This window comes from Andrographis paniculata, unplaced genomic scaffold (assembly GCF_009805555.1).
Source record: "Andrographis paniculata isolate CXL003 unplaced genomic scaffold, ASM980555v1 Contig5END, whole genome shotgun sequence".
In the NCBI taxonomy this organism is placed as follows: domain Eukaryota; kingdom Viridiplantae; phylum Streptophyta; class Magnoliopsida; order Lamiales; family Acanthaceae; genus Andrographis; species Andrographis paniculata.
This window is the reverse complement of record NW_026137595.1, coordinates 1,285,073-1,394,367: the sequence shown is the minus strand read 5'-3', so window position 1 is coordinate 1,394,367 and position 109,295 is coordinate 1,285,073. Positions and strand designations below refer to the sequence as shown.

The following is a 109,295-nucleotide window of genomic DNA, read 5'->3' as shown; positions in this document are numbered from 1 at the left end:
AGTTTTAAGTTTATATAATTCAATATTATATTTATTTACAAAAATATTACACACTCAATCTAGTAATATAATCTTATTAACTCATTTATATACTTTTCAAAAATTATTCCTAATTTATGTCATAATTAATCAATATAATCCTTATATTCATTAAAATTTGTGTTCAACTCAAATAAGCGTGAATAGATTGAGTATAAAATATATTGTTAAACACAAAAATATACGAAAAAATCGTTGAAATTAGATGATTGCAAATCACACAAAGACTCTTTAGATTGTGTAGATTGATAAAAATCAGTTAGTCTCTAGATCAGTTCTCCTCAATTGTACAATTGAATACTACGATAATTAGAGAAATCGGGTAGTCCAATAGGTGACTCCTTTGCAAAAAACGAATACGATGCCGAACAATTAAAGATAGAACAGATGGACAACTAGTTTGTGAAAAATAGCGTCTTCAGGAACGGGTGAAGGAAAGGCCACTAGAATAGATTCCGGTTCAATTTGGCATATGATTTTGAAAACAATTTCTTAACTGCGTTTAAACGTAATTGAATCGATTACCATATGTGTTGATATTTTTTGCCCAATCCATAAAACAAGTCTAACCCGCAACCCAAAACCCTTTAACCCGACCCGATTCTAAGGACCCGATCAGACCAGCGCCTTATAACTCTCTATTCCCTTCTTATTTGGTAAAGTGTGTATCGCGTTTATTCCTGATTTTCTCTCTGATTCATCTTCTTCGCCGTTCTTCTCAGTAAATTTGGGGGTTTCCTTCTTCGCCGAAATTGCAATCATTCTAGTTCGATTTGTTCTAGTAAGTTGCTTCTCTAGGTGTTCTGGGTGAGTTCTGGGGGATATCATTTAGGGTTCATAATTTTGTCCGTAGCGGTTGGGTTAGTCCCTAGGTGTGAGTCATTAGGTTGTAAACTGAGCCTTCAAAATAGTTTTCCTGATCGTCCTTTTTCGAGTTGCTTTGGAGTCGCCGGAGAACACAATATGTTCGTCGTTGGAACCTTGCTTCCAGTCGCCGAAAGATCGGTTGTCACTCGTCGTCGCTGAATTGAGCTCGTCGTTGATAGAATTGGATCTTTATTGGAACAAAGAAACAGAGACACAAATGAGCAGTATATCTAAACAGAGAAGTTCAAGTTCTGCTTTGATTTCATTTGCACTAATCTTGGGTCCTGTTTGTTTGTGTTTTTAAATTTGATTTTCAAAAAATAATATTGCCTTTTGCTTTCAATTTTGTTGGACACATTCTAGTTGATGATTATATTATCGACAGATTATGTAAATACACAACAATATGACCCGAACCACCTATGATCAGGATATAGTAATCAATTATAACCAACGAAGCAAACGCCTATAAATATCTGATCTATACCAAAAGCCAAAAAACTTTAATTGCATATATTTTGAGAAATTATTTATAGATCATCACCTTATACATTTCTTTTATATATATATATATATATATATATAATCTTGTACTTACTTCAATAACTTAAGAACATTTTCAAATCTTCATGTTATAAAAATCAAAATCAAGTCTTCACCCAATTTTTATTATTGATTGCTAATTTTCACTATTATCAATAACATTTTTTTTTTCTAAATATTATATTAAATAATTGTATAGATATAAATTACAAATACATAAATATTATGTTACATACACATTGAATTATTTAGAATTCAGGGCTAGCCTCTAGTGTTTATTTCGTCAACAGGGAAGGTAAAGGGAGAAGATAAAAATTAAAATTATAATAAAATGTTTGATTCGTATTGAAAAAAAAAAAGGGGGGGGGGAGAAAAAATAAAATAATATTTTTTGATTTGTCAGAGAATGAAGAAAAAGAAATCTTATATTCCCTCGATCTATTTTCTATGTCCTAATTAATATTCATATTTTTTTTAGATAATTAGTTTTTTATTATAAATTGACAAATTTGTAATTTATCTTGTATCTAAAAAAAAAAAGAGTAAATAAAATAAGAACAAAAGAATAAATTTTGTGTATAAAAAATAAAAATAATTATTAAACGTTCCAAATAAAAAAATAGAACATTAATCTGTAAACAGAAAGAGTAATATATAAATAAAGAAAATAAATTTATATATTAAAACTTGAATAATTTATTAACAAAACATCGATTCTGAAATAGATAGTGTGACGTAATTTGTTTTAAAATAAATATATATTTTTATATCATATAAATTAAAAAAAAAAAGATAAATAGAAATAAAATTACATGTAAAAAAATTAAATCATTTAATAGCCAAAAAAATGTTATTACATAAAATTTATTTATCTAGAACAAATTATAAGATAACTATCATTTGTAATACCAAAAAAATCGAATGAATATATATTTGTTTTGCTAATTAAAGCTAAGCAATTGGATAATTCCACAATTAGATTGAAATTAGTTTAATTTGGTTTATATAAAGACTTTATTTTTATAAATTATATTATATTATACTCCCTCGATCCCGGCAAAGATGAATCATTTGGTTAGGACACTGTATTTTAGTGTAGTTTAATAAATTATTAATAATAAATTATGATATTATTTTATGATTTTTTTATATGAACAGTGTTGTTAATATTTTAAATATTTTTAAGATTATGTTTCAATAAAATATATACAATATGAAAATGGTCTAATTTTTGTTATTTGTTTTGAGTAGTCGAAATAGAACTTCAGAAATAAATCATTTCAATTTCTCTTTTCCATACACAGAGAAATGGAAATAAATGATATTGCAGTATATATATTTTTTAATTTTTTGTACTATTTAATTTTTATATATACATATTTTTAAAATTATACTATTTTAATTTTACAAAAATCGAATTTAATTTATATGAATTTTCATTCGTTAAAACTTTTTTTTTATCTGGTTAATCATTTATTCTTATTTGATCCATTCATATAGCTGAATTCTTTGCCTTACTAAACAACATAATTTATTCTCATTTTCTACTCAATTTCATTTCTTTACAATTTCATTCTCTATACCAAACGCCACCTGATATTCTGCAATTCTAATCGAAAAAATTAAATAATAATAATAATAATAATGATGATAATAATAATAATTGAGCAAGTAACCAATTTATGAATATGAGAATAATTATTACTAATGATATGAGAGTTTTTAGAAAAATTGCCTATATGAGAAATAATTAACTTTTGGCAATTTTAATGGTTATTTTTTGTTGTTTTTGTACAATTCGGTTATCTATATATTTTTTCTACCACTAATTTAATTCATTTTCATCGTTTAAATATAACTTTGTTACACATATTAATTTTCATTTCCAGCCCCTAATTAAGCTAGGATCCTTTAATAATATTGTCACTTATAGTAAATGAATTTATCATTTCAATAAAAATGATTTAACAATCTAATCTAAAATTTTCAATAAATATTTCAACATTTCATTTTAAAATTTGAGATCATTGAATGATATTATCGAGCCCTTAGCTAGTAGAGAGCTTCAAACGAGATTAATTAAGTCTCGACAACTTAACAAACTTTCACTTGGGGTGTGTTTATTCGGGGGTTTGGATTTTGAGTTGAGATTTGAATAGTAAAAAATTTGAATTTGAATAATTTTACGATGTGATATAAATAGGTGTTGATGTAATGTTTTGAATGTATAATTGATTTTTAGTATAATATAAAAAATAAAAAATAGATGTTTGATTTGATATTTTTGGAGGAAAAAAATGGGATGAACAGTGGATTTAAAATCCAATCCCCAAAACAAACACACCTGATGTGTCAGAAAAGAAAGATCCATATAGATTTATCGTTCTTTCACATGTAATTCGGTTATAAATAGCATTTTTTATTTTCAAATTCCTAAGTATGTTAGAATCATTAATGATACATTCGATTCGATTCAATTCAACTTCTAGTTCATTGGTCGAAGTAAAGAGATCCAATAGTAACATTTGTCTTCTTAACAAATATAACCAATTCTTCGCGATTCAACAAACTCTTACATACTCGATCAAAAGTAAATCTAATTTTTTTCACAATCGTATTTCCTTTACACGTGATTAATTACCCGTGACATTCTTCCTTATCCGTCAAAGTAAGGAATTCCAATTATAGCATTGGCCTTCTTAACGACAAGAATTAATTCGTGGCAATTCGACAAGCTATAGCCTAATCGATCCAAACAAAGAACGTCAACAAGATCTTACTTTTCCAACAATAAATCTTGTCGTTATCATGAAAGTAATTACGATCATTAAATAACATAACTAACAAATATCCAAAATCGAATCAGCATTGTATTGATTAGATCAATCTCCGCCATATATTGCACAAAAAGAACATATCCAAAGAACAACAAATTAAATATTCACTTCATTTTAACATCCTACTAATAATTTCATCCCCTACTTGCATTTTCATCTTTCAAATTGCACCAAATATGTAGTGAAATAAAGTAGTACGTCAAAATATATATATATATATATATAATATTAAAAAATAAAAAGAAGATAGCATGGCTTGGTAGAATTTATCCATATTTTAGTAGTAGTATTTTAATAGCTTAGGGTTTAGGTACGGTGCAGTATGTTGGAAACTGGAAAGTAAGCATTGTAAGACACACTACGGCTACTATTTTAAACAGGAAAGTAATTCTTTTTATTTTTAGAAATATAATTATATATTTTAATCGTATTTTAAATTTTAAAATTTAATTTTTTTTAATTTTAATTAAATTATTTACTTGTCTTAATCTATAATTATTTTTACTAATATACTTCTTAATTACTTACTAATTATATTTTACCGATAATACACAAGGGAGTATATATATATATTCTAAATATTTAAATACTAATAATAATAATAATAATAATAATAATTAAAAAATTACCTGTATCCAACAGCGCCAGAGGAGCACTATAAAAGGGCGGTGTCAGAGCGTTCCGCAACATTTTGAAACCCTAACCTCGCGGGCGGTTATTCTGCGGGCGGGCGCTGAGATTGCAGGAGCGGCAGCCGGATTGCGATTCTCGTCGTCTCTAGAAACCTGCGGAGATTTGAGTTTCTGCTCTCGAATCGGTAATGGAGTGCAAGGCGGAGGACGATGCGAAGGATTTGAGACGAAGTTGTGCGGAGATTGAGTTGCTGAATTTCGGCGGAGAATCGCCGGTCGAAAGGACGGCGGAGGCGGAGGATTCAGTTGAAGTGCGTCGGGGAAGGAAGAGGAAATCGGAGGAGGAAGAAGAGGGAAATAGCACTGGAGAGATGTGCGAGTGCGGTAAGATGAGGAAGGAGGAGTTGGAAGCGCAGTTGCTTCTAGATTGCAGCGGCGACGTCGCGAACATTCGCGATCGAGCGATGAAGAAGCTGAGGAAGATCGAGGCGGAGGAGCGGAATCTGAGAGAGGTACGTAAATGTTTAGACGATAGAAAAAGTAAGATTACTGTGGTTATAGATGCATTGGATGGGAGAATAACTGCGGTTGAGGATAAGGAGGAGATGGTGAGGAGAAAGTGGGAGGAGTTTAGGGAGAAGGAGGTGCAGTTACAGATCATGGAAGAGGAGAAGACGAAGGAGATCCAGTCGAAGGAGGAGAGGTTAAGGAGGAAGATGGAGGAGTTTGGGGAGAAGGAGGTGCAGTTTCAGGCCACAGTGGAGGAGAAGACGAAGGAGATACAGTCTAAGGAGGAGAGCTTAAGGAAAATGCAGGAGGAGTTTGAGATGGAGGCAGAGCGACGAGAATCTGCGGCGACAGCTTCGACTAAAGAAGCTGAACTGATGAAGGAATCGGCGAAGAAGAAGATGGATGAAATTGAGAGAATGAGGATGGAGTTCGACGCGAAAACGCAAGATTTGGATTCAAAAGAGAGCCAACTCGAGGAGCTGCGCAAAAAGCTCGGCGCGGAAGCGAAGGTTAAGATTAAGATGTTGGCGAAGAAGGAGAAAAACGGTCGCGAGCTTTTGGAGAAGCTGGAGTCGTCGAAGAAGACGGTCGAGGAGATGAAGGATTCGGTTGAGCGTAAGCTCAACACAAATAGGGCGAAGGAAGCGCAGATTAATTCTCTTAGCGATTGGGTCGAGATGAAAATGGATGAGCTAGACGCAAAAGAGAACGAGTTGAAGGCACGGGTGGAGCGAGTTAAGAACAAGGAAGACGACGCAGCTTCTAGGAAAAATCAGCTCGACTTGAAAGAACGACGTTTGCGCAAATGGGAATCGAGTCTTGTACTCCAACAAAGAGAGATTGCTACAAGACGAGAGGCGAATGACAGAAAAACTGAGGCCCTTGATAGGAGGGAGAAGATATTAGGCTCGGTTAGCGAGTTCACGCGCAAGTGCTACAAAGAGTATCGGGCGACACAGAGCCAACTCAAGCACAAGGAGCGTGAACTCGATGGGTTCAAGAAAGGATTAGAAGGCAAGCAGCGGAATTTGATCGATCTCCTCAACACATACGAGGGGATAATTAAGGATGAATCTGCGGAACTGAGGTTGATGCTGAAGATGAACGGGAAAGATTTGCAGGCGTACCTGATCAATACTCATAAGAATTCCGAATCAATGAGCGATGAAATCTTTAGGGTTCTTAACCTGTCCTCGGATCCGGCAAAGTTGGTTCTGGGTGCATTGTCCGGTTTCTATCCACCGCCTTTGCGACCAGATAACGAGCAGGGTGAGGTTCGTAAAACCTGCGTACTTCTGCTGCAGCAGCTGAGGAAAATGTCGGCGACAATCAAACCGGAAATTCAGGAACGAGCAGCTGAGATTGGATACGAGTGGAAATCGAAGATGAGAGCCACTCCTGAACATTCCTTGGAGGTTTTAGGGTTCTTGCATCTACTGGATGCTTACAATCTGGTGTCCTATTTCGATCAAGAAGAGATTTCAAAATTGCTGGAGATTGTCGAGGGAGATGGACAAATACCTGAGCTGCGGCATCGCCTCCTTGGGTACTCGGATACAATGGCAGGTACGGATTTCTAATTTTTCCGATCCACAAGCATTTTTGATTGACAGAGATGTAGCTTCTAAATGGATTTAACTTCAAACTAATCTGGTGCCCTATTATTTTGATCATGAAGAGATTGCAGGATATCTGGAAAATGTAGAAGTACCTGAGCTGCGGCATTGCCTCCTCGAATACCCGGATGAGCCGGCAGGTATGCCCTTCTTGTTTTGCAGCTTTCCATTTTCGCTAGATCCCATCCATGAGCATTTTCGACTACTAGAAATGGTTTCCAAAGAGATTAAATTTCCGACTAATTTGAGAAGATATAGAAAATTTGATCATCATTTCCATATCAGATCATTCCTTGACTTACCCTTGATAGATCCAATTCCAGAAGGCGATCAGATCCCCGACGAAAACCCGCCCATGTAAGCAAGAGCAATCACATGGAGGAACACCGCGCCGCCATCAGCAAATGAAATCGTATGACAAAGACAAGATCTGCCTATGCACACAGGTAATTCTCTCAATCTCCGATTTTAACCGAATACACAAAAACAGTGCATGAAAATGACTCGAAATGCGGCGAGGAAAACTGATAAGAGTAGCATACTAATATATTTTCAAGAACTTCTTTTGTTGGTTCCGTGGATCGAAGTGATAAATTCTTTTATGACTTCTTAGACTAATGGATCATACTGATAGTATGTACCCTACTACGATGCTCGTCTAGACATAGTCGTAATCGCTTAAACTCAGTGCAATTTTAGGGCCAACTTAAGTTAAAACGAGTGAGCTGGCGCGCAAACAAAACATAGCATATATTAACTGAACAAAACAAAGAACTAAGCATAACCTCAGAGTCGTCGCCATATCATCCACACCTATCACACTCGCCCACTTAGCAATTCGACGAGCTCATTCTTCTTCAACTTGGAAAATCCTTTCATCCCCAGCGACTTCGCAAGAGCTCTCAGTTCAGTCGTCTTCATCCCACTCAAATCACTACCCTCAACCAACCTCGGCTCCTCTTCTTCATAATCATCCTCATCCTCCTCCGAATTCCTCTCATGAAAATCAATCTGCTGCGGGTAAACTCGCTGCAATTTAACTACCGGAACTGGCGACCTCCTCGAGAAACTTGATTTTGGCCTGGCAGGCATTGCATCCACCGGCGCAATGTCCTTCTTCCCGGAGCTTTTCTTCCCCGGCTGAACCGAGTGCTTCCTCAAAAGCTTAAGAAGAGAATCGACGGTGTCGGTCTCTTTGCCTTTGCTCTCCTGTGAGGAGGATTCCTCGACTCGCCTTTCTTCCTTAATCGCCGCCCTCTCCCGGAGCTGCGCCTGCACCTTCCGGAAGAGCTCGACGATCTCCTTCTCCCTAGCGCTGGGGGATTGAAACTTGTTGTTCACAGCAAGTAGCGATCCATTGTTGGCGGTTTCCGAGTCCTCGAATTCCTCCTGCTCGTAACCTAATTCCTTCTCCAGGTAATTCTGATTGTTAATGTTCCGGCGCCGGCGGCTGAACTTGCTCGGCCTCCGGTCGTAGTTTCCGGAACTAGAGCTAGAGCTAGAGCTAGAAATAGTAGAGTTACATAGAGGAGATCCAGATCTCGATCTGGATCTATGGTTGGAGATGGAGATGGAAAGGAAAGTGCATCTACTGCTAAAATTGAAAGGAGAGGAGATGAATTGGAGGTGAGGATTTGGTTGTGCGGCGGTGAGTGGTGGTGTTGTTGCAGCAGCAACTCGAAGGCGTACACCGCCGTCCGGCGATGATGCACAATTCATATCGTGAAGCCTTACCTTCGCCACTGCAGATCGATTCGATTGTAGGAAGATGGAAATTGTGAGGAATGGAATTCGTGAACTACGAATTATGCACGATTATCAGAAGAATCGAACAGGATATGAACAGAAAATGCACGAATTCAGAGACAGACAGAGAACAGAGAGACAGGTACCTTTATCTTACCTTAGCTTAGCTTAGCTTACCTGAGAGATGAAAAGAGGAGGAGGAGGACGACGACGACGACGACGCCGACGACGGCAGGAAGAGGAATGAGGATTGGCAAATGAATGAATGTAGCGCTGCCTGCTGCTGTTGCTGCTACGACATTCATATGTTGTATCTGTGACCTAGAAGAAGCTTCCGCCGCTTCTTCATCTTATTTGCTTTACTTTACTTTAATTAATGGGCCGGGCTCATAAATGGGCCTAATAGATCCGGCATTTTCATTGGATTCAACATTAGAGCTCTAAATTCAGATTATCATTATTATTATTATTATTATTACTTTCTTCCAGATATTTTGTCAGCTTTATTGTAAACACACAAATTTAAGAGAAATCAGTAAATAATTTAAAATGTATTAATAAAAACAATTATTTTATAATAAAAATAATTACATATTAAGATTAAGATAATTGATTAGTATAATTAAAATTAAAAAAATTATAAATTAAATTTTTTAAAATAAAATTAAAGCGTATAATTTTTTTTTTCTAATAACAAAATAAGTGAACGGACGAAAATAGAAAAATGGACGTGAGAAGTAGGACGGATGGAGTATTATATTGGTTAGGGATAGACAATTTGGATGGGAATTGGGTTAGAAGGTGTATGTATATGATTAGGGGCAGGTTTAAGATTTTGAAGATGTCTTTATTGGCATTTTTTTTATTATTATTATTTCAAATCAAAATAATATATAAGCAAAATATTTTATTTTAAATCAATTTAAAAAACCATAATTTAAACATCTGTGGTGGATTATATGGATTATTAATCCATTAGATTAATCATTTTGAAATTATGTTGTGGATTATGTGTTTGTGATAATGTGATTATGGATTATGGATTATGTGTTAGTGATTATGTGATTATGGACTATAGATTATCAGCTTTAATTGAAACAAGATTTATTACTTTTATTAGAAAATACACTATTAATTTTTCTAAGAACTAATTATTTTTAATAAAAATAATATAAAATTTAATTAATATCAACTTGGAATTTTAATTTTATCGATAATTTATAGAAATATAATTCAAATTTATTTCAGAGCATAGTGTCTATATTTTTTAATTATTTAAATTTTTCTAAAATTTTAATTTTTCAAATATAACTAACCCCACAAATTTAAATAATGCTAATATTTTAAAATTATTATAAAAATTATAAAATTATCATAATTAATATCTTGAAACTTAAATATATTTCTTAATAATAAATATTATTTATAAAATACTAAATAATAAAAATAAATAAATTATAATGGATTTTTATAAAATAGTAAATACAATGAGTCGAAGCTAATGATAGTACAATAAGTGTTAAAAAATAATTTAAATATTAATATGTACTCCCTCCATCCTGGGCACGACATTTAAATAATATTGATATTATATTGGTATTGGATAAAAAATATGGATAATTTTTTTTTTTTTTTTTTTCTGTTGTGAGTGTATTAGTGTAAAAAATAGTGACAAATGTGTAATAAAAATGTAAAAATAATTGTAGTTTTGCAGTGATATTCTTATTTATGAAAATAAGACTATTATTTTGGGACGAACAAAAATGTAAACAAAACTATTGTATTGGCACGGAGGGAGTAATATCTAAACTAAAATTTAAATCAAAATCAAAACATCTATCCAAACAAAGCCTCTATATATATATACACATCATGATCATATCATCATATATTTTCGTGAAATGAATTCAAATTAAAACACAAGCAAACATTTTAAGCCAGCCAAACTTTCAAACTCAGTGAGCCTCAACTCGAATTAATATTAAAAATGAAATCTGTTAAGTAAATTAAAGTAAAACCTTCAAAATCATCTACAATATACATAATTGAGTCACACATGCCAAGTATTTCTATCGATCTATATATCCAACACAATCTGCTCAACGAACTACTCGACTCAACTCTGACTCGACTCGTCATCGATCGACAACCTTAACTATGCGCAAACATGAAAGCACACTAACAACAACAACAAAAGGAGAAACAAATAAATAAGTGTACGTACAAATTTGGCGAAAATTTTGGTATTCTCTTCTCTTCTCTATGGTTTGTGATTTCGGGTCATCTCATCGACGTTCAGTTCCACTTCAAGAACAGCTGAATCCTGCCTCCGGCTAAATATGCTGAAGAAACACATACATAATGATTTAATAATAGATGAATATCGATTAATCCGCAAATTAACTATGCGTCGACCCTTGTATTTTGATATAAATGTATAGAAACAGGCGAATGCTTTATTGTATAATCCACCATTGTATTCGTAAAATTTATGCATAAAATTCCAATATTAGTCTACATAATAAATTTCTATGTATATTTATTGTGACGGAATATGATTAGTGATCGAATAATAAACATAAACGTAAAGAAGATACAAATTTACGTGGTTCACTAACAACGTGTTGACTACGTCCACTGACAGAAACGGAGAGCAGATTTATTGAGAAGGCTACGTTACAAATTACAGATTTCATATATCTCTTAAGTCTATTCAAATAAACTAAGAGAATACACCAGATAGACTCAGTCCAATATCAACTCCAAAGCCCAATACTGCATATCATCGGACCGGGGGCCACTTCGCGCCCCCGGATCCAGGTAAGGGGGACTTCGCCCCCATGAAAACTTAGCGAAATGGCAAATTAGATTCAAGACATATCAACTATATTTTTTGGCTAATTGTTCAAAACAATATACACATGTATGAAGAAAATCCGAAACATAGGTATGTTTTCATCTTTTAAAGCATTTTCCCAATGAAAAATTGCTCACATAATACATAACTTCGACGAGTGTTACCTGTTGTGGACGGGTCCATGATCAACGCCGTTTCTCAGACAGTACAAGGCTCTGCCAACTATGCACGACATAGCGACAGGGCCAAATGTCCGGCTGTCGTAGGCTTCCTGGTTCCCATAGAACGTAGACAAGTTGAATGAAACTCACTAACTAATGTAGAATGAAAGAGTTTGATTCTTATGTTGTGTTACCTTGGGCTTTAGTCGTTTGTTGTCGGCTAATACCCAGCAATGGTCTCTCGCGAGGACAAAAGAGTCGTCATCTGGATTGTCGGACACCATCTCGTGACCTTCAACGGCAGCTACTCTCCGGACGAGATAATTGTTGGGATTGGCGGGGTCTTTTAGGACTACTACGTCTCCTATCCTAACTCTCCTGTCGCAAAACAAGGCCAGCTATCGTCATATATCTCGCAATCACGAAGAACACGACCTAGAACAGATAATTTGACTATACTCTTTTCCAAAGTAAAAATTTGAACTGTGTGGGGATATAAATTCAGTTTAAAGCTTAGCACCAATAACATCATCGCATCAAATTTCTATTTTTTTTCTCTTAAAAATGTAAATCGAAAACAACGCAACATTTTAAAGCACAAGTAAACACATCCTTGATTATTTCATACAGCGCAGGAATTTTTTTATTTCGTGATTTTTCATTTTGTCCATATGTGTTCTATCAACACATTTATCGACAACCGGAGTAAGCAACTCTTAAAAATCTAACATTGGCAATAAAAATGTGTCGAAGCTACTGTCCAGCAGAAAAAAATACTCGAAAAAAGGCTTTCTTATGGGCACAGAGAAACTAGGAGAAGCAGAAATGGTATGAAATCAAGCTGCTAAATAAAATTTTAGTACGACGAACCATACCTAGGATCAGCAGCTGCGATTTTCCGAACAAGAAGTGTTCCGCTGAGCATCCCAGACATCGGCGCGGTAACTTCTGCTTTGTTACAATGCAAGAATGTCAACCTTCCTTGAAGTAAATTTCTCCTTATAGAATTGAAAATTTCATTATCTGCAATTTGGCCTTGCCCGTAGGTCTGCGATTGTATTAAAATACACTATCACTATATCCGATCGATGAGATAAAAAGCCTAATCAAGATTGTGACAAGGAAATGTAACAATAGCTGAATGTTTTATGGATTCCATGGATTATCAACACTAGAAGCAACTGCTTGTACACAAAAAAATCGAGCAAAATCGACCATGCAATGAGGGGTGGTTGGGATCTATCTAAGAGAAGTGCATAAAATGTTCTACTGAAAAATCAAATACATGAAAAAACATATGAAGTGTGTGAAAGTATAATAATATGAGTAACTTTGTACCAAATTCCTACACATTTAAGATGCTAATATTCATTATTCAGCTAAAAAAAAAAAAAAAGAAATTCCTTAAAAAAGATCACATTAAAAAATTATATTGAATTCAAATTTTATTATTCACAAAATAGCTAAATCCTAAAATAGCATTAACACAACAGTCAACAGCAGTTTAAAATCATAGAGCATTTGACATGGTCTTAAATGGAATGAAAATAATATATATGGATTTTGGGGTGTGTTTGTTTGGGGATTGGATTTTCAATCCACTGGTCATCCCATTCCCCCTCCCCAAAACATCAGATCAAACACCTATTTTTCATTTTTTATATTATACTAAAAATCAATTTTACATTCAAAACATCACATCAACGCATATTTATATCACATCATGTAACTATTCAAATTCAAAATTTTTACTATTCAAATCCCAACTCAAAATCCAAACCCCCAAACAAACACACCCTAGAATTTTTCTAAATGTTCATCGAATAGGCATATACTGATTTTATAATAGATATTCCACTATATTTCAAACAATAAGAAAGTACACAAACCAAAAAAAAATCATATCCAATACACTTTTTTCACTAACAAGATATCATATTATTAAATACTTTTCACTATTCATAACTTTTTTTTTTTTTAATATCAAATCAAATACATAATTTTTATATTATATTTGTTGAGGAATCCCGTTTGCGGGATATGTAACTATAATGTGACAATATTAAAAAAAATTTACTTTTATATTCAAAACATTAAGTCCATTTTTATTTATATCATATTAAACAATAATTTAAATTCAAGATTTTACTATTCCAATCAAACCCAAAATTAAATCACCTAAACAACACACCCTAAACTTTTTTCACCACCGCTCTTTTCAGTAACCTTTACATAATTCCAATCGTATTCTTGGTGTGTTCGGTTATGGGATTCTACCCAAAAGCTACTATTCACCATCGAATCTAATCAAACATAAACATCTAATTTTTTAGTATAATTATTCAAATTCAAAACTTTTACCCTTCAAATTCCAATTCAAAATCCAAACCACCAACCAATCAGTTTCTCCCTGTAGTTCTTCCCCAAGATCTCCATCCAAGAAACACCACACAAAATTCAATCTTCAATTTATTTTTTTTTATAAAAAGAATCAAGAGAGCACAGAGCAATCAAGAAACCAAAATTGCGAAAGCAGAAACTCCAAAGTTCCAAGATTACAAAAACACAATTAGCTAAGCAAGCTCTATCCATAACCATAACCAAGAAAACATGAAAAAATTGAGGGTTACCTTCCAGCTGAGGGCGACGGAGTACTCTAGCTTGGTTGCGAAATAACGGAACCACGTCGAGAACCCTACCATTGTCAGCTCAGAATTAAGCTTTCTTCTATGGATCGATCACTCCTTTGCTTTATTGGGTTGGATCATCTTTGGCTCTCCCCAAGCTCTCAGCCTCAGTTTATGGCCAGACCTGCTAACAGCTGTTGGATAAAAACGACAGGTTACAACCTAAAGATGGTATTGCTTCGAATTGGGGATGGATTGTTTGTCTACAAAAAAAGACAACCCCAAGAAATATTATTACTACTAACACATTTTGTTATTTTTTATATTTTTCATACACTTGCTTATACTAAAGTAAACATAAAAAACACTTGCCCAAGAAAACACAACTGATGTGTTTACTATCTGATTTTAATAATTCTAACTTTTTTTTTTCTAAAAATAAAAAATAAAAAATATTAAATTAAATATTTATTTTTTATTTATTATATTTTATTAAAATTTAATTTTACATTTCACATAGTGCAAGATTTTATTATATTCAGAACCAAAATCTTTAAAGGAAACACACCACAATTTTTTTTCTAAAGAAATTTGCATGGATGCTTTGGCAACTTTTAACATTATTAATTAACAAAAATTTAAAATTCTTGCCTAAATGTTTGTTTGCTCACACACACACATTAATATATATATATATGATTTTTTTGATACAATTATATTATATAAACATTAAACAAACAAACCCAAAAAATTTACATAAACAATTACACAATAATAATCATCACAATCATTTAAAATACCCACCATGTATCCAAATATACAACCAAATACATTCCCGTTCAGGAAGGTATATTCGTTTTTTCAGTATTTTAGAAAAAATAATATATATATATATATATATATTTGAAAATTTCCAATTTAAAAAGGGATTATAACAGCATTATATTTTTATTTTTGTTTTTATTTTTATTTTTTTAAAACCCGGCCATCGCCTATATAAGAATTCAAACCAATTTGTTTGTAGGATTGAATTTTAAATACACTGTTTATTCCATTTTATTCATCCAAAAAATTAAATCAATCACTTATTTTTCATTTTTTATATTATACTAAAAATTAATTTTAAATTCAAAATATCACATCAACTTCTATTTATATCACATCATACAACTATTCAAAATTAAAAAGTTTTACTATTCAAATTCCAATTCAAAATCCAAAGCCCCCAACAAACACACCCTTGGTGTCTTGATTATCATACCACGTTAACTTTGACCAAAACTTCTACTCAATGCACTTTCCAGAGCGGTCACCATTCCCACGTCATAAAATAATAATAATAAGTCCAACCTCCGACCCCTCAGGTCACCTACCACATATAGTTCGCTTAGTATGATTTGTCTGTTAAACCTAGTTTGCAGAGTATTAGGTTCGGCCGAGATTTACCCAATGCGCACTTTCGAGTGGTGGCCGGGAATTTCCACGTCATCAAAAAATAATAATAATAAAAACTTCTACTACCTTTACTTTTCTGAAAAAAATAGTGGAGAGATAACTCACCCTCAAAATTTCCAGAACGGGAGCATTCCAAGTTAGTTTGGAATTGCATCATACCATAAATTCGGCCAGAAGTGCCAATGGTCCAAACACCATTGACGTCCTTCACCAAAATAAGTCCTTTAATATCTCATCAGCTAATTCAACTTACCCAACGGTTAGATTCAGACAAATCTAATTATGGAAACCCCACCCAATACCACTCCTTCTTCTATTATCTTTTCCTCCTCCCCACACCATTTTCCCATTTTTTTTGCCGATCGGCCAATTTGGCTTATTGTATAATAAAATAATAATTTGGGTTCCCGGCAGGTGCGACCTCGCCGGAAAAACCCGCGAATAAGATGAAGGAGGAGGAGGAGGAAGAGGTGGAGGAGTGGCCTGAAGAAGAAGAAATAGTCAGCGATACGGAAAGCTACGACGAGGATGAAAATCACGATCAAGATGAGAACTTACGTGATGAAGCTGAGACGACGGGATCAAAAACCGATGCGCTGGTTGAATTCCGGCGTATAGTTGAAGAAGCTATCCTTTCCAATTCACTTATTGTTAGGGAGAACGATGTTGGCGCCGATTACAATAGCCGATTGAAGGACATTATAATGTGGGGCGTCCCGTTGCTGCCGAGCACAGGCCATAATGGGACCGACGCGGTTCTGCTCAAGTTCTTGAAATTCAGGCACTACAAGGTGCGAAAGGCATTCAGCTCCCTACAACAAACCCTGAAATGGCGCGCAGATTTCTTGGTTGACGAGGATCACAAGCTTGCGATCGATAGCCTGTGGTTCACCAATGGTAGAGATAACGAGGGGCGACCATTATTCTACACGGTGGTTATGAGGAAGAGATTTGCCAACATAGGGGATCGGAACACGAACCTGGGTTACTTCCGGTGGAGAATTCGGTGCGTGGAGAAAGGGATACAGAGTCTCGATTTTAGTCCGGGCGGGGTGGATTCGTTTGTCCAAATAATTGATTTCAAGAATGCACCTGGAAATGTCAACAGGGAGATCAGGCTAACTTACAAGAGAATGCTTACATTGCTGAAGGAACACTATCCCGGGATTGTCCACACCACAGTAAGATCAATCAACCACCGAATCAAATATGAATTCCCGATTATATATATATATATATATATAATGGTAAATTAACTTACATGTGTTATGGATGCAGCTTGTTGTGAATGTCCCGGCATGGTTTTTAGCATTCAACACGTTGAACTTGAGATACATTGCGCAAAAAGGCAATAACAGATTCATCTTCGTGAAACCATCGAAAGTGACAGAAACCCTTCTCAAGTAAAGCTTCGATTCCTCAGGAGTTTCCTGAATTTGAAAATTGCAAATCATAATCAGGTGTCATGATTTTGCAGGTACGCCACCATAGAGAACATACTTATACAATACGGTGGTCTGAAGAGAGTAAACGACACCGAATTCTCAATGGACGACAAAGTTCTTGAAACAGACATCAAGGCAACCTCCACTGAACAAATCACGATACCTTTCAATGAGGTACGAACAAATACATAACTATATCAGACTATGCATAAACTTCCCATCTCATTCTACGGCATTTTTCTAATATTTGCTATTTACGAATGATTACAGGCAGAAATCACAGTGACATGGGATGTGACGGTGGTAGGATATGACGTGACGTACAGAGAAGAGTTCATACCCGAAGATGACGGCTCCTACAAGGTTTTGCTACAGGAGAAAAAAATGGTGGAGAGCATAAGAAACTCATTCTACATTAGAGAACCAGGGAAGATAGTGATAACTATAGTTAATTTGACATACGCGAAGAAGAAGGTGTTCTATAGGTACAAAAGCAGTCCAGTTGTTCCTGTATATACTCAAACTAAGTCATGACAGATTCATGTTTTTTTTGATAAACAAATCGATGAATTCGATACCTTTCATTATAGAATTATTGTTGTTTGGGTGCAGATCTTGAAAGTGTTCATTCTATGCCTTTCTGATCTAAGAACAACAGGATAAAACCAAAAGATATTCCACTTGAGAAATTCCATCTTACTAGTTTAAGATTCCATTTCTGAAGCATAGTGGAGACAGAACACAGACTGGCCATGGGCTTAACTACGTAAGTTCTAAGCAACAACAGAATCTGTGCAAGCTGTAAAGTGGTGAAAAATGAATATATAATTTTCATTTCAGAAAACAAGTAGCCTGAGAACGAATCAATTCTAAACTCGATTGGAATATTACTGTCCCTAAGATCTGACATGATTCTCCTGTAAGCATAAATACAAACACTTCGTACGCAACTTCTACACCACAGTGTTATCGTTTTCGTTCCTATTATCGATTTGTTTTTACGATGTCTTGGTTGAAATTGAGGAGATTACTGCCGCCTAGAAAGGCGTGGAAGGTACTCGCAAACAAATTGCAAATCAAGTTCAACAAATCAAAAGCGGTGCAGAAACTACCAAAATCTAGAACCGATAAGAAGTACCGATGGCCGTACCTTTCCATTCAACCGAAGAAATTCAAACTCAAGCCTAAATCCCGCACGCGGATTCACAAAAGAGCACCTTCTGTTTACGTCGACCACCTGTTTATAGAGCCGATCCCCATAGTTAAGAAACTGTTGGATCCACCATCTACAGCCTCGCCATCCAGGGAGGAGAAATCACGCCATAGCCGAACAGAAGACCGCTGTCATCATCAGAAAGTCCTTCAGCTGGAAAGCGGCGACGGAGACGACCCTACCGCCGATGATCGTAGCTCAACCACCGCCGCGGATGAGATGTGGGAGTCGTTCGCAATGAATTCGCCGCAGCTGCAAGGAATCGACAAAAGGGCTGAAGAATTCATCGCCAGATTCAGAGCTCAGATGCAGCAGCAGGAAATGATCGCTCGTCGCTTGTAGCAATAGTTGTACCTTATTCCTTGCAGTTTGTACCCTCATATATATATATATATATATATATTGGGCTTAATGGGCCCGTCCAATTTGAACTTTCAAAAAGGCCCATACATTTTGCCCAAACAAATCCCAATCCCATTAAAAAATTATAATCAATATTTAAATTATTCATTATACTTTTATTTGAGCATAGATAGATAAAATACATTTAATTCCATAACTTAGATGCATAAAAAGATGTTTTTTGTTTTTTTTTTTTTGGCATTTTGATAATGATTTGAAATGATATTTTGCTAGAAGAAATTTTTACTACATGTTGCACACTAGATAAATTCAAAACTATTAAGTAAATCTATGGATGTCAATAGACTCGTGTATATCCAAAATCCGACTTGAACTCTACTCTTTTATTTCTGATTGGGTTCAATTATTTGAGTATTGGGTTAGATGTGGGCCGAGTCAGGTCCAATAGCAGACTCTATCTGATTAATTAAAATAATAAATTTTATTATTTTTTTAATTTTTAATTTCTATTTTAGTATTGGCGGTGGTTGTATATATTTTTATTTAGGGAAATCGGTCAATTCAAGCTTATATTGAAAATTTTTAAAATTGATTCAAATTTATATTGAATTTTTTTAAATTTGAGTCTAGCGGGTACATCACGGGTAGAGTCCAAATACATACAGATTTGCCCTAACCATTGTCATTCTTAAGTAAATCCAATCAGTCTAAATAAAATTTTGACACTATTCAACTTTTGAAAAATTGTTCACCAAATATATCTTTTTATAAGTCTTACTAACTTTTATTATTTTCAAGAATTACAAAATTCCAAAAGTTTCTACTAACACTAAGAGCATCCATCGTCTCAAAACATCGATTGGTTATAAATCGAACCAACAATAATCTCGAAGGCATTCGTATGCAAGTTCGAATTCGGGAAAGCATATCCTCACCCGGAGAAACAAGACGGGTTCAAAATGGATGCACTTGACGGGCACTTCTTCAAATCACATCGGGATCATCTTCATAGTCGAAGTCAGCTTCGCTCGACTGCCTTCTTTTCGCCTCTCGAGCTCCTCTACCTCTCTTCGGCTTCCCACTGTGTTACAACAACATATTTGTGCGATAAGTACTTATGATTCTTCGATTAGCAACACAAGTGACGAGTACTTACGGTGCATGTGCTGACACGCCGCCCTCTCTTGCAACTTCTTCGGTCTGACATACCTCAAGAATCAAGTTTAGAATCGAATTATCCAAAGTATATGTTAATGTTAGAACATTTGTCATACGAGAAATGGATTTCTAATACTTGTGATCATCATCATCATCAGAAATAGTTCGATGCAAATGGTAACAAACCAATTCCAAGAAATCAAGTTTGAAATCGAATCATCCAAAGTATATGTTAATGTTAGAACATTAGTCATACGACGAATGGATTTCTAATACTTGTGATCATCATCATCCTCATCATCATCATCAGGAGTTTGATGCAAATGTTAACAAACCAATTCCAAGAAAATCGAAAGAAACACAAACAAATGACGGAATTCAGATCCTTTTCATGATCGAAAACAAGAAATAGAGAAAGGTTGCAATTCATCAACACAATGGATGTCAATTCTGCAGATTCCAAATTATTCAATGAAATGAAAATCAGTTTGATCCTTAAGTTAAAAATTCAACTCTTACAGCCGGTGAAGTGATCGACGACAGCGAAAAGAGGCGATCGTCCGGCTGAAACTTCCTGGATCGTTTCAAGCTGCAAAAGAGACAACAGAGCTGCACAGATTAACTAAGAATCGAATCGAAGATAACTGAGCAAATGTGAAAAACTGATCCAATGCTAAATCTATGACAAACAAAAACAATATCTAGAGGCCAAAATAATTCCAAATTCTGTGGAGAATAAATGAATTCAGAGGAAGGGAAGAAAACTGGAGAAGTGTAACTTTACAGAGCGGTGCTCTTCGAGGAAGATAAAAATCCTTCGAAACCTTTTAGAACATTGCCACATTGACTTGGATCCTGCAAGTAACTCGTCTCCATATCATAAACCTAAGGAATAATGAAGAACCGATTCAAAAAAACATGACGTAAGAAGAAATCCAACACCAAAAATTGAAAATTCTTCGCGGCGAGAATGGCACGATTGTTCTAACCTGTTTCTCGATGCCCCTGAGTTCTTCCTGAATCTTTGCCCTCTTGTGCAGGAGAGCAGTCAGCATCGCGGTAGGGTTTGGAGCAGTCCGTTGCCCTAACAAAACGATTTCGGGAGAGTGGATTCAGGACGAATCAAATTTTCGGGGGGGAAAAATTCCACAAAATTGAGGTAAATAAAGGAGAGATAGCGGATGCAAAGATCGATGTACCATCGGAATCCATGGCGAATCTCCGAGATTGTTTAAGGAGTCTGATTGATTGCAAAATTGGCGCCTGCTCTTCCTCGTTCTGATTTTTGGCGTTCGTGCGATCACAAGAAGACGGCGACGTTTCGAATAGAATTCTCGCTTTCTCGAATCCTTTTTACTTTCAGCCAGGGACGGGACCAGAAATCCCTAACGGATTAAAATATACTCCGTCTACCACCATGTATATTTTGATTAATATTTTAAAAATATATATAGGGTGTGTTTGTTTGAAGGATTTTGGAGGATTTCCACTATTCATCCAATTTTTTCCCCCCAAAATATCAAATCAAACACTTATTTTTCATTTTTTATATTATACTAAAAAACAATTTTACATTCAAAACATCACATCAACACCTATTTATATCACATCATACAACTATTCAAATTCAAAATTTTTACTATTCAAATCCCAATCCAAAATCCAAACCCCCAAACAAACACACCCATATAGTATATATTTTTCTACTTTATCATTTTATCATTATTTTTACACTAAAAAATAAAAATAAAATTGTTTTTATACTATTTTTAATTATATCATATAATTAAAAAATATTAGTATTATTTATTAAATTTTATGTCAAAAATAAATATTTGTTTTTAAATTGGATTGAATAAGTGTTTTTTATTTAGTGATAAATTGATTATATATATATAAAAATATATATTTTAAATATAGATTAAAATAGTTGTTTATTGAAGATAAATATTGATAAAAGAATTTCGAGTGAGTTCTAAAATACTAAAAAATTAATTGAAGAGAGTAATAGAAATAAATACATTTTTAATAGTTCATACATGAAAAATATTATAATTTAAAGCAAAAAAAAGGTAAAATTCCCGTATAATTTCCAAATTTTGCTGATAATTACTTATGATCCTAAAATTTCAAATGGTTCCAAAAATATTTTTTAAAAAAATCTTTTCTGTTAGTACTTATCCTCAGTTATAACTAAATTGATTTTTAGTATAGAATCTGATCTAACAATATGTAAATTTACAAAAATATCCTATTGTGTATTGACTGTTGATGGAACTGTAACTAAAACAATAGAAATTAAAAAAAAAAAAATGCATCTTTCCCTTGATGAATCGGAAAAGAGTACGTGTCCATGCCAGTTCAGCTGACATGGTTCAAATATTTGTAAATATATAAATAAATAGTATTTGAATTAAATCGAACAAATACTCAATTCGTAAATTATAGTCGAACTAAGTTTTTTGGTTAATTAAAAATATTTGTAGTATATACAAATAATTCGAACTGAATCTAATTAAAAAAAATTAAAAATAGGTAACTTTTAAATTAAATAAAAATATGTGCAAGTTCATAATTGAATCGAATCGAACTTGAATATAATATAAATTTTACCGAAAAAATATTGAAAATCGAAACTGAATCAAACCAAATAAATATTAGATTAACCAAAAATTCATCAAGGGCAAAAAAAATCGACGATTCGATTTGGATATTTTGCCCACCTCTACCTGCTCCGACTAAAACCTTTTTCGAATACCAAACAACCAATTCTCCCTGAATAACTGCTCTCTTTCTATGTTTGGTTTTGAGAGTGTTTGGGAAATAAGTTCTTCAAGAGTTTTTAGTTGTTTGATCGGTAAACCAACTAATTTTGGCATTTGGTAAATTAGCGCTTTTGATTATTTTACTGAGTTCAAAAATCTAATTTTGAAAAATGGTATATTCCAGCGTTTCAGATTAGTTTTTTCATTTTAATTTTTTTTTATTTCTTATTTACCCTTAAAATTAATTAATTCTTTCACATATATTAATATTATTTTTTATTACACTATATATTAATTGTTTAGATATATTTTCTTCTAATAATTTATAAATTTATGTTTATAAATTTAAAATAATTATTTTTTTATATTTCAATTATCTTATTTATCAAATTTTTAAATTTTTTTAGAATAAAAATAGTATAAAAATATTAATATTATTAATCATTTATATAGTATTTTTTTTATCAAATAGTAATATTTTTATTAAAAAAATAAAATTATTTAAAATTATAAATTTAAAGTAAATATATATTAATTAAAATTAATCTAATAAAAATATATATACTAATGAATTTTGTTCTTTTATATTTATACTATTTCTAATGAAAAAATAAATACTTTTTAATAAACTTGCATTAATTTTTTACAAAATATTTTAAAAATAATAAAAATAAATATCTTAAATAAAATTTCCTAATTTTTAAAATTAATAATAGAACTCTAAAAAAGTCTACCCACTGAAAAAAAATCAACTAAATATTTTGAAAATAAAATATAAAATGTCTTTAATTGTCATTTTACGTATAAACAATTATTACAAAATCTCTATTTTACCAACACAAACAACTAATATATTCAACTAGTCAGACCAACTAATCGAATCAGCTAACAACTAATTGTCCAACACAACCTTAATAATTAATACTCCCTCTATCCAATTTATATTACCCTAAAATATATTTGCACGGTTTTTTAGGTAATTGTCTTTTTGTTATGAATTGACAAATTTGCCCTTAATTTTATGGTAGAAATTAAAAGTAATAAATGAATGAAAGGTAAAAATGTAAAATTTATGTTTTAAAAAAAATAGGACAATAGTTATTGGACGTTTCAAATAAGAAAGTAGGACATTAGTTTATGGACGGATCAAATAGTATTTTTTAGGAGCGAGAGGAATGTGAGGTAATCTCTTTTATTTAATTTCTTTTCCTCCAATTTGAGAAAATTTGAAAGAAGTGGGATTTTTCATTAAATTTTTATTTGATCTATTTATCTTTATACCTTTTAATATTTTATTAAAATTTTTATAACACACTATAAATTTTACTATTTGTTTATTTTATTTTTAATTATATCAGATAAAAATTAACATATAGTGCATATATCTAAATTATATTATATATTTTAAAATATTTTTAATTAAAATTAAAATTAAAATGGTGTTCTCATTGATGCATTTTTGCGCGAGTTTAATAAAGGAAATAAAATTAATGGTTCTTTCACTTCTAAGGCATAACAAAATATTGTTAAAGAGTTAAAAGACTATTTTTAGTATGAATATTGACAAAGAAAATGTAAAAAATCGTTGGAATATATTGAAGAAATTTTTTTCCAAACTTGCATATCGGAAAAATACTCATTTTTTTTTTTCAAAATATGAAAAAAATGGTAACTCCGTATAGTAATGATGAGTTAGTGGAGAGGGTGCTGAAACTGCATTTATGATAAGAAGACGTCAACATTTAGTCAGTGAAAAAAAAAAGTTTTTAGCATTGAATACATGGACAATCTTGTTTCTCAAAATAAGTCTTTTCTACCAATAATATGAACCATTTCTCAATTTTTGAAAGTAACTAATCAAAATGAAAATAAGAAACGGACAAGAAACTTGGTAAAAAATACGAAAGATTTAAAAGAAGTGATGCAGAAAATAGAATATGATAATGCAATTATGGAAAAGCAAGTGAACAACATATTACGTCTACTTTCGGGAGAAGACACTTGAAATTTGATTAAAGAGTTTAGAATTGAAACAACACATTAGACTCAAATATATTGTTTTCCCATGAATAATTCAGACCAACTTCGAATAGTTATTAAATATCTACTCAAAACACGTAAATTGGCCATTATGTATATGATGTTTTGTTCTCTGATACTTTATAAAATATTTTTTTACTTTATTAAATACTTTTATTTTTCTTTATTTATATAATATAAAAGCAAAATAGTGAAATTAATTATTCTAATTTTCTTTTCTTTCCCTACCTAATCAAATAAAAAAAATTACTCCCTCCGTCGCAGATAATTTGTTCATATTTTCTATTTTCGTCCGTCTCATATAACTTGTCATTTCTATTTTTGGAAATATAATTATGCACTTTAATCGCATTTTAAATTTTAAATTTTATAATTTTCTTGATTTTAATAAACTATTTACTTATCTTTATCTTAATCTATAATTATTTTTAATAAATAATAATTATTTTTACTAATACACTTCTTAATTATTTACTAATTATACTTTACCTAAATTCTCGTGTTTACAATAATACACCCATATTACATGGGACGGAGGGAGTAGTATTTCTCATCACTTCTGATCTCTTTCATTTCATATGAACGAAATATACTATTATAATTTTAATATATATATTTGTTTTGAAAAAAAAAAAGTATTCCTATAAATCTCTCTAATTTCACGTCGAATTCGACATTTTCGAAAAATGATGTCCGAACCCAAAGCTAGCTGGTGGTATCGGGTCGACTCGGGCTGGTGGGAGTAAATTAGGGTAACTGAATGTAATTAAATTGGGGGTAATTTATTTCTACACATGCCCAAAAATTTCATCTATGTAAATATTAGAATATAGACAAACTATGGATGTGTTTGTTAAATGAAATACTCCCTCCGTCCTATTTCAATTGTCTCTCTCTCTTTTTTTTTTTTTTTTTTTTTTTTTTTTTTTTTTTTTTTTTTTTTTTTTACTTCAATTGACACATTTTTATTTTTAACAAAATTTATTAAATTTATCAATATTTAACAATTATAAATCATTTTAATTAACTTAATAACATATAATATAATACATCATGTAGACCCACTTAAAACTCTTTATTTTTTCTCTTTTCTCAATAAACAAATATTTTTAGCTACGTTTAAATTTTCTACTATTTTATAATTTTATCTTAATTATAAATAAATAAAGTATATTTTTTTGTTTATTTGTATTATTTAAAATTTTATTCACTATAAAATGAAATCCATATTGCGTATATTTTATTGAAATATAATATTTAAAATATTTTAACGCATACTTTACATTTATTTTAATCATATATATTAAACCTACTAATAATATTACTCATATTAATAAATAATAAAATAATATTATAACTCAATATTATTAACTAACTAAACTATTTTACCTTAAATACCGTGTCTCAAATGAAATGAGTCAATTGATTTGGGACAGAGGGTGTAATTTGAAGAGATATTTTTTATGTGAAATATATAAAATTACGTAGATAATATAAAAATAATGAATATGTGTAATATATTAATTTTTTTTGAAAAAATATGTAGAAAAAAAAAAGAACACACCTATTCTTTCAAAATTTGATATGCATATATAAATATATAAAAGCTTCATGTATAAATTTTAATAATATGATACTCACTCTGGCAGCTAAATCTATGCTTTTTTTTTTTTTTTTTTGTTATCATCGAAAAATATTTTTGTTTTTTATTAATAAAAAAATACCTATTTTTTACTTTTTTTTCTTAAAAACAAAAAATAAAAATTATTATTCACTTTTATAAAGATATATTTTAGTACATAATTGGATATTTGATGAAGTAATAAATTATGCAACTAGTTCTAGAAGAAGGACAAAAATGCAATGTATAAGAATTAAAATAGAAATGATGTAAATATATATATATATATATATTATCCTGAAACAAAATGCAATGTTGATACTTGATACCAACAATTATTTGAGCACTAGAGAAAAAGTATGGGTGGATTAATTAATTGATAAAATGCACTTAATTGAGAATAATTAGTAGAAGTGGGGCAGTTTGCAAATTTATATTAAATGAATTTTAGGTCAAAGTAGGGAGAATTTTATACTGTAAAATTTTAAATATGGAATATGGAAACAGTGTTGATTCATGAACTCAACATCACCTTTGGCTTATCAAACTTTGATTTGTCATGTTCGGCTCCAGGGGTCTTATTTACTTTTTATGTGTTGATTTTTTAATATTAATTATTATATCAAAATATAGTATAAATAAAAAATTGTAAAAATACTTTCATTAGTGTCTTATAATACTAATAGAATGATATTTGTGCAAAAAATTATATAAATATAAAAATATTTTTAATATTAAATACAATGAAATGAAATGAAATGTAAATATGATCTTTTGAGACGGACAAATAGAGTATTTTATACTATTAGATTTGATCATAATTTCTCACTTTGTCAATAATAATAATAATAATAATAATAATAATAATATATGTTTATTCGGACCGACATGAATATTAAGAAATAATACTCTCTTCCGTCCCATAACAAAGTATCCATTTTTCCATTTTAGTTCGTCTCATAACAAAGTATTCATTTTTCTATTTTAGTTCGTCTCATAACAAAGTATCTATTTCCTTTTTTTAGTAATTATACTATCTACCTAACATTACAAATACCCTTACAACTTACAATATATTACACAAATGTCATTATCTTTATATCACAAATACTAATAAGGTTATTTTAGTCATTTCTACTTTATTCATACTGTATCCCAATATAATACTAATATTTTTAAAACTACTTATAAAAAAAATGGATATTTATTTATGAGACAAAGAGAGTAATATGCATATATCACTCAAAAGTCTTATATTTTAATATTTTGTCTGTTAAAACATAAGATTTATATTTATCTTTTTAGTAAGTTTGATAATACTATCAAATTTATATTTATTTTTAATAAAAAAAATATATATTTTTTAATTTTTGTGTTAACTCTAAATGGACTAATTTTTTCTTACGAAGAGAGTATTATTTATAGTATAAATATAAAATTGAAGAATCGATAAAGTGTTACCTTTTTTATTTAACAATAATTTTTCAAAAAAAAAAATTCTAATTCTAATTATTTGTATTATATAATAATTTTATTTTTGTTAAATATTTTTTAATTATTTATTAATTATATTTTTTAAAAAAAGTTATGTATATATAAAGGATGTGTTTGTTTGGAGAATTGAATTGGATTTATACTATTTATTTCTTTTTTATTTTTTTAAAAATATCAAATCAAAAATCTATTTTTTATTTTTTATATTATACTAAAAATCAATTTTACATTCAAAATATTACATCAACACATATTTATATCACATCATACAACTATTTAAATTCAAAATTTTTACTATTCAAATCTCAATTCAAAATTCAAACAAACACACCGAAAGTAGACAGAAAGAAAGAGTAGAACATAATTAAATAAGCTGTAACGGTGATGGCCATTTGCGTGCGTCATTGACGACGTTGTAATTGCTTCAATCAGGTCGTAACAAAAATCATTAAACTCATCATCAGACACCTACGTGCTGATGTCAGCAACTCCTGATGACGTCATATGATGACGTGTGTCTTCCCTGTCACTATGTCTTTCAACTTGGATTGGAGAATTTGTTACTTTAACCTAGTATTTTGTATGATAATTTAAATGAATATAATTAAATAGAATAATTTAAAAATTAAATAATATAATAAAAGAGAAAAAATGTATATTTATTTATTTTTATTTAAATGATATGATGATATAAAACATGAGTAAATATTAAATATATTTAATTATTTTTAATTTTAAAAATATTATCATATGTTTGGGACAAAAAAATAAAAATATATTAAATGTTTCAATCCGAAGGAGTATTATTTTTCTCTATCAAATTTATAGTAATTTTTTTTCTTTCATTTATTTACAAAATATATGCATTTTATTTATATAATTTTTTTTTATATACTTTATAATGTATATATTTTAATATTATACTTATGTATTAATATGTCATAATTTTTTTACATATTTAATTTATTTAATTTTTCATTCAATTAATTTATTTTTTATAATTTTCAAAATACTTCTATTTTATATAAAATCAATTAATATAATATTATATTATTTAAAATCGGTGTTCAACTCATTCGAACATATTTATGGTGATGGAGTAAACACATATAATTAAATAGGAGTATATTTTATCTACTAATGAATTATATGTTCATTTGAACTTAATATGAATTTTAACAAATATAGTATTTTCTCAGTCCGTCAATTTTATTTTTTTTCGTTCATTAAATTTATTTTATTATTAATTTTGATAAATTTAACAAATCAATATTGAACAATTACCCTAATTCAATATTTATTTATAATAAATATCACTATCACTATTATATATTCCCTCCGTCTCAAAACTATAGTCAGGGTTGTATTTGACACGACATTTAAAGAATATTTATATTATATTGGTAGTGGATAAAAAGTAGAGGTAAAAGACTTCTTGCCCTTGCGAGTATATTAGTGTAAAGAGTAGTGGTAATTGTGTAATAATAATAAAAAAAAAAAAAAGTAAGGGTAGTTTTACAGTGATATGATTATTTATGAAAATGAAACTATTATTTTAGAATGTACAAAAAATGATAAATATGACTATTGTATTGAGAGTTATGGAGTATTATTTACAATTTCTTTCTTTAATTCTCTTTAAACTTTCATAACTACTCCACCTACTTTTATATTTTTATCAATTTTTTTAATAAAATATTCATATTTTTTTAGTTTCCGTCAAAGAAAAGAAGGATAAAATTACTAGAATGTGAGAGTATTATATTTATTAATTGCAATATTAAATAAAAATATTTATAAAAAAATATGTCTGTTTGTGCAAGAATGTTCATGCAAGACTTTTTTGGAATTACGATTATTCAAAAATAATATTATATATTTTTTTTACATAATTTTCTATATATACATAAAAATAAATTTAAAAAAAAATTAAATGTTCATTACAAAAATTTTAAAAGTAAAAAATATTCAATTTAAAATAATTTACTATTTTATATTCTTAACATAATTTTTCTTTATCATATACCAAAAATTAATCTATCTAATAACTCTGAGTGAACAGAGCAATAGTCGTAAATTAATGAACGGGGAGAAAATTAATGTACTCCCCTCGTCCCATTGAAAGGTTGTAATTTTTCATTTTCGTCCGTCCCAAAACAAGGTACAATTTCTTAATTTAGTAATTGTACTAGCTACCTAACACAATAAATATCTTTCCAACTTACACTATATTATACAAATGTCATTACTTTTATATTACACAATACTAATAGAGGCATTTTCGTCTTTTTCATTATAGCTTATTATAATACTAATATTAAAAATCTTCCTGCAAAAAAGTAAACGACAACTTTGCACCGGGATGGAGGAAGTATATGAATATAAATAATTTGTTAAGTAAAAATTCATATGTGCAGAATAAATTAAACTGGTAATGTTGTTGTTTTATTATTAGGGCAACACTAATTTTCAGTAGTTAGGGATGATTATCATTAATCACCCAGAAAATATACATTCATTTAGGAGCATTGCCAGTTGCCCACTCGGGCCGGGCTTTAACATTAACATTAATATTAATTTTAATTATAATTATAATGTTAATTTTTAGGACCAAAGTCCAGGAGCTCCTCCAGCATCTTGTCGTCCAAGCACTCGAATTCAAACACTTCCTTCCCTTCACGCGCCGCCGAGGTCGACGCCGCCGCCGCCGCGGGAGATACTCCCGCCGCCGGCGAGCGGTACTCTTCGGGGAAATTAAGGACGGCCATGGCGCCGCGCATTCTGTACGCCGCCTTATCGTAAGCCCTCGCCGCCTCCTCCGCCGTCGCAAATGTCCCCAGCCACACTCTGACGCCGTGATTGTCGATGTCGCGAATCTCCGCCGCGAACTTCCCCCACGGCCGCCGCCGCACGCCTCTGTACCTGGTGGCGCCGCCGCCGCCGCCGTCGCCGTCGTCCTTGTCCGCCGCCTTGTTTTTCGAATTCTCCTCCATTAATTGAAAATTAATTAATTAAATTAAACCTCGATTGCCCCGAATTTATACATATATAGGATTTGTGGGCCCAAATTAATTCTGGTGAATGTAAAAAAATTGAGGAATTAAAGGTTCATGCATTCTTGCGTTTTGACGAGGGCTGCTGACAACAGAGGTTTCACTGTTTGTATTTTTTATTTTATTTTATTTTTATTTAATATTAATATTCTCTTAATTAATAGGCAGAATCTTGAAAGCCCCCTTTTCAAAAAAGGTCGTGAATAGAAAATCACGACCGAGATTTTCAGCCAATAAGGGGTGCACCACCACCATGACGTATAATATGCTGATGTCTTGATGACATCATTCGTAATGACGTCAGCATTTCTATGTAATCATTGTCAACGCTAATGATTTTTATTAAAATGTTTGATATATATATTATACTTCCTCCGAATATTACCAATCTATTTATTTTTTCATTTTGGTCCGTCCCATAACAAAGTATTCATTTCATTTTTTAGTAATTGTACTATCTATTTAACATTATAAATATCTTTTCAATGTAAAATATATTGCATTACACAAATATCATTACCTTTTATATCATACAATATTAATAGGGTTAATTTAGTCTTTTTACATTTATTTTTACCTTATCCCAATATAATACTAATATTTCTAAAACTCCGTGCAAAAAACAAATGGATATATAGATATAGGACTGAGGGAGTATATATAATACTAATATTTTTAAAACTGCGTTCTTTTGATGGATTTTGACAAAATCCCACTATTCATCCAAAAATTTTCCCCAAAAAATATCAAATCAAATACCTATTTTTTATTTTTTATATTATACTAAAAATCAATTTTACATTCAAAACATCACATCATCACCTATTTATATCACATCATACAACTATTCAAATTCAAAATTTTTACTATTCAAGTCCCAACTCAAAATCCAAACCCCCAAACAAACACACCCCAAACTTATCAAATGGTATCTTATTCAAAACTTTAGTCCCGGATCGTTCGATTTTATCGAACATACCTTGTATACAAAATTATGAATTGAATTAGTGAAAATGAATTTGAATAAAATTCAAAATAGTATTAATACCGAATCGAAATAAAAATTAAACAAAAGGCACAAACTAAATTCTAGAATTTCCGGCGACCACACTCAACAATAGCACAACGACAGATAGATTGACTAATATTACGTCTTCTTCGATTTTTTAACAGAGACTCAGGGATGTCGATTTTGGCTTAGCCCATGGTGCTAAATGACTTGAGGTAACCACGCCGCAAGGTTGAAGGTCGTTTTATTTTGTTTTCTTCTTTTTGGCTATTAAGTTGTTGGGATTCAAATAATGAATGTTTTAAGTTACCTGATGATTTGGAATGAATGTGAGTATATAATCACGTATTTTTAATATTTTATTTAAAAAATGCTTATTGCTTATTTTTTTATATGCTAACTATGTAATCCGGGATGCTTATGTTAGAAATTAAGTAATACAATTTCCGTCCCGTAATAAGAGCATCATTTTATTTTATGTACGTAAGTTTTTTAATATCAATATTATATTGGTTTATAGTAAAAAGGCAAAAATGCCCGTATTACTATGGTATAATATAAAAGTAATGACATTTGTATAATATATTATAAGTTGTAAGGGTATTTATTATATTAGGTAGATAGTATAATTAGTAAATTAGAAAATTGTACCCTTATTTGGGACGGACAAAAATAGAAATAAGTTTTTATGTACGTTTTGAATGGAAAATTATTTTTTTTTAATATAATAATAAAAGAAAATTTTGATTTTGATTTGATATTTTAGGAGAAAAAAAAATAGTTAATAGTAAATTTTATTTTTTTAAAGAAAGTTCAATAAAAGAACACACCCTAATAGTTTGACTACTCTAAAAATCTTGAAACTATGAAGACAATTAGATTCACACAATTTCATAAATTATCCTCCATATTTTTGTAAAAAAACAATAATCCAGTAAATCAAATCCAATATATTGTCCAGATTTTTGTTATGTGGTTGATATATTTCAAATTTATGGTCTAATATTGGCAAAGGAGGTAAAAAAATCAATAACTCTAATTTCTTCAATGTTTCCGTTGATTAGTGAACAATCGAATGAGGTTAGAATTAGGGCAATTTGATTTTGTCTGCTTCCATCGATCTTGTCCTTCATCAATATCATGTACATTCTTTTGTTGTACCAAAATTGAATGCGCAAATTCTATTTGTTGCGCCAAAATTGAAGGCCTGAGAGGATGAAAGAATTATATAAAGCCCTCTTGATTAAATTACACTCATACATCTCAAATAATATAAGTCATCAAATTAATTTTTACAAGTATTTTAAAACAAAATGTGAGTGACTTAATAAGAGAGATTATATATTTTAATATACTGAGTGCATAAATATTTGTGATAATTTTGTCGATAAGTGTAATATTGTAAAATACAAATTAAAGAGAATGTAAAAATTATAATTTATTATAAATAAAAATGCATATTTTCTGCAAACAACAAAAATCGAAAAAGATTTGATAAAGTTTTTTTTTTTAACTATTTTATTTATTTTTATATTAATATATTTAGTAATATTTGACCATTTGACATGTGTTGGATATATACATTTGATATTTTAATTAAGAATTTTCTTTTTTAGTTTTTATTTTGAAATATATATATATTTAATATAGTTAATTTTGTCGGAGAATAGTATTTATATATATTAAAAATCATATTGAAAAAAATATGTTGACCAAACAAAAATCCTAAATATATTTATGATATATTTCATTTACCAATGTATAGAAAAGTTTAAAAAGTTGCAAAGTAGCCGATTTACTATACAAATGTAACATTACGGGGGTTATCTATGGCGCGACAACCTTAAACATCCGTGCCATCCTTTAGAAGATTGCGTGCCACATTGGCCGCAGCAGCCCATTCGCTACCGGGACGTGGTGGCGAAATATGTAATGGAGGTGAATCAGGTAGGCTTGAGCATACTAGAGATGATCTCTCAGGGATTGGGGTTAGAAAAGGACCACCTAGGAAGTATGTTCAAGACAAAATTCTTGTCGGTGAATAGTTGCCCGCCGTGCCCAAACCCGAACCTAACCCTGGCGGTGCCCAAGTATGTCGACCACAACCTCATAACAGTTTTGTACCAAGGCAATGTCGAAGGCCTTCAAATCTTGACAGATGACGGCAAGTGGCTCGCCGTCGATGCTCCTCCCAATACATTTGCCGTCATTATTGGCACCCAACTTCAGGTACTTGCGTCCTACTCATGATTTAAAAATTGCGTCCAATTTTTTTTATTTTTTTTATTTTGAACAAATTTTTTTCATTGTCTGGCTAATAAGTATATATTTACTTATTAGAAAAACTCTGATAAGAAAAATCAAATCAAAACCTGTGTGTAGATTATTAGCAATGAAAAACTAAAGAGTGTGGGACACAAAACAATGCCAAATTTGGACAAACAAAGGATTTTTATTGCAACTTTCCTTAATTCGAAGCAGAAAAGTGTGATCGAACCGGTTAAAATATTCGTGAACGAAGACAATCCTGTTCGATTCTCCACACGATCCTTCAAGGACTTTGTTGATGGTACCAAAGCTTACGGCCCTTTCACTAAAACTCTTCAAACTCCCGGGGAAAAATTGATGGATGTCTGAGGAAGACTCCCATCTTTCAAATTCTATCGATAAGTAATGTTGCACCAATATTTAATAAATTAAAAGAGCCGTACCAATAAAAAAATTACCATGCGTGCTCGGTAAAATAATTATATGATCGGTAAAATAATTATATGATCCAAAGTTATTTGAATCAATTTTTTTTTTTTTTTTTATTCTATCTAGTATGTTCTTATGATATTATATATTATATATCTCCCATTTCAAATATTTTGCTATTGTTTTTAATTTGGTATATTCATTTACATTTTTTTTTTCTTTCTTGTTTTTGTCAGATGAAAAAAGTATCTAAAAATATCATTGTTGACCCATTTATTTTAAAATAGTAACTTAAATTAGCAATTAAATTAATATTGTATAAAAATAATATTTTCTTAATTATGATTTGAAATGAGTATTAATTAGAATTTTTATTTGAATAATATTTTAATATAATTGTTTTCTGGAAATTTTTCCTTTTTTTTTATTAAAAATAGTGAATAATATTTATTTGAGTTTGAAATTTAAATAAAGCAAACCAACAATAAGTTGATTAATTAGTAACTTGAAATTAGCAATTAAATCAATATGCTGGATATATATGAAAATATATTTATGAATATATTTTACAACAAGGATTATTGGCTGAATGAATTTCATTCAGCACAATGCTAAATATTTAATATTTTAATTAATTTTAATTTATATTATCAATTAATACCATTAATATAAATACATATAATTAATTATAGTTATTCAGCAGTGCTGAAATTTATATTTCAAATATTTTATTACCAATATATACAAAAGTTAAAAAAAAAAAAATTGGAAAGTAGTCAACTTACCATACAAATGTAACATAACAATATTTAAATTCAAATAATTTAATTATTATTATTATTATCATTATATTGTATTTAGGTATTATTACCATTGTATTCAAAATCTTACCATAATCTTGTAGTATAATAGGTTCAATAGATAATCCTTATCCCAATCCCCTTTATATAGCTTACTATATATGCATTATTATTTTATTTTTATCTCCTATATATATATATATATACACATACATACACATATTTATATCAATCAATTCCTAGTAGAAGAAGAAATAACAAAAAATAAAATTATTTCGATAGCAATTACAATGGAAAAATGTGTGTCGAAGTGGTCTGATGTTGAATACGTGCCAGAAAGTCACATTTGCCCAATTGAAGCCAGACCAGGAAATGATCCAATCCCTACATGTAACAAAATCCCAATCATCGATCTCCAAAGCCCTAAGGCACTTCACCAAATCATCCAAGCCAGCCAAGAATATGGCATTTTTCTGGTAATCAATTAATTAAGTAATCTTTTTCTTTTTTTTTTTTTTTTAATTTCGATATAATGTATAAATTCGATAATTAGGTGAGCAATCACGGCGTGGCCAAGGATGTAATAGAAGAGACAGTGAAGGTGTTGGAGGAGCTCTTCAGCCTCCCGCCCGAGGACTTAACGAAAGCCAACGGTTGGGTCTACGTCGACAGCAACAAATTTGTAGCTGTCGGGACTCATCTATGGCGCGACAACATTAAACATTTGTGCTATCCTTTAGAGGATTCCATGCCACATTGGCCACAACAACCCATTCGCTACAGGTTCTTACAACATCTATATATATTATTTATTAATTTAATACATGCTGAAATTCTTGTTTGATCTGAACCAGAAAAGTTATGGCGAAATATATAATGGGAATAGAGAGGATGAGTTTGAGGATACTAGAGATTATCTCTAAAGGATTGGGGTTAGAAAAGGACCACCTAGTAAGTATGAGCGAGACAAAATTCTTGTCGGCAAATAACTGCCCGCCGTGCCCCAACCCGAGCATAGCCTTGGGAGTGCCCAAACATCTTGATCACAACCTCATAACAATTTTGTACCAAGGGAATGTTGAAGGGCTTCAGATCTTGAAAAATGGCGAGTGGTTTGGCGTCGAAGCTCCACCGAATACCTTTGCTGTCAATATCGGCACCCAACTCCAGGTACGTCATATGCGCCTAAACAAGCTCGCGCGCTAACGCAATATTATTTAAAAATCACGTCAAACTTATATAAATATATATTTTTAAAATTTTACATATAGAATTTTCGGTGAGAAAATTGATCATGTCAATATATATTTTTAAAATTCTACATATAGAATTTTCAGTGAAAAAATTGATCATGTCACCCAATTTTAACTGATGAAAAATTATTTTTAGGTCCCTATTGGATTGAATTGGCTTTTGCCAAAGACTTTTAATTTTTGCTTCTGAAAAAAAAAATATTTTATACGCATTTGTATTTGGTTCTGTTTAAAAATAATTTGGGTTTTTGTAATTGTAGTTTGATGTAATATTTTATTAAAAAAATATCATACTTTTATTTAAAATTGTATATAAAACTTTTTCATCAAAAATAATAAAAATTTAAATCAAATATAATTTGTGTGTAGATTATCAGCAATGGGAAGCTAAAAAGTCCGGAGCACAGGGTAGTGCCAAATTTGAATCAGAAAAGGATTTCCATTGCAACCTTTGTTAATCCGAAACCAGAAAGTGTGATCGAACCGGCTAAAATATTAGTGAATGAAGACAATCCTGCTCGATATTCTGCGACAACCTTCAAGGACTTTGTTGAAAAAACCAATGCTTACGGCCCTTTCACTAATGCGCTTCAAAATATCGGGAAAAATTGATGGATTTAGAGAGACATTGTGTCCCATCTTTGAAATAATTATATGATTCAAAGTTATTTGGATCAGACTTATGTTTTTCATCTATTTTGTATGATTAGTGGTTCTTAAGATTTATATGCAATCTTCGTTTCAAATATTTCGCTATTATTTTTTATTTAGTATAAATCAATGAAAAATAATAAAAAAAATACTTATATTCGTGTCTTATAATACTAATACAAGAACGTTTATACAAAAATTTATACAAATATAAGAATATTTTTAATGTCAAATACAATGACACAAAAGATAAATGTAAATTTATTAAGTGGGCGGAGAGAATATATAATATGGATATTATTTTATAAAGAATAATACAAATAAATAAAAATATAATATTTACTTATGATAGATATAAATTAATTAAAATAAATGAGGAGTTTTGAAAATATAAAAATAGTTTTGTTTATTAAAGAAAGATATAGAAATTAATAGAATCTTTTAAATAAATTTTGAGTGAATGTCATATGATGTAATATTTAAAAAAAAAAAAAAAGTAGTAGAGAAAGAAGCAGCATAGTGTCAACCTGAGTCGGGACGATATTAAACATACATGTCCTCGTTTTTTAAAGCTAGGTCCTGAGTTCGATCGTGGATGAATGCGTGCGTACTCTTAATATGCTAAATATAGCGGATGTAGGGAGGTAATAACAAAATGGACTGAAATTACCGGATCAATTTTTATTAAATAAGCCCATATCTAACCTGCATTAAGGCCCAAGATGGATAAAAAAACCTAATGATCAATTCAAGTTTAATTGCAAGTATATATTTATCCTCGTTCTTTATTAACTTAATCTAGGATATATTTTTATTCCAACCATTGTTTTATGGGTAAACTGTTTTTTTTAAGTCTGGACTCCTTTATTATTTCAGTCCCAGTCCCGTAAGTGGAGTCTGTCGCAAACTAGTCTTATAAGTGAAAATTTTTCGCTGTTTTAGTCCTCCGGCGCCGAAGACGCCCGCGTGGCTCGCCGGAGGTGACGTATCCGCCAGGTCCGCGACACCTGGCGGACACGTGGATTTTTTTTTTTTTTTTTTCATTTTTAAAAATTTTTTAAAAAACTTATTTTTAATTTTATTTGCATTTTTTTTATTTTTTTATTTAGTCTAATTTTTAAAAAAAAATAAATAAAATGAAAATGAAAACAAATAAATAAATCTACATGTCTGCCATGTGTCGCTGATCTGGCCGGACACACACCTGGCGGATACGTCACCTCCGGCGAGCCACGCGACCATCTCCGGCGCCGGAGGACTAAAACAACGAAAAATTTTCACTTATGAGACTAATTTGCGATAGGCTTCACTTACGGGACTAAAATGATAAGGGGTCCAATTACATGATTAAAAAAATAGTTTATCCTTGTTTTATTGAACAAATAGATGCAATTTTCCAAAAAAAAAATTATTTTATTTTAAATTTTTGTTCATTGGAATTTGAGTTTGTCCCTTAAACAAGGATATGAAATTCATACTCAAAATTTTTTACGTGATTTTTACTAAGTTCAACTCCATGTAAACTAAACAAAAATAAAATAATGCAAATTATTAGATTCAAGTGACGATTTACCAAGCGTACATTGGACTTCCATGTTATAAAATAAATAAATAAATAAATAAATAAAATGCTATGCTATTCTAGCCAACTTGTTCCCAAGATTCTCAAAACTCATTTGTTGTATTATGGATCGATTATTTACAATCGTAAATTATATAATGTTCATCTATGTTTTATTATAAATATATATTTTAAACTCAATCATTTTTTAAAACAAATCTATCATATAAAATTTCAAATTTAACACTATATTTAAAAAAAATATATATATAGTAGATTTGGTAACTATAAATAGTTAAATATTGATTTATGTTAATATTTGCAGTAACTTAAATCAACATATATTAATTAAATAAAATTATTTATAGTAACCATAAATAGTAGTAGAATTTTTTTATAAAAAAAATATATAATTAAGATTTTGCTAATATTTTGGTACTTATGTCATTATTTTAAATAGTGATGGATAATTAAAAAATATTATTCAATTACAATACAAGTAAAAAAAATAAAAATATTTAAGATGATTTTATTATTTTGTTATTACTTTAAATAGATACGAACGATAATAAGAAAAATTTAGAGTTGTTTTTGTTACTTATGTTGTGACATTTTATTTTAAAAAGTCACGAAAATTATACCATGACAATATCTATAATAATTTAAAATATTGCAAGTATTTTGGTTATTTTTTCCGCAACTTAAAATAGTCAAGAAAAAATTTCGTGACAATTTTTGTAACGAAATAATTAAAAGATACGGAATAGAAATATCTTGGACATTTTCGTTACATAAGCCGTTACTTTAAATAGTCACGAAAAGTTGTTTGTAACTTTTTCTGCAAATATTACTTACAAAACAGTCAAACAAAAGGTTGTGATATAAATTTGTCACGAAATTACTTTCTGTGACTTTTAATTATCGCGAATTAAAATTTGCAACAAATTTCCGCAACTATCAACCATTTTTCTAGTAGTGAATGTAATGCTAGCGAAAACACAACATTCGTATTTATTACCAGATCGAGTCACAATCATTTATTTTTGTTGTACCAAACTATATACTACCTATGTCATTCAAATGTGCGGTCATTAGATCGGACACGAGTTTTAATAAAAGTGAGTAAAAATAGAATTTTTTTTAAGAGTAAAAAAATAAAATAAAATAATGGCATTTCTTTTACTTAAAAAAATAAAAATAATTTAGAAGTCATGTTTAAAATCATAGAAAGTACAAATATAATTTTTATTAAAAACACACTTTAATATAAAAACTACTGTAATAATGTATATACACTAATTAAAATAGGTAAATACATTTGTATACATAAAAAAAATTATCTAAATAAACTTCTTCGAATCATCTAGTAGCATAAAATAATTTTCTTTAATTTTATTTATATTGCGTTGTTCTTTGATTGGATATATCGCTAAAACATTATTTACCGAAAGACCTCTAAGTTCATTCACATAACGATCGATATCAATGTTTCTCATCATTTTGAAGTACATGAGTGTAAGGGCCAAAGGGCTTGGTTGCATCGACAAAGTCCTTGAAGGATGTGGAAGAATATCGAGCAGGATTATTTTTGTTCACTAATATTTTAGCCGGTTCGATCACACTTTCTGGCTTTGGATTAACGAAGGTTGCAATGGTAATCCTTTTTTGATCCAAATTTGGCACTGCTCTGTGCTCTATACTCTTTAGCTTCCCATTGCTGATAATCTGTACACACAATCTTTATCCATCACTCACAGTATATATAAAAATTATATTCATTTTGTCTCAATTCAAAATATTATTTTTATAATTTTTATCCGTCTCATTCTAAAGTATCAATTTTCTATTTTAGTAAAAGTAATCATACACACATACCAATATCATTAATTTTTACCTAAATTACTAACATACTATTACACATACAATTACTTTTAAAGTCCAAAAAATCAAAACTATCAAAACTTCTTATATACTTTCACTAACTAATAAAATACTATTATTTTTTCATCTACTGTACAACTTCAAAACGCCCCTTTGGACCTGAATGGATGGAGTATGTTTTTCATTTAGTATGTAAGTAAATTATTTATTATTTTAATTTTTTATTCTTGGTAATCCAATCTAAAAATAATTTTATAGCTATTCAATATAATGTTTATGTTTTAGTCATTTGATAGCAGAAATATACATTTATACTTATATTAATATATTTTATAAAAAAAATAATAATTTAATTTTTATAAAAAAAAAAAAAAATACGTTTGTTTTGTAATAAAGAAATTGAAATAATCACCAGTTAATAGAACTCAACGCACTTTTTCAAAAATAAATATATATATATCTAAATGTAGTATAAAGTAGTAATTAATGAATATAAGCATATGTTTCGATCAAGCACACATTTATCTCAATTGGAAAACAAATCTCAACAATGAATAAAAAATCAAATTATTTTCAAATATGATTTCAATAAATATCTAAAATGATAAAGTGTTCATTTACTTCGATGAAAGATATAATTTTCTTGTATGTATGTATATAGATGCAAAAAAGATATAATTCTTACATATATAGTTACCATTTTGGTCCCGCAGTGACAGACTTTTGTGTGTGACATTCATAGATACTTATGAAAATTATTATTAGAATGACAACAAATGAGATATAATGATAATTTTTAGATATAGTCTATTTAAATGATCAAAATGATGAGTAATGCTATTTTCGAAGACAAAATTGAATTGTTTCCTATGTGCGCAAAAAATAATATACCTGGAGTTGGCTGCCGATATTGACAACAAAGGAATTCGGGGGAGCTTCGACGCCAATCCACTCGCCATCTTTCATTATTTGAAGCCCTTCAATATTCCCTTGGTACAAAATGGTTATGAGGTTGTGATCATGATGCTTGATCACTCCCAAGGCTAAGCTAGGATCCGGGCACGGGGGGTAGTTATTCGCCGACAAGAATTTGACCTCACTCATACTTCCTAGGTGGTCTTTTTCTAACCCTAACCCTTGGCATATCATCTCTAGTATCTTCAAACTCAGCCTCTCAATATTCTTTACATATGCTTCCACCACATCCCTGGATCCCGTCAAAAAGATCAAACACCGTGTTATATATTTTTAGTCGAGGCATGCACTAGATTATCTAATAATGCATGATGATTCATTGATATATATATATATATATGACGGCAGTTACTATACTAAATTTTTTAAGTCATCAAAGTAATGACTTATATTTTATAACTACAAGCAACACATGATATAACAATAGGCGCTACCTTATTTATGTTAATATAATATAAATAGAGTACTTTAATTGAAATTATATGAAAATTATCCACACAACATATACTACTATTAATTTTAGCACATAAAAAAATATGTTCATACAAGTACAACGCACCCCTTTAAATAAAACTATCAAGTTTCAACTAAAACAACATAACGTGTGTTGTGTTAATCGAAATTATGTGTTGTCGTTTTATTTATAATGTGTTGACGAAAAAATTCAGCACTATGCCAATCAACATAGTGACCTCCCCTCACACACATATATATATCATTATTTTATAAAAAGTTATTTTAGGGTATGTTTCCTTTGATGAGTTTAAAAAAAAAAAAAATTGGTTTAAATTTGGTATTAAAATAATATATTATGGGATATTTTGTAAGAGAAAAATGCGTATTTTTTTCGGAAAATGCATAATTCATATAGTAGAAACTTAAGGTTAAGGGTAAAGAAACAAACCCTTAGTGTTGAAGACATAGCTCAAAAATATTAACGTCAATTTTAGTATATTAGTGTTATGCTCTTCACAACTCTTAGAGTTTGTTTCTTTAACAAAAAAATTTCTAAGACATTTTTCCACAAAATTAATATACTATACACACTCATTATTTCTATATTATCTACACAATTTTTTATACCTAACGTCGAAAAAAAAAAAAAAAAAAATCTTCAAATCAAAACACAAAACAAGCACACCCTGTGGCGAAACCAAAATATTTTTTTTATAGGATAGTGTATATGTTGTAAGAACCTGTAACGAATGGGATGCCGCGGCCAACGTTGCACGCAATCCTTTAAAGGATGGCATGTATGTTTAATGTTGTCGCGCCATAAATAAGCGCCGGCGACTACAAAGTTGGTGCTGCAAAAGTAGACCCAACCGGTTTCTTTTGCATCCTTCGATAACTCCTCCTGTGGGAGACCGAAAAGCTCCTCCATCACCTGCGCAGTTTCTTCTATTACATCCTCGGACACCCCATGATTGATCACCTAATTAATCAGTCAATTTGCACATAAAAGAAAGATTGGATTTTGGACAAAAAGATCGATCAGATAAAAGGTTAATTGAGAGTTGAATTAAAATTACCAGAAAGAGACCATATTCTTGGCTGGCTTCGATGATTTGTTGAACTGCTTCATCATCCCTTTGGAGATCGATAATTGGGATTTTATTACAAGTAGGGATTGGATCATTTCCTGGTCTGAGATCAATGGAGTAAGTGTGGCTCTGTGGCACAGATTGAACATCGAACCACTTCGACACATGATTATTCTCCATTGTTGCCATGGAAAGAATTAAGGTTGATGTATGTATGGCTTTCTTTAATTTCTTCGAGTAGGAATTGATGTTGTAATTAAGAAAGATCGATCATACCTATTTAATAACACCCATATATCCACTTATAGCTTCTTGACATTTTCAAAATTGCAAAACTATATACAACGATTATATCCCAACAAATCTAAAAAACAAAAGAGTGGTTCTTCTGCTATATATATATATATATATATTGAAGGAGTTCCAAGAATCATTCAAATAATTGGAGGGTTTTTTATTTTACAAAATACTTCATCAAAATACCATTTAAATCAAAATTTAAATTAATAATTTATTTTAAATCAATTTCAATTCACAATCAAACAAATACAACTGTCGAAATACAAGCATTATATATTAGGGTTAATCAATACGTAGCACGTGAAACTGTATCGTATAAATTAAACATATGCTAACAATTCATATTTTACAGTGTGTTGTATAAACATATCTTTCGCACTGAAATTAATAATAGTTTGCATTGTATTAATTATATTCATATATCATATTTGAATTATATTAATATAAATATTTTGTTGTTAATTTATATTTGATTTATTGTCTATATATATAATATGGAGTCAACATAACAATAAAATAACACAATTCAGCATTGTAACAATTGTGTGGTATTCCCATAATGTTGTGATGATGATGGATAGTATAATAAATTATTTAAAGCATGGGATTGATTCATTTAGTGATGGTGATATTTATGATGGTCCAATCAATCCTAATTGATTTTCATTTAGGAAAATGTCTCCATCACCTCTTCCATGATATCAAATTTTTAGCCAGCTAATTTTCAATTTTTTGCTGTAACCATTAATATATATAATATATATAGGTGGTGCTATTTGACAGCAGATGGTATTACTATATACAGCATATATATTAATATATTATAAAAACATTACATAAATAAAGAACACGTGTTATAGTCTCAAAAGCACATCGTATGTTGTCTGACAGCACACAATATTATTACAGACAACACATTACGTATGTTAATATAACACAAATACATCACATGAACTAACTATACATATTATAGTCTCATACATCACACATAATAGTTGATTTTAACACATGACATACTCTTATACAACACACTTGTTAAAAAAAAAAAAAAACAGCACATACCTTTATTATACACAGCATGTGTTGTATGTAATAATATTGTATGTTGTTTATACATATAACTTGTGCTGAGTTGAAAAATCAGCATGGTGCTGATTTGAAAAAAATAGCTTCTAACCATCCCCATATATATATAGTCTTACAAAAAGCCTGCAGTTACTCTCTGGATATCAAACTTTATTTATGTTATTATAATATTAATATAGTATATGAATTGACACTTTATGACAATTGTCGACATAACATATATTTTTATTAATTTCAACGTATAAAATATATTCATACACCGCACTTTATTGTTTCATGAACTAGCATGTTGTAGTAGTTGAAACAATATCTCGAGTGATTATTTATGGTAGGCTGGTTGAAAGAAATGAATGCCATGCTTCCCAAATCAGTTATATATGCTAGTTGAAACAATGTATCATTTGTCTAATTATAATGTTGTGATTACCCCTCCCTTTAAAAAACAACCCTACAAGACGGGTTTGTTCTTTTTTATTTTTGTTTTCTAATTTTTTTTTTCAAAAATATTAATATATTATATACATTCATTATTTTTATATTATCTAAATAATTTCTTATAAGTCATATAAAAAAATATATTTTCAAACTATTTTCACAAAACAAACACATCCTGGCGAACAATAAGAGTTTGCATGCAAGTGTAAGATTCAACATGATTATTTATAACGTCTTGTTTTTTGGCATTGAAATAAAATAGTTTTCAATTACATACCTCATCAAAGAATTAAAATGATTAATGAACTTTAAAATGAAAAAAATAATAATAAAATAATAATGATAAGGACTTGTGAAGGTGTATGTGCTTGTGTTTTAAAATTAAATTGTTAGTATTAATTTTAATTTATATAGTATATGCTGAATTAGTTATGCACATTCAATACTTTATATATATATATACACTACAATAAATTATCAATTTTGTAACGAGATTTTTTCGTTCTTAAATTCACTTTTTCTGTTACTAACGATATTAGAGACGGAATTAGAGATGGAATTACGTTAGCTACGTGAACTTTAGGAACGGGATTCGACAATCATACCATATTATAAATATTAGTAAATTTATTATTGTTTTTTCAATACGATAAATTCGATGTACCAAAATTTTTTGGTATTTTATCCATACCTAAACATGCCAAAATATTTTAAGAATATTGAAATTGATGGTCTGCAGTTAGGTTAGGTATTTGCTGTTTGTTTAAGAAACGAGATAACATCAAATATGTGTTGTACATAAAGATTTACAATATTAAAATAATTCAACTTTCCCAACTTGCCTTTTTAAAGACATCATCAATTTTTTAAAAGAAATAAAATAAAATAAAAAAGACCCATTCAAGATTAAAGAATCGACCATGGCCGGCCACATAATAAATCTACATATATAAATCTCTATTATTTCAAAAGATAATTGTTTCATTATTTTAAATTGGTCACACGTAGCGTAGACCATACAAAATATTTTCATTACTTTTAAATTATATTTATTTTATTAATATGATTATGTCAAATTAAGACATAGAATAAAATAGTATTTAGTATTAAAAGAAACAACAACTATCATTAAAAGATAATATTTATTAAATTCTACGTACATAAAATATAAAAAATAAACGACTAACTTGCGAGCGAACGAAAGTAGTATCATTGTTTATTATATTGTTTCATATTCAATGTTAGAAAACTTAGTTTTGTGTTGATGTATCTCAAGCATATTGTCTTTGGTCATTAGCAAAGTTGTCAACAAAATCGGAAAGACAAATAAAAGTCCGAAGGGAAACCAATTAGTTCAAAACCGAAGTCGTTACATTAGACAAAAAGTTTATAAAAAAAAAAGTTGTGGAAAAATTACAACATCCATCCAACAACATATGAAGTAATTAACAAACAATTAGTTCGAACTATTAGGGAAACTAAATCATTATTCATATATCCGCAAACGGGAGTCCCAACATTACATAGTTTTCATTTATCAGTCATAGATTTAGATGCGAAATTGAGAATTTATTAATAACTTGGTATAAGAATGATTCTGTAATGGTTCTTGAGAGTGAATTTGATATTGGATTTAATGAGATTAGAGATCTAGTTCAGAACTTTCATATTGCAAATCAAATTAGATAATCGAGACAAAGACTCAGATGTTACAATATTGAAGAGTTGTCTTGTGAAAGACGAATCTAAACAACAATAGAGACACCGGGTTTGTGTGTAGGGTTTCTAAGTTCTAAGTCGAGAGATCGTGATGTGATTTGAGTTGGATTTGAGAAGAAAAATTGTGTTGTATCTATGGTTTTAATTGAGATAGTAAATTCAATCATAATAGGTATCCCAGTGTAGGATTTTAAATCCAAACTGAGATAACAAATCATCTCGCTATTTACATTATACTCGTAATAATATGTCAAACAAAAGCTATAATAACATACAAATCACATCTTGAATTAAAATGTTCGGTCGAAATTTATTGTACCAGAGCAAGCACTCAATTTTTTATAAATATATATATATATATAATCAAACATATATTTTTCATTTATTATATAACAATTAAAATTAATTTTACATTCAAAATATCAATTCAACACATATTTATATCAAATCAAACAACAAAACCAATTTTTTAAAATCCAGAAAATATCAATTTTGCATAGGATTTGAAGACTTTTATACTACATATGTATATATACACATATATATTATCCTACACGCATGTACCCACCTGAATTTGAACCCAGTTAAAAATATCTCGTTACTTAATTTATAAAGGTTCAACAAATAATTATATAACTTATAATTTAAATATTCCTTGGAGTTCGGTTAGAGGTCTGCATACCAACTAAAAGCTGGTCCCGTCAAAGATAAAGAGAAGTGTTGAAGTTTATACTACTCATTATTTCATTATTGCCAAATTCGCCTCCGCAAGCAATGTCTAGTAAACTAAGTTGTCTAGCCTATTATTTCATTATTGCCAAATTCGTCTCCGCAAGCGATGTCTAGTAGTCTAAGTTGTCTAGCCTATGATATACTCCTTTCATTCATCGTATTTAATTCATTTGGGTTCAAAATGAAGACTAAAAAATAAAAATACAAATATGTTATTAAAAATATGATAAAATTAAAAAGGTAATCGAATGTATTTTTTTTTAAATTTGAGTTAGTAATTAAAAAAATAAATAAATAAAAGAGTTAGTATAATTAAAAAGAAAAATAGCGATATTTGTTATAACTAAATGTTGAATAGATGGTAATACTTAAAAAAAAATAAAAAAGAAATATAGTAACGGGTGGACAAAAAAATAAATAAATAAATAAATTTAGCCGATGGAGAAAATATAATAAGATCGATTTTGATCCAATCATGGGCCTTAATGCAGGTTTTATACGGGCTCATTAAATGAAAATTGGTTGGTATCATTTCAGCCCATTTTTTATTATATTTTATTTATTTGTCCTTTATAAAACATATGTACTATATAATAAGGATCAACTTAAGCCCATTTCAATATTATTCAAATCTAAGCTGAATTGGACTTGGGCCGACTTGATTCGGCTTACCAGTCTAAAAATTTTATTATTCATTCAATTTTTTCTCTCCAAAAATATTAAATTAAACATCTATTTTTTATTATTTATATTATACTAAAAATTAATTTTACATTCAAAACATCACATCATCACCTATTTATATCACATTATACAACTATTCCAATTCAAAATTTTTACTATTCAAATATCAACTCAAAATCCAAACCCCAAACAAACACACGCTAAGCTCGACAAAGATTATGTTTAATGTCGAATTTCTCGATGTCAAATTTGGTCTAAAACACATTGTTGAAATTCAAATAAGTGACTTCTATATTACTTACCATCATACCACATTACTTCGACCAATTCTTACGAGTTAAAAAAAAAAAAAAAAAAAAAAAAAAAAAAAAAAAAAAAAAGAAGGAGGAAAGAAAGAAAAAGGAGAGAGAGAAAGAGAAGAAGAAGAAGAGCAAGCCATATTAATTAATTAGATCCAAATAATTCATTTTCCTTTAATGTTACACAATTATAAAGTATTTTTTTTGTGTCATTCAAATTTATATTTATTGTTATCTTTTTTGTATTTATAAAAAGAAAGATTAACTATTTTTATCAATTTTTATTAAAATTAGTACCCAATTATATGGTAATATGAGTATTTTTCGATGACGGATGAAATATGTTTTTTGAGTATCTTTTAGAATTTTCATTTTAAACAAAATATTAATAAATAAGTTCAATATGTTGATTTAAAAAATAATACAATCTCTTTTATAGATATATATTTTCTCAATTAGCTATAATAATGATTTCTTTTTTGTTCATTACATTGATATACAATATATTTATAGTGAATAATTTTATTTATCTATAATTTTATTACTTTTATTTTAATAAATAATAGTTAATTTATCATTACTTATTTCTACCTAACACATAATTTTTTTATCAATTTTTTTAATAAAATTTCTATATATTTTTACTTTATTTTTTATATATATTTTAATTTTATACTAAAATATTATTATTTTAAATTTTTTATATAAATAAAATGACATAATTATTCCAAAAAAAAGGAAATATTATTTAATTTAATAAAAATGTAGAAAGTAATAGAACATCCTTAATGATTCTTATTTTGGTGTTAGAAACATGCAAACACCATAAAGTAATACTTGTCATGAGGCCACCCACGCTTGCATATTTTAATAGATTAATAATTATTGTTTATATATATATATAATACTAAATAAGTAAATTAATTTAAAATACAGTAAATTAATTTAAAATACGTTCCAACTATTTTTTTTAGTTTTCTTTTAATTTTTTATTTGTTTTTTATTATTAATTTTTTTGTTCTTTTCTTCTTTCACGCTTCTCACATAGGCAATTTTTTTTTTTTTTTTTTTTTCTGTCTAATAATATGTAGCTTATTTTGTAGATCCACAAAAGAGCAAATTTGTTTTTGTAATTTTATTATCCTTCCCTTTCATTGAAATATTATCATTTTTTATTTTCGTTCGTCCTAAAACAAGGTTATCAACATAATTAATACCCTTCCAACTTACACTATATTACACAAATGTCATTACATTTATATTACACAATACTAATAGGGGTATTTTCGTCTTTTCCAATATAACATATTATAATACTAATATTCAAAAATTTATGTGCAAAAAATAAACGACAACCTTGGGACGGAGGGAGTATATAATTATATTTGTATAGTAACAAAAATATAAGCACAAGATTTATCAAATATACATTTTTAAAAATATTTATAATTTTAAATGTACATAGGTATACTACATAATTAGTGTATTTGTTTGTGTGTTTGAAAATTAAGTTTGAATTTAAAATATTAAAATTTTGAATTAGAATATTTTTTTAATATAATAAATAGGTATTAATATTATATTTAAATACAAAAATTATTTTTTCTACTATAATATAAATAAATAAATAATTAATTTAATATTAAAAAAATAATAAAATAAATTTTGAATTGAAAACTAGCATTCACAAAATATTCAAAGTCAACCAGTGAGAACACGTACTCATTTTCCATCAATGCTCCACAACGCATCCACACCGTGGATCTGCTGCCATCAACGGTTCAGATTTGCCAGTGAGATCCATCGGTCAAACATAGATACATGAATACATGTGTGTACGCAATTTTATACTACTACACTTTAGGGTTTGTATAGAAAAGGACAAAATAAATAAATACGAAGTAAAATTTTCTACTACATCAAAAAGTTAAAGCTCTCTTTAGACGGTAGCTTTTAAAATATTATTATAAATAAATAATATTATACTCGCTCCGTCGCGTTGTAAGGATAGTGTTTGTGTTTTTAAGGATATTTTTTAATATTGGTATTATATTGAATTGTAGTAAAAAAGACAAAAATATTTCTATTAGTTTGATGTAATATAAAAGCAATGACATTTGTGTAATATATTGTAAGTTAAAAAGGTATTTATTATGTTAATTAGATAATACAATTATTAAATTAGAAAATTGTAATATTATTTTAAAACGGACGAAAATAAAAAATATAACTTTTCAATAGGATTGAGAGAATATAAAAATTATTTGTAAACAGAGTATAAGATTTTTTTTTTCTTTTTATTTTCAAACTTAAATTTTCTATTAGACTTTGTATTTTTTATAATACGTTATTTTAATATCAAATTCAAACTAAATATTTTTCAAATCTATAATAAAAACAAATCCTATGTTCGTATATATATATAAGTTGTATTCCTTTTAATAAGGTTTGAGAATTTTTTATTTGAATTTAGTATTAAAATAATGTATAATAATATTATTTTTTTTAAACAATCACCATTTTATAACAATTATATGGCAATACATTATAATTCAACAATTACTAATCACTCTCAAATACAGAAAGAGGTGAAAACATAAATCTCAATAAAACGTCAGAGACTGATCTTTAATCACTAAAGAAAATATGTTTAGATTTTTCCTCAAGAATCAAAACTTCATCGTCTGATCAAAAGCATTATCCAAATCCCACATATATAATAAAATATTTTGTAAAAACAAATATCTAAGGGTTCTATTTAATTTTTTTTAGTGCGTTGATATTTGAATATTAATTATTACATAAAAATATAGTAAAAATTAATGAAAAATTACAAAATATTTTTATTAGTGTCTTGTAATACTATTATAATGATATTTATGCAAAAAATAATTAGAAATGTTTTGAATACGATGTGATGTTTTGAATGTAAAATTAAATTTTATTTTAATAAAATAAATAAAAATAAATGTTTAATTTGATTTTTTTTTAAAAAAAAGAGTTAAAAATAGTAAAATAAAAAACTAAATTTCACAAGCAGACACAGCCTGAATTATTGAGGAGTAAAAAAAACATACCATTTACTGAAGTTGGGGATGTAAAAAAACAAACTCATAATTTAAATATTTATAAAATTATAAAATATTTAATACTGTATTAAAATGGAATCTAAAATTTAAGAATAAAATATTAGGAGATGATCATCGTCTTCTTCCTGGTGAAGAAGCTCAGTTGTGTCATTCCCAATCATAATTGCCTGCACGACACCATTATTAACTCTCCCTTATTTCCCTCTCATTACATTCTCCAACTCACCTCCATTAATGCCTACCTCGCCGCCGCCCTCCGCCGCCGGATTCCCAGTCCTCGCCGTCGCGGTGCTAGGAATCGCCGTCACGGCTTTTATAATGATCACCTATTACATCTTCGTCACCAAATGCTGCTTCCGGTGGCAGCAGATCGACCCTCTCCGCCGCCTCACCGGCGGCGCCGCCCCGCCTGCATTCCAAAGTAACGAAGATTCCGGCGTGGTTTCCTATTCTCCCCAATCCTGGCAGACCCGAGGGCTCGACGAACTCCTAATACGAGAAATCCCCACCGTCCAATACACCAAGCTCCACCCCGCCGGCGCCGGCGCCGGAAAGTCGGCGAGACGCTGCGTCGTCTGCCTGAATGAATTCGACGATAACGATGTACTAAGAATTCTCCCCAAATGTAGCCACGCCTTCCATTTAGACTGCATCGATGTCTGGCTCGCGACCAATTCCAATTGCCCTCTTTGCCGATCTACTATTTCCGGCAGAAACCGCTACCGCGACGGCGCCGGCGCCGACGCCATTGTCGCCCCCAATTCCTCCCCGCAGGAGCCGCCGCCGCCGCCATCGCTGCTTCCAGCCGGCCGGAGCGATTTTATAACGTTACAAATCAGTGGGGAAGATGGCTCGAGCAGATTCCTTGTTCCGGCGCCGGCGAGGAGCTGTTCTTCTAGAAAATTTGGGAAATCGAAACCTCAGAAATTCCACCATAGCTCGATAATGGGAGACGAAGGAATCGACGCCGGCGAACAGTTCGACATCCAGCCGATCAGAAGATCGTTTTCCATGGATTCGGCGGCCGACCGCCACGTGTACTTTTCCGGTCAGGAGATTTCGAGGCAAAATAGGTTATCCATTGAAGAAAGCAGCAGCAGCAGTAGCAGAATGAAAAGATCGATTTTTTCGTTCGGAAATGGAAGAGGATCGAGAAACGCAGTTCTTCCGATTTAAATTTTTTACCAAAATTACTTCTCGTTGCACAGATTGATCGATTTTGCAGATTTTAGGAACTGTTAGTCAGTCAATTAGTTTCAGATCTTACAACACAGTTGAAAAAAGGATGACGATGACGACGATGATGTCTTTTTCTTGCCATTAATTAAAAAAATAAAAAATAAAAAAATCCCAGATCTCCATTGTTTGACTTTGTGTAAAACCTTCAAAACGTGATCCAGTCGAAGCACCACATGCCCACTTTCAGGGCATTCAAACACCAAAACAAAAAACAATCGAAAATGTCAACGAACCTGCACATGTTACATTAAATGCTTCAAACTAAGATATAAAAGGATAAAACAATCGATCGTTTCTACACATTTTTCCTTTTTTTTTTTTTTTTTTTTTCGTGTGAGAATTTAGAAATCATCGAAAACGAAGGTGAGGGAAAGGTTTTAGGATTCAATTATGTACACAGATGATATGTTGTACAGCAAAGAATTTTCCATTCTTTTTTCTCATGCCATGGTTGAGGTTCATAGAAGAATAGTCCTTAAAAACCCGAAAATGTTACCGTCACCGCCGCGACGAAAACGATCGATCGGCTGGAGTATTTGCATCACCCGCAACGCTCCCCGGGGGACTCTGGTAGATGTCGTCGAACGGGAGGTTGAAATCGCCGCCATCCGTTTCGTCCATGTAGAAAGTCCGGGACAAGGCCCGGGAGTTTCTCCAATCGTCGAACGGTAGTTGCCGATCCTCCAGGCTTCTGTCGGAGAAATGGTCGTTGGACTCCGGGGTGGGTTCGCGGAAGAAATTTGGTGGCTCGAGGAAGCTCGTTTCTTGATTGGGAGCGCGGTGCCGTGTCCTTGCCCACCACTCGCTCTTCACAGGGCGTACGGAGTCAATTCCGTCGTGGTGCTGCAGAACGCTTTCCCGGAAAAGAGGAGCGGCCGTAGATTCCTCAAGTCGTGACCGTACTCGGTCATCGAACATGGTGTCGTCCCATTTGTCGTAGTCGTACGCCGCGTCGTGTCTCGGCAAGTTGGAAGGGACCCACATGTCCTCCGTGTCCTCGCCGTGGTTTGTCGATGCCGCGTGCCGCGGATCGTCGCCTCTGTCGTGATTATTCGACGTGTAATACCAGTCAAGAATGTACGGGCAGTTCCTCTGCTCGCCGTTGATCAGCCACATTGAATCCAACATATGAAAGTATTCGAAGTTGTTGCTGTTCCGCAGCATCAAGAAGCTGTTTAGATTCGGACTGTGACGCTGCGTCCCGGATGTCGCACGGGGTATCGGCATTCCGAGCCGTTGCAGTTTCTGATCCCGAAATACTTTCAGCGAGTCGAGGAATCGCTGCCCGTCGGCGTTGGGTTCCCACGACGGATACGCGATATGAAAGCTGCATTTATCGATTATATTTTAGAATTCTTCGACTCAGACTCTGATCAAATAATTAATCGTACCTCAAGAACGACTTTTCCATTTTGCCCTGCGAACTCCTCCGATCGGGAGGTAAATCAGACGGCGATCCATACTTTCTGTTGCCGTGGTTTTCGAAGTCGAAGAGGCTAAAACTGCCAGGAATAAAAGGATGCATTGTTGTGTATGCTAAAGTTAAATTACGATTTTTTTGGATAATTGGTATATAACATACCTACAAACGTGGCCGACACCTTCAACATCTGCGGTGAAATCCTTAATGAACTGCAAGATGTCATCCACCCGCTGCAACACCGAACAAAGTTTCAGAAACAATACGTATGAACATATGAGGCGAATCAATCAATCAGCGAACCTTAGGGACAACAAATAGGAGTAGGAATGGCGTAAGAAAGATTGATGCCATCTCCTCCAACAACATAACTCCGGTGTACTGCACCAAAAAAAAAAATGTCATCTCCGCAAATAATTACAAGCAGTCTCACCACATTCCAGTCGATACCTGAAATAGAGTCTCAAATTCACTGCGCACAGCCTCGGTGTTCTCCCTCCCACGCCAACGTTTTGGCATATAGTGCGTCTGTTGTACAACGAGAGACATTTGCCCCTGTGGGTCGAAGACCAGAAGCTCATCTATCATTACAGCTCGACTAATAGCTGTTATTGCTCCAAAAACTGCAGCATACCAGAATAAGTTTCGACCAAATATCTGCAACATTGAACCAAAGCACATAAGGGGTTAGGTTAGGAAAAAGTCGAGAATTACAAGGGTTGTGTAAAAGTTCAGAGAATTACATGGCCTTCCAGTAGTGATTCCTCTAGAAACGCAATGATTATAAGTACGGCAGCAAAACCTCCAGAAACGAAAGAAATGAACTTTGCAACAATAGTCAGAATAGGCGACGGGAACTGTTTTAGATAACCAGAAGCATGTTCAACGCTGCTATTCATTCGGTGCCTGAACAAATGTTCAACCTGGAAAACAAACACGAAACATTCCCAAGTAAAGATGCACTCAATTTAGAGAAAATTCGGAAAATACATTTGAAAGAATAACTAGTTAAACTTTATCTAACTAAGCCGAGTCTTATTAGACTTCTTATTGACATATATATTAAAATTTCATTTCCACAAAATCCAAACTTATAAATGAAAAACATAGACAGTAAAAGCTCCGTTAGTATTCTTAGTCAGGTTAAAAGTCCAGAGTCTTACCTCATTGAATTCCCTGAAGATCCACTTCGAGAGGTTTGACCATCTGCGGGAGGATGCCATGCTTGGATGATTATAAAATTGCTCGGCATGCCTCAAAAAGAGATATACCAGCATGAAAATAACAAGAAACGGTGAGAGTAGAAGCAGTGCCAGCCCCACAATCATAAGAGTTTTCTTCAAAGTTTTAGGATCAGAGACAAAATCTATCCGGACCCGGAAGTTTCTGTGGAAGAATAAGATCAGATACGCATATTAATTACATAAGTTCCGAGAGCGACTTAATATAGAATAAAGACAATCTGTGATAAGCTTTCGGAATTCCTAACAACTGGTTAGAACTGACTAAAGAACGCAATTGGAGCAGAGCAGAACACATATAAATCATTCATTTAAAGTAGCTACCAATATGCTCAAACACAATTATTTCTTTGTTATTGTCCTGTACCGGAAGAAAATTGAAATTACACAAGTAGAACAGGGAGCTAGTCGACATAATTGACATATAGCAGATTAAAAGAAGTGCACTGTCTTTATTTCTTTATTGTTATTTTCTGATAGGTGTCTTTCAACATAAATCAAGGACAGCAAGACTTCTATGATCGTTATAAATGTGCTGTGTGTCAACTTCGAATCATTTATGAAGAATCATATCTTGTTCAGCACAGAGAAAATCAAGATCACCAAACCAGTTATAGGGTAAAGCATAAAGATACAAACTTCATGATAGAAATGTTCATAAATCCATATTCTTATAATGACGTGAGAATGAAACATTTTGAGGTAATCTCTTGTAAATAATCCCTACATTGTGTTTTAGAATATTTGCGAAAGGGGATAAAGAACTTGCCTGTCAAACATGCTCTGCAGTATGCACCAATTCAAGGTCCATTCAAGAATCTTTGGCAACACGAGGCGTCGTTGAACGCCGTCGGGACCAACATTTGTAGTTATAACAGCACCAGGCACCCACCAAGATATAGGGAAGGCAAGCACCCCTTTATTCAGCATCCCAATCAAGTAATTCTCTTTTCTCATCAATCTCATGACCACATCATGAGCAGAGAGATCCTTGACAACACATAGCTGTTGAAAATGTTGCACTTGAACAACTTTTTCAAGAATTAATGACCATGGCATCGTCTGTATCTCATTGTCCGTCACACAGAGACTGCATAACATCGTTAAATCGTAAGAAATTAGTAATTAACTAAAAGAGCTAAGCCGAACTCAAAAAAAAAAAAGTCACATTATAAATCAAGCATTGAATCGGCAAGGTAGAGATAACGGTGTAACATGTCTATATGGCATTTAACCTTACTAAATGCTATGCAAGTTCTAGCCATACCTGTTGTAGTAAAATTTACGGATCTTAAGAGTCTCCTTTAACTGTGCAAAGAACCTTAGAAAGCAGAAAATCCAATAGATCGAAAAGATTCCCAAATATCCTACAATTATGCCTTTGGTGAGAGTAAATGGTGTCAATGGATGCTTATGTAATGCTTCCTGAGATAAATCGCACGGTTTGATCCCAGATTCCACAGCGTCCATGCCACATTTTGCATGTCGGAGGCCATACCAGTCGACGAAGAGCAAAAAAAATCCAGAAAAGCATATAGTAAAAGCCAAGGTTAGTAGCTCAAATATCCACTTGAAAATTATGCACCAAAGGCCTTTTGCACAGTAATAGGTGTAAACCCTCTCGAAAAACAGATCCAGATCATCAATTGGCTCGGAATTCAAAGTTTCACCATCAAGGAGACCTGAAGGGCTTTCACTACCATGGCTTGGAGCTTGATGGTAATCAGACAATTCAATTTCATGAGGTTGATCATCAAGCAGCCCAGTCGTCAGAGATGGCGAGCTACTCCATTTCCACTTGAATATGTCGCGAGCATGAACGCCTTTTTGCCCTCTGAACATCACTCACACACACTGACAGAATACGAAGGCAACCAGTCCATAACCCGGGCACCTTAATCAGAACATCGTCCTGTTAAAGAACAAAGAACATCATTACCATCATTTTTTAAACGTGCAAAATGCAGCTCACAAGATGAGAAAGACGGTTAACACTCAAAATATGCCACAGCCGTAGAAACTTAATTGTGAGACAAATAACTAATTTGGATCCGCTTATTTGTAGGTTTGTATCAGGTCTTGCACTACTCTGTCACTTTTTCCCCTCAAAAACTTCAAATTAATCTATCCATTTTGCATTTAAACTACAGTTCAAATTGAAATTCCACTATTCATCCCAAACCCAATTTCCCAAGTCTTCATTGATGTGAAAACCTAATTGTCCTGCGAATATAACAGAAACAAGACTTACCATAAAAGATTCTCAATGATAATTCTGTATACAAATTATCCCTTTCAAATTATCCCTTTCATTAAGCAGGCAAGAGGTGATATTTTAACAATAACCATATTCATTGTAGCGTGGCATATGCAGCCAAAACATTGTAAACCAATAAAATTCTTTGCACAAAATTTAAGAGATGAGAGTACATGAAATTTCTTCTTTTAGTTGATAAACCCTTTTACAAACATCAAGGTTCTTTAAGCACGATATAGACACTCTAACCGAACCTACAACCATTTGCAACACAATAACAATTCCAGCTCAATGAATAAACTCGATATCAACGATTACTAAAGTAACCCAAAAATTCAGATAGTGAGGATGTGGTCCTAATGTTGGATGGGATAATCTAAATTCTATTTTGCAATTAATCTGTCTAGAACCCTTCAAGTAACATTCCCAAATCTTGACATTATTATGTGTGTAAAATCCTTAGCATATCGAAATTCACAACCAATCACCAAACAAATGTAATGTTCCAAAGTATCTCCTATCCACGTCTGGTTGCAAGAAAGCATAAATTTCAACACCCCTAGAACAACGACCAATCCTCACAATCAAAACGCAAACAAAGAAACATATGAAATTATAACTCTTGCTAATAGAAACGAATCATAAATTCACATCCAAGACCGCTGTCAAAATCGCCAAAATCTCTACCCTCTCATCAAGAAACAATTATTGGCAGCTCAGTTTCAAGAAATCCCTAAAAAATCGACAATCCAAACACCTCAAAGAACACAAATTTCAGAAAATGAAAGAACAATTCCTTCCGCCACATGTTCTTCGAGCAACGAATTAAGCAAACCGTCGAAAAGAACACAATAATCTTTACCTCCACCCACTTCAATTTCGAAACACCAATCCCCGCAAGAACTAGTAAAAATCGAAAGCTAATTACTGTTCTGAGACAAATTCCCCTTTTCCTCCACAAGGGCAAAACCTGATTGACGAAAGGAAGGTTCGGATTGCGTAACCCCAGTAACAATTCGGTGCGAATTTTCTTGGAATCTCGTCTGGTTATGTTGGGTCCTCCCCAATTTCTTGCTATGATAACCTCGATAGAATATTAATAGTATTATATAATGGCGAGGAAACGTGGGGGCAGACGATGCGTCTGCCGTTTGGTCTTTTAAGGGTGGACGGCTAGAGGAGGGAGTTGTGGTGTTGTACTTGTACTGTGTGTATATATGTTGCTTAACACACAAGACTCGTCTCTTCTCGTCTCGTCTCCCCCGCAGTGAAATTCTCGAGGAGGGTTAATCTAGGGTTTGGTTTTTGGGCTAAATTTATCAGCACAGGTTCAAACTTTAAACTGAGGTACAGAACTATATCAATAGTGTGTGATTTATTAAGGGTATGTTTCTTTAGGGGTTTCTTTAGGGGTTCGGGGAAAGTTATGGTTTGGATTTGGTTTTTATTTGAAATTTGGGATTACTTTGGATTATGTTGTTTTTGTGTTTGGATTTGGTTGAAATTTGGAGAGTTTTGACGTGTATTTGATGGATAATAAATAAAATAATATAAATGTATATTAAATTTAATTGATAAAATTTATATTGTATAATTTAATTATAAATTTATATTATATCTAACATATATATATATTTAAATTTTTATTTATTTGCATTTTATTTAATTATAATAAATATTAAATAAAATTTTAATTTAAAAAAAAAAAAAAAAAAAACGGCGGTTTGACGCCCATTTTAATGTGCACGGTACCAAACCCTGGAGAAACATACCCCAATTGATTCTTTATTACAGAACTATATCAATAGGGTGTGATTTATTTGATTTTTTATTTTTTTAATTAAGGGTGTGTTTTTTTTAAGTTTCAAACAAAATAAAATTTTGTTATTCATTGCAATTTTAAATAAAAATATATTATTTCTATTAGTATAAAATATTACTCTCTTAGTCCCATGAAAAAGTTGTCATTTCTCAAAATAAAGTTATTATTTCCTAATTTAGTAATTATACTATCTACTAACGTAATAAATATCCTTCCAAATTTACGTTATATTACACAAATGTCATTATTTTTATATTACACAATATTAATAGGGATATTTTTGTCTTTTTTATTATAATTTAATATAATATTAATATTTAAAAATCTACTTAAAAAAATAAACGGCAATCTTACACCGGAACAGAAGGAGTATTTAAATTGAAATTAAATTATCATCTCACTTTAAATTCAAAACCAAATCAATCCTAAAAAAGTTTTTTTATTGATTTGAATATATAGCGTTGTTTTATATGAAATATAAAATAATGAATATGTATGATATATTAAATTCCTTTTATAAAAAAAATATTCCCTTTCGTTCAAGCTAAAAGTATACAATTATTTTTTGTGCGGAGATTAGTGGGTAGAAGAAAGTAGTAAAATAATATTTTTGCCCTTACTTTTTTTGCTATAATAGTAATGATGTGATGTAAAGTAGGAGTATTTGTGGAAAAAATGAGGTATTTAATGAAATGGTTACTTTGTAATTGGACGTAAAAAAATAGGAATATGTATATTTTTTAACTGAACGGATGAAGCATTATTTTTAAACAAACAAATCATTTATTTAGATAATACTTTTAGGGTGTATTTGTTCGAGGGTTTGGATTTTGAGTTGGGATTTGAATAGTAAAAATTTTGAATTTGAATAGTTGTATGATGTGATATAAATAGGTGTTGATATGATATTTTGAATGTAAAATTAATTTTTAATAATAATATAAAAAATGAAAAATAAGTGTTTTGATTTGATGTTTTGGGGAGTGAGAAATATGATTAATAATGGAAATCCAAACAAATCCTTCAAACAAACACACCCTAACAATATTAAATAAAAACTACTTTTCCGCCTATTGAAAAGTAGATAGATAAAAAATAAAATTGAAGTGTCATATTAAATTTATGAAAAAATTGATAAAAAACTAATATGTTAAGTAGGGAAAAAAATGAAAAACTGATTTTTATGTGTTAAAATAGATATAACAAAATTATAAATTAATAAAGTTATTTATTAAAATTCTACATAAATTTATCGGACAAAAAAAAAAAATGTTATAATTATAAGCTAATAGAGAGAATATTACTTTGAATATATAATCTATCAAAGTGATCAAACACACTAAATTTGTTTGTTCTTAGATTTTTCTGATACAATTCTCGATATATATTTTATCTTTTCCACAAAAGTTAACATCCAATATAAAATACTATTTCCTTCGTCTCAATATAAAGTAGTGTTTTGGGGTCTTGTAGTAGATTACAATATAATACTATATTTCATCGGTTAGTACAAATGTATAAGAGATTTTGATCATTTTTGTTGTTTGTCTTCATGCATAAAATAATTATATGTGTAAGATATTTTTGTAATTTAAGTAAAAATTAAAGGTGTTTTAATATTATTATACTATTACTTTTATTAAAATAGAAAAATAATATTTTTGAATAGAATAAACAAAAATGATAAAATATATATAAGTTAAATTTGAAAGGAAAAAGTATTTCTTTTTTTTATATCACAATTACAATTCTCTATACTTCCCATAATATATATACATATATATATCAAATAAAAAATACTAAACAAACAAATCTCTATTTATTATTATAATGCCCCATTCGTCCGCATGCAAGATTTATATTTATTTTTTAAATGTTGATATTTAAATATTATTTATTATATTAAAATGTAATATAAATTAAAGGAAAAAAAATAAAAATATTTCTATTAATTTTTTATAATATAAATATAATAATATTTTTAATGTTAAATACAATTATATAAAATATAAATATAACTCTGATTGACGAACAAAAAGAATAATAATAATAATATAAATTTAATAGATGGATAGAAAAGAAAAAGTGACCATGGAGCCATGGAGGCATATAAGCATAAAATATATTAATTTGTTCTGTAGGAAATTTTTTATATTTGACTTTTTCATACGGATTAAATTAAATTAGTACTTTATAAATATATAGTGTAATAAAGTAATATGATATCTATTTTACTTATAAATAAAAATTAAAAATATTTTAAATAGTCAAGAATGATTTTTTCTTTTTAAAAAAAATAAGATGCTAAAGTTTTGATTTTAACCGAATAAAATGATAAATGAAAAATATAATTGAAGTATAATAATTTTTATAAAATTCAAAATAAAATGGAATTTTAATATGGGCTGAACTTGTTGGGCCAAGCCCATATAGCCCATTTTCATAAACACAGTTATATCTTATGCTCCATCATTTTAGAAATAAATGATTAGATGTTCTTTTTAAGTTCGTTTTAAAACATATCATTTGTTTATATTTTTAAGTAAATTTATTAATATTAAATATATTTATCAATTATAATTTAATAAATTTTTAAAATATATATGTTAATTCATATTTTAAAAATTCAAATAAAATTATTCATATAAAAAATAATAAAAATAATATCATGACTACTATAATTAACCTAGTAAATTATATTACCATACTACTAGCCTAACGGTCATCTCATCCAAACAAAGAGAGTATTAAAATAGCTAATGTAATAAATGTAATAAGCCGCTATATATAGAATTAAAATAAATAAAAATGTTTTATAAAAATAAGAATACTAAAATAATACGTACATCATTTAAAACTATCTTTTACAAATAATAGTATTATTATTATTTTTATAAATATATAACAAAAATAAATAATAATTTAAAACAGGCCGGAGGTGCGGCGACAGTCACCGCCGGAGTTTTTATCCGGTAATGTTCTTCCTCGTAAATATAATTACAGTAAAAAATAAACAAAGCTTTAAATACGAAATGACAATTACACCCCTTTGAGTTGACCGGTTGACCAAAACCGCGCGAAAGGATTTGGCGCCAAATCCTACCCGCCAAAAAAAACCTACACTCACGCTGCCCTATATAAGATGAACTTAGTCGCTAATCACTTTCCTCACGTCTCCAGTTACAGCAGCCATGGATGCCAAGAAGCTCTCGCTCCTGCCGTCCTTTAAATCAAAGAAACCGCTCCACAGCAACGTGGGGAAGGAGGATGATCGGGCGCCTTCGCCGGACGAGGAGGCGCGGAAGGTTTCTACTCCATCCGCGAGTGCGTGCGGCGTGACAACTCCGGCGAAGGCGTCCGATCGTCCTCGCCGGATGCGCCATCGTTCTGCGGCGATGTCGATTAAGGAGGTTAGAGAGGCGGCTATGATGCTCAGGGAAAGCAGATCTGCGCGGCCTTCAATCAGCGATCTGGAAATCGTCTCGGAGAAAGGAAATGTTCCCAAGCCTAAGAAGAAATCAGCTGATTCCGAGACTGCTCTTCCAGAACAGTACGTTTTATGAATTTATGTTTGAATTAACTTAACGATGTGTTTCTTTTTCGGAATTAGGATTCTCTAAACATCCGTCTGCGAGCAGATCTGCTGTTGATTTTGTTGTTTAAAGCTTTTTGAAGAAATTGTTCATTTGTTTATGAGAATCTCATTGTTTATCTGTTTCCGTAGATCTGTTTTTCACGTTCTTGCAAATCTTGAAAATCGGTTGTTCATAAGTAATTAGATCTATTTCTGAATTTCACGGTTTATGTGGATTCTGTGGTTAATTTCTGAAATATGAATCGAAGTCAAATCCTATCAAATTTTGATCCATTGCATTTATACTACTACAGATACAAGTTGTTGAACGAGTTCTTCAACAGTCTAGACAATTCAATCAGGCTGCTCCAATTGAAGAGATACACAACAACGTTTACTAATATTAGCCCCCAAGTTGAAAAACTTACTGATAGGTACCGTTCTTCACTAACGCAGCAGATTCGTTTGGCTTTGGTCTTTCTGTTTCTAAACTAATCGAATTAATGCAAAATTATCAGGAGGTTCACACACGGTCATCTGGCACAGCTGAAGTTCATCATGCCAGAGGCCATTGTGGTAGAAAAGGTCCTGCGGCACGACGAGAGGACTGCCTGTATGAAGCCTGATCTTCGCATCACATTGAATGTTGATGCAATTGATGGACAATCCACATCATCCAGTAAAACTTTACAGCTTCGGAAAGTGTTCCGTAACCGGCTTTTGGATTTCTTCAAATCCCATCCCGAGGTACTGCTGTTCGAGTTTGTGTATTAATGTTGTTAGCTGCACTTTTCAGCTTTCCTCGTCTGAGAGATTGGTTTTTAAGATTATTGTTGCTAGCAAATAAGGATCGAACATTTACTTTACTTTCAGGGCGATGTGGTTCCAGAGGGTGAACTGCCGGAACCATTTGGCCCATCGAGGAAAGATCCTAAATCAAATTTAGTTCAAGCACCTTCTCCATTGCCAATGGTAGGACAAACTGTTGCTGCCTCACACTTGTTCCCGTCCTTCAAAAGGCAATTCTCACGACAAGGCTCGACACATTGCATTGGAAACCTAAAGCAGCACGAGTCCAATGTTTCCTCCGATGAAAATGAATTAAGTGGGAATGGCGTAAACTCTCACACTGAATCATCCTCGAAGCTGCCTTGTGAAGATTCGAGGAATGATATTTCAGATAGTACACAACCACTGGCTTCTTCTACCGACAAAACCCCGGTGAAATGTATTGCTTCTACTCCTCTGAAATTGATGAGCTCTACGCCGAGCATTTGTCCACCCAAGAGAAGCTACACAAGCCCAGACGATAACTCAATTACATCGCCAAACAAACTGGTGAGACGGCCGGCACGGTCCAAGAGGCCTTTGAAATTCAGCTCGCCTGATGATGACATCTACGACATTCTTCCGGAGGATCTCCTGCAAGCGGTAGGCACATCAAATTTCTCGAAATATAATACATTGTGTAGCAACTTTGCACTGACTTTGCGATTGTCTTGTGTTTACAGATTCAAGAAAAGGAGAGGTTAGCTGAATTGGAGAATGATCCGGCGATCTCCCAAGCCAAAAAGAGGAAACAAATGATCGATAGCTTGCCACAGTTCTTCGACATGACGTACTTCCTCTTTCAATCCGTCGGATGCTCTGTCCTCGCTAAAGAGGAGTTGATACAAAAAATAATCACAGGCCATTTGGAGATTGTTGACAGAAGTAACTCCTCAAATAGACAACCATATGACCCTTTTCTTTATTCATTGCAAAATTCAGCTTGGGATTAATCCTGCCGTTCATTTGTCAGGTGAAGTTGAAGAACGGCTCAGATTGCTGCAAGAAGTAGCTCCAGATTGGCTTTCGGAAAAAACTTCTTTAAGCGGAGATGAGTTAATCTGGTAACACATTCTAGTTTCATTTTTCCTTCGATGGTAATTACAATGATCCGTCGTCCTTTGCTAACGGCCATACTCTTTTGCAGTGTGAACAAAAAAATAATACGTCCTGACGCTATTCGGGTGCGGCTAGCCGAGGCCAAATGAGAAGAACAATACAGCTGCTGATGGTTTGTGTTGATAGTATGTATAGTAACTTGCAATTCCATTACAAGTGAAGGGAAGAAAAAGGGTGATATGTGTTGTTCTTGCTAACACAATATTATGCTATTAATCAATAAAAATGTTGTTATTCTATTGAAATCTAGCATTTCTTTTGTAGTGAAATTATGAAATTGAATTAACAAACTGAAATAAGCAAATTTGAGTTTGAATGGTGATGGTTGTCTTTGGACTCTGAAATCAGTGATAAAAGCTATGGCTTTTATTCTACGATATTTTTCATGGTTCTCGAGTTTTTGTTCAAATTTTATAGTATTTTCTGTCATACATAGTTCGTTTAATGTGATTTATCTATAACATTTTTTAAATAACAATAAAAAAATTATTATCATCAAACAACAATCGTAACAAACTCAAGTACAAATTTATCAAAATCCAATTATATATATATATATATAACAGTTCTTTTTTTTATGTCATTTATTATCGTAATATTATTTGAAGTAAAAAACTAAAAGTACTCTCTTCTCTTCTCCGAGAAGACAACACATCTTTAAGAACTCATCAATGGCTGCTATTTTATCTCTTTAAACCATAAGTTTTCTTTCAATTCAATTTGATAAACAACAGATTTAGACCTCTTTCCATATTTAGTACTTTATAATGTTATTTTTTTCAATATTGAGTACATTAATCACAACAAATGAGTTTCATGTTCTTGTTACATTAAACCCGCATCATCAGAATTAATACGAACACCATATCCTAAAGTGTGCGACGTCTATAGAAGCAAAACGGAAAGCTTAAGCATACTATCACCGATGTGGGACACTTAAAAAACACAATTTTATTAGTATATAACTCGAAACAAAAGGATAGAACAACAATAATAGTAATAGTTAATTATTCGAACAATGAAATGAAAAATAATAGTAAAGAAAACTGATTATTACATACTTACATATATATTTTCGCGGCAATGCTCAAATCTTGTAGCGAAACAAATTATGTTTCCTGTAACATTCATAGTACAGTAGGAGTCGTTAAAGAAGAACTCTCTATACACTGTTGTATTTTCTTCCGACACCAACTCTTTCATCGGTGCGGCGTGAAGAACCACGCCACTTCTCACTCTTATTCGATTATAATGTACAAATCGAGATATTATATATATATTTAATATTTTCTAAATTAAGTTATTATTTGAGTAAATTCAATTTGTATCATATTTATATATATATATATAAGTTATGATTTCATTATTAATAAAAACTAACATTGTTTGTAACTTGGTTGTATAGTTTGGAGAGTATACAATATTCTCATTTATAATTTAGAAATTACTCTAATTTTTTATTTTTTATTAAAAAAAAATATTATATAGAATTCTCTAAATAAATTGTACGAGATTCTTTAGTATCTTTTAAAATATTATAGAAAATCACTTATCAAAAATTTATATGTAAGATTTTCTTAGGTAGTTTCACAAAATTTATAAATAATGAGAGAGAATAGAGAAAAAAATTTTTTTGCTTTAATATATAAAAAATTCTACAATATATGACAATATTATATATATAATTACTTGTATGTATATCTATCTATCTCGACATGCGGGACATTGATAAGTGAAAATTTTTTTTATATAAGTTATGATTTCATTATTAATAAAAACTAACATTGTTTGTAACTTGGTTGTATAGTTTGGAGAGTATACAATATTCTCATTTATAATTTAGAAATTACTCTAATTTTTATTTTTTATTAAAAAAAAATATTGTATAGAATTCTCTAAATAAATTGTACGAGATTCTTTAGTATCTTTTAAAATATTATAGAAAATCACTTATCAAAAATTTATATGTAAGATTTTCTTAGGTAGTTTCACAAAATTTATAAATAATGAGAGAGAATAGAGAAAAAATTTTTTTTTGCTTTAATAATATAAAAAATTCTACAATATATGACAATATTATATATATAATTACTTGTATGTATATCTATCTATCTCGACATGCGAGACATTGATAAGTGAAAAAATTTTTTATATAAGTTATGATTTCATTATTAATAAAAACTAACATTGTTTGTAACTTGGTTGTATAGTTTGGAGAGTATACAATATTCTCATTTATAATTTAGAAATTACTCTAATTTTTTATTTTTTATTAAAAAAAATATTATATAGAATTCTCTAAATAAATTGTACGAGATTCTTTAGTATCTTTTAAAATATTATAGAAAATCACTTATCAAAAATTTATATGTAAGATTTTCTTAGGTAGTTTCACAAAATTTATAAATAATGAGAGAGAATAGAGAAAATTTTTTTTTTGCTTTAATAATATAAAAAATTCTACAAGTAATTATATATATAATATTGTCATATATTGTAGAATTTTTTATATTATTAAAGCAAAAAAAATTTTTATTCTATTCTCTCTCATTATTTATAAATTTTGTGAAACTACCTAAGAAAATCTTACATATAAATTTTTGATAAGTGATTTTCTATAATATTTTAAAAGATACTAAAGAATCTCGTACAATTTATTTAGAGAATTCTATATAATATTTTTTTTTAATAAAAAATAAAAAATTAGAGTAATTTCTAAATTATAAATGAGAATATTGTATACTCTCCAAACTATACAACCAAGTTACAAACAATGTTAGTTTTTATTAATAATGAAATCATAACTTATATAAAAAATTTTTTCACTTATCAATGTCCCGCATGTCGAGATAGATAGATATACATACAAGTAATTATATATATAATATTGTCATATATTGTAGAATTTTTTATATTATTAAAGCAAAAAAAAATTTTTCTCTATTCTCTCTCATTATTTATAAATTTTGTGAAACTACCTAAGAAAATCTTACATATAAATTTTTGATAAGTGATTTTCTATAATATTTTAAAAGATACTAAAGAATCTCGTACAATTTATTTAGAGAATTCTATATAATATTTTTTTTTAATAAAAAATAAAAAATTAGAGTAATTTCTAAATTATAAATGAGAATATTGTATACTCTCCAAACTATACAACCAAGTTACAAACAATGTTAGTTTTTATTAATAATGAAATCATAACTTATATAAAAAAAATTTTCACTTATCAATGTCCCGCATGTCGAGATAGATAGATATACATACAAGTAATTATATATATAATATTGTCATATATTGTAGAATTTTTTATATTATTAAAGCAAAAAAATTTTTTTCTCTATTCTCTCTCATTATTTATAAATTTTGTGAAACTACCTAAGAAAATCTTACATATAAATTTTTGATAAGTGATTTTCTATAATATTTTAAAAGATACTAAAGAATCTCGTACAATTTATTTAGAGAATTCTATATAATATTTTTTTTTAATAAAAAATAAAAAATTAGAGTAATTTCTAAATTATAAATGAGAATATTGTATACTCTCCAAACTATACAACCAAGTTACAAACAATGTTAGTTTTTATTAATAATGAAATCATAACTTATATATATATATATAAATATGATACAAATTGAATTTACTCAAATAATAACTTAATTTAGAAAATATTAAATATATATATAATATCTCGATTTGTACATTATAATCGAATAAGAGTGAGAAGTGGCGTGGTTCTTCACGCCGCACCGATGAAAGAGTTGGTGTCGGAAGAAAATACAACAGTGTATAGAGAGTTCTTCTTTAACGACTCCTACTGTACTATGAATGTTACAGGAAACATAATTTGTTTCGCTACAAGATTTGAGCATTGCCGCGAAAATATATATGTAAGTATGTAATAATCAGTTTTCTTTACTATTATTTTTCATTTCATTGTTCGAATAATTAACTATTACTATTATTGTTGTTCTATCCTTTTGTTTCGAGTTATATACTAATAAAATTGTGTTTTTTAAGTGTCCCACATCGGTGATAGTATGCTTAAGCTTTCCGTTTTGCTTCTATAGACGTCGCACACTTTAGGATATGGTGTTCGTATTAATTCTGATGATGCGGGTTTAATGTAACAAGAACATGAAACTCATTTGTTGTGATTAATGTACTCAATATTGAAAAAAATAACATTATAAAGTACTAAATATGGAAAGAGGTCTAAATCTGTTGTTTATCAAATTGAATTGAAAGAAAACTTATGGTTTAAAGAGATAAAATAGCAGCCATTGATGAGTTCTTAAAGATGTGCTGTCTTCTCGGAGAAGAGAAGAGAGTACTTTTAGTTTTTTACTTCAAATAATATTACGATAATAAATGACATAAAAAAAAGAACTGTTATATATATATATATATATAATTGGATTTTGATAAATTTGTACTTGAGTTTGTTACGATTGTTGTTTGATGATAATAATTTTTTTATTGTTATTTAAAAAATGTTATAGATAAATCACATTAAACGAACTATGTATGACAGAAAATACTATAAAATTTGAACAAAAACTCGAGAACCATGAAAAATATCGTAGAATAAAAGCCATAGCTTTTATCACTGATTTCAGAGTCCAAAGACAACCATCACCATTCAAACTCAAATTTGCTTATTTCAGTTTGTTAATTCAATTTCATAATTTCACTACAAAAGAAATGCTAGATTTCAATAGAATAACAACATTTTTATTGATTAATAGCATAATATTGTGTTAGCAAGAACAACACATATCACCCTTTTTCTTCCCTTCACTTGTAATGGAATTGCAAGTTACTATACATACTATCAACACAAACCATCAGCAGCTGTATTGTTCTTCTCATTTGGCCTCGGCTAGCCGCACCCGAATAGCGTCAGGACGTATTATTTTTTTGTTCACACTGCAAAAGAGTATGGCCGTTAGCAAAGGACGACGGATCATTGTAATTACCATCGAAGGAAAAATGAAACTAGAATGTGTTACCAGATTAACTCATCTCCGCTTAAAGAAGTTTTTTCCGAAAGCCAATCTGGAGCTACTTCTTGCAGCAATCTGAGCCGTTCTTCAACTTCACCTGACAAATGAACGGCAGGATTAATCCCAAGCTGAATTTTGCAATGAATAAAGAAAAGGGTCATATGGTTGTCTATTTGAGGAGTTACTTCTGTCAACAATCTCCAAATGGCCTGTGATTATTTTTTGTATCAACTCCTCTTTAGCGAGGACAGAGCATCCGACGGATTGAAAGAGGAAGTACGTCATGTCGAAGAACTGTGGCAAGCTATCGATCATTTGTTTCCTCTTTTTGGCTTGGGAGATCGCCGGATCATTCTCCAATTCAGCTAACCTCTCCTTTTCTTGAATCTGTAAACACAAGACAATCGCAAAGTCAGTGCAAAGTTGCTACACAATGTATTATATTTCGAGAAATTTGATGTGCCTACCGCTTGCAGGAGATCCTCCGGAAGAATGTCGTAGATGTCATCATCAGGCGAGCTGAATTTCAAAGGCCTCTTGGACCGTGCCGGCCGTCTCACCAGTTTGTTTGGCGATGTAATTGAGTTATCGTCTGGGCTTGTGTAGCTTCTCTTGGGTGGACAAATGCTCGGCGTAGAGCTCATCAATTTCAGAGGAGTAGAAGCAATACATTTCACCGGGGTTTTGTCGGTAGAAGAAGCCAGTGGTTGTGTACTATCTGAAATATCATTCCTCGAATCTTCACAAGGCAGCTTCGAGGATGATTCAGTGTGAGAGTTTACGCCATTCCCACTTAATTCATTTTCATCGGAGGAAACATTGGACTCGTGCTGCTTTAGGTTTCCAATGCAATGTGTCGAGCCTTGTCGTGAGAATTGCCTTTTGAAGGACGGGAACAAGTGTGAGGCAGCAACAGTTTGTCCTACCATTGGCAATGGAGAAGGTGCTTGAACTAAATTTGATTTAGGATCTTTCCTCGATGGGCCAAATGGTTCCGGCAGTTCACCCTCTGGAACCACATCGCCCTGAAAGTAAAGTAAATGTTCGATCCTTATTTGCTAGCAACAATAATCTTAAAAACCAATCTCTCAGACGAGGAAAGCTGAAAAGTGCAGCTAACAACATTAATACACAAACTCGAACAGCAGTACCTCGGGATGGGATTTGAAGAAATCCAAAAGCCGGTTACGGAACACTTTCCGAAGCTGTAAAGTTTTACTGGATGATGTGGATTGTCCATCAATTGCATCAACATTCAATGTGATGCGAAGATCAGGCTTCATACAGGCAGTCCTCTCGTCGTGCCGCAGGACCTTTTCTACCACAATGGCCTCTGGCATGATGAACTTCAGCTGTGCCAGATGACCGTGTGTGAACCTCCTGATAATTTTGCATTAATTCGATTAGTTTAGAAACAGAAAGACCAAAGCCAAACGAATCTGCTGCGTTAGTGAAGAACGGTACCTATCAGTAAGTTTTTCAACTTGGGGGCTAATATTAGTAAACGTTGTTGTGTATCTCTTCAATTGGAGCAGCCTGATTGAATTGTCTAGACTGTTGAAGAACTCGTTCAACAACTTGTATCTGTAGTAGTATAAATGCAATGGATCAAAATTTGATAGGATTTGACTTCGATTCATATTTCAGAAATTAACCACAGAATCCACATAAACCGTGAAATTCAGAAATAGATCTAATTACTTATGAACAACCGATTTTCAAGATTTGCAAGAACGTGAAAAACAGATCTACGGAAACAGATAAACAATGAGATTCTCATAAGCAAATGAACAATTTCTTCAAAAAGCTTTAAACAACAAAATCAACAGCAGATCTGCTCGCAGACGGATGTTTAGAGAATCCTAATTCCAAAAAAGAAACGCATCGTTAAGTTAATTCAAACATAAATTCATAAAACGTACTGTTCTGGAAGAGCAGTCTCGGAATCAGCTGATTTCTTCTTAGGCTTGGGAACATTTCCTTTCTCCGAGACGATTTCCAGATCGCTGATTGAAGGCCGTGCAGATCTGCTTTCCCTGAGCGTCATAGCCGCCTCTCTAACCTCCTTAATCGACATCGCCGCAGAACGATGGCGCATCCGGCGAGGACGATCGGACGCCTTCGCCGGAGTTGCCACGCCGCAGACACTCGCGGATTGAGTAGAAACCTTCTGCGCCTCCTCTTCCGGCGAAGAAGTCCGATCATCCTCCTTCCCCGCGTTGCTGTGGAGCGGTTTCTTTGATTTGAAGGACGGCAGGAGCGAGAGCTTCTTGGCATCCATGGCTGCTGTAACTGGAGACATGAGGAAAGTGATTAGCGACTAAGTTCATCTTATATAGGGCAGCGTGAGTGTAGGTGTTTTTTTTGGCGCCAAATCCTTTCGCGCGTTGGAGTCAACCGGTCAACTCACAAGGGTGTACGTGTCATTTCGCATTTAAACCTTTGTTTATTTTTTCCTGTGTGTTGAGTGAATTGGATTTTGAATTGAAATTTGAATAGTAAAAATTTTGAATTTAAATAGTTATATGTGATATAAATAAGTGTTGATGTAATATTTTAAATATAAAATTGATTTTTAGTATAATATAAAAAATTAAAATAAATATTTTGATTTGATATTTTTGAAGAAAAAAATTGGATGAATAATAAAAAAAAAAAAATTCAATCCCTCGAACAAACACACCCTAAATTATTTACGAGGAAGAGCCTTACCGGAGAACAGCTCCGGCGAAGGCTTCTGTCTCAGATCTCCGGCGACGGGGAACACTACAGAACTCTCCGGCGACAAGACGAAGAAGAGGTAAAACGACGGCGAATTCGAGCGGAGGAAAAGACAGAGGAAGAAGAAGACGGAAGAGAGAAGAACAGAAAGAGGAAGAAAGTGAGGGCGCGATTGTGGTTTAGGTTTTTAATTATTTTTTATTTTTATTATATATTTATAAAAAAGAAATTCCTCCTTGTCCACAAACTAACGACCTATTTTTTTATTTGGGACGTTCAACAACTATTATCCTTTTTTTTTTTTAAATACAAATTTTACATTTTTACTATTTATTCATTTATTACTCTTAATCTTTAACATACAATTAAGGGCAAATTTGTCAATTCATAACAAAAAGACAATCACCTAAAAAACCGTGCAAATATACTTTAAGACAATAAAAATTGGGCGGAGGAAGTAAATATAATAGATGTTTATCACATTTATTACATTAACTATTTTGTGATGATTCTATAATTTTCTTCTTTTCATCATATAGCCGTTATAAATTTAATTTTTCGTCCAAATAGTATATTTTAAATTCAAAAACCATTCATTACCAACTACAATTGATATAATTATCAATAAAAATATATTATTTTTAATAAAATATTTAGAAAAACATACAAAAATAAATTTAACAACACATTTATCATTCTCAACAATTAATAATAAAAACCTAAATTCTTAATATTAAAAGAACACAACCACAATCTTTCATTAAAAACATCTTATAAAATACTTCGTCCATCCGTCCCATAAATATAGTCTTAATTGGGTTGGATACGAGATTTAAAGAATATTGATATTATATTAATAGTTGATAAAAAGTATGGATAAAAAACTTTTTTGCCCTTTTAGTAGTAATGACAATGATGTAATAAAAATGAAAAAGTAAATTTAGTTTTAGAATGCAATGAGTTGTACGAAAAATTTGGGGGGAGGGGCTCCAACCCAACCCCAAATTCCCCCATTGCAGATATGCACAGTGTTACTCCACTTCATTTTTTGAATGGAGTTTTTGTGGTGTTTTTTATATTTTTGGTATTTTTTGGATGTATTGTGTAATTTTAATTTTTTAATAAATGATATATAATTTTATACTTTAAAAAATTGTATGCAATTTTTTTTTTTTGAAAATTAATGTATAATTTTATTTTTTAAAAGTGATATAATTTTAGTTTTTAAAAGGTAATATAATTTTATTTTTTTAAAAAATAATGTATAATTTTATTTTCTAAATTGATATATAATTTTATTGTTGAAAAATAATATAAATTATATATGTATGAATCTAATGTAAAAATAAATTAAAATTGGGGTGTAATTTATAAATCTGAAAAGTTATATAAAATAATATAAAAGAGGAATATTTAGGGAATATACTTTTTAGAGTAAAAATTGAAGATTATGGTTGGAGTAAAATTATTGTAGCAATATTTTACGTGATATGGTTATTTATGAAAATAAAACTATTATTTTGAAACGAACAAAAATAGTAAACAATACTATTTTATTGGAAAGGAAGGAATACATGTTTACATCAAATCAAATATCATTCCAATTCAAAGCACAAGTAAGTCGCTGATTCTCACATTAAAAAAATAATAAAAATTTAAAAATTCAACCATCAAAGCAACTCAAACCCTCAAATTAGACAAAGCAGAATGTCCCCTTCTCCCATATTTATGGAAATTAATCATAAACTCAGTGTGGCTAACTTTCCGGTACACCGGCGGGCTGCCATCCGACACCAGCTCGGCGATGGGCCCGATTTCCCCGGCCGTAATCTGCTCGCCGCTCGGATAAAAGAAGCAAGCAACGGAAACCCTGGTGGCTAACGCCGTGGCTAGAACCCGATGTTCCACGGTCTTAAACTTGTCATTTGTGACCAGCTGCAGAAAATCCCCCATGTTCACAATCAGGGCTCCCGGGATCGGCGGCACGTCCACCCACTGCCCGTCATGGTGTATTTGGAGCCCACCGGTGGCGTCTTGGACTAAAATGGTTAGAGCCGTGGGGTCCGTGTGGTCCCTTGCACCCAAGGCCCAGTCGGGCTCCGGACAGGCCGGGTAGTAGAGACAAGAAATGTATTGACTATTCATGTATCCCGTTTTGGATAATGTGTTTTGCTGTAATCTTAATGCCTCCGAGAAGAGCCCCGAAAGCGCCTTGCCTATATCCTTCATGTGTTTCATGTATTCGACTATTCCGTCCCTACATTGTTTATGCACGGAAATAATTTATGTAATTAAATTTATAAGATATCTTTATTTTTGTTATATGCAATCAATTTTACAACGCTAATGAGCTATATAATTAAATTTATGGCTGCAGATCCCGTGCTGACCTAGTCAAAACAGCATAGTGCTTATTTAATCGAGTGGGCATATCATATAAAGGTAATAAGCATATATTATATACTATCATAACATGTTTATGATGCAACATATATTAAGCTATAACTCAGCATATGATATCTTATAACATATTCCCTCCGTCATGTAAATGTGTGTTCATCTGACCAGACATGAATTTTAATAAAAGTGAGTAATAATTGTTATTTTTTCTTTTTATAATAAAAATATTATAAAAGTATAATGATTTTTTACTTAAAAATAAAACGGGAATATTTTTTTATGACAACCCAAAAAGAAAAATGAACATAGATTTGAATGACAGAGGGAGTATTATGCAAAACTATATGTTGATTACCTTTATATGATATGCTGACCCGATCAAATTAGATGTTGATTTGATTAGGTTAACATCTGATCTACACCTTAAATTTATATATACGAAACTTTCTTCTTTTTTTTTTTTTTTTGGTCGTTATTACCTACAAACATGAGGTATAACCTCAGGATCGACGACGCCATCCGAAAATCTGCAAGAAATCGAATCCCTCCAGCTGGCGACATCCGATTTCTGAAGATGATCGTTGATCGTGTAGAATCTAACGGCACGCCTGACGTCCGACGAATAGAGGTCCATCTTGGCTTCCCTAGGCTGCTCATGGAACCGCCTCGTGCTATCGAGGACGGCGTCCATTGCAGCGCTAGGGACGCCATGGTTGACTATTTGGAAGACTCCCCAATTCTCCAACGCCCGGCGGATCTCATCGACAATCGCGGATCGCCCGAGGTTGACATTAATTCCCTGCAAATCTATTACAGGGATCCGAACTTAGGATGACACATCTTTTGTTTGGGACACTCTCTCGGGTGTCCGGAAAAAACAGGGCAGTTTTGTTACTCCTGAATCCAAGAGGCCTTTGACGCCGGCTTTCGATCTTTCGAACTTTTTGACCTCTTCCTTCCATTCTTCATCACTTCCCATTGTGGATTCCATTGAATCTTGTTAAAGATTGCAACAAAACTTAGATGTGTGAAGAAGAAGAAGACAATGCTGTAGTGTAATAAATAGGAGAAGTTCTTTTTGAGGCATTTTATCGAACATGTGGGGAGCATGAACAGAGTTGTACGGTATAATATTATATGGGAAAGACTTGCGATAATGAGAAGATCGTGGGCAAATGATATAAATATTTGGAGGCAACAATGAAGCCGAAGGCGTGTTTTTATTTACTTATTTATTTTTATTATATATACAGTCAAAGTTACTTGATAAAGATGAAATCTTTTTTTTTTGGGATTGAAATTTAAGTAATATAGATCAGTTATTTATATAATATAAATTAATTATTTAATAATTAAAATATATTTAAAATATATTTAAATATTTTTAATATTATATCTAAATAAAATATATATAATATATATAATTTTATAGAAAATAAAATTTTATATTAGCATAAATAAAAAAAATTATATTTAAAGATAAATAAAAATATTTGTTGATTGAGGATATATATAAAAATAAAAGAGTTTTAAGTGAGTTTACAATAAATTAAAATTTTAATTAAATTAATTTTTGTTTATTAAATATGTTTAAAATTGATAAATTTATTAAAGATACAAAGCAGTCATTTTTGTGAAATAATATGATTAAGGGTGCGTTTGGTGATAGCTTTTAGCTGTTAACTGATTCAATTAACTTGTTTGACTAGCTGATTCAATTAGCGGTTTGTATTAAAGTGTTTGGTAAAACAATTGTTTGAGGTTTATAAAATGACTATTAAGGAGATTGATTTGTTATTCTTTTATTTTTTATTTTTTTTCATTTTGGTTTGAAATTTATGAGAATTTTTGTTATTAATTATTGAAAATTATAAAATATTTATTTTTATTATTTAAATCTGAGAAAATTATTTGTACTAAAAAATTATATATATTTTTATTATGTTAATTATTATTTTAATATATATATATAAATAAATTAATAACCTTTCTTTTTTCTATTTAATTTAGTTTTAAATTATATATTTTACAAATAAAATAATTTATATCTAATAATTAATAATAGTAATTATTTTAAATTTACAAAAAATAAAAATATAATTTAATAAATTAAATATATTAAAAATAATTAATAAATACTGCTATAAAAATATATTTATATGTAAAAAATAAATAATTAAGTTTTAAAGGTAAATAAGGAATAAGTAAAATTAAAATGAAAAAACTCTTTCAACACACTGAGTAGATAAGCTTTTCAGAAATTAGCTTTTTGGGTCCAAAAAGTTCTTTTAAAAAGCTAATTTACCAAACACCTAAATTAGCTTTTTGACTGGTCAAACAGCTAAAAGTTGTTCAATAAGCTAAAAGCTCTTCAAAACGATGTTTCCCAAACACCCCCTAAGTCGGGGCTTAAGCCCATCGGCAATTTTTTTCAGTTGAACCTACCATTCAGTAATTAGTAAAATATTTGCATTGCGAGTGTTTGGTTGGCTTCCCGGCCAAAATTAGTACTCCCTCCTTCCTAAACACCGTGCAACATTTGTGTTTGGCACGGGAATTTAGGTGGGGAGTATTAAGTATGGTAATTTGAAATAATTTGGATATTAAGTTATGTGATTGGAGAGAGAAATGATTATTTATTTATTTTATTTGAGTGATGTGATGGGATAAAGTGAAGTATATATTAATATATGTATAAAAATATTATAAATTATTTCTAAATTTGAAAATATTACAGTGAATTTAAGACAAACAAAAAAAAAATGTTACAGAGTGTTTGGAACGAAGGGAGTACTATACTCTCAACTTTTTTGTTAAAATCTTATATCATATAAGATTCACTTAACATTTATTCAAAAAATTTTGTTTGTATATTATTTCAATAAAAAAATATATTTATATGTATTCAAAACTCTTCAGTTATTTGTAAATTAGTTTATATTAATCATAAATAAATATTTATATTTTTTTTTTATTTATATATATATAATTTTATTTTATGCAGCATAATATTTATATTGAATATTTTATTAAAATATAATTATATTTTACAAAACTCAAAACTAAAATCTTACAAGTAGACACACCCTGTATTTTTTTAGTAGTATAATTCTTTATAAATATTATAAAAAAAATATAAGTACATTTTAACATTATATATATTTTATTCATCCATAAAAAATCTAATAATTAAACATAAATATATTTTTAAAATACCATTCTTAATGCTCATTCCGTTCCACTTGCCATGTCCACGTTGCTGTTTCTGTCCATCCCACATTCCATGTCACTTTCGTTTTTGGAAAATTATTACACACTTTAATCTCATTTTAAATTTTTTAATTTAAATTTTTTCTAATTTTAATTAAACTAATTAGTTATTTTAATCTTAATTTATAATTATATATATTATAGGATAATTATTTTCATTAATATATTTTTAATTATCTATTAATTATACTTATCATAAATTCTCACGTCTACAGTAACCAGGACATCCAACGTGGGATGGAAGGAGTATTTAATATAAAAAATATTCATCCAAAAACATAAAATATACACACCTAATATTTCTCATTTTTCTTTTTAAAACAATATTGAGGCGGTACGACCCGGAGCCGGTTGCAAAAACATCCGATTAATATTATTCATCCAATTTTTTTCTTCCAAAAATATCAAATCAAACACTTATTTTTCATTTTTTATATTATACTAAAAATCAATTTTACATTCAAAATATCACATCAACACCTATTTATATCACATCATACAACTATTCAAATTCAAAATTTTTACTATTCAAATCCCAACTCTAGACCCCAAACAAACACAACAATTGTTTAACTTTTATTCTATTTAATTAATACATTATATTTTTTTTTATTACGGGTATGTACTTTTAATAAATAAAAAAAAATTAAAAAATTAATATATTATACACATTTATTATTTGTATATTATTTACACAATTATCTCTATTTTACATTAAAAAAAAAACATATTTATTCAAATAGTTTTATTAAACAAACAAATCCTACATATTGTGCTGGGATATGATTCATCAGTAGTATTTACAATTATTATGCAAAAAATGATTAATTGTTAAACCTGAAAATTTTCATCCAATATGTTTAAGAAATAAAATAATTGAGTTTAGATCGGAAATGATAAAAATAATAAAATAAAATAATCAATCAAAAGCAAATATGCAAAATACTTATAAAAAAAAAAGGTCTAACACATGAAAATTGTAAAAAATAAATGGACAAGATCAACCATCAATTTCTTGCTAAAAAGTTTCATTAATAATTAAATTCATAAATTAAAAATAAATTATTGTTAAAAATACATGGACAAGGTCAAAGATCAATTTCTTGCTAAAATCTTTTATTAATAATTAAATTCATTAATTAACAATATATGGTACAATAAAAAAAAAAATGGATGGCTTATGTACCTATGGTGATTTGAGATAGTCGAACAAGAGATAATTTAATGATTAAATATAATTTTAGTAAAATAAACAAAACTTAATACAAGATTTAATAATATTTGTTCAATTTCAAAATCAAACACACACCAAAAAAAAAGAAAAAAAAAAATACAATATTACATCAACTCAAATCGAAGTTGATCGACCAGCAACAACGTCAGGTATCCGAACAATGAAATGAAATAAAGGAGTTTAAGTAAATCAATTATTACATACATATATATATCATCGCAACGATAATCAAATCAAATTCTGTAGCGAGAGAAAGCCGGACGATTATACCCCTTTGTCTTGTAATGCCGGCAGTATTCCCCGAAGAAGAACTCTCTATAGAGAGCTGGATTCTCCTCCGATATTAGCTCCTTCATCGGCGCGAATGCCTTCCCCATTGCTTTCACGCTTGGCGTGAAGAAGCACGCCACCGATACCCTTGGCCCTCCCGTTGAAGCTCTCACTTTGTGCTCCACGCTCACAAATTTGTCATTACTTATAATCTGCAAATATATATATATATATCGGCTATTACCGTGCTGATTTTCTTTAGTAGTGTCATTTAAATCTTCAAAAAAAATACCGCATTGATAAAAAAAATTCAGATAGCATGTACTATATTCGAAATGTCTTTTTCTTTTGAACCTTTGAACGGATTATTAGACTTTTGAAATGATTTTATTTGAGTATCTAACAATGCACTATAAAACATATAATATATACTACATAATGCATAGTTATACTCCTATAGAGCACTAAAGTATTGAATTTTATAATTGTGTATCCATGCATCTATCTATTGCAAAAATTAAAACGAGTTCTGACCTGCATAAGATCACCGATGTTGGCTATGAGTGTTCCGGCGACAGGCGCAACATCGACCCACCGGCCGTCGTGGAGGACCTGGAGGCCGCCGACCGTGTCCTGAATCAGCAATGTGAGAAACGTGGCGTCCGAGTGCTTCGAATTCCCGAAAGTTTTCGCCGGCTCCGGGCAGACCGGATAGTAAATACATGCCAGGGCCTCGCTCTTCATACACTCCATCTTCGACAGATGCTGGCTCTCAAGTCCCAGGGCCTCCGACAGCAGCTCCGCCAGGGTCTCCCGCACCCGGACCATGTGCTCCACGTACTCGCCGAACTCCCGCCGGCACACCGGCGGGATCTCCGCCGGGTCGAGCCGGTCGTCGGCGTAGACACACGTCAGCATATCCTTCCAGCACGCGATATCGTCGTCCTTCAGGGCGTGTCCGTTGCTGTTGAACCGAACACTCTGCCGGCTGTCCGTCGAATACAGCGCCGCCTTCTCCTCCGTCGGCTGCTCGTGGAACCGCCGCCCCGCCGCCAGCACTCCGTCCATCACCTCCGCCGGAACTCCATGGTTCGTGATTCTGAAAAATCCCCACTCCGAGGCCGCCCGGCGGATGCTCTCCACGACTACCTCCCGCCTCGCTCCGAAGTCGACGGTCGGTAGGTCGCCGTCGGCGACCCCATTTGGCTTTGTTTCTAGAATCTCCGGCGGGTGGACGAAGATAGTCGGGAGCTCGGTGATCCCAGCGTCGACCAAACTCTTAACTCCGCCCTTCATTTCGTTGAATCGTTTCATCTCCTCGGCCCGATCGGAAACCGCCGCCGTCGACATTTTGAAGATTGATTGATAATCGAGTCTGTCTGAGTGAGCGGAGGAGTTTGTGGAAGGATCGTGTATATATATATACCGCTCCGCGAGGTCCAGGGTGTTTTCTTGGAAGCTCCCGTGAGCTACGGGCCGGTGAATCTACTCCTTTCGTGTAGTGGGGTCCGTAACATCGTGACTTAGGATGCGATTGTTCGGGGGTTTGGATTTTGAGTTGGAATTTGAATAGTAAAAATTTTGAATTTGAATAGTTGTATGATGTGATATAAATATGTGATGATGTGATGTTTTGAATGTAAAATTGATTTTTAGTATAATATAAAAAATAAAAAACAGGTGTTTGATTTGATGTTTTTTGGGGAAAAAATTGGATGAATAGTAGAATTTTGTTAGAATTGTACAAACGAACACACCCTTAGTAAATTTGAGAGAAAAAAAAGGATGAAAGATGAACCGTCTCAAAGTTAAAAAACGAGAATGACTAAGAAAGAGTGAAAGAGAGAATATGAGAGGAGTTTACTATCAATGGTGTCTACGACAGGATGTGAGATAAAAATGTATAAACCATAATTAAATTTGAAAAAAAATGAGATGATGCTGATTAAAAAAAAGAGATAAAAGAATATATAATTAAAATTATAAAATTTATTTAGATAATTATAAAATATATACATATAAATTGAAGTTAAAATTTAATAATAATAATAAATAATATTTTAAAATTTGGGTTGTCTAAAACTTGAACAGTTGGTCAATGTGCTCCTAGTAATAGCTTGGATTCAAACAAGGCAAGATAACCTTCGGAGGAATTTCATCATTTCAATCAAGGGATACAGCTCAGAGAATATTTGAAACAATTATTTAATTTTAAAAGTAAATAAAAATGATATATGCATATGAAGAATCGGCTTGTTGATACTATAGTGCATAATATATATATATATATTATTATCATGCCGCATTAATTAATTAATTTATTATTATTATTTTAATAATATAGGAATCTGTCGCAGCTATGCGAAAATGCATACTTAGATAAATTCAATACGAGCATATTTTACTGTACATAGCCGTGTTTTGTCTATATCAACTTTCACGTCGATCTCATTGCGTCCACATAAGTAATTTTCTTAATTTTTTAACAGTAAAACTAAAATTCATTAAAATTGTTTATTATAATTAGATTAAAATTAATGAATTTTTATATTGAGATTAATAATTATTTTTTTCTAATAATAATAATAAATTGAATAAAAATGAATATTTGATAAAAAAAATATATTTTTAATTTGATATTTTAAATAAAAAGTAAATATTTAATAGTATATATTTTTGTTAAAAAAAATAACATTAACGACTAATGTCAAAATATTAAAAAATATGTATATAAATAATGACATAACTTAGAGAAGTATTTATGCAAATAAACTACAAATGACCTACTAAAGATAATTGAGTTTGTATGGCTGTGATTTGACATTAATTTGAAATGAAATTGTTGATTTAGGTTTGTTTGTTTTGTCAAAAAAATTTAATATATTTATCTCAAAAATTAATATACTACATACTCATTATTTTTATATTATTTATATAATTCTTTTATATTATATATATAATTTTTCAAATCAAAATGCAAAACAAATACATCATTTAATTTTTATTTAAATAGTATTTTAATACTTCCTCCGTCCTAATAGAATAGTCTTGTTTACTATTTTTGTCCGTCTCAAAATAATAGTCTTATTTTTATAAATAATTATATAAAACTACTCTTACTCTTTTATTATTATTACACAATTGTCACTACTTTTTACATTAATACACTCACAAAAGTAAAAAATATTTTTCCTATATTTTTTACCTACTGTCAATATAATATCAATATTTCTTAAATCGCCCAACACAATCAAAACTGTAGTTTTGAGACGTAGAAAATCTAATATTGATAATAATGTATTTTTTTTTATTAAAAACTATATTAAATGAATAATTTTAATTTTGATTTTAAAAGTAAAAATATATATATATCCAATGAGAATATATATATATATATATATATATAACAATATCGTGGGCATAAAATATAATACGTGGAGGCAAGAAAGAAGACATGCTTTTTTTTTTCTTTAATTATGAAGCACTCATGGAACGTGCTTCGTGTAACTATACATTAATTAATAATAATAATAATAATAATAATAATAATATATTTAAAATGACGTGCCAACAAATGTTATAGATAAGTGTGATTCGGGTGTGTTCGGTTGAGAGATTTGGTCCAAATCTCACTATTCATCCAAAATTTTCTCTCAAAAATATCAAATCAAACACTTATTTTTTATTTTTTATATTATACTAAAAATCAATTTTACATTCAAAACATCACATCATCACCTATTTATATCACATTATACAACTATTCAAATTCAAAATTTTTACTATTCAAATCTCAACTCAAAATCCCAAATGTGATTCACGTTCGAAAAAAATATATATATAATTTTTATCTTACAAAATACTCATCTGTCCTAGATACTATGTCCACGTTGTCGTTTCTATCCGTCCCATATACCATGTACACGTTGCCGTTTCTATCCGTCCCACGTACCATGTAGCTTTCCTTTTTTAAAAAATGATTACACACTTTAATCTTATTTTAAATTTTTTAATTTTAATTAAACTAATTAGTTATTTTAATCTTAATTTATAATTATTTATATTATAGGATAATTATTTTCACTAATACATTCTTAATTATCTACTAATTACACATCTCCTAAAATACTACAGTGTAACAAACACGGTATCTGGGACGGAGGGAGTATATCATATTACATTATTTAATATCAAATTTAAATCAAAATTCTTCATCAAAATAAAGAAACTCTTGGGTGTGTTTACTTGTGAGATTTGTTTTTCCGTTTTACTATTTCAACTTTTTTTTCTCCTCAAAAATATCAAATCAAACACTTATTTTTTATTTATTATATTACACTAAAATTAAATTTTACATTCAAAACATCACATCAATACATATTTATATCACATCAAACAACTATTTCAATTCAAAATTTACTATAACATCTTGTATTTTGTTCGTCCTTTAAGTAGGTATTCATTTGTTTTCTGCACATATATGTATAATATGAATAAAGTAAGCATGACTAATATAGCTTTATTAGCAATGCGTGATATAAAAATAATAATATTTATGTAATATATTGTAAATTATAAAAATATTTGTAATGTTAAATATATAGTATAATTACTAAAAAAAATACTTTATTATGGGACATATTAAAAAGAGAAAGATCAATAATTTATTAAGAGACAGAAGAATATTATACTTAATCCGTATGCCTCTAATAGTCACATTTATGTTTTGCGTCATTGTATTTAACGTTCAAAATATTTTTATATTTGTATAATTTTTTTGTACAAATGTTATTTTATTAGTATTATAAGACACTAATGAAAGTATTTTTGCAATTTTTTCTTAATTTGTACTATGTTTTGATATAATAATTAATATTCAAATATCAAAATATAAAAAGTAAATGAGAATAACTCAAAAGAGAAAGAAAAATCATTTTGATTTACTTGTTACTCTTAGAGGCGGATGAAGGTAATATTAATAATATTAATACTCCATCCGTCCCATAAAAAGGGTGGCATTTGTTTTTTCACGTAAATTTTTGAATATTAGTATTATATTGGATTGTAGTAAAAAAGACAAAAATACCCCTATTAGTATAGTGTAATATAAAAGTAATGACATTTGTGTAATATAATGTAAGTTGAAAGGGTATTTATTATGTTAGGTAGACAGTACAATTACTAAATTAGGAAATGGTAACCTTGTTTTGAGACGGATTAAAATAGAAAATGATAACATTTCAATAGGACGGAGGGAGTATATATTTCAAAAGCTACGCCAAAAGTTTTTTTTTTTTTTTTTTTTTTTTTTTCAGAATTATAGTCTGGGTTGTATTAGACACGATATTTAAGGAATATTGATATTATATTGGTAGTTGGTAAAAAATACGGTTAAAAGACTTTTTTGCTCTTGTGAGTGTATTAGTGTAAAAAGCAGTGACAATTATGTATTAATAATAAAAAAATAAAGATAGTTTTATAGTGATTATGAAAATAAAACTATTATTTTGAGACGGACAAAAATAGTAAATAAGACTATTGTATTGAAACGGAGAGGGAGTACTTTTTAACTTAAGAAATAGTTTAAACTTTAAGAAAAAACCGCTGCCGAATATTAAGGGTTGTTTGTTTGTGATTTCCCACATTTCCAGTTTTAGCTTTATTACTCTAATTTGCTAATGTTAAGTTTCCATTTCGGTATAGTTCAATTTGAGTTTATTCTCGTATAAAAAAAAAATAAATAAAAAATAAAATAATGAATTAGCGGAAACAAAAATTACAACAATATTTTTTAAGAAGCAAAAATAAAAAAAAAATTTAAAAAATTCAATCAAATAGAACCTAAATATTCATACAATCTCTCAGTAATGTTTCAAAATTTTAAGGTGTGTTTTGTTTGCATTTCATTAACTGTTGGCACTATGATACCAATTTATTTTATTCCTCGCTTCCTCTCTAAGGTCATATTTTTACCTTTTGCGTCATTGTACTTAACATTAAAAATATTCTTATAGTTGTATATTCTTTTATACAAATATTCTTCTATTAGTATTATAAGACACCAATGAAAGTATTTTTGTAATTTTTCTTAATTTGTGTATAATAATTAATATTAAAAAATTAACATATAAAAAATAAATAAAATCTTTAGAGGCGGACGAAAGTAATATTTTATATTATTATTATTTTTTAATATGTACATCATATAAGATTTACTCAAAAATCTATTTAAAATTTTCTTTTCTATTTCTATTTCTATTCGATAAACAAATTCTCTACTTATTTGTAAAATTAATTTATTTTAATTATAAACAAATATTTTTATTTATTTATTTGTATTATATTAAATTTTATTTTTTTTTATAAAATAATATTTATATTGTATATGTTTTTATTAAAATATAATATTTCCTCCCTCTCGTAGCTAAGGGCATATTTCTTCAAAGCGAATTTGCACAGTAAAATTGCCCAAATTGAACTGTCTCTTGTTTGGCTAACAAACTGCAGGCTGCTTGTGTGTGTGTTTTATTTTATTTTTTTATTTTATTATTATTATATTTTTTTATTTATTAAAATTATAAATTCAAATTAAAAATTTTATAATAATAATTGTAGTTTAATAAAATATATACAATATATATATCATTTTATACATAATAAATTTTTTTATAATATAAATAAATAATTTTTTTAAAAAAATAAATAATATAAATTTATAATTAAATTATACAAATTAATACACATTTATATTATTATATTTATTACCAGTCAAATTAATACATATCAAAACCTCAAACCCAAACCAAACCTATACACAAAAGAAACAAAACAATTCAAACATATTTCCTAAAGAAACACACCCTTACTATCGATTTACTGTTTGTGTGTTGATATTTAAATATTAATTATTATATCAAACTGTATTACAAATTAATAAAAAAATGACAAAAATACTTCTATTATTGTCTTATAATATTAATATAATTGACATTTGAATATCTTATTATCGAACGAATGACGTATCAAACATGAGAAGAAATGAAATCCCCCTTCAATAAATATATAAATAAAATATGAAAAATAATATTCTCATTCGTTCTAATTCAAAATACATATTTTTACTATTTTTGTTTGTCTCATTTTAAAGTATTAATTACAACTTTAGAAAAAAAGTAATCATATATTAATACTAAAATACTCTTAACTTTTACTTATATTACAAACATATCATTATACATACAATTACTTTATTCAAAAAGTCAAAGGATAAAAATGTCAAAATCTCTTAAACACTCCAACTAACCCATGAATACTACTCATTCTGTCCATAGGAAGGACTTCATTTTCTACTTTCGTCTGTGTTTCAAAACAAGAGTACTATTTCATACATAATAAATATCATTTCAACTTACAATATATTATACAAATGCCACTATATTTATATTAGACAATACTAATAAGGATATTTTTATTTTCTTTTATTACAACCTAATATAATATTAATATTTAAAACTCTACGCACAAAAAAAATATTACTTATAAGACAAATAAAGTATTATTTTCTAATTTATTACAAAATCTCGAATAACTCACTTTAAAATGGACATATGAAGTATAATAACTTTTGAAGAAACATTATTTATATCATAGATAAATGAAATATGAAAATTTTATACAATTAAAGAAGAAAAAATATAAAATGTGGTGGTAATCAATATCTATATTCAATTTAATTTTCGTAAAATTATACAAAATTTATATGTGTAGTTTGAATTTAAAATAATTTATTTAATTTATATTTAAATTATGATATAATATTTAAAATTAAAAAATAAAAATATATTTAATTATTTTAATAATTATATTTTAATAAAATATATATGATTACAAATAAATAAAAGAATATTATATTAATTTATAATTAATAATTATTTTATAAATAAATGAAAAAAATTCTCAATATATATAAATATATTTATTTATCGAATAAAATTTTTAAAATTAAATTTGAATAATATCTTATAATATAATATTTAAATTAAATTAAATTAAAAATATAGTGAAAACCAATAAAACACACATTTTTTTAATTTATTATTCCATTCGGTTCCAGATATTTTGGGCTTATTACTGTAGGTAGATACGAAAATTTAGGTAAAATATAACCAATAGATAATTAAAAAATATATTAGTAAAAAAAATTTTAGATTAAGATGAAGATAATTAAATAGTTTAATTAAAATTAAAAAAATTATAAAATTTAAAATTAGATTAAAGTACATCATTATATTTCCAAAAATAAAAAGAACAAATTATAGGAAGAAAATATAAAATAGGAGGGAGTATTTTTTTTTAAATATTAATAAACAAATAATTTTTAATATATATTTTTTAAAAAATAATAATATATTATAAGAGTACATATTTATTATTTTTTACATTACTTAGATAATTTACTACTGTATTTAACATAATTATTTTTTTTTTAAAAAAGGTAAAATAGCTAAAAACCCCATGTGATTTTCCAAATTTGCTGAAAACTCATTGTGGTTCTAAAACTCCAAAAAACCTATTTATGGTTTCAAAAATGTTGCAAAAAAAACCCCTCCTTTAGGATTTAAGGGCGCTTGTATGCCTGCTATGCGTAAAATTACTAAAATAGCCTGATGATTATTTTCTAGAGCAGTTTTCTTCCTTCTTCTTTCTTATTCTTTCTTCTTCTTCCTACTATCAATTTTTTTTCTTCTGTTTTATCAAACCCAAAAATTTAATAAATTAATTTGACATCCAGATTTGAAATCAATGGGAAAAACTTGGTGCTAGTCGTTGCAGAAGAGAAGAATTGAGGAAGAAAGAAAATTGGGGAGGAAAAATAAAGAAAAAAAAATTAGGGAAAAAGAGAGAGAGAAAGAAAAAAAAAATTGGAGAAAAAAACCAAAAAGAATTGAGGAGGAAAAATAATGAATAAAAAAAATTGGAAAAAAAGAGAGAGAAAGAATAAAGAAAATTGAAGAAAAAAAAAAAAGAAAAAAAAAGAAAAAAAAGAAAAAAAATCTAGTCTAACCTTCTTCTCCTTCTTTCTTTTCTTCTTTTTTTTTTCTTCTTCCCTCTTTCTTTTCTTCTTCTTTTTTTCTTTTTTCTTCTCTTTCTCTTCTTCCTTCTTTCCTGCTCCCGTCATTTTCATTTTCTTTTTATTATTTTCCAATTCTTCTTTGAATAAGAAAAAAAAATTTGAGAAAAAAAAAAAGAAAAGAAAAAACCAGGTGGAGCTGCGGCGGCATGATAAAGAATGGGGAAAGAGAAGAAAAAATTGGAGAAAAATCTGATGCGACGTTTGAAGATAATTTGAGAAAGAAGAAGATGGAAGAATCGGTGCTTTTGGGAGAAGAGAGGAAGAAAGAAGAGAAGAGAAAAAAAGAAAGATAAATAAATTAAAAAATATATAAATAAGGGTATAACGTCAAATCTGATAAAATTTAATGGTTCGTTAGTCAAATTTAGAGAGGGGAGAGAGTATGCAATGTTTTGGAATCAGCTTTTTTGAAATTTTAAAACTAAGAGGGGTTTCAGCGAATTCGGAAAACCATGGGGTTTTTTTGCTATTTTGCAAAAATAAAAAAAAAAAAAAAAAAACCACAAGAAGCAAACACAAACACACCCTAACCTTTTGCCCTAATACACATCCACAGCCGCCGCACCCTCCTCGCCTCGTTCTTTCTTCTTCTTCTTTTCTTCACTCTACTGCTCTGCGGAAGGATCAACCACCTCAAACAATCAAGCGGAATAAAAAAAAGACGGCGTTCGATCCGGTCGAAGTGTACCGACGCCAGCGGTGAGATTTCTCATTTTTGTTGTTTTACTCTCGTTGATGAAATTTGTTGGTTGGGAGGCTTAATTTAGTTTATCTTTATTTTTGGTGCTAAAATGAAAATTTCACAAATGTTTTGGGTGTATTGGTCTCGCTATTGCTCCGTTTTAATATTGGAAATTATCAGTTGAAGATTGTTGGCTATGTGCGGATATATTTTGAAGAGACTTTACCGTCCGGTTTGCAACCCCTACTACATTGCCTTTACGATATTTACTATATTTTATAAGTTTTAATGAAGCCTGTTTTTATTCATGCCAGCGGTGTTGATAATTAGTTGATTTTAGAGCTCATATTTTCTTCAATATGAAGTAAGAATGATTGGAAGGCGTGAATGGACTATATCTAGGTTTAATTTTAGGACTAATGATAATAATGTATAAATTTGGATTTGAATTGAACAGAGTGATATAACTGTTGATGAATATGTAAACAATATAATGTTTTTGAAAGATAAGCTGGAGGTGGATTGAGTAATTTTGTTGGATTTTAACCTATTTACATTATACATACTAGCTCTGAAGTTGCTCTCGATTTGTTCGGTTCCATGAAACAAGATAGTTGATGGTGAAATATGTTTCCAACGAAAGAGTACTGATGTTTGAGAGCTATGGATTTAGAGCTACTTTATGTAATTAGTTGTTGAGCTATATAATTTTTACATCTGAGATATTAACAGTTTAACACTGATGTATTTTCAATGAATTCCATATGAACCTTATACCATTACAACTGCTGTCGATGTGCCTGATTGTAATCCAGTTTGAGAGTAAAATTACAAGAACAGAAAATTTATTGGTCCTGTAGGTCTAAGGAAATTTTTATTGAGTTAATTGGATGGGCCGTCGATAACCTTGCTTTTGTTTTTATCCAGGGAAATAGGTTATTGCAAATATACACCATTTGATAGATTGCATTCTGTTCTCATTGTCTGTAAGACCCATGGATATGGTGGAAACACAGTATGAGATTGATCTGGGAAATCTTATGGCCTTTGATCCGCATCACCAGTTCATTGCTCCTCCCACTTCCAGGTGCTTGTTGGTTTCTGTTCCTTTAACTAACTAAAAGTTTGGTTCATATCTTGAAGTTGGGTTGATCTATGATCCATCCAAGAAATAAAATATTTGTCTCATCCAACCTTTTATTGTTTAGGATTTCTGCAAATTTTGAAATGATTCTCACATTTTGATACCACTGGTGACACTCCAAATAAAGAACATGAGGAATCATTTCCATTTCATATTCAAATATCTTCTTATCAAAATGCTTTGTCAGTTTGTTGACAATGCTGAGAGTCTCTTTGACATGCAAGTTTTTATTTAACTCTATTTATTTATTTTGTAAAAAGGACCTTTCTTATTCGTATCATTTTCTGTCGTTCTGGGATTAACTATTTGACAGAGAGGAGGTTGTAAAAGAAGCCATTGAAAAGGGAACCAGATTAGTTCAAGCAGTTGCGGATGCCCTTTTCAGTTTGCCCGCAACCGAAGACCTTAATGGTCCCATTGTCAAGTTGCCTGAACCTACTACCAAATTGCCCAGAGAAAAACCTGTAAGTAGTGTATTTTGTTTCAAGTCTTTACGTTTTAATCATAGTGGTTTGGGGTTGGTTGTGGAGAATAGAAAGTAAATGATCCATGTGCTTTATGTTCTGAAGTAGGGCATTAGATACGTGCATTAGGATATAAAATTCATTCCTGTCTTATCTTCCATCTAATGCAGATGAAATCAAACAGCAGCTATTTTATTTTCTCATCTTCTAGATGTTTCTTTTAGGATGATGAAATGTGTTGGCTATATATTGTACTCCAGGGCAATAAGGTGTAGACAGATTTTTATGGGATCTTTGGATGTATGTATGAACTGAAAAGAGACCTTTTCATGATGATCATCAGTTATCCTATATTGCATATTTTGTCTGGTTTTAGATTGTCCGAAAATATTTAGAGATATTGTAATAATAGTCAAGTAGTGATTATGAGGTAGTTTTATTATTGTCTGTTCGAATTGTAGATGGATGATATATGTACGAAAGTGAAAGTGAAAACTAATTGTTTAATGATATATGCACAGATCCAGAAGATTCTGAGTTGCCCACTGATCTGTACATGTTATGTGCTTTTTACTGGTGAATGAATTACAGTAGATATTGTATTCATACTTTAATTTCTCTTTCAAATGTATTTTTCAGCTTCCAAAGCCTAAACCTCCAACTAAATGGGAGTTGTTTGCTCAGAAGAAAGGTATTCGTTACCGAGTAGCAAAAAGATCTATTCTATTACTCTGTTATAATTTCTAAGAGGCATGCATTGCAGACATTTTTTTGTATTGTTTTAACAAGTCCTTATGGATATCACAAAGGTATACAAAAGCGCAAGAAAGAAAAACTGGTGTTTGATGAGCAAACTGACACTTGGAAACGGCGTCATGGCTATGCTAGCATCAATGATGACAATGATGTACCAATCATTGAGGCCAAGAGTACTGATGGTACGCAATTTAGTATCTTTCTTATTTTTTTTATCCTGGTCCACAACTTAAGTATCAACAAGTATTATTTTGCCAATTCTTTGCTTGAAATTTTGGAAATCAGTTGCCACTAATCATTGAATCCCACTCCCATCAGTATTTTGTAATAATCAGTGTTTCTTTTCCAGAACCCGGAAAGGATCCGTTTGCTGAGAGGCGCAAAGAAAAGAAAAGCAAAGTTGATAAACAGGAGAAAAATCGCATGAATAATCTGAAACAGGCTGCTAAAGTTGGTGCTCTGCCAAGGTTATCTTTCGATCTGAGCTTCACTATAGCCTACATGGATCAGTCCATATGTTTAATATATGGTCATTGATCCTCGCACTTTGTGATCCTTCTTGATTCGTTATGTTTATTGTCATTCTTTTCCTCCATGTTTATGTGCATTGCCATCCTTTATGAACGTTAAAACCTTGCTGCAGAAAGCTGAGTTTCTGTTTTGCAGCCATGTTCAACTTGCTGCGACTGCTTTACCCATTACGGGGACCCAAGAGAAGTCCAAGAAAATTAGCAAGGATGAGTTACAAAATGTTGCTGGAATGGCAGCAACTTCAACGGCAAGTGGTGGAAAATTCGACAAGAAATTACCTGGAGAGAAGCCCCCGAAGCATGAAAAGAAGTACCGAAAGGTGCGTGCTTTTTGCTCCCCTATGCAAATATAATGAGAAAATTGCTAAAAATATTCCCATATATATCGATTATCATTTTTTTCTTGTATTTATTTCGCTGGAAAAATATATCTTACTTGTTTGCAGAAATTGCTATTTCTGTCCTTTAGCCACGCGCGACCAAAGGATATAGATAGAGACTTTTGCAAACTTGTGAGATTTATATATTTTGCCAACGAGATAAATACATGACAAAAGTAATAATGAGATATACATGAGAAATAATTTTTGCAATTTTCTCCAAATATAATGTACATGTATTTGTGTGTAATGTATCCGTTTAATCGTAATTAAGCCGTCCAACGATTTTCTAATTCTAAAATTTATCCGCAAGCAGTTCCTACCGGCGGTTGAAGGGTCGGGAATGGGAGCCATGGAGAGACAGCAAACTGAGAAGGTTTTGAACAAATTGATCTCGAAAAACTCTCATGAGATACTCAATGTAGAAAAGGTTTCTCTCTCTCTCTCTCTCCCCCGGGCTATTGGTATCATGTTCTCTCTCTACGATTTCTGTTAAATTTTTGGTTTTGTATCGATGTTGTAGGCCGTAAACATGTACAATGTGAAGAAGGAAAAGAGGCAAAGAAAACAAGGTGGGCAATCATCATCCTCTGGCAAGATGAAGCCTAACAAGAAATCTTTCAAGAAATCGTCGAGAAACGGTTCATCGTCGTCCAAAAAGGGCCCGTCGAACAAGAAGGTATCAAAGTAATCAAATTTATGTTCTTTGAAAGTAAAATGCATAACTTGCTTGCTGGTATTAAGATTTATTTTCTTGTTTTACTATTGATATTTGTAATTTAGTTTACCATATTCTTGCTATAAATTTTGATTTATGTTTCTGCTCATCTAGGTCCCATTAATTCCGTCATTTCACCACCATTTAACTTTTTTACTTACCTTATTTTAATATTAAAATATTATTATATTTTAATTTCAGTATCCAATTAAACCTACCTAATTTTACTGGAATTGTAGTAACATAATATTGTATGTGCTCTCGGTCAGGTCATATAATATTGTGTTATATTACTATAAATTATGTGCCATTTTATGATATGTGTTGTCTAATTTTTGAACCGTTTCCAAATATATAATGCCATATGATCCCCTCCAATTTTCTCTTGCAATTGTCTTATTATTGCATGTTTCATGTGGTGGCGGAGTCGAAATTGTTTTTATATAAATAATATATAATAATTTTAAAATTATATAATATAATAATTTTTTTTAAAAAAAAATTACAAATATATTTTAGTTTGTTTTTTTTTTTTTTTTTTTTTTCCAGATGTTTTTAAACATTTGGAGTGTTTGAATCAAATTTTTTAGAAGTTTGAGTTAAATATATGTAATTTCCCTCCGTCCTTTTTTGAAGAATTCTTTGGAATTTTATAATAGATTAAAGGATAATACTCCCTTCGTCCCCAAATTAAGTATCCATTTGCTTTTTATATGTAGTTTTATAAATATAAGTATTATATTGGGATATAGTAAGAATAAAGTAGAAATGACTAAAATAACTTATTAGTATGTGTGATATAAGGTAATGACATTTGTGATATATAGTATAGTTACTAAAAAAAGAAATAAATACTTTGTTATGGGACGGACTAAAATAGAAAAATAGATACTTTGTTATGGAACGGAGGGAGTAATTTTATTACTCAGTGGTGTATGATGTTTCAATAGTTTTACACTTGAACTGACTTTTTGTATAAAATACAGGGTGTGTTTACTTGTGATGTTTTGATTTTATGTATTAATTTTGAATAGTAAAATTTTGAATTAAAATAGTTGTTTGATGTGATATAAATATATAATGATATGATGTTTTGAATGTAAATTTATATTTTAGTGTAATAAAATAAATAAAAATTGGATATTTGATTTGATATTTTTGGAGAAAAAGAAAATAGAAATAGTAAAATCATGGTAAAATCTTACAAGGAAACATAGTAAAAATTAAGAATATTGTAGTATTAGTGTATAATTATTTTTTTTTATAAATAAGAAATATATATTTTGAAATGAGACAAACGAAAATGATAAAAAATATTTTGAATTACAACGAAGGGAGTGATAATATTTTTATTAACTTTATAAGAGTTATCAATTACTTAAATTTTAAAAATTATACAAATACTACATAAAGAAAAATCAAAACTCAACTCAAATAATTAGAAGGGCCTCATCTCGATGTTTATTCAAAGAAACCATGAATGCTCTATCATCCAAGACAACTCAAAGCCTGAGATTGGAAAGGGGCGAATGTTCGGTTCGAGCAAATTTATGATAATTTGTCGTAAACTCAATGTAATCCACCGCTCGGTACACCGGCGGGCTGTCATCCAACACAAGCTCGCCGATGGGCCCGTGTTCCCGGCCCGCAATCTGCTCGCTGCTTGGGTAGAAGAAGCAGCCAGCGGAAAGGCGGGTGCCTTCCGCCCTAGCCAACACCCGATGTTCCACGCTCTTAAACTTGTCATTTGTGATCAGCTGCAGAAAATCTCCGACATTCACAATCAGGGCTCCCGGGATTGGCGGCACGTCCGTCCACCGCCCTTCATGGTGTATTTGGAGCCCACCGGTGGCATCTTGGACTAAAATGGTGAGAGTCGTGGGGTCGGTGTGCTTTGTTGCACCAAAGGTCTTGTCGGGCTCTGGACAAGCCGGGTAGTAGAGACAAGAAATGTATAGGCTATTCATGTATTGCATCTGTGACAACGTATCTTGTCGTAATCCTAATGCCTCTGAGAGGAGCCCCGAAAGCGTCTCACCTATATCTTTCATATGTTTCACGTACTCTACGATTCCGTCCCTATATCGAGAGTAAATTATGTAATAAAAATTTATAAAATCTATTAGAGGTATTTTTGTCTTTTAAACTATAAATCAAAATAAATAATCCATGTGAAAAAAAAAACAAATAATATAACATATATTTTTTATATGACATAATCCATCTTAATTTAAAGTATATTTTTTATAATTTTCGTCAATCTCACCTCAAAGTATCATTTTTCTATTTTAGAAAAATGAATCATACACTAACGGCTAATATACTTACCCATATAGTTAGTTTATACATAAAGTCAAAGTGCGTGTCAAATTTTACTAAGCATTTTCACTGATTAATAACTGTATAATTTTAAAGATTCCATTTTGAAATAGACCAGAGGGGATATCATTTAATAGCATCAAATATCCATTTCTCATTCAATTTTTTTTTTTTTTTACATGAAGGTTTTATGTAAAAAGTTCTACATAGTTTTCATACAATTAACGAATCATGTAATAAAACTTATACAAGACAATTTTTTTTTTTTTTTTTTTTTGTTATTACCTACAAACATGAGGTATAACCTCAGGGTTGACAACGCCATCCGAAAATACGCAAGCGAAACAATCCCTCCAGCCGAGGACATACAATCTCTCGTGATTCCTGTTCATCGAGTAGAATCTAATGACACGCTTGACATCCGATGAATAGAGGTCCATCTTGGCTTCCTTAGGCTGCTCGTGGAACCTCCTCGTACTTTCGAGGATGGCATCCATTACAGCACCGGGGATGCCATGGTTGACTATTTGAAAAAATCCCCAATTCTCCGATGCCCGACGGATCTCATCAACGATCTCCAATCGCCGCGATCCACCAAGGTCAACTCCCTGAAAATCTATTACAGGGATTTGAACATTTGAGCTATCATTGTCTTCGGAGACACTCTCGGATGTCTGGAAAAGACGGGGCAGTTTTGTTATCCCCGAATCCACGAGACCTTTGACTCCGACTTTTGTTCTGTCGAACTTCTCGATCTCCTCCTTCCGCGCTCGATCACTTTCCATCGAGAGAATTTGATTGAATCTTGTTCTTGTTTTTGTTATGACCGAAAGCTCAATTATAACAAAAATTGGATATGTGAAAGAAGAAGCCAATTCTGGAGTTTAGTAAATTTAAAAGTCTTTTGGGGCATTTCATCGAACATGTGGGAAGCAGAGCTGGACGATGTAATATTATATGACGTCACTACATTTGACTGACAATGTGCTAACTAACCCTAAGAGCATCTACAGATCACACCCGTCTTATGTAATAACATATATATGGCTGCAGATCTTGTGTCGATTTGGCTAAGTCAGCATTGTGCTGATTTAATCGGGTCAGCATATATTATATAAATAATCAATATATATTTATACATATATTAGCATATATTGTGTTATAAAATAATATATATTAAATTATAATATAATATATAATGTATTATATACGCTGATAATCCTTATAATATATACTGATTCGATCAAATCAGCACACTATACTTACCGGTTCAACAAAATTGTTCTTTTTTTTTTTTTTCATGTGAAAATGAAAGAATATTTACAAAATTTCAATTTCCCACGTCATGGCTACCCTGGGTGGTTGCCCTCGTCACCCAGCTCCAGGGACAGATCTGACTTTAGTTATCAATTGCTCCGTCCGTTTCAATACAATAGTGCTGTTTACCATTTTTGTCCGTTTCAAAACAATAGTCTTATTTTCATAAATAATCATATCACTATAAAACTACAATTACATTTTCATTATTATTACACAATTGCCACTGCTTTTTACACTAATACACTCACAAGGGCAAAAAAGTCTTTTATTTTTTACCCACTATCAATATAATATCAATATTTTTTTAAATCTCATGCCAAAGACAACTCGAACTATAATTATAGGACGGATGGAGTATAATATTTTTTTACATTAGGTATAACATATTACAATATCATAAACAACATATTTGAAGAACGTCTCACACTCCCACATCATCTAGCTGTACATGTTATTGTAATTGTTATTTTAGTACAATTTTTTTCATAATTTTTAAAAATAATAAATCCAGTTAAACAAATAAATCAATCATTAAAAAATATTCTCTCTAAACAACTGAAAAAATTGCATTATATGATCGGTACATGACAATATTTTGTTACATTAGAGATAACATATTATAATATTACATATAATATATTATGTAATAATTCACATCATTTAATTGTGTAGATCATTGTGATGAGATGCTTGCAATACATTCAATATTATTGGAATAAAGAGGGATTGCTGCAACATTTTTTTTTTTTTTTTTTTAAATTGTGTTAATTATGAACAAAAAAATATGTATTAATAAGATCAATATATTAGTAAATATATATATATTTTTTTAATTTATACTATAAATAATACACAATATATATGTCAATATAAAATATCATATGTTTATACCATATAATCATTTTTTTTTTTTTTTGAAATAGATGCGTCTTGTTAAATATACTCCTTCAATTACAATAGAGTTGTCTTATTTTTTCATTTTCGTCTGTCCCAAAACAATTGTCTTGTTTCCTTATTTAGTAATTGTGATCCTCACTTTATAACAAAATTATTCTTATTTCTTGAAACAACCTCTAATTATTACTCTAATATACTTTTTAAAATCATTAATAAAGTAAGGGTATTTTAGTAAATAGACCAGTTAGTTAAAGTATAAAAACAAATAAAACAAATACTTTAAAAGATGTGGTTAAGATAACATGGTAGGCGATGAATGATCATAAAGTTATCCGTTCCAATCACTTGAAACCAAACACGCCCTAAATGAACGACATCTTTAATCCAAAACATTTTATCAAATATTCATTTATATTATACCCTATCCGTCTTAATTTAAAATATACTTTTTAATATTTTTGTCTGTCTCATTTCAAAGTTTTTTTTTTTTTTTTTTTTTTTTTTTTTTTTTTCGTATTTTAGAAAAAATAATTATACCAAAGTATCCTTAGCTTTACTTAAATTACAAACATACCATTATACATACAATTATTATATATATAAAAGTCTAAGGCAAAATTAAAAAAAACTCTTACACACTTGTACTAATTAATAAAATATAATATTATTTCTTAATTTACTACAAAATTCTTTACAAAACTCCATTTCTCATTTGAGACAGAGAGAAAATAGCATATTTTACATTATTATTTCAATTCATAATTTCACATTCATTTATATTATATTACTATTTCAATTCAAATTTTCACGGTATAAACAAAACCCTAATCCTAATTCAAACAAACCATAAACATTCCATAATCCAATCCAACTCAAAGCCTAAAATCGGACAAAAACGAGTGTCCCCTTCCCGCCATTTTATGGTAATGAACCGAAAACTCAACGTAGTTCACCGCCCGGTACAACGGCGGGTCGCTGTCCGACACCAGCTCGTCGATCGGCCCGTGTTCCCCCGACGCAATCTGCTCGCTGTTTGGATAAAAGAAGCAGACAGTGGAAAGCCGTGTGTCTGCCTCACTGGCCAGGACCCGGTGTTCCACGCTCTTAAACTTGTCATTTGTGATCACCTGCATAAAATCCCCGACGTTCACCGTCAGGGCTCCCGGAATCGGCGGCACGTCGACCCACCGCCCGTCGTAGTGTATTTGGAGGCCGGCGGTGATGTCGTTGACTAAAATGGCGAGGGTCACGGGGTCGGTGTGTTTTCTTGCACCCAAGGCCCTGTCGGGCTCTGGACAGGGCGGGTAGTAGAGACAAGTGATGTATTGACTGTTCATGTATTGCATTTGTGACAACGTATTTTGGCGTAATCCTAATGCCTCTGAAAAGAGGCCCGAAAGGGCCTCGCCTATATTCTTCATGTGCTTCATGTACTCGGTGATTCCGTCCCTATATTGTTACACACGAGAGTAAATTATGCAAATTTTATACGAAAAGTTTACTTCGTATGCCCCTTGATTTTGCCATGTTCTATGTACATATATAGTGTTTATTTCGTCTTCTTTATTTATACATTTTTCGTCCTAATTCAAAGTATTATTTTTACCATTTTCGTATATCCAATTTCAAAGTATCTCTTTCCTATTTTAGAAAAAAGTAATTATGCATTGATACCAAAATACTCTCAATTTTTACTTAAATTACAAACATACCAACCATTATACGTACAATTACTTTATACAAAAAATTAAAAAGATAAATTTCAAAATCTCTTACATATTTTCACTAACTAATAAAATACTATTATTTCTAAATTTACTACAAAAGTCCAAAAGGCTCTCAAAATGGACGGAGCAAGTATATGTTTTCAAATCACTTTTACCCCTATGTTTATTTAAAACATTATATTGAAAATCTATTTTCAAATATTTATTTTTTAATTTTTTTTACATGATTTGAATACACAATAAAATTTAGGTAAAATTATTTATAATTTACTTGTACTTTGAAAAATCTAGCACAATTTTTTCTTGGAAATTGCACGGTGCTTCATTGTGTTTTAAAATATATTGTACAAAATTTCTTAAAAATTCATAATATTTATTCGTATTTTCGAAAATATTGCACCAAAACCCCTAGAAAATGAATATTGTGCAACATTTTTAAAAATACTAAATGTTTCATGCAATTTCTAGATTATGAGGAAGAATTGTGCAAATTTTCCAAACCAGTTGCAAGCAATTTTGCCTAAAATTACACATGATGTTTTTGTTAAAAGTGAATTTTACAATAAATTTTACACAGTTTTCATATGTTAACAAATCGTGTAATAAAAACTTATGCGAGACAATTTTTTTGTTATTACCTACAAACACGAGGTATAACCTCAGGGTCGACGACTCCATCCGAAAATATGCAAGAAAGAGAATCCCTCCATCCGGCGGGGTGCGATCTCTCAAGCCGACCGTTGATCGTGTGGAATCTAACAACACACCTATTGTCCGATGAATAGAGGTCCATCTTGGCTTCCTTAGGTTGCTCATGAAACCTCCTCGTACTTTCGAGGATTCCATCCATTACAGCATCAGGGATACCATGGTTGACTATTTGGAAGATTCCCCAATTCTCCGACGCCCGGCGGATCTCCTTGACGATCTCTGATCGCCGTGATCCGCCGAGGTCAACTCCCTGCAAATCTATTACCGGGATCTGAACTTTGGAGCCGTCATTGGTTTCGGACACCCGAAAGGGTGTCCGGAAAAGACAGGGCAGCTTTGTTATTCCTGAATCTACGAGGCCTTTGACTCCAGCTTTCGATTTTTCGAACTTCTCGACCTCTTCCTTCCAACTTCGATCACTTCCCATTGCAGTTTGCCGTTGGGAAGAACACAGTATATGTGTGTATATATATATATATATATATATATATGGAGCAGATGATATGTTAGAAATCTCGATTAAAAAGAAAAAGACAAGGGACAGTGAGAATCATCATTCAGTGGTTTGGACAAAAGTGGGAAGAACGAAGTTGAGAATTGATTCGGGATTTGCTATATCTGTTCTTCAATTTGAAATTGGTATTATATAGTCTTAAGACATATATTATTAGTATTTTATTTGTCTTGCGTTGAGAATTGATTCGGGATTGGATTGCTCTTTTCTTCGAAATGGGCATTTTAGAAAATATAATTAGTATTTTATGTGTTGTAAATTATATTCCCTCCGGCGCAACATAATTGACACGGACACAGTTTGTAGATAATAAAATCTTTTACGGCCGAAGTAAATAAAAAATATTTTTATTTATTTATAATTAACATAAATTAATTTTATAAATAATGTAGAGTTTTAAATATAAATAAAAATATCTATTTTTTTTACGAGAGAAATAGAAAAAATTTTTTTGAGTGAATTCTTGGTCACTGCACTATTTATAGCTTATTTTCCTCAAAATTAACAAATCAAATATTTGTTCTATTTATAATAATAATAAATAAATAACTTAGATTTTTTTTTATTAAAAAAAAAACTAAAAATTTTATCATATCAAACTCTTTTTTCTATGACATCAAATACTATTTGAACTTAAACTTTTCTAACCCCCAAACCTTAAACCCAAAACCAACAAATATTATTCAAAGTACTCATACTCAAACTCAAAGAAGCCACAAATGTTCTATAACCCAAAAACAACTCAAACCCTGAAATTACACAAAGCTGAATCTCCAGTTTTAACATGTTTCTGGAAATGAGTCACAAACTCAATATAGTTCACCGGCCGGTACCGCGGCGGGTTGTCGTCCGACACCAGCTCGTCGATCGGCCGGTGTTCTCCGGCGGAAATTTCCATGCCGCTCGGATAGAAAAAGCAAGCAGCAGAAAGACGGGTGCCCGCCGCCCTGGCGAGCACCCGATGTTCCACGCTCTTAAACTTGTCATTTGTGATCAGCTGCAGAAGATCCCCGATGTTCGCAATCAGGGCTCCCGGGATCGGCGGGACGTCGACCCACCGCTCGTCGTGGTGGATCTGGAGGCCGCCGGTGGTGTCCTGGACTAAAATGGTGAGGGCCGTCGGGTCGGAGTGCTTTGTCGCGCCTAAGGCCCGGTCGGGCTCAGGACATGGCGGGTAGTAGAGACAAGACAGGTATTGACTATACATACATTGTAATTGCGACAATGTATTTTGGCGTAATCCTAATGCCTCCGAGAGGAGCCCCGAGACCGCCTCGCCTATATCCTTCATGTGCTTCATGTAGTCTACGATTCCGTCCCTATACATTGTTATACTCGAGAGTAAATTGCATAGTTATAATTCTGCACGAGGGGTATATATTTTCATATTTTAGTAAACATAATTATATATTAATACCAAAATATCCTTAAATTTTATTTAAATTATAAGTAGATAAAATTATCAAAATTTCTTACACACTTACACTTATTAATAAAATATTATTATTTTTCAATCTAACTCAAAAAACGTACTTTGGAGTGGGAAAGAAGTATCAAATTTTTGTTTTTTTTTTTATATAAACATTATATCCAATAATGATTTATACTACATAAAATTTATTTCTTCCTAGGCTTTTTACATGGGAAAAAATTATGTAATGTTCTTTTCACCTCAACTGAAAATATATTTTTTTATTATTTTTGTTTGTTCAGCTAAAAAATATTTATTTTTTATTATAGTAATACTCTAATACTAAAATACTTTTAAATTATATATAAATTATAAATATATCATTACGCATATAATTAATTTATATATAAAATTATCAAAATATTTTATACATTTTTATTGATTAATAAAATCATATTATTTTTTAATTTATTATGAAACCAAAAGATACTTTAGAGCGAGACACGGGAATAAATTTTACATGAGACATTTTCCTTAAAAAAGTGAATTATGCAATAAATTAAACACCAAGTTTTCATATGTTAATGAATCATGTAACAAAATTTATACGTCAAACTTTTTTCGATATTACCTACAAACAGGAGGGATAACCTCAGGGTCGACGACGCCATCCAAAAATGTGCAAGAAAGCGCATCCCTCCAGCCTGCGATGTGCGATCTCTCGAGACGACCGTTGATCGTGTAGAATCTAACGGTCCGTCTGCCGTCCGACGAATAGAGGTCCATCTTGGCTTCCTTAGGCTGCTCATGGAAACTCCTCGTGCTTTCGAGGATGTCGTCAATTGCGGCGGCGGGTATTCCATGGTTGACTATTTGGAAGAATCCCAAATTCTCCGACGCCCGGCGGATCTCGTCGACAATCTCTGATCGCCGCGATCCGCCGAGGTCAACTCCCTGCAAATCTATTACCGGGATCTGAACTTTGGAGCCGTCATTGGTTTCGGACACCGGAAAGGGTGTTCGAAAAAAACAGGGAAGTTTTGTTATTCCTGAATCCACGAGGCCTTTGACTCCGGCTTTCGATCTTTCGAACTTTTCGACCTCCTCTTCCCATCCTCCATCACTTCCCATTGTGGATTCGATCGAATTTTCTTCTTGTTTGTCGCTATGAACAGCTGCCTGATTCGAAGAAAATTAAGATTGTGTGAAAAGGTATAGAAGAAGTGTAGTAAATTAAGGGAAGTCTCTTTGAGGCATTTGATCGAACATGTGGGGAGCATAGCAATATTATTATATTACATTGTCTGACAGCTTGCTAACGACCCTAAATTACTTCATTTTCGTTTTTTTTTATTGCACCACTTGCCCAAGACATCAAAAGAAACTCATCAATCAATTGCAGAAATCAAACAAACCAAATTGACCTTTTGATCAAGAACAGATTTTTGAAGACAAAGTTAGGGTTTTGCAAATTGCAATTTGCATCGGGAAGGATGCAGTGCGGATCAGATGATGAGAAATCTCAATTAAAAAAAAAAAAAAATGAAATGGAAAAGAAACGACAAGGGACAGCGAGAATCATTATTCAGTGGATTGAGACAAAAGTGGGAAAAATGCAGTTGAGAATTGAGTTGGGACTGGTCTGTTCTTTGAAATTGGGACATAAACAAACAACAAATTCTTGTCATAATAATGATGATGATCAGTCACTTCCATTTTTTTATTTTTTTCGTCGTTTTGCCTATATCCATTTTGGACAATTTTGTCTAATAGTATGATGTAATCCATCTCCCTTTTATTTATTTTTTACGCCAAATTTTAGGAATATTAATAAATGGGATATAGTAAATATGAAAGGATGATATTTATGTAATATATTATAAATTGAAAGAGTATTCGTACATATAATATAATTATTAAAAAAGAAGTTGATACTATGTTATGGGACATGTCAAAATAGAAAAATGAATAAATTGTTAAAAAACGAATGAAATATTTTATTACGTCAATTCCTATTATCAGCTTTGACTCGAGGTTGTATTAGCAAAGTTCTTAGGATATTGAAAATTTACTATGTCAATAGAGAGGTGAACTCGTGATATTAGGTTATAGATTCAAACTGTTGATGTTTTCTGATCTTGTTTGTCATACCTAATTCGAGTTGTGCGATTTGTTTCGTCGGACTTAATGGCAGCTGCGGATGTATAATATTACCTCTGTCCACTTGTAAAGTTTACCTTTGTTTTTTTTTTATTTTTTATATATATTGATATTTGAATATTAATTATTATATAAAAATGTAGTACAAATCAAACAAAAATGACAAAAAATACTTCTATAGTATCTTATAATACTAATAGAACGAAAAATTATACAAATATAAAAATATTTTTAATGTCAAGTATAATAAAAACTTATGAAATGAACAGAGAAAATATTATTTACTTGTGGATAAATTTAACATACTGTCAACAAAAAATTAGTAATATAATTTTGACTTACTGAAAAAATATATTTTAATTATAGTGGGTGATATTTTCGATATAAAAACACATATTGTCCATTAAATAAAAAAAAACATATTGTCCATTGGACAATATCATACAGTCCCAACATAGCTTGTTCGAATTAACTTTAACCACTGTCGCCTTGTTGTTATACACGAAAGAAAATTATGTAATAAATTTATTTTTTTATAAATGATTTTTTCGAGCATTAATGGATCAACTCTAAATTGGGCTGATCCAATAAATGGGCCGGAGGCCCACTATTTTACATTGACTATTATACCCTTGAACAATGACGTATTTTCAATCAAGCCATTGTGTGTCAGCGAGACGTTCTGCAAACCCTAACGGATGTGCTCTCAGTCGGCGATCTGTGCAGGTGGGGCGGATTTTATCGCACCTTTTGCCCGATCTCTGCCTCAATTGACCACCGCTTCTGCTTCGATTCGCAAGCAAGGAAGGACATGTACGTGTATTTGCATTTCTGGAAGTCAGGGACCGAAGTATGGCTAGAAGTCCGATTAAGAATTTTTTCAAAATTGTGGGTAAGTTTTTCTTATTCGCCGTCTAATTTTTCGATGATAATTAGCGTGTAGTTAATGTTTCTTCGCTCTCAGATTTTATCGGAGGAAATGGCACCAGATTGTTACGCGAAGAAGGCTCGTGCAGTTCTCTAAGAGGCTTACAGGGGTCGAAATCGGATGGAAGTGATGGCGAATTCAAAGCAACGAAAGGCGATGATAGTTTGGGGAACAATTCGGCAATTCATGATTCAGGGGTGAGCGGAAACAAATACAATTCCCGACTGCTTAGTTATCGAAAGCCAGACATTACTTGGTTATCGAAAGCCCTAGAACCAGCTCTGCAGCTCTACAAATGGGCAATTCCGGCAGGTTCTTCAAGCTTTTTTCTGAAAATAGTTATATACTTTGAAAGCTTGATTTGGTGATAGTCGTTTTAAGCTTGGGAGATTCGAATCGAACTACTGATACTGTAATGCAATAAGTTTCGAATGATTTCATTACCTCTTTCTTATGCAGGAAACAGCATTGGCAATGAACCAGCGCCTGTGGATAGATCACTCTCTGAAATATTTGCAAGCATTAGGAGGAGTAAGCTTGGGATTAAAGATTGGAGTCTGAGTGATCTCACCATTGGTTTATATCTATTGTATCTTCGTCAAGCGTCTGCGGAAGTTGCGGACGATGTGACAGGAGAAATGGTTTCATCTGAACCTATTGTAATTTAATTCTCTGAGTCCATTCTTTTACCAGTGGATTTACAATTCCAGGAAGTTAATGGAGTATTATTGAATTTGTTATATTTTCGGTGATTAGATTCAAGATCTCATCTACCACGTAGAATTAGCGAAGGGAGCTTATAAAGATAGCGTTGCTGGTCTTGCTAGGAACAGCATGCTCCGGAAGAATAACATTGTGAAGTTTATAAATAATTCGAATGTTTTGAGGCCTGGATATTATCTAGGAGTCGATGTGCGTAAGAAGCTTGTGATTCTTGGCATTCGTGGAACTCAAAGTGTGTATGATCTCATTACTGATGTAATTACCTCGGGGAGTCGTGAAGAGATTACATTCGAAGGCTATTCAGCTCACTTTGGAACAGCTGAAGCAGCCCGTTGGTTCGTCAGTCATGAAATCGATTCCATAAGGAGATGTCTAAAGGATCACAAGGTGGTGTGGCATTGTGAAATTTGTTTAGTATCTTGCTTGTTGGGTTTGGGTTTTTGTCGGGTTTTTGTGCAGCTGCTTTAGTGATTGTGCTTGATTGACAGGGTTTTAGATTGAGGATCGTGGGCCATTCCATGGGAGGCGCTACTGCTTCTTTGCTTGCAATTATGCTGCGGAAGAAGTCGCCTTTGGAGCTTGGGTTCAGTCCTGATATAATTACGGCAGTGGGAGTCGCAACTCCCCCTTGTGTCTCTATGGAACTTGCTCAACATTGCTCGGATTTTGTGTCGACTGTGGTGATGCAGGTTTGGAACATTGAGGCATGCCTTCATACTTGTATTATATTAGGTTTTGAATTTGGACATATTTTATTTACGCAGGATGATATAATCCCGAGATTGAGCATTGCTTCGTTGAAAAGACTGAGAGAAGAAATTGTCGAAACTGATTGGTAAATTTAGGTTTAACCGTGAGTTCGCAATTATTGATCATGACATATGAAAAGAGTAATTTTTGCTGGATACATCATGAAAGAATATCTGTTTGAATTGAATCTCGACTGTTTGTTTCAAATTTAATGAGTTCGAGTTCTTGTCGTTTACATTTTTCATGTGTTACTTATGTGGATGAGAAACTTCCGAATATTTGTTTGCACTTGGTTATGAAAGGATAGGCTGGCTCTTGTCGGCAGGGTCAGTGCTTTTAAAAGCGAGGACTGGAAACGCGTCATGGATTTGGTTACAAATGCGAAGCAAGTGGTGTCGTCTGTGCAAGAAGTAGCTCAAAAGCTCGCCGAATATGCACAGTTCAAAGAAGAGCGAAAACATCCAGGTACATTATTCGATCATGATGTCATCTTCGTTTTAAATAAATGACAATTTCACTTAAAACTTTATACTCCCTCCGTCCCATTGAAATATTGTCTTTTACTTTTTGCACGTAAATTTTTTAATATTAGTATTATATTAGATTGCAATAAAAAAATGCCAAAATATCCCTATTGGTATTGTGCAATATAAAAGTAATGAGATTTGTGTAATATATTGTGAGTTAGAATGGTATTTATTATGTTAGATAGGTAGTACAATTATTAAATTAGGAAACGATAATTTTGTTTTAGGATGGACGAAAATGATAAATGATAATCTTTCAGCGGGACGGAAGGAGTATTATTAATTACATATTCTCACGTGTAAGGTGGATTTATGACACATGAATCTCGTATGTGGACAATTTTTTTTACATGTCGCTCTGATATTATATTAAATGATCATCTCGTCATGCGGTTTGAGCCGTATTTTTTTCTTTCATATAACTAGAGACACCCGTGAAGGAGGAGGTTTCGGTCGCAAGTAATTTATCCCATGAAAGCTTGTTACCTGACAACATAGCAGACGAGTTATTTGTACCGGGGACACTCTACAATCTAAAAAGGAATTCAAACGCTAAAAATGTCGAAAGTGCTGTGGAATATTTCACGTTGTTGAGGAAGCAGCCCGGCGAGCATTCCCAAAGGATCCTTCTTTCAAGCAACATAATTTCGGACCACAAATGCGACAGCCATTACTATGCTCTGAGGGATGTGCTCAAAGGTCTCCCGACTTGTTCGAATGAATCTATTTTCTCCAATGAGTAAGTCTAATTTGTTTAGTTCCTAAGTCTTGGAATTTTTGTCGTAGATGTTAGGTAATTTTGACATTGGGATGATCTATTGAAGTAATTTTGTGTTGAATGATGTCCCTATATCATCCAAATTTACCTTCTTCTTTTTTTTTTTTTTTAAATTCTGGTCAAATAGGCATAATTTTACATGATTAATATATATATATATATATATATTGAATTGTACGGGAGAGCCATCGAATGTTTGTAAGTCGGTGGACTATTGTCATGTGCTAACATACATACGAGTTTTAATGTGCATTTACCTATTGTTATTTTAGTATATGAAGTACAAAAGCCAGAATAGATGTGTTTATTATTCATTAACTTTTTTAGATAGAAGATTGCATATTTATTTTTTATTTTTTATATTCCTTTTTTGAGAGTTAGATTCATTGTAATTGACATTAAATATGTTTATATTAGTATTATAAGTTTTTTTTTTTGTCATTTTCTCATATTGAAAAAAAAAAAAAAAAAAGTAAATGTAGCGTTTGAAGTCAAATTCAAATATTTTACTGTTCAAATTCTAATTTAAAATGCAAACTTTCTAACAAAAAAATAAAG

At 30.7% G+C, this 109,295-nt stretch overlaps 19 protein-coding genes and 1 pseudogene across 26 annotated transcripts; 8 read left to right on the top strand and 12 right to left on the bottom strand.

The window, feature by feature from the left end:
• Window positions 1-4,990: 4,990 nt before the first annotated feature.
• On the top strand, window positions 4,991-8,199 carry LOC127259042 (uncharacterized). Its single transcript, XM_051286181.1, has 3 exons — window positions 4,991-6,994; window positions 7,107-7,184; window positions 7,368-8,199. Exons 1-3 carry the CDS (start codon window positions 5,107-5,109, stop codon window positions 7,403-7,405), a joined length of 2,004 nt encoding a protein of 667 aa, XP_051142138.1. The 5' UTR covers window positions 4,991-5,106; the 3' UTR covers window positions 7,406-8,199.
• LOC127259043 (rho-N domain-containing protein 1, chloroplastic-like) lies at window positions 6,996-9,122 on the bottom strand. 3 transcript variants are annotated; one of them, XM_051286184.1, is made up of 4 exons: window positions 8,968-9,121; window positions 7,830-8,786; window positions 7,347-7,474; window positions 6,996-7,249 (listed from the first exon to the last, which is right to left on the bottom strand). In XM_051286184.1, exon 2 carries the CDS (start codon window positions 8,761-8,763, stop codon window positions 7,861-7,863), a length of 903 nt encoding a protein of 300 aa, XP_051142141.1. In that variant the 5' UTR covers window positions 8,764-8,786; window positions 8,968-9,121; the 3' UTR covers window positions 6,996-7,249; window positions 7,347-7,474; window positions 7,830-7,860. The 3 variants fall into 3 exon arrangements, with proteins under 3 accessions (XP_051142141.1, XP_051142140.1, XP_051142139.1); XM_051286183.1 differs by having other exon boundaries at window positions 7,347-7,478; window positions 7,830-9,122; XM_051286182.1 differs by having other exon boundaries at window positions 7,830-9,122.
• Window positions 9,123-10,749: 1,627 nt separating this feature from the next.
• LOC127258935 (uncharacterized) lies at window positions 10,750-16,572 on the bottom strand. 3 transcript variants are annotated; one of them, XM_051286017.1, is made up of 6 exons: window positions 16,449-16,572; window positions 14,439-14,629; window positions 12,684-12,856; window positions 12,003-12,186; window positions 11,812-11,918; window positions 10,750-11,132 (listed from the first exon to the last, which is right to left on the bottom strand). In XM_051286017.1, exons 2-6 carry the CDS (start codon window positions 14,508-14,510, stop codon window positions 11,051-11,053), a joined length of 618 nt encoding a protein of 205 aa, XP_051141974.1. In that variant the 5' UTR covers window positions 14,511-14,629; window positions 16,449-16,572; the 3' UTR covers window positions 10,750-11,050. The 3 variants fall into 3 exon arrangements, with proteins under 3 accessions (XP_051141974.1, XP_051141973.1, XP_051141975.1); XM_051286016.1 differs by lacking the exon at window positions 16,449-16,572 and adding an exon at window positions 15,996-16,135; XM_051286018.1 differs by lacking the exon at window positions 16,449-16,572 and having other exon boundaries at window positions 12,684-12,756.
• On the top strand, window positions 16,337-18,097 carry LOC127258936 (patellin-4-like). The gene is made up of 4 exons (XM_051286019.1): window positions 16,337-17,071; window positions 17,169-17,293; window positions 17,368-17,509; window positions 17,606-18,097. The coding sequence occupies exons 1-4, from the start codon at window positions 16,337-16,339 to the stop codon at window positions 17,867-17,869; spliced, it is 1,266 nt and encodes a 421-aa protein (XP_051141976.1). The 3' UTR covers window positions 17,870-18,097.
• Window positions 18,098-19,683: 1,586 nt separating this feature from the next.
• LOC127259012 (chromatin modification-related protein eaf6-like) lies at window positions 19,684-21,418 on the bottom strand. The gene is made up of 6 exons (XM_051286132.1): window positions 21,269-21,418; window positions 21,059-21,153; window positions 20,854-20,954; window positions 20,589-20,658; window positions 20,068-20,111; window positions 19,684-19,992 (listed from the first exon to the last, which is right to left on the bottom strand). The coding sequence occupies exons 1-6, from the start codon at window positions 21,279-21,281 to the stop codon at window positions 19,896-19,898; spliced, it is 420 nt and encodes a 139-aa protein (XP_051142089.1). The 5' UTR covers window positions 21,282-21,418; the 3' UTR covers window positions 19,684-19,895.
• Window positions 21,419-30,586: 9,168 nt separating this feature from the next.
• LOC127259092 (ethylene-responsive transcription factor ERF096-like) lies at window positions 30,587-30,982 on the bottom strand. The gene has a single exon (XM_051286239.1). The coding sequence runs from the start codon at window positions 30,980-30,982 to the stop codon at window positions 30,587-30,589; it is 396 nt and encodes a 131-aa protein (XP_051142196.1).
• Window positions 30,983-33,983: 3,001 nt separating this feature from the next.
• Window positions 33,984-34,688, top strand: LOC127259091 (protein DOWNY MILDEW RESISTANCE 6-like). Its single transcript, XM_051286238.1, has 2 exons — window positions 33,984-34,280; window positions 34,533-34,688. Exons 1-2 carry the CDS (start codon window positions 33,984-33,986, stop codon window positions 34,686-34,688), a joined length of 453 nt encoding a protein of 150 aa, XP_051142195.1.
• A 1,150-nt stretch (window positions 34,689-35,838) lies between these two features.
• On the top strand, window positions 35,839-37,413 carry LOC127259090 (hyoscyamine 6-dioxygenase-like). The gene is made up of 4 exons (XM_051286237.1): window positions 35,839-36,024; window positions 36,102-36,331; window positions 36,403-36,718; window positions 37,171-37,413. The coding sequence occupies exons 1-4, from the start codon at window positions 35,839-35,841 to the stop codon at window positions 37,411-37,413; spliced, it is 975 nt and encodes a 324-aa protein (XP_051142194.1).
• A 2,964-nt stretch (window positions 37,414-40,377) lies between these two features.
• Window positions 40,378-43,771, bottom strand: LOC127258999 (hyoscyamine 6-dioxygenase-like). The gene is made up of 4 exons (XM_051286110.1): window positions 43,402-43,771; window positions 43,066-43,304; window positions 41,786-42,101; window positions 40,378-40,738 (listed from the first exon to the last, which is right to left on the bottom strand). The coding sequence occupies exons 1-4, from the start codon at window positions 43,600-43,602 to the stop codon at window positions 40,496-40,498; spliced, it is 999 nt and encodes a 332-aa protein (XP_051142067.1). The 5' UTR covers window positions 43,603-43,771; the 3' UTR covers window positions 40,378-40,495.
• Window positions 43,772-51,991: 8,220 nt separating this feature from the next.
• On the top strand, window positions 51,992-53,195 carry LOC127259088 (RING-H2 finger protein ATL1-like). The gene has a single exon (XM_051286236.1). The coding sequence runs from the start codon at window positions 51,992-51,994 to the stop codon at window positions 52,931-52,933; it is 942 nt and encodes a 313-aa protein (XP_051142193.1). The 3' UTR covers window positions 52,934-53,195.
• A 103-nt stretch (window positions 53,196-53,298) lies between these two features.
• Window positions 53,299-59,186, bottom strand: LOC127258891 (autophagy-related protein 9-like). Its single transcript, XM_051285948.1, has 10 exons — window positions 58,777-59,186; window positions 56,925-57,569; window positions 56,427-56,747; window positions 55,580-55,802; window positions 55,160-55,339; window positions 54,867-55,073; window positions 54,720-54,797; window positions 54,579-54,649; window positions 54,388-54,498; window positions 53,299-54,323 (listed from the first exon to the last, which is right to left on the bottom strand). Exons 2-10 carry the CDS (start codon window positions 57,497-57,499, stop codon window positions 53,495-53,497), a joined length of 2,595 nt encoding a protein of 864 aa, XP_051141905.1. The 5' UTR covers window positions 57,500-57,569; window positions 58,777-59,186; the 3' UTR covers window positions 53,299-53,494.
• Window positions 59,187-62,921: 3,735 nt separating this feature from the next.
• Window positions 62,922-65,599, top strand: LOC127258969 (CDT1-like protein a, chloroplastic). The gene is made up of 7 exons (XM_051286073.1): window positions 62,922-63,286; window positions 63,625-63,744; window positions 63,829-64,057; window positions 64,184-64,741; window positions 64,822-65,023; window positions 65,112-65,202; window positions 65,286-65,599. Exons 1-7 carry the CDS (start codon window positions 62,928-62,930, stop codon window positions 65,344-65,346), a joined length of 1,620 nt encoding a protein of 539 aa, XP_051142030.1. The 5' UTR covers window positions 62,922-62,927; the 3' UTR covers window positions 65,347-65,599.
• Window positions 65,600-69,879: 4,280 nt separating this feature from the next.
• On the bottom strand, window positions 69,880-72,562 carry LOC127258967 (CDT1-like protein a, chloroplastic). Its single transcript, XM_051286071.1, has 7 exons — window positions 72,193-72,562; window positions 71,735-71,854; window positions 71,422-71,650; window positions 70,738-71,295; window positions 70,456-70,657; window positions 70,277-70,367; window positions 69,880-70,193 (listed from the first exon to the last, which is right to left on the bottom strand). The coding sequence occupies exons 1-7, from the start codon at window positions 72,549-72,551 to the stop codon at window positions 70,133-70,135; spliced, it is 1,620 nt and encodes a 539-aa protein (XP_051142028.1). The 5' UTR covers window positions 72,552-72,562; the 3' UTR covers window positions 69,880-70,132.
• A 2,057-nt stretch (window positions 72,563-74,619) lies between these two features.
• LOC127259021 (1-aminocyclopropane-1-carboxylate oxidase homolog 11-like) lies at window positions 74,620-76,514 on the bottom strand (annotated as a pseudogene).
• Window positions 76,515-79,995: 3,481 nt separating this feature from the next.
• On the bottom strand, window positions 79,996-81,545 carry LOC127258992 (1-aminocyclopropane-1-carboxylate oxidase homolog 11-like). Its single transcript, XM_051286102.1, has 2 exons — window positions 80,700-81,545; window positions 79,996-80,377 (listed from the first exon to the last, which is right to left on the bottom strand). The coding sequence occupies exons 1-2, from the start codon at window positions 81,513-81,515 to the stop codon at window positions 80,129-80,131; spliced, it is 1,065 nt and encodes a 354-aa protein (XP_051142059.1). The 5' UTR covers window positions 81,516-81,545; the 3' UTR covers window positions 79,996-80,128.
• An 8,284-nt stretch (window positions 81,546-89,829) lies between these two features.
• Window positions 89,830-94,081, top strand: LOC127259189 (ribosome biogenesis regulatory protein homolog). The gene is made up of 9 exons (XM_051286358.1): window positions 89,830-89,997; window positions 90,908-91,067; window positions 91,438-91,588; window positions 92,228-92,279; window positions 92,398-92,526; window positions 92,694-92,811; window positions 93,011-93,194; window positions 93,571-93,684; window positions 93,778-94,081. Exons 2-9 carry the CDS (start codon window positions 90,976-90,978, stop codon window positions 93,943-93,945), a joined length of 1,008 nt encoding a protein of 335 aa, XP_051142315.1. The 5' UTR covers window positions 89,830-89,997; window positions 90,908-90,975; the 3' UTR covers window positions 93,946-94,081.
• A 1,240-nt stretch (window positions 94,082-95,321) lies between these two features.
• Window positions 95,322-97,276, bottom strand: LOC127258997 (1-aminocyclopropane-1-carboxylate oxidase homolog 11-like). Its single transcript, XM_051286108.1, has 2 exons — window positions 96,577-97,276; window positions 95,322-96,051 (listed from the first exon to the last, which is right to left on the bottom strand). The coding sequence occupies exons 1-2, from the start codon at window positions 97,074-97,076 to the stop codon at window positions 95,475-95,477; spliced, it is 1,077 nt and encodes a 358-aa protein (XP_051142065.1). The 5' UTR covers window positions 97,077-97,276; the 3' UTR covers window positions 95,322-95,474.
• Window positions 97,277-99,322: 2,046 nt separating this feature from the next.
• Window positions 99,323-101,542, bottom strand: LOC127259017 (1-aminocyclopropane-1-carboxylate oxidase homolog 11-like). The gene is made up of 2 exons (XM_051286138.1): window positions 100,874-101,542; window positions 99,323-99,957 (listed from the first exon to the last, which is right to left on the bottom strand). The coding sequence occupies exons 1-2, from the start codon at window positions 101,371-101,373 to the stop codon at window positions 99,381-99,383; spliced, it is 1,077 nt and encodes a 358-aa protein (XP_051142095.1). The 5' UTR covers window positions 101,374-101,542; the 3' UTR covers window positions 99,323-99,380.
• A 530-nt stretch (window positions 101,543-102,072) lies between these two features.
• Window positions 102,073-104,492, bottom strand: LOC127258956 (1-aminocyclopropane-1-carboxylate oxidase homolog 1-like). The gene is made up of 2 exons (XM_051286051.1): window positions 103,503-104,492; window positions 102,073-102,779 (listed from the first exon to the last, which is right to left on the bottom strand). The coding sequence occupies exons 1-2, from the start codon at window positions 104,000-104,002 to the stop codon at window positions 102,203-102,205; spliced, it is 1,077 nt and encodes a 358-aa protein (XP_051142008.1). The 5' UTR covers window positions 104,003-104,492; the 3' UTR covers window positions 102,073-102,202.
• A 1,201-nt stretch (window positions 104,493-105,693) lies between these two features.
• LOC127259022 (uncharacterized) lies at window positions 105,694-108,801 on the top strand. 4 transcript variants are annotated; one of them, XM_051286147.1, is made up of 8 exons: window positions 105,694-105,923; window positions 105,996-106,271; window positions 106,419-106,600; window positions 106,716-107,069; window positions 107,171-107,371; window positions 107,447-107,517; window positions 107,740-107,897; window positions 108,386-108,801. In XM_051286147.1, exons 1-8 carry the CDS (start codon window positions 105,884-105,886, stop codon window positions 108,700-108,702), a joined length of 1,599 nt encoding a protein of 532 aa, XP_051142104.1. In that variant the 5' UTR covers window positions 105,694-105,883; the 3' UTR covers window positions 108,703-108,801. The 4 variants fall into 4 exon arrangements, with proteins under 4 accessions (XP_051142104.1, XP_051142102.1, XP_051142101.1 ...); XM_051286145.1 differs by having other exon boundaries at window positions 106,419-106,618; window positions 107,758-107,897; XM_051286144.1 differs by having other exon boundaries at window positions 106,419-106,618.
• The last annotated feature ends 494 nt before the right edge of the window (window positions 108,802-109,295 follow it).

What these genes read in the sequence shown, in the direction of transcription:
- LOC127259042 (XM_051286181.1), top strand. Translation starts at nt 5,107, where the DNA reads ATGGAGTGCAAGGCGGAGGACGATGCGAAGGATTTGAGACGAAGTTGT. An exon ending in GTACTCGGATACAATGGCAG is followed by an intron (nt 6,995 to 7,106) that starts GTACGGATTTCT and finishes TTGATCATGAAG; the next exon opens with AGATTGCAGGATATCTGGAA. An exon ending in ATACCCGGATGAGCCGGCAG is followed by an intron (nt 7,185 to 7,367) that starts GTATGCCCTTCT and finishes ATCCAATTCCAG; the next exon opens with AAGGCGATCAGATCCCCGAC.
- LOC127259043 (XM_051286183.1), bottom strand. Translation starts at nt 8,763, where the DNA reads ATGAATTGTGCATCATCGCCGGACGGCGGTGTACGCCTTCGAGTTGCT.
- LOC127258935 (XM_051286017.1), bottom strand. Translation starts at nt 14,510, where the DNA reads ATGGTAGGGTTCTCGACGTGGTTCCGTTATTTCGCAACCAAGCTAGAG. An exon ending in CCGTCGCCCTCAGCTGGAAG is followed by an intron (nt 12,857 to 14,438) that starts GTAACCCTCAAT and finishes ATACAATCGCAG; the next exon opens with ACCTACGGGCAAGGCCAAAT. An exon ending in CATGGACCCGTCCACAACAG is followed by an intron (nt 11,133 to 11,811) that starts GTAACACTCGTC and finishes GTGTTTCTTCAG; the next exon opens with CATATTTAGCCGGAGGCAGG.
- LOC127258936 (XM_051286019.1), top strand. Translation starts at nt 16,337, where the DNA reads ATGAAGGAGGAGGAGGAGGAAGAGGTGGAGGAGTGGCCTGAAGAAGAA. An exon ending in GTGACAGAAACCCTTCTCAA is followed by an intron (nt 17,294 to 17,367) that starts GTAAAGCTTCGA and finishes ATGATTTTGCAG; the next exon opens with GTACGCCACCATAGAGAACA. An exon ending in TCACGATACCTTTCAATGAG is followed by an intron (nt 17,510 to 17,605) that starts GTACGAACAAAT and finishes GAATGATTACAG; the next exon opens with GCAGAAATCACAGTGACATG.
- LOC127259012 (XM_051286132.1), bottom strand. An exon ending in TCAGGGGCATCGAGAAACAG is followed by an intron (nt 20,955 to 21,058) that starts GTTAGAACAATC and finishes ATTATTCCTTAG; the next exon opens with GTTTATGATATGGAGACGAG. An exon ending in TCCTCGAAGAGCACCGCTCT is followed by an intron (nt 20,659 to 20,853) that starts GTAAAGTTACAC and finishes TCTCTTTTGCAG; the next exon opens with CTTGAAACGATCCAGGAAGT.
- LOC127259092 (XM_051286239.1), bottom strand. Translation starts at nt 30,982, where the DNA reads ATGGAGGAGAATTCGAAAAACAAGGCGGCGGACAAGGACGACGGCGAC.
- LOC127259091 (XM_051286238.1), top strand. Translation starts at nt 33,984, where the DNA reads ATGGAGGTGAATCAGGTAGGCTTGAGCATACTAGAGATGATCTCTCAG. An exon ending in TTATTGGCACCCAACTTCAG is followed by an intron (nt 34,281 to 34,532) that starts GTACTTGCGTCC and finishes AATTCGAAGCAG; the next exon opens with AAAAGTGTGATCGAACCGGT.
- LOC127259090 (XM_051286237.1), top strand. Translation starts at nt 35,839, where the DNA reads ATGGAAAAATGTGTGTCGAAGTGGTCTGATGTTGAATACGTGCCAGAA. An exon ending in CAACAACCCATTCGCTACAG is followed by an intron (nt 36,332 to 36,402) that starts GTTCTTACAACA and finishes GATCTGAACCAG; the next exon opens with AAAAGTTATGGCGAAATATA. An exon ending in ATATCGGCACCCAACTCCAG is followed by an intron (nt 36,719 to 37,170) that starts GTACGTCATATG and finishes ATTTGTGTGTAG; the next exon opens with ATTATCAGCAATGGGAAGCT.
- LOC127258999 (XM_051286110.1), bottom strand. Translation starts at nt 43,602, where the DNA reads ATGGCAACAATGGAGAATAATCATGTGTCGAAGTGGTTCGATGTTCAA. An exon ending in AAGAATATGGTCTCTTTCTG is followed by an intron (nt 43,305 to 43,401) that starts GTAATTTTAATT and finishes CTGATTAATTAG; the next exon opens with GTGATCAATCATGGGGTGTC. An exon ending in ATATCGGCAGCCAACTCCAG is followed by an intron (nt 40,739 to 41,785) that starts GTATATTATTTT and finishes TTGTGTGTACAG; the next exon opens with ATTATCAGCAATGGGAAGCT.
- LOC127259088 (XM_051286236.1), top strand. Translation starts at nt 51,992, where the DNA reads ATGCCTACCTCGCCGCCGCCCTCCGCCGCCGGATTCCCAGTCCTCGCC.
- LOC127258891 (XM_051285948.1), bottom strand. Translation starts at nt 57,499, where the DNA reads ATGTTCAGAGGGCAAAAAGGCGTTCATGCTCGCGACATATTCAAGTGG. An exon ending in CTGCAGAGCATGTTTGACAG is followed by an intron (nt 55,803 to 56,426) that starts GCAAGTTCTTTA and finishes ATTCTTCCACAG; the next exon opens with AAACTTCCGGGTCCGGATAG. An exon ending in TCTTCAGGGAATTCAATGAG is followed by an intron (nt 55,340 to 55,579) that starts GTAAGACTCTGG and finishes TTTGTTTTCCAG; the next exon opens with GTTGAACATTTGTTCAGGCA.
- LOC127258969 (XM_051286073.1), top strand. Translation starts at nt 62,928, where the DNA reads ATGGATGCCAAGAAGCTCTCGCTCCTGCCGTCCTTTAAATCAAAGAAA. An exon ending in GAGACTGCTCTTCCAGAACA is followed by an intron (nt 63,287 to 63,624) that starts GTACGTTTTATG and finishes ATACTACTACAG; the next exon opens with ATACAAGTTGTTGAACGAGT. An exon ending in TTTGGAGATTGTTGACAGAA is followed by an intron (nt 65,024 to 65,111) that starts GTAACTCCTCAA and finishes TTCATTTGTCAG; the next exon opens with GTGAAGTTGAAGAACGGCTC.
- LOC127258967 (XM_051286071.1), bottom strand. Translation starts at nt 72,551, where the DNA reads ATGGATGCCAAGAAGCTCTCGCTCCTGCCGTCCTTCAAATCAAAGAAA. An exon ending in TCTTCAAATCCCATCCCGAG is followed by an intron (nt 71,296 to 71,421) that starts GTACTGCTGTTC and finishes CTTTACTTTCAG; the next exon opens with GGCGATGTGGTTCCAGAGGG. An exon ending in CGGAGGATCTCCTGCAAGCG is followed by an intron (nt 70,658 to 70,737) that starts GTAGGCACATCA and finishes TTGTGTTTACAG; the next exon opens with ATTCAAGAAAAGGAGAGGTT.
- LOC127258992 (XM_051286102.1), bottom strand. Translation starts at nt 81,515, where the DNA reads ATGTCGACGGCGGCGGTTTCCGATCGGGCCGAGGAGATGAAACGATTC. An exon ending in ACATCGGTGATCTTATGCAG is followed by an intron (nt 80,378 to 80,699) that starts GTCAGAACTCGT and finishes ATATATTTGCAG; the next exon opens with ATTATAAGTAATGACAAATT.
- LOC127259189 (XM_051286358.1), top strand. Translation starts at nt 90,976, where the DNA reads ATGGATATGGTGGAAACACAGTATGAGATTGATCTGGGAAATCTTATG. An exon ending in ATGAAAAGAAGTACCGAAAG is followed by an intron (nt 93,195 to 93,570) that starts GTGCGTGCTTTT and finishes ATCCGCAAGCAG; the next exon opens with TTCCTACCGGCGGTTGAAGG. An exon ending in AGATACTCAATGTAGAAAAG is followed by an intron (nt 93,685 to 93,777) that starts GTTTCTCTCTCT and finishes TCGATGTTGTAG; the next exon opens with GCCGTAAACATGTACAATGT.
- LOC127258997 (XM_051286108.1), bottom strand. Translation starts at nt 97,076, where the DNA reads ATGGAAAGTGATCGAGCGCGGAAGGAGGAGATCGAGAAGTTCGACAGA. An exon ending in GTTATACCTCATGTTTGTAG is followed by an intron (nt 96,052 to 96,576) that starts GTAATAACAAAA and finishes CTCTCGATATAG; the next exon opens with GGACGGAATCGTAGAGTACG.
- LOC127259017 (XM_051286138.1), bottom strand. Translation starts at nt 101,373, where the DNA reads ATGGGAAGTGATCGAAGTTGGAAGGAAGAGGTCGAGAAGTTCGAAAAA. An exon ending in GTTATACCTCGTGTTTGTAG is followed by an intron (nt 99,958 to 100,873) that starts GTAATAACAAAA and finishes GTAACAATATAG; the next exon opens with GGACGGAATCACCGAGTACA.
- LOC127258956 (XM_051286051.1), bottom strand. Translation starts at nt 104,002, where the DNA reads ATGGGAAGTGATGGAGGATGGGAAGAGGAGGTCGAAAAGTTCGAAAGA. An exon ending in GTTATCCCTCCTGTTTGTAG is followed by an intron (nt 102,780 to 103,502) that starts GTAATATCGAAA and finishes AACAATGTATAG; the next exon opens with GGACGGAATCGTAGACTACA.
- LOC127259022 (XM_051286144.1), top strand. Translation starts at nt 105,884, where the DNA reads ATGGCTAGAAGTCCGATTAAGAATTTTTTCAAAATTGTGG. An exon ending in GAATTTTTTCAAAATTGTGG is followed by an intron (nt 105,924 to 105,995) that starts GTAAGTTTTTCT and finishes CTTCGCTCTCAG; the next exon opens with ATTTTATCGGAGGAAATGGC. An exon ending in TGTCGACTGTGGTGATGCAG is followed by an intron (nt 107,372 to 107,446) that starts GTTTGGAACATT and finishes TTATTTACGCAG; the next exon opens with GATGATATAATCCCGAGATT.